Source organism: Homo sapiens, chromosome 13, assembly GCF_000001405.40.
Source record: "Homo sapiens chromosome 13, GRCh38.p14 Primary Assembly".
Taxonomy (NCBI): Eukaryota; Metazoa; Chordata; class Mammalia; order Primates; family Hominidae; genus Homo; species Homo sapiens.
This window is the reverse complement of record NC_000013.11, coordinates 82,177,500-82,321,678: the sequence shown is the minus strand read 5'-3', so window position 1 is coordinate 82,321,678 and position 144,179 is coordinate 82,177,500.

Here is a 144,179-nt window from a genome sequence, read left to right as displayed (position 1 = left end):
TTTCATTTATTTAGGAAACCGATTCCACTTAAACTCTTTCTCTAGTTCTTTTTCCAAAAGATGATCTGCTGAAGAGGAATTTCACAACATCTTCACCAGAAAAATATTATTGTGAAGACTTTACCTGTCATTGTCATTGATGCCTTAACCTGAATTACTTCTTGTATTTATGCTGACACATTTTTTAGCAGATTATATGTTAAACACTGTGCAAGGCACAATATTTCTATTTAGAGCAAAAGAGTTCCAGTATATTTAGTCTTTGAGTGTCCTAAGGAGTCATCTCCATCTCTCAGTGGTGACACTAGCAGCCCAGGTATTTAAAATAGTTATATTGTTTTATAGCTGTACTGCTTTGCTCAACATGTATCTTATCCTTATTTGCTGAGGCACTCAGGAATCCAAGTCTGCCAGATCACATGTCATTATGCACTATGGGGTTACTTATTTTAGTTCTTCTCTGTATAGACTCTAATCAGAATTCATCTCTCAACCATTCCTACTCTTTCACTTTTTTCTTTGCAACTGAAATTCTTTTTTTTTTTTTTTGAGATGGAGTCTTGTTCTGTCTCCCAGGCTGGAGTGCAATGGTGCAATCTCAGCTCACTGCACCTCCACCTTCCAGGTTTAAGCGATTCTCCTGCCTCAGCCTCACATGTAGCTGGGATTACAGGTGCTGTCACCATGCCCAGCCAATTTTTTATTTTTTTTTATTTTTTAGTAGAGACAGGGTTTTGCCATGTTGGTCAGGCTGGTCTCGACCTCCTGACCTCAGGTGATCCACTGGCCTCAGCCTCCCAAAGTGCTAGGATTACACTAGGTGTGAGCCACCTCACCTGACCGCAACTGAGATTCTTTAATCAGATCACTCAGTCTATCCTAAGCCACTACTCAATGTTTCCCTCTCAGAGGTTAGCTGACTTTCTCATCTCTGTTGCTCTCATAGAGGATTCATCTTTTATGATGGTAACATTTTGAGGAAAAATCAGAGAATGAATGCTGAGATGATAAAAATCTAAGTCATCAGAGAAGACGGGATGAGAGAGGTCAAAGATAAACTGAACATGAGTTTTTAAATTGGCAAGGACAGACTTTATTCAATAATCATTATTGCAATGGGGAAGATGGTCTATCTTGAACTGAAGTCAACTTTGTTTTGTGCAGAGGTGACTGAGTATTTTAAAGAAAGAATGAAGGAGTAGAAAGAGGAAACTAGCGGAGAGTTAAAACAGAGATTGAGTTTGTTCTTCATGCTTATCTGAAGGAGATAACTTATCTGTCTTCATGACAGAAAGTAATAGTGCAAGTTAGAGCAAGACACTCACCAGGCTGTGAGGGAGAGCTGGAGTTATTTCTCTGGATGTTTGCATCTGGAAGAAATGGCTCTCAGGTCCTTGAAAATATAGTTCTTGTTGATGGAATTCCAACATCTCAAAGTGGGAGAGAAAGGATTTACAACTGTTAGCATTCTAAAGTAACTCCTCTATAGGGGGGCAGGGGCAGGGGCAGGGGGGAGGTGTGCAGGTCAGGGGCCTGATTATTACTAGATTTTTTATTAGAACAAATTGTAATTCTCCTGATATCTCTCAGTTTCTTTATACTGCACATTAAAGGGACCTAAGGTCATCCTTGGAATATGCCCTTGAGCTGTTTGAAAATATGTTAGTGTTTGTGCAAATCTTAATAAGAGTTTGGAGAGGTAGTGAGAGTCTGCAGTAGAGTTGAGGCCTTCTTGAATAGAGCACTCAGAGGAACCTTTCTCCAGTTTGGTCAAGAATAGAATTTTTGTCATAGGCAATGACAATTGAATAGAATCAGCTCCTGAAGATTTCCCTCAAAATGCAAGTAACCAAAAAGAGAAAAACAAAGAAAGTTTCCCACTTAATGGACAACAAATCAATTTTTAGAAGTCCCACTTTGTTCTGAAACCTCATTTCCAATGGAAAGTCAAAGTTTTTATGATTTCATCAAGGAAGATTGAGCGATTTGGGAAAAGTCATTAACATCTCCCACATGGAATACTCTTACTGGAAATATAATTTTTGAAATATAATAAAGGAATCTCTCTAACACTTCAAAAATCTACATGCAATATAAGACATTACTTGTTAAATACATGTAACATACATTTATAAAAGTCAATAAAATAACTGAAGTTATAGCAATTATTGTTAGAATATATTTACCATTTATGATATTATTTTATCCTTTGGCATTTAGTTAAAATTTGAAAAATTATATTTTTTTCAATTTTTGGAGTAAAAATATATAGCCACAAAATATAGCTTATTTGAATATAAGTAATTAATAATATCATTGTGATTTGTATGTATATCTTTGTGTCATATCATGGTTTTATTTTTTCCCTCATATGCAGTACTTAGGATTCTGAGGTTTATTTCCAGTTGAAAAAGGATTTATCATTGTATTGACCCTTAATCATTGCTGCTCTTTCAAGTTCATGGTAGAAATGTCCCTTACCATTTCATTTGAATATACATGTATCCTCAGTTGCTTTAGTAGATGAAATATAGTCATTGATGACATGCGTCACTCCAGATTAGATGTTTTAAGGTTATTTTTCTGCTCTGGTGTTACTAGAAAAAATGTGTTGAGTTGGAGTTTCTGTTGGCTCAGTTCCTAAGTCAGTGTGCTGAGCAGAGCTACACTGTTGATCCACAGTGGACCTATAATGGGAAAAATAAATAAATATTACTCATACAAGTTTTTTTAATTGCACTGTTAACTCAGACTATAAAAAACATACAAACGTGTATTTAGAAATGAACTACTGTGTTAACCCCCGTGTATACATACACACATGCACACAGAAAAACACACACACCTAAACCAAATTATGTATATGATTGCTCTAGGGCTGAGTGGTGGGTTTGAGGAAACATATATGGAAGGGTAGAAGAATATTTACATAATTACATGCTAGGAAAGCATTGTATAAAGTGATTTCTGGGAGGTAATTTATGTGCCTCACAAAAATGTGAGTCCATGATGGCTTTTCAAGGCAAATAGTAACATTCTGAAACCATTACACATGGTTTTTACAAACCATGTAAAAAGTAGGTGTTTCCAAAGTTAATACTTTCAATTGAGCAGAATTGCTCAGGACAAGGAGACTGCAGAGACGGCTCTCTCACTAAACCTAAATCACCTCTATGTATCCACAATTAAATTGAGAGTCATGGGGAACAACAGAGAAAAAGTAGGGTAAAGCAAAAAAAAAAAACAATAAAATATTAATTTGTAGAAAGAGTGAAACTTAATGTATGCAATTAAAAAATTATTGAGAAAGTTGGGGAATTACAAATATAGAATGCAGACTGTGACAAAAGAATTTCACTCTCTTACCAAGGAAAATATATGTGTAATCTCAATGAAAAGGATGGAGAAAAAGAAAGATACTGATCTGAGTAACTCTGTAAATGGGTGGAGACTCAATGCTAAACACAGCATGAAATGAACATAAACACTGGATTATGTTGCAGGAAGTCAGGGACCCCAAATGGAGGGACCAATTGGAGCCGCAGCAGAGGAACATAAATTGTGAAGATTTAATTTTAATATGGACATTTATCAATTCCTAAATAATACTTTTATAATTTCTTACGCCTGTCTTAATTTAATCTCTTAATCCTGTTCTCTTTCGTAAGCTGAGGGCCACTATGAAAATTGTGTTAACTGTACAAATTGATTGTAAAACACATGTGTTTGAACCATATGAAATCAGTGCACCTTGAAAAAGAACAGAATAACAGCAATTTTTAGGGAACAAGGGAAGACAACCATAAATCTGACTGCCTGCGGGGTCAGGCAAAAAGAGCCATATTTTTCTTCTTGCAGAGAGCCTATAAATGGACGTGCAAGTAGGGAAGATACTGCTAAATTCTTTTCCTAGCAAAGAATATTAATATTAATACCCTGGGAAAGGAATGCATTCCTGGGGGGAGGTCTGTAAATGGCCGCTCTGGGAATGTCTGTCCTATGCGGTTGAGATAAGGACTGAGATACACCCTGGTGTCCTGCAGTACCCTCATGCTTACTAGGGTGGGGAAAAACCCCGCCCTGATAAATCTGTGGTCAGACCGATTCTCTGCTCTGGAACCCTGTTTTCTGTTAAGATGTTTATCAAGACAATACGTGCACCACTGAACATAGACTCTTATCAGTAGTTCTGCTTTTGCCCTTTGCCTTGTGATCTTTGTTGGACCCTTATCAGTAGTTCTCCTTTTTGCCCTTTGAAGCATGTGATCTACTCCCTGTTCTTACACTCCCTCCCCTTTTGAAACCCTTAATAAAAAACTTGCTGGTTTGAGGCTCAGGTGAGCATCATGGTACTACTGATATGTGATGTCACCCCCAGTGGCCCAGCTGTAAAATTCCTCTCTTTGTACTCTTTCTCTTTATTTCTCAGTTGGCTGACACTTATGGAAAAATAGAAAGAACCTATGTTGAAATATTGGGGGCGGGTTCTCCCAATAGGATTATTCATGGTAAGACTCTTTTATGGGTGTAGGTTAATTCTGAAACCACTATAACTGTATATTGAAATTGTGTGAATAAATGAATTACAAATGGTAGAACACAGGTTTCTTACTATTTCAACAAGGGGTTACAGATAAGCAAGTGGTAAAAGCTAAAATGAACTATGTGGCATTTCATAAGAGCTAGAAGCCTGAGCATGAATTCATATTTAGTTTAATATAGATAAAGGTGTGTATAGAGACGGATTAGTATACATGCATGTATTTTCTAACTCTGTCCACTGAAAGAGCTTAGGAACACCAACACCATACTAGCAACATGCAAACCCATTTCCCAGAGCTGGGTTTCTAATGCCATTCTTCAATAAAAGGAACCTAGGCTCCTTGGAGAAATGGCTGATTCTAGGGCTAAGGCAGCAAATATAAAGTATGATCCCAGAGCATCTCATCATACCAGAAAGAAATGGAGTCATAGCAAACAAACAAAAGCGAAGCAATACACAACAATGAGGGTATATCAAAGAGACATCCCTCCTTCAGGATACTACCCCACCCTTCAGGGTTAAATCAGCAAGGTAACTTTCTTCTAAAAGAGTAATAATTTTACAGTAGATAAACCTCACAAAGACTACTTCAACCAGGGAATAAAGGCTGACACTGACAGCAATAATTTGTGTAGATATAGCATAAACTCTTTACAAGAATTAATGAGAATAGTACTTTACATCTGCGGTCTTTACTCCAAAATCTATAACCACTCTCTAACCATGAGAACAACATCAGACCACCCAAACAAAAGGAATTCTGCAAAATACAGGACCAGCACTCTGAAAAATGATCAATGTTATAAAAAACAATGGAAGTCTGAGAAACTGTCACACTCTAGAGAAGCCTAAGGAAACATGACAACAAAATGTAATGTGGTATCCTGAACAGAATTCTTTTATTTTTATGAATGAAATTCTTGAAGAGCAAAGGAGACTTTACATAGAAATTGTGGGTATCCAAAAAAGTCTAAACTTTAGATAATAAGGTATTAATATTATTTCATTAGTTGTGATAAAGGCATCATAGAAATAAAAGGGGAAACTGAGCATGGGGTATACTAGAGCTCTTTATTGTATCCTTGCAACATTTTTGTAAATCTAAAACTATTTAAAAATTTTTTAAAGTTTAAAAAATGTTTTAAAAAATCACAAAAATAACTATGAGTTTGGATGAATAGAAATAATTTAGAGGTATTCCAGCTGTACCTTCTAAAACAAATGGGAAGTTAATACGATTTTTAAAATACTTTTTTTCACCTACCAAAACTAAAGCAACCATAATTGGAAAAATAGAGAAACAGATTGACTTGCACTTTTTCTTATACATCCCTTGATGTCTACAAGTTAATATTCAGCATGTGAGAACACCACAATAGTAGAAACAAGATTGAATAATTCATGACAAATTAATACACTTTAAATTATGTTACCCTAACTAAGTTTAGAAGAGAATATAATACTCTATTTTTTCTATTGTAGTTAATTTGTAATAGGCATAAAATTTGGAATACCATTTTTTATTTGAGTTTTTAAATTTTGAATAAACATTAACAGAAAACAAAACTAGGACATAGAGGCTGCCACACTGCCTTCAAAGAATCGGTAGTTTTCCTGTCTTCACTGTATTTTACCTTACTGTTCATCTGAAATGATTCCAGAGGAAAGATTCTTAGCTAAATTCGCAAGACACAGGCTATCATTATTCAAAGTATCCCAATGATACCATCTTTTTTTTTTTTTTTTTTTTTTTTTTTTTTTTTTTTTTTTTGAGACGGAGTCTCGCTCTGTCGCCCAGGCCGGACTGCGGACTGCAGTGGCGCAATCTCGGCTCACTGCAAGCTCCGCTTCCCGGGTTCACGCCATTCTCCTGCCTCAGCCTCCCGAGTAGCTGGGACTACAGGCGCCCGCCACCGCGCCCGGCTAATTTTTTGTATTTTTAGTAGAGACGGGGTTTCACCTTGTTAGCCAGGATGGTCTCGATCTCCTGACCTCATGATCCACCCGCCTCGGCCTCCCAAAGTGCTGGGATTACAGGCGTGAGCCACCGCGCCCGGCCCCAATGATACCATCTTTAAAATCACATGCACAAATTGGTAAGAGTAATACATAATATCACTGCACTGTTTGTGAGAGAGGAACTCAGAGACCTGGCCCTTGAGGAAAAGCAGAAAAGACGAGATGAGCCAGTAACTTTTTGTCATTTTTATTTTTGAAAAAAAAAAGAGTGACCTTTAAAATTAACTACAGTAGGTGTTATGTAAGGTATTCATACTTGTCTTGTCTTCTAACCTTAGAAAAACAGACTGGAGATCATCTAAAACTCTGAAGACAGATGAAGGTGAGTATCATATACTTTCTCTTTATTCCAATTTTTATCCCATTATTCATACACAATCTACCAAAAAAGAGAGAGAGAAAAAAGCATTTTTCTAGTGTGCAGTGTTCAAAATAATGAGATTTTTGGAGAGAGAAAGAACATCTTGTATGTTTTTGCTGAGCCTACTAATTCAAGCCAGACTCTACTAGCTGCTGGTTTAGCATTATTTCACCCTTTATGATAAGAAACATGTGACATAGCCTTCCCTGGTTTATACATCTTTTGCTTGGATGAAAGAAAAGAAATGGCAGTTATCCTTTGGGTTATATTCTTGCCTATACACGAAAACTGGTTCTTAGTCATACGGTACGGAATTTGTAATAATAATATCATTAATAGTAACACACACATATAGTGCATATTATGTCTCAGATTGATTTAATACTTACAATACCTCAATGAAGTATGCATTATTAGTTTTTCCATTAACAAAAGAAACTGTTGTACGGAGATATTATAGTAACTGACCCACAGTTATCCAACTATGAAGTGGCTGGGCAGGGATTCAAATCTATTGATTCTGATTTAAGAGTACATTCTCTTAACCCCCATAAAATAATTTATCACCAATTTAAATAAATATTAAATATTGTGTTATAAATATTTAGTTGTATTCATGACAACTTTACTGCCTCTCTGACTTCAGACAAATTAAACCAAGAGATAATACACAGCTACCAGGAACAAAAACATTAGTATTCTGACATCAATTTAGTGTGAAACTTTTATCACCTTCAAGACCAATGCAGCACCAATGAGACCGAACATGGTAACTATAGTCACCATGTTGGAAAATAGATTTCTTGAACTTATTCTCCCCTGCCTAAATGAAATTTGATTTTATTGGCCAACATCGCTTCAAACGCTAAAATTCCTGGGCCCTGGCAAAGAAAATTATATTCTCTACTTCTATGAATTCAACCTTAAAAAATAGGACACATAAATGAGATAATGTGGTATTTGTCTTTCTATGCCTGGCTTATTTTACTCAATATAATGTCCTCTAGGTTCATCCATGTCATGACAAACGATGAAATATCTTTCTTTTAAAAGCTTAATAATATTCCACTGGGCACATATACAATATTTTCATTATCTACTCACTGTTGATGAACACTTAGGTTGATCTCATATATTATTGGCTTTTGTGAATAATGCTGTCATGAATATGAATATATGATGCAGATATCTCTTCTACATACTGATTTCATTTCCTTTAGATATGTACCCTATAATGTGAACGCTGAATTATATAATAGTTCTATTCTTATTATCGTGAAGAGATTCCATACTGTTTTCCATACTGGCTATACTAATTTACTTCCTCACCAACAGATTGAAAGAGTTCTTTATCCCCTCATACATGCCAGCATTTGTTATCTTTAGTGCTTTTAGTAATAGCTATTTTAACAGGTGTAAGTTGATCTCTCATTGTAGTTGTACTTTGTATTTCCCTGATGATTAATGATGTAAAGCAGTTTTTCATGAACCTATCACCATTTGTATGTCTTCTTTTGAGAAATTTCTGTTTAGATCTTTTGCCCATTTCTAAATTATTTGTTTCATTGCTACTAGGTTGTATGAGTTTCCTTTGTATTTTGAATAGAAACCCTTTGTTAGATATATGGTTTGAATATATCTTATCCATTTCATAGGTTGTCTCATAATTCTCTTGATTGTTTCCTCTGTTGTATGGAAATGTTCTACTTTGATGTTATTCCATTTGTCTATTTTTGCTTTTGTTGACTGTTTTTCGGTTCATATCTAAAAAAATCATTCCCCATAAAAATATAATGGAGCTTTTTCCCTATGTTTTCTTCTAGTGGCTATTCAGTTTCAGTTATTGCATTTAAGTCTTTAATCCATTTTGAGTTGATTTTTGTATGTGATATGATATAAGGGTCTAAATTCTTTCTTAGTTTTTTTAATTTTAATTTTTATGAATACATAATAGCTGTACATATTTATGGGGCATATGTGATACATGAAACAAGTATACAATGTGTAATGATCAAATCTTGATAACTGGGATTTTTACCTCCTAAAATATTTATCATTATTTATCAGAAATACAGTTAGGTAGAAAGAATATGATCTAGTATTTGGTAGCACAATAGGGCAACTATAGTTAATAACAATTTCATTTATCTGAATGTGAAAATCTACTTGTCTCAATACCATTGTTTGAAGGGACTACCTTTTCCCCGTTTTGTGTTCTTCTCAACTTTGTTGAAAATCAGCAGGCTGTAAATGTGTGGATCTATTTCTGGGTTCCCTATTCTGTTCCGTGGCTCCATATGTCTGCTTTTCGGTAAGCATCATGATTTTTTTATTACTATAGATTTATAATGTATTTTTGAAATCTGGGGTGTAATGTCTCTAGCTTTATTCTTTTTGCTCAAGATTGCTTTCGTTATTCTGGATCTTTCGTGGTTCCATGCAAACCTTAGGATTGTTTTTCCTATTTCTCTCAATAATGTGATTGAAAATTTGTAGTGTGATGAATCTGTAGACTGTGTTTGGTATTATGGATATATTAATAATATTTACCCAATCTATGAACACGAGATATCATTCATTTTATTGTGTCTTCTTCAAGTTCTTTCATTCATTGGTTAAATTTTTCCCTAAGTAATTTTTTGTAGCTATTATAAAAAGGACTGTTTTTATTCTCTTTTTAGATATTTCATTGTTAGTATATTAAATGCTACTTTTTTTTCTATCTTTCAATTTTATTTAGTATATTTATGAGGTCTAACAATTTTTTATTTAGTGTAGTCTTTAGAATTTTCTACATAGAAGATCATGCCATCTTCAAATGGGGAAAATTTAACTTTTAATTTTTCCATTTGGGTGTCTTTTATTGTTTTCATTTATCTAATTACTCTGGCTGGGACTTCCAGTACCATATTGTATAGGAGTAGCAAGACTGGGCAAAATTGTCTTACTTCATATCTTAGGGAAAAACTTTAACATTACCCTGTTGAGACTGATGTTATCTCTGGGTTTGTAACATATAACCTTTATTGTATTGATGTAAATTCCTTCTACATCTAATATTTTATACTGTTAATCATGAAAACATGTTGAATTTCATCAAAAGCATTCTTTGTATCTATTAAAATGGTCATATAGATTTTGTTATTGTGGTATGTCACATTAATAGATATGTGTATGTTGAACCCCCTTTGCATCTCTGGCATGTGATCAATTTCTGTCTTTGTCAGTTTGTGCTGCTTTAACAGAATACTTAGAGTGGATAATTTGTGAGGAATATATATTTATTTCACACACTCAAGTATTTATAAAAAATAAATACTGGGTTCCAGAAAGTCCAGATGAAGGTGCCAACATCTTCTCAGTGTCTTCTTGCTGTGTTCCCACATGGTGGAATGTGGAACGGCCAGAAAGGATGAACATCCTGTCCTCACATGTAGAATAGAAAAAGAAAGCAAACTTCTCTCACAAGCCCTTTTTATAATGGCATTAGTCCATTCATAAGTGTAGCACCCTCTTGATCTAATCACCTTTCAAAAAACTACACTTCTCAATACATTAGGGATTAAGTTTTAACAGAAAATTTGCAGAGGACAATATTCTGTCTCTGGCCTTCTGAAATTGAAGGCCTCATACAAAAAAAAATACTCTTCATCTACATAACCCCCAAAATTAAATTATTTAATTTAATCAATTTATTTATGTTTTCAGCTTAGAGACAGTGCTTTGCTGTTACCCAGGCTAGATTCCAACTCTTGGGCTTAAGTGATTTTCCTGCCTCAGCCTCCAAGTGGCTGGGACTACAGGCTCGCACTCCTATGCCCAGCAGCCCCCAAATTCTGAACGCATTCCAAATCAACTTTAAAATCTAAGTCTAAAGCTTCATCTAAATCAGATTTGGGTGAGACTTAAGGCACAATTTATTCCAAAACAAATTTCTCTCTTGCTGAGAGCCTGTGAAATCAAACAAGTTATGTGCTTTCAAAATCCAATGGTGAGACAAGCATAGGACAGACATTTCTATTGCAAAAGGTAGTGGTAAGAAAGGAGAGGAGTAACAGGACTCAAGTAAGCCCAAAACTCAAAAAGAAAAACAAAATTAAATCTTAAGAGTTAATTGTCATCTTATTTGACTCCATGTCTAGGCTTCTGGACACACTAGAGTGGGAACTGGGTCCTTAAAGTCTTGGACAGCCATGTAACCATGGCTTTGCTGGGCAAAGTGTGCACAAAAGCTCTCATAGGTTGGAGTCATGTGCCTATAGCTCTCACAGGCTGGCATATCATGCTGATTGCTCTACTGTTATGGGGTCTCGGAGGCAGTCCTGCCCCCACAATTCCTCTAAGTTTTGCACTACTGGGGGCTCTCAGTGATAGCTCCACATATGTAGCAAATTGTTGGTTGGGCATCAAGGCTTTCTAAGGCATCCTTTTAAATAAAGATAGGTGAAGTCGTGCCTCCACAGCTCCTATACACCATACACCTGCAGAGTAAGCACCATGTACATGCTGCCATAGCTCACCTTTTGCACCTTCCAGAATTGTGGCCTGAGATGCACCTGAGCCTGCCTAAGGAAAATACAGGGAGCATATACTTGAGGCAGCCCTGGACAGTGAGTCCAAAAGTACCGCCTCTGCCCTGGACCCCTCCCTTTAAAAAATTCTGACTGCAAGGCTCTAGCACTCTTGGCTTGTGATAAGATGGGAATCCTTGAAGACCTCTGAAATTCCTTTAGGGTCATTCTCAAGGAACTAGAAGAACAAAAACAAACTGAATCCAAAGTTAGTTGAAGGAAGAAATTAATAACCATCAGTGCAGAAATAAATGATATAAAGAGTAGGAAAACAATAAAAAAGATCAACGAAACTAAGTTTTAAAACTGACAACCATTGACAACCATAAAATTGACAACTGTTAGTTAGATGAAGAAAAAAAGACAATACTCAAATAAAATCCAAAATTAAAGAATAGTACAACTGAATCAACAGAAATACAAAGGATCATAAATGACTATTATGAATAATTATACACCAATAATTTTCTTGATGCATACAACCTACAAAGACTGAATTATAGAGAAATAGAATAGCTTAACAGAATAGCTTAATGATGAGTAAGGATATTGAAACTGTAATGCAAAATTTTGCAATAAAGAAAAGCTCATGACCTGATGGCTTCACTGATGAATTCCATAAAACTTTTAGAGAAGAACGACTCCCACTTTTTCTCAAATTTCCCAAAAAATTGAAGGGAAAGGCCTATTGCAAAACTCATTTTACAAGGTCAGCATCATGCTGATACCAAAGGCAGACAATGACACTACAAAAAGAGAAAACTACAGGCCAATATCCCTGATGAACACAGATGCAAAAATGACAAAATACAAGCAAACCAAATTGACCAACAAATTTGGAAGATAATTTACCATAAACAGGTGCGTTTATCTCAGTAATGCAAATACAGTTCATCAGGCATAAATTAATAATTGTGATGCATTACATTAAAGGAATGAAGAACAAAAACCATATCATTATTTCTATAGTTGGAGCAAAAGCACTTGACAGTATTCAACATCATTTTATGACAAAATCTCACAAAATTAAGTATAGAAGGAATGTAACTGAATGTAATTAAGGCCATGTATGACACACTGAAAGATAACATCATTCTCAATGGGGCAAATTTGAAAACTTTTCATCTAAGCTATGAAATAAGACAAGTATGCTCACTATTGCCACTCTTATGCAATGTAGTACTGGAGGTCCCAGGCAGAGCAATTAGCAAGTGAAAACAGTAAAAGGCACCCACATGGAAAAATAAGAAGTTAAATTGTCCCTGTTTGCAGAAAATGTGAACTTAAATATAGAAAATCCTAAAGACTCCACTAAAAATAAAAAACCTCTTATATACAATAAATATACTAAATAAAGTTGCAGGATATAAAATCTACATGGAAAAATTAGTAGCATTTTATATACTAACAATGATGTATCTAAAAGAGAATCAAGAATGCAGTTCCTTTTATAATAGCTACAAAAAGCAAATACTTATGGATAAATTTAACGTGGTATGAAAGATTTATACACTAAAACCTATAAAACATTGATGAAAGAAATTGAAGAAGACACAAATGAAGGGAACGATATCTCAAGTTCATGGACTGGAAGAATGAATATTATTAACATGTCCATATTATCCAAAGCAATCTACAGATTCAACGCACTCTCTATCAAATTGCTAACCACATTATTGAGAGAAATAGAAAAAACAATTCTAAAATTTGTATGGAACCACAAAAGACCCAGAATAGCCAAAGCAATCTTGAGGAAGAAGAACAAAGTTGAAAGCATCACACTCTTCACTTCAAATCTATAGTAATTAAAGCAGCATGTTACTGACCTAAAAATAGACATATAGAGCAATGAAATAGAATAAGGAGCCACCAAATAAATCTACACATTCACAGCCAGCTGATTTTTAACAAAGTTGAAAAAAACACAAAATGGTTGAAAAAGAAAGTCCCTTCAATCAATGGTGTTGGGACACATGTATAGCCACATGTGAAAGAATGAAATTGTATCCTTATTTCACACCATGTAAAAATAAACTATAAGGCAACATAATACTAAAACTTAAGACTGAAAACTATGAACATTTTCGAAAAAGGCATAGAGAAAAATTCATGACATTGGTCTGGGGAATGACTTTTTCAATATAACTCCAAACCACAGGTAATGAAAGCAAAAGGAGACAAATGGATTTTCATCAAACTAAAAAGCTTGTGCAGAGCAAATTAAACAATCATTAGAGTAAAAATACTACCTACAGATTGGGGAAGATATATGCAATGTATACATCAGATAAGGAGTTAATATACATAATATATTAGCAACTCGAAGAACTCAATAGGAGGAAAACAAATAATCCAATGAAAATGAGCAAAGGAGTTGAATAGACATTTCTCAAAAGAATACACAAAAAAGCCAACAAGCATGTAAAAAAGTTCAACATCACTGATCATCAGGGAAATGCAAAGTAAATCCACAATGACATATCATCTCACATCTGCTAGAATGGCCATTATCAAAAATATGAAAGATAAGAAGTGTTGGAGAATTTGTGGAGAAGAGGATCCTTTGTATCATGTTGTTGGGAATGTAAATTAATATAGCCATTATGCAAATCATTATGATGGTTCCTCAAAAAAATTAAATTAGCAAACTACACTATGGTAAAATTCAACAATCTCACTACTGGGTGTGTTTGTGTGTGCATGTGTATACGTATATAATTTCTGATTTCTTATATGTATATATATATGTATATAAGAAATCAGAATGTGGAAGATGTCTCTGTCCTCCCATGTTCATTGCAGCATTATTCACAATAGGCATTATACAGAGTCATTGTAAGTATCCATCAGTGGCTGGATGGATAAAGAAAATATGACATATATACAAAATGGAATACTAGCCAGCCGTAAAAAAAAGAAAATTCTGTAATTTGGAACAACATGGATAAACCTAAAGGACATTATATTAAATGAAATAAGCCAGGTGCAGAAGGACACATACTACACAATCTCAATCATATGTAGAACCTGAAAATATTTGTATTATAAAAGTAGATAATTTATTGGTGGCTGCCATGAGCTGGGGCTGTTTTGTGAAAAGGCTGGGTGCATGTTGGTCAAAGGGTATATGATTTCAGTTAAATAGCGTTAGGGCTAAGATATCCAACAAGCAAATGGCCAATCTTTTAAAAATGGTGTTATAAAAATATTAAAAGAATCTCGGAAATATCTCAGAGAAAAGTAAACTCTTCCTCAATTAGGAATATATTGGATGATATTTAATTGTATCTAGTTATCTACTTTTTTTCTGTTTTTATTTTAAAAATTTAAATATGTTTGCCAGTGACATAGCTCTTGATAAGTAAAAATGAATAAATAGGAAAGAACTGGTTCCATTGATATAAAAGTACTAGTGGGGTTCCTGACATGGCTTTCTAGCTAAACAAAAGACCTTAAACCAAATTTGTTCATAAACACATTGAGTGCCATTCACAAACAAATATATATATGTATACATATATAAGGCACTAATATATATAGATATAGATTAGTCAAAACAATGCAATCTGATCAGTAAAATATGGTTGATTAAATAAATATCAAAGACTAATGGGTATAATATTTCATGATATCAACACTGAATTTATGTACATAAAGTTTAATAGCTGTGTATAATTATTCTAAATAAATAACAGGGCTATCAAATTGCATGACTGTACACCACCTCCCAAATATGAACAAACTTATAAAATCTGTTAGATATAAAACTTCGCCACTTGTTGGTACATTGAGTTCACTTTTAGAATTAATTCTAATTCATATGCCTATACAGCTGACCATTGAACAACACGTGTTCACTGCATGGGTACACTGACAGGTGGATTTTCTTCCACTTCTGCCATACCTGAGACCCAAGACTAGGGTCTTTCTTCTCCTTAGCCTACTCAACTTGAAGACAATGAGGATGAAGACCTTTATGATAACCCACAACCACTTAATGAATAGTAAACACATTTTCAATTTTCTTAATAATATTTTATTTTATCCTGCTTACTTTATTGTAAGAATATGGTACGTAATCCACATAAAATACAAAATATGTGTTAATTGACTGTTTGTGTTAGAGGTAAGGCTCATGGTCAACAGTAGACTGTTAGTAGTTAAGTTCTGGGGGAATCAAAACCTACACACAGACTTTTGACTGCACAGGGGTTGCTGCCCTTAACTCTATGTCACTCAAGAGTCAAGTGTTTTTAGAATAAATGTCATCTAGCAATAATATGCTAAAAGATATTAAAAGCTATGAGTTCAATTTGACATCAGAAGTGATACTTGAGAGACTCAAGGGCCAGATGCCAGGCTGCTGGAAGTGACCTAGGTCACAGTGTACATGCCACTGCCTGGCTGTTCAGATTGTTATCAGCACACCTGAGTCAAGGAGTACATGCTTATGATGGACTATTCAGATAGCTCTCAAGATATCTGGGTACTACTTATGAGTATATATTGTTAGTAACTCGTATGCAAAAAAAAGTACTTTCTTTCTGCTATAAACTAATAAGGAAATATTATATATTTTAAAAAATATAAAATAAGGGTATGATTTACCTAAACAACTTTCTGTTTAATCATAACAGAAAATAATAGATAAAATCAAAATTATATTATTTTTAAATGATTATAACTAATACTTTATAATTTCATAAAATAAAAATACAAAAAGCATTCACTTATTTTCTGAAATAAAAAATACAAAACCTGTTTTATTTGCATAATATATTAAACGTGTCATAAATACAATTTTACATACATTTTCTAGTAAAAATCTCAAGCACAGACCTATCTCAATTAGTTACGAAAATACTAATAAAATATAACTGAATATAAACAGAGATTCAGAGTTACAATCTTAAAATATTCCAGTTGTCACTAAAAATCAAATACATTATACTTCAAAAATTTCTTGTGTATCAGGTTTCCAAGACAAAGGTTGTGTCTGCTACTCTTTCAAAATATCTTGACTCCTCATTCTATTATTGTTATTAGGTTATTAGTTTTTTTTAAAACAACTCTAATGTTTTCTTTCTTTCTTTTTTTTTTTTTTTTTTTTTTTTTTGATACCTAGTCTCGCTCTGTCGCCCAGGCTGGAGTGCAGTGGCGCGCTCTCGGCTCTCTGCAAGCTCCACCTCCTGGGTTTACGCCATTCTTCTGCCTCAGCCTCCCGAGTAGCTGGGACTACAGGTGCCTGCCACCATGCCCGGCTAATTTTATTTTTTATTTTTTTATTTTTATTTTTTGGATTTTTAGTAGAGACGGGGTTTCACTGTGTTAGCCAGGATGGTCTTGATCTCCTGACCTCGTGATCCACCCACCTCAGCCTCCCAAAGTGCTGGGATTACAGGCGTTAGCAACCATGCCCAGCCATGTTTTCTTTTGGAATTTTATTATCAAAATTATCATCATAATTTAAATTTAGTCTATATCAAAATTGTTGAAATGTTATCACAAGTCCTGAATAATAATTACTTTGTCTTTCTAATAAAACAACACCAATTGTCATTTCTCCTTTGATCTATGGATTATCTAAGATTGTTCAATTTCCACACACTCAGAAATTAACCAGTTATCTTTCTGTTATGAATTCTCTATTTTAATTTTTATGGTAATTATAGATATTTTGTATGTTCTAAATTATTTTAAATTTATAGAAACGTGTTTTATTAATCAGCATATGTTCTGTCTTAGCATTTCTTGTGTATTTGAAAGATACATGTATCGTGCTTCTGTTGAATGGAATGTTCTAAAAATGTAAATTAAGTTAAATTAGCTGATAATATTTGCTAATGTTCTATATCTAACTTTTTGTTGTTGTTGTTGTTGTTTTGTTTTTTGAGATGGAGTCTTGCTCTATCACCCAGGCTGGAGTGCAGTGGCACGATCTCAGCTCACTGCAACCTCTCATCCCGGATACAAGCAATTCTCCTGGCTCAGACTCCTGAGTAGCTGGGACTACAGGCATGTGCCACCATGCCAGGCTAATTTTTGTATTTTTAGTGGAGATGGATTTTCACCATGTTGGCCAGGCTGGTCTCGAACTCCTGACCTCAAGCGATCTGCCTCCCTTGGCCTCCTAAAGTGCCAGGATTACAGGCATGAGCCACCACGCCAGGCCATCTCACTGTTTTTTTGTTTAATTGCTTTAATAAATTCTAAGAGAAGACTGATGAAATGTTCAACTATAATTGTCCATTTATCTATTTATTGCTCCTCTTAGTTATATCAGATTTTGTTTCACTTATTTCGAGACTGTGACTGGGTGCATATACATTCGAGATTATTATGTCTTTTTGGTGAATTGATCCTGTATTATTATGCAATATTCTTATTTATCTTTGTTATTATTTATTGTTTATATTTTTTGTCAAATATTATATTGCTATTAGGGTTTTATTAGTATCAGTGTTGCATAGAATACATTTTCCCATTTTTTTAAATGTTAGTCTCTATGTATATTTATATTTAAAATGTTCCTCTGCAGACATTATATAATTGAGGCTTGTTTTCTTCTTCACTCTGACAGTTTCGTCTTTTTATTTGGACTATTTGAATCAATCATGTTAACTTTAATTTTTTTGGCTTTCTAATTATTTTTATTTCAACTTTTATTTTAGATACTGGGGAGGGGTACATGTATCAAAAATACATGGTTTTTTACATGGGTATATTTTGTGATAGTGAGGTTTGGAGTACAGATCCCATCACCTAGGTAGTGACATAGTACCCAATAGGTAGTTTTATAACTTACCCCTCTCCCTCCCTCCACTCTCTAGTAGTACACAGTGTCTGTTGTTCCCACATTTATGTCCATGTGAGCTCAATGTTTAACTTCCACTTATAAGTGAGAACATGCAATATTCAATTTTCTATTCCTGCATGAATTTGCTTATGGTTATGGCCTCCAGCTCCATGTTGCTGCAAATTATATGATTTCATTCATTTTTACGGCTGTGTTATATTCCATAGAGTATATGTACCATGTTTTCTTTATCCAATCTACCATTCTCAAAAGAAGGCATATGAGTGGCCAACAAACATATGGAAAAAAATAGTCAGCATCACTAATCATCAGATAAATGCAAATAGAAACCACAATAAGATACCATATCATATAAGTCAGAATGACTATTACTAATAAGTCAAAAAAATCATAGATACTGACAAGGCAGCAGAGAAAAGGGAATACTTATACAATGTTGATGGGAATGTAAATTAGTCTAACGACTGTGTAAAGCAGTCTGGAGATTTCTCAAAGAACCTAAACCAGAGTTGCCATTCAATCTAGCAATCCCATTACTGTGTACATACTCAAAAGAAAATCATTCTACCGAAAATACACATCCATTTGTATGTTCATCGCTGTCCTGTTCATAATAGCAAAGACATAGAATCAACACAAAGGTCCATTAGCTTTAATTTTTGAAGCATTTGTGTTCAAACCCATAATCTTGCTATTCATTTTGATTTGTCTGATTTATTCTCTTAGAATGTTTTCTGACATTCTTGCCTCCTTTTGAATTAACTTGATTTTTAAAAATATTTTAGTATTTCATTATGTGTATGTGATTGATAACTTAGCTGTTTTTCATTGTTTTATCCTTTTTTTCTGTAATTATACTAGACTTTACACATGTATACTTATCACAATCTATCTTCAAGCAATATTATATCCCTTTACATCAAATGTAGATATCTTACAAGTGTACAAATCAAGTTTTTCTTATTTTGTGGATTTGTTTTATTGTCATGAATTTTGTTGATATATTAGTTATAAAATCAAAAATAAATTACCCAAAACACAGGCAACAAAAGCAAATTTAGAGAAATAAGGCTACATCAAACTGTAAAACTCCTGTACATCAAAAGAAGCAATCAACAGAATGAAAAGGCAACATACAGAATGAGATAAAATATTGTAAATCACATGGAAGTTAATATCCAGATATATAAGAAATTCCTGTGACTCAATAATGACAAACAAATAAAAGATGGTCAAATACTCGAATAGACATTTCTCCACAGAAGATTTACAGATGGGCATATGACATGCCTCGTCATATGGTTAGGCTTTTGTCCCCACCCAAATCTCATCTTGAATTGTAATCCCCATAATCCCCACATGTCAAGGGAGAAACCAAGTGGAGGTAACTGAATCATGGAGGCGGTTTCCGCCATGTTGTTCTTGTGATAGTGAGTGAGTTCTCATGAGATATGATGGTTTTATAAGGGGCTCTTCCCCACTTCATTTGGCGCTTCTTCCAGCTGCCTTGTGAAGAAGGTGCCTTGGTTTTTGTTGTTGTTGTTGTTGTTGTTGTTTTGGCCTTCTACCATGATTGTAAGTTTCCTGAGGCCTCCGTGGACATGCTGAACTGTGAGTCAATTAAACCTCTTTCCTTTGTAGATTACACAATCTCAAGCAGTTCTTTATACCAGTATGAAATGGACTAATACAACCTAAAGACATTTTTCCCATTGTCTTGGCTATTAACATTCAGCTCCTTGTCACTTATGCAAATTTCTGCAGCAGGCTTGAATTTATCTCCAGAAAACAGGTTTTTCTTTTCTATCCCATTGTCAGGCTGCACATTTTCCAAGCTTTTAAGCTCTCTTGAATGCTTTGATGCTTAGAAATCTCTTCTGCTAGATACCCTAAACCATCTCTCTCAAGTTCAGAGTTCCACAGATCTCTAGGGTAGGGGCAAAATGTCACCCCGCTCTGTGCTAAAGCATAGCAAGAGTCAACTTTATTCCAGTTCCTAAGAAGTTTTTCATCTCTATCTGAGACCACCTCAACCTGGACTTTGATGTCCATATCATTATCAGCATTTTGGTCAAAATTATTCAGCAACTCTCTAGGAAGTCCCAAACTTTCCCACATCTTCCTGTCTTCTTCTGAGCCCTCCAAACTATTCCAACATCTGCCTGTTACCCAGTTCCAAGGTTGCTGACACATTTCCAGTATCTTTATAGCAGTGCTTCACTACCTTGATATCAATTTACTGGATTAGTCCATTCTCACTCAGCTATAAAGACACTAACCAAGACTGAGTTAATTATCAAGGAAAAAGGTTTAATTGACACACAGTTCCACATGGCTAGGGAGGCCTCAGGAAACTTATGGTAATGGTGGAAGGTAAAGGGAAAGCCAGGACCTTCTTCGTATGGTGGCAGGAGAGAATTGCAAGCAGGGGAAATGCCAGACACTTATAAAACCATCGGAACTTGTGGGATTTCACTCACACTCATGAGAACAGCATGAGGGAACCCACTCCACCACAATCCAATCACCTCCCATTGGGTTCCTCCCTTGATGTGGGGATTATGGAGATTACAAATCAAGATGAGATTTGAGTGGGGACATAGCCAAATCATATCAGCATTCAATTCTTTGCAATTTATGTAGTTTTGTATTGTGGGTCAGCATATTATATATCTTTATGTGTAATTTTTTTTTCTTTTTTGAGATGGAGTCTCTCTCTGTCGCCCAAGCTGGAGTGCAGTGGCGCAATCTCGGCAAGCTCCGCCTTCCAGGTTCACACCATTCTCCTGCCTCAGCCTCCCGAGTAGCTGGGACCACAGGTGCCCACCACCACGCCCAGCTAATTTTTTGTATTTTTAGTAGAGACAGGGTTTTACCGTGGTCTCGATCTCCTGACCTCGTGATCCGCCTGCCTCGGCCTCCCAAAGTGCTGGGATTACAGGCGTGAGCCACCTCGCCCAGCCCTTTCTGTGTAATATTTTAAACTAATATTTTAATAATAAAGTTATGATTCAGGTATAGTCCTTAATCTCTGTTAGCATCTTAATAGCATAATATCATTTTTATGGTATTACCATTTTAAATAATTCTCTTGAAATGCAAAAGGAAGATGACACTGAAATATAAATTCAGATTTGCCTTCAAAATTATTTTAATGAATATAATTGGCTTAAATGATTTGCAAATTAAAATATATTTTTAATTATTATGGATTCATAATATTTGTACATATGTATGCAGTGCATGTGATATTTTGATACAAGCATACTATGTGTAATGATTAAATTAGAGTAATTGGGATATCTATTACCTTGAGCATTTATAATATCTTTACAAAACTTAATATTAACATGCGTACATTTCAAATTCTTCTATAAAATTAAATTTATGGAGCCAGAGTAATTTAGACAATTTTTTAATTCAGGTGTTTTTTTTTCAAGTACTTCTATTGTGTACCTGGTTTAAAGAATAACAATAAACTTTAATATTTTTATACATTTAGCCCAAAGACAATTTTTCAGATATAACGGCATTTGTATAACTGGTCTACACTTGTATTATTTTCTCTACTGTAAACCTAACCTTAACATATTACAAAACTATATTTGGAAAACAATACTACTTCATCATAGCTTTTTTTAAAAAATGAATAAAAGTGTGAGATAGTTGAGGGACACTTTTTTGTTTTCTTCTGTACCCCCACCTATAAGAATATTGGTTTTATGAGTGTTAAGCATGAGTTTTGTGTAATTAATGGTATTGTTTACACTTTTTTTATAGAAAAGAGAAAAAATATACAAGTTTGTCAAAAATAGCCATGCTGTCTTGCTATGTAGAAGATAAACAAATACAATGTCTTTCTTTATCTGCAGACATTAATTTACAATATGCAAACTACTCCAAACAATTAGCTAAAAAATTTCTAATTATTACAGGATAATTATTTGTACAATTTCAGTAATTCACAAAATGTATGATATAACAAAACACACATTTTGACTATTCTATATGTAAATTTTTACTGTATCTGCTTATTTAATATCTGGTTTATTTTTGACACAGACATAAAAGCAAGCGTTATTACTGAAGTTATACAAGAGAAGTCTTTGTCTATGTCAAAAATAAACCAGACAGTTTAGGCCAGCCATTTTCTCTTAAAATTTACAACAAATACCTTTAAGAAATTGCCTTTGAACTATTTCTTCACATTTGCATTTATCATCATTTTAAGACAATACTTTACTCCAAAAATTGGTATAATACTAGACATTTTTTATATGATATTCTGATTAAATTTTTGGTGCTGACTATGTGGCCTACTTTAATTCAAACCCTGTAGGTGATGATTATCTGCCTATGAATAGAGTGAGGCCTAGTTTTAGGTATGCCCTGTCTCTATTTGCAACATCAGTAGACACCATAGGAACATTCACAATCAACTTATTACTGTTAGAAAAAGAAGAGGTTGATAAAATATTTACCTTATGTATAAGATTGCCAGATTCTACTAGTACAGCCCTGTGTAAAATTTAGGCATGGCCATCACATAGAATAACCATTAATTTAATCAAAATACTGTTCTAGAAATCAAAACAGCAAAGCGACAATAAAAATGAAAGATCAAGCATGACATTTTGTATTCATTGCTTTATGATGGATTCAGTTCTTAGAGAAAAACCTTTTAATACATTCTATCAAGTGTAATTATCATCGTCTTTGAGAAAGGATATATTAAGTCTCACTTCTTTTTGCTTCCTCATTTTCATTCAAAATTAAGAATCTACCCTGAAAATAAAAATTGTAAATAATTACTCATCACAGGCTAAACACTGTTGTGATTTCAGAATCATAGACAATTCTAAGCAATGATTCTTTATTATAATAATGAACAAACATGAATGGGAAATAATTTGTATTGTCAGTGCAGATATTCTTTTTAGCTCGTCAAGTCCTGTGTATGCTTGTCACAATTATGGCGTTTTGGGTTATAATCCACAAACTAAATTTGCTGAAATTGGCCTTGACAGGCCCAGCTAATTGGCTCCCAAGGAGCCGTTATGTTCTACCTGGCGAACAGTCCGTGAAGTACACAGCTACTCATCCAAACCATGCACAGAGCTAATTATAAAGCAGCAGGAGATATCACACAGTAATAGGCTGTGTACTGTTATTAGTACATAATAATTCCATACCCAAATCATCAATTATAGTACTCTTGCCACCTTGAGGAAAATGCTATTGTGCAGGAATGATTACTTAGGGACCCTATCTGAGTAGAAATTGTGCCATTTTTATTGTTTTGAATGATTAATTCTTCTGACTTCCCTAGGAGATTAGAAACCCTGTCTAGTCACCAAAACCAAACAAAATAAAATGAACAAAAACAAAAAGAAAAATCACTTTGTGCCAAAAGAAAAAAAAATACAAAGATTCTAATGATATTTATTTGACAAACAGTGTTATTGATTAACTTTAACCTTTGCAGTTCATTATTTTCAAACGCTTGAATGGATATTCTGATTTATAATTAATTTCATAAAATACTTAAAATACCATTAATTATAAATTTTTGTAATAGATATTTATATAGTTACTTCCTACTAAAACACACACATATCAAGAATGACATTGCCATTGCTCTTTCAAGATGACCAATTCTATTCATACAGAAGTGTTCTGCTTTAACCTAGTGACTTATTTGAAAGTAAAATAAAACAAACTAGCTCAATTTATTTCATGATAAGTCTGAGAAGTTCCTTTGCTTGCTTAATTAACTTCTTTGGACAATTTATTTTATAATCAGTTTCTCTCTTGTCAGAAACTTGTTTGATCTTGGTTTGGGGTCATTAATTTGGATCTGCTTTTGTCTTTAGATGAAAATATGGAAATTATTATAATCAGGCACCTTTTAAAGTTTTTCTCCTTCCTTCTACTTGTTTTCCTTAAAATGTAATTTTTAATGTGTTTCATTTAATTACAATCCAAACCACAAACATTTCATAGATAAAATTTTAAAAATAAAAACATAGTTTAGATCTTTAATAACGAAGCATTTTTTTCTTTGATTTATACCCATTTTGTTGGTATTACAATCTTTTTTTGATTCAATGTCTGAAACTCAATGAATAGAAATAAAGATAAAGTGAGATTCAATATGCATTAGACAGCTCATCTCACAGATTTTGTTTATAATTAAATAAATGTTCTGTACCAAAATAATGGGATTGAATCAGAACTTTCAATTGTCTGTATCAGAAAGTTCCAAATGAATCTGAAATTGAGGCAGATCAATTATATATATTAGTTGATTTATGAATAATTTTACTTTAAAAATGTGATTTTTGCTAAAAATACCTTACAAAGCTCTTTATTGTTACATCTCTTAAACAATTTGAAGATAGCCTATGTAAAGTGAGCCTATAACATGAAACTTTATTTTCCACCTCGCCAAGTTGAAGGAAATAACACTTAAATTTAATTTTTTAAAAATTGCTTCTGTAGTTGTGTGTTGGATTACTACAACTACCATACCCTAAGCATGTTATTCTTGGTGACTTTTTCATTATTGTGAATTGTCATGATCCAGATAGGCTATATTCAACTTGATACCACATTTTCACAGACCTTAAGCCATAGTCGGTAATTATTCACTACATTAGCTTTGTTGTTGAAAAAATTTCCCTAGAGAATCGGAATATTTATCATTTATTGTTCAATTTTTATTTCTATCACTAATTTGAATGACAGTTCCAATTTACCTAGACCTTCTGTGTCTGCTCAATTGATGTAAGAAGGAATGTGTTTTGCACTTGGAAATAAGTGGATCTTACATATTGAAATCAATAACAAATCCTAGTCTGTCATACAAGCCTTGTTTTAATAGATGACTTTTGTGTGGTCCTGCTGACTGCACCTAATTGCCACATCTTAAAAGCTATGTAATTGCTACTCCACCATGAATGCATTAAAGTGTAAGGGTAAACGGTAAACATAGTTTAGGTAGTGGGCCAGTTACCAGTTAGTGGTTTTATGTATCTATCTTCTGTCTATCTGTCTATCTATCTATCGATCTATCATCTATTTATCTATCTTTCTGTCTATAATCGTCTATCTTATTTGAGTAGAGTTGGGTATGAACCCAAATTGAGTGATTAAAGCTATGTGGAGGAGGAAAGATACAAGGGGACCATGTGTTTTTATTAAAATAAATCTACTTTTTTTTCTTTTACCTCACTTTGACTTGTTTTATTAAATGCTTTAATGAGTATATTATTAAATGGGCTTGATATATTCTATTCTTTACATTGTATAAGAGTTATTACTGTAGCTTTCTCTATTTGGAAAATATAGGAAGAAAACGTATTTGATTTATATATTTATATTAATGTGGTTTACTACCTAATTAATTCTATTTATTGATCACAAAGTTCAGTTGATATTCACAAAAACTGCAAAATAATGAAGATATTTTATTCTTGAGAAAACATAATCATTTATCCATAGCCAGCCTTGTTTGAAGCTTTTTCACTTGTTAATAGTGAAATATGTTTGCGTTTGATTTACACTAAGAAGAGTTTTCACAATGTGTTTTTGTTTTATAGCATTGACTCTTGACTATGTATGAGTTAAGAATTCAGTAGATAGTCATACATTGCTTAATGGCAGGGATACATTAAGAGAAATGCCTTGTTAGGCTATATCATTGTTCAAACATTGTAGAGTTTACTTACACAAACCTAGATGTTATATACTACTACACAGCTATACCATGTGGTATAGCCTATTGCTTTTAGGTTACAAACCTGTAAAGCATGTTACTATACTAAATACTGTAGGCAACTGTAACATGATTGTAAGTATTTGTGTATCTAAATATATCTAAACCTAGAACAGGTACAGTAAAATTACAGCATTATAATCTTGTAGGCCTACAATTCTGTATGTGATCAACCAATACGTTCTTATGTGGTACATGATTGTAGTTATATATTATAAAGACATGTGTGTGTTCATATAGATAGATAGAGAGATGCATTGTATGATGTACAGTTGAAGTTACAGAAGATAATGTCACAGATGCAATATTTTTAAAAATAGTTGCTAATAATTTAGAAAACAGAAAACATAATAGAGTTTCCAGAAGCAATATAAACTACAAAGAATAAATGAAAAAAAAATACCTGGTCACATCATGTTAAAACTGTTAAAAGCCAAAAACAAAGTAGATAAAGAAAAAGAGTTTTAAATGAACAAAAATAAGACTGCTTAATTTTCGTGAAGAATAATGGAAGCTAGAAGACATATTATTATGCATTTGAAAGAAAATGACCATCAACCTAAAATTTGTTAACTTCCGCATATATTCTTCAATAAAGAAAACAAAACAAAGATATTTCCAGGAAAACACTGCAAACATAGTGTCAGAAGACATACCAGAAATGTACTATTGAAAAGCAGTTCTTCAGGTAGAATAACTAATGCCAGATGAAAACACAGAAACATAAGGTGAAGCAAATGGTATAGGAAAAAGTAAAATGTTCAAGTAAATTCAAAATAACACTTATTGTATTATTTGGGGCTCTAAATATATAAGAAAACACACAAATTGTAGTGGAGGAATTGAGACAGAATGGGGATTAGTCTTGGCTTTAACTCACCCCACTAGAGCATTCCTTCATGTGTCCCCACTGATCACAAAACCCACAACACTGCCTCACTGATGCCATACCCACTAATAGTCATTCTATAAAGAAAATAGCCATTCTATATTGCTCTTTTGTGCTCTCATAATGTGTAACCATACCTTTTACTTTAAAAATTCCAGAAATGGCCTTAAGCAATTCAAATACCAAACCAAGATTGTGGGATGTCCCAACCAGGGAAGGAATGCTGAACAATTGATTTACAGCCTTGTTGTCAAGGGCCAGACCACCAGGTGGCCCATTACTCAAGATACCATCACAACCAGATATGTGACCTGAATACCCTATCCCTCACGGACTTGCCCATCCCAGCCTGTATTGCATACCCTACCTCTGATATCAATTCTGATGCTTTGCTTAATAAAATATCCCTGTTTAGTCCGAGCCCGGTGGCTAATACCTGTAATCCAGCACTTTGCGAGGCTGAGGCCGGTGGATCGCTTGAACTCAGGAGTTCAAGACCAGCCTAGGCAACATGGCAAACCCTACCTCTACAAAAAACACAAAAATTAGCAGGGCATGGTGGTGCTTGCCTGTAGTCCTAGCTATTCAGGAGGCTGTAATGGGAGCATCCCTTGAGCCCAGGAGGACGAGGCTGCCGTGAGCCCTGTTCGCGCCACTGCACACACAAAAATACTTCCTACTGGCTTTTTTCGCAGAGCCAGCTGGAAAATTCCTGCACTTCCATTTCCTCCCTTACCATCAAGCACAAGTCCTGAAATACAGCCTTGTCTGGGAAATCAATTTGTCCCCATGTTAATTTCCATTACATGGAGATCCTAAGAGCCTGTGAGCCTGTAACAGATTCTCTGGCCACTGCAGCAAGAACACCAGAGACAATTTCCTTCCCTGAAGGAGAGGCTTATGAGTCAGCAGGGGTCTGGGTGTGATGCCTTTCAGGCTGACACTGAATCTTTGATTCACTATCGCTGGGACAAGTGAGTTTTCTTCCCGCCTTCTGAAGACTCTTTGCCATCTCCCAGACAAAGCTTTGCCTCCCTTCCTGTCCCTTATTTGTTGTGTCTTTCTTTATCCTTCTTCTTTATTCCCTCTTGCCTTCTTCCATTTTCATTAACTTCATTGTCTTTACCTGAATGGGCATCCCGTGGGATGGATTGAAACAGCTGATTGGTTCATCTTGAACAGAATTTGTGTAAAATGGGTGGAAACAGCTAACTCCCAGGACTGATCATCCCATGGTCTCATGGGAAACTCTGTTCATCTCCTTTGTCTTCTAAGTACTTCTCCACTGGCCTTCCCTTCCCCACAAGGGATGAGAAGGGGAAGGGAAGGCTGTGGACTTGTCTGTTGTTTGCCTGTTTCAGCATGTGTACCTATGGACTCTGGGTGCTGTCTGTGTGAGGAGAGAGTTGACAGCACACGGGTGGGACGTTTGCGTTGTTCAGGTCCCAATCAATTTTTTTCTTTTTGTAGGTTTAATTTAACATCTTATTCCCTCATGCAGCCTGTTGGGGGACATCTTTCAAAAATAAGGGGCTTTTGCTTATGGTTCTATGAAATAGAAAAGGATGATTTTCTTTTGTAATGTGGTTTGGCCCCCACAATGATGGCACAGTGAACAGGATCATCAAAACCCACTCTGAGCTGCGCGCAGTGGCTCACGCCCATAATCCCAGCACTTTGAGAAGCTGAGGTGGGCGGATCACCTGAGGTCAGGAGTTCGAGACCAGCCTGGCCAACATGGTGAAACCCCATCTCTACTGAAAATACAAAAATTAGCCAGGCATGGTGGCGGGAGCCTGTAATCCCAGCTACTCGGGAGGCTGAGGCAGGAGAATCACTTGAATCCCAGAGGCAGAGGTTGCAGTGAGCCGAGATCGTGCCATTGCACTCCAGCCAGGGTGACAAGACCAAAATTCCATCTCAAAAACAAACAAAAAAAACCCCCAAATCCCACTCTGCTCTTCTGAAAGCTGCAGAGAAAGAGAACCCCAAAACCTAGCATGTTAGCAAAGAGGTTAAGATTTCTTACCAGTCAGGCTTCTGGCCTCTCAGTCTCTGTGCAAACCAGATGAGTAAACGATAAAAATTACTGTTTGCCTCCTCTGCAAGGTTTCCATTAATGGGAAAAAGGATTTATGAGATTAGCCTTAGGCTGTATTGAATGAGTGTACTTTGTGCTATGAATTTGTCTTTCTGTGTCACTCTGTCATGGAGAGGGGTAAGAGAAAATAGAATATAAGCCTAGGATACCTATAAGCCAACTATTTGAGCCAGCCCAACCCATTAGTTGGGTAAAAACTTTGCTGCAGGTCCCTGAAAGAAAAACTGGATGAAGTTTCCTTCTCGTCTTGTTTTATGTGCTTGAGAACTTGACTTGGTGGCCATGTGGAAGTACTGTCTCTTGGTCTCCACAATCCAGAGCATGGGAATTTTGGGGTTCATGTCAGGCAGTCAGTCTGAAAGGACACATGATAATGTCATGGCTAGCCTTAAAAATTCTCTTAAGCAGTCAAAGTCTATTGGAAGCTCAAAACTGCCTGCTCTAAATTGCTTCTGGAAAATCTAGTGACAACTGCCCTATGCTGTGATTCAGTGGCTAGGGCTTTCCCCTTTCATTACCGAGGTTTGGGTTCAATCCGTGGCTTAAGTGGTGGGTGCTTTCTGGTTTGATATTTGCACGACCTTTGTCATTTATTGATTCTTTTCCTCTCCATGAACTAATTCTGACTTCCTGACTTTAATTTTCCTTCTCTGAGCTACCTTTAGGGAGATTCTAAATCTTGTAAAAACTGTTTGCCACCTCTAAAAATACCTCATGCACCAGTGGTGAAGTCATAACCTTATTTAAGGCTTATTAATTTGACATGGGAGGTTACCTTTGGTTAGAAAAAAAAAATTCAAAATCCAGAAATATCACCTGTTTGCCCTGGTTAAAATCTGGTAATAAAACATTTTAAAGCATTTTTCTTATGAGAGATCTGTGGTTAAAAGTCAACTTAATTAAGGCTGATATTTGGGCTACATGTATACAGATATTGCTTTAAAGCCCCTGTTCTCCTTCTATAAAATCTTCTCAGTCTGGGGAATTCTGCCTAATTTTGTATTTATCCCTATCTGTCACTTTTTCCTCTTATACCTAATCTTTTTGACTTTTAGGGGAGCCAAAAATTACTTTGCATTTTAAAAAAATTATCATAATGTGTAGTAGCTAAAGGAGAGATATACTTTTTTAAATGGCTAATAGCAGTTGCTTAAAGTGAGTGATTATTACTACAGGGTGATACTCCTTTTTTCACATTTAAAGAAGAAAAATACTGCTCTTAAGTTACCTAAAAGATATGAAATGGGCTGATTACAGAAGAAGCTAAGTGGCATGCATTGTCTAGCAGCCTTGGAGAAATGTCCTTACAATAAAATGAACCATGAAAATTCTGCACTGTCCAACAACAGTGTAACATTTGTTGTCTCACAGCATTTCCTTCTTTGAGGGGACCCAGGATTCAGTGTAAAAATGAGATCTTTTATTTTGGGGGTTCTGTCCTGCCTTCTAGCTGTGCCTTCCAATTAGGCCATAGTAACTGCATGCTTTCTTGGCCCTGTTTCTGAAAAGGCTCCACCCTAAAGCCAATAATCAAATTTAAAAATTGACGTCTTTAAAGAAATCTCCACATGTGAGGATGTGTGCTGTTCCTGGCCATCTCACCTGAACTTTTACTCACGTATTTTGGTTTAAGTAAAATATAAATTCTCAATCTTGTTTTACTTGAGTTGTGCCTTCAGAAATGGAAATTTGGAGTTGCCTAGCTAACAATTTTTTAATTCGGGAAAGGGTAATCAAGAGAGTACATAGTCTAAAATTGAAAAAAAAAATCTTAAAAACTGTCAAGGGAATAATCTTATAACTCTACCAAATCTACTTCTGTCTGTTTTCCGAGTATTTATAGGTGTTATGTATGTGATGTTTTACTACCGAAGTATATAAAAGATCTCTAATTAATTAGCTTAAAAAGAAGCAGTTAAATATTCTGTCTGAAAAATAGAAACTTTAACATCTTTTAGTTGACGTAACTTTAGTAATCTCTGGTAAATAAAGACAGTATTAAAGACTGTTGGTAAATTGAAATAAAAATATCATCAAAATTTAGACATTTGGTATAAATTAGGCAGTTCAGACACTGTCTTGCTAAATGCTTTAAGGCTATAAACTGCTTCTGTAACTTTTGATAACTGTTCATCTTACCTGCTCAAGAACCATTAGGTTCTAGTATGGCCTGGGGACATGTGGAATGAGCCATGCCCCCTACGTATGTTGGAAACAGTCAGATATTATCTACAGTTCTGTCCTGTGTCCTAGCCTCTGCACCTGGTACATCATTAAAATTGCTTCTCTCCTAGGTTTTTAACTAAAATAAAAATTATGTGTTTTTGCTAAAATGTTATAAAGAGTCATGAGGAATGAGTTTTTAAAGAGAAAATAATTTTGTCTCATTTGGAGGTTTTCAGGGTGTTTTAAGTTTCTTTTTTAAAAGGATAATAGTGAAGGTTTAAGGAAGCCATAAAAAATTTATAAAAGATTAATCTTGTAAAAGAAGGTCTGTGTTTGAGCAAGTTGGCAAAAATTTGAAGGGGATTATTCAGTTTTTCTATGGGATGAACATTAATATACAAAGCAGACTAATGCTGGCCCAGAATCTGGGCCCCTGTACCTGAAAACAGGGTTCTTGTGAAGCATTAATCTACTTTTTTATGAAAAGTGTAAAGGGTTATGTAGATTATGAAATATTACCTTATGGTTAAACTAATTAAAATTGGATACATTTGTTTATTTTTAACAAGATTTTTGGCTAATATTAAAAATAATGAAAAATTTTTGTTTGTCTTTTAAATAAACTATAAAAAAAAGAAAGGACAGAGAACAGATAGATTCAACTGGCCTCCTGCTGTCTCGATTGGGTCTTGTTGTTTGGAAGCTTGGGTCTCTCCTTTATCAATGAGTAAATGTTTTTCATTTTTAAAATTTTTAGTTACCATTTTGGCCAATTAAATAACTAATAGTAATCTGGAATTTTATTTTGTGATATCAAATGTTTTAAAACTTTTGATGTTTGACAAACTTTCCAGTATGAAATTAAGTATTAGCTCTTCTGAAGTCAAAAAAACGCATATTAGGCTTATTTGGTGAATTAAAACCATACAGAGGCTGGCACCATGGCTCACACCTGTAATCCCAGCACTTTGGGAGGCTGGGGCAGGCGGATCACCCAAGGTCAGGAGTTCAAGACCAGCCTGACCAACATGGAGAAAACCCACCTCTACTAAAAATACAAAATTAGCTGGGTCTGGTGGTGCATGTCTGTAATCCCAGCTACTTGGGAGGCTGAGGCAGGAGAATCACTTGAACCCGGGAGGCAGAGGTTGCGGTGAGCTGAGATAGCGCCATTGCACTCCAGACTGGGCAACAAGACCAAAACTCCATCTCAAAAAAAAGAAATACAGAAAACATTGTAAAATATAAAATGGTGTTTAACTGTCTTTAAATTATAATTATATAAATATGTTACTAATATATATTCCAAAATTATACTAGATTTTTATAATTCTGATAAGTCTCAGTATATATTAATAATAATTATAATTGTTTTGTTAAATTATTGTGTGTCACAGAGATGATCAGATTTTCTCATTGATTGTGTCTTTAACTGAGGCTGTTCTGACTTTTGTCATCCACAGGCAATTGTTGTTTCGTTTTGATCTTTTCAAACGGCAATGTATAATGAGTGTTAGCACTCAAAAACGTACTCTTGAATACAGGTCTCCGATAACTACAGAGATTGTTACATTAGAATAGAAGGAAAAGCTTCCAAGACTGTCTCAGAAAGTTCATGTATTCATAAATATCAAGCAGAGCAGGAGTAAATTGCATGAACTAAACTGAAAGAAGATTGATATGATATTTTTATGACCTTTTTTTCTTAAAACGTTATTGATTCTGTTTCTTTTCAGAATAAATAAAATTTTTGCCTTTTAAATTATTTACAGCTTTTAAAAATGGAGTAAAATACTCCCATAAGCAAAATGTGGAGCATGTTTCCTTCTCTCTACCTGATTTATCCAGAATGTTAAAACTATCTGTGAGTATTCTTAACTTATGGCAATATAGTTGTTTGCATAAATGCAAAAATAATATATTTTATTTTGTAACAGGAGGCAGTTGGAGCTTTTACTAAGGCTTTGACTGAAGTGGCATGCTTTCAGACTGCTTTGAAAAAATTGAGGTTGACTTATAAAGCTGATAAAAGCCTCTTGGAGAAACTGGCCTCATACCTTGTCTACACAGTCCTGTACAAAATTTCTGACCTGTGACAAGTAAAGAATGCCACTTTCTGATAGATCAAGGAGCCCCAGGTTACCTTGGGACCTCATGGGGAGAGAAATTCACCTAATTTATACAGATATTTAGAGACACAGATAAATCTGTGGCTGGGCTCAGGCTTTATAAAGTCTAATATTTATAAAGATTCCTTATGAAACAATGTTCCAGCAAAGGCAATTTAAAAAAAAACAGAGAAAGGCTATATGGAAAATAATTATTGCTGCTGCAATTTATGCAAATAATGAGGCTAAGTGTAATAAGACTATAACTTACTTTCCAAATAAATTGGTTCTACCATGATTTGTCTTTGATAAAAACGAGAGACTGGATAAAGACTGTACTACATCTGTTATTAGAGTCTAGTGTTTCCCGTTGTTTCTTAATGTTTTATATTATTTACTAACTGGATCGTGAAATTTTTCCAGGTTACAAGTATTCTATTTTTCTCACTTAATGAAATTGTTCCTATCATTTTCCTGAGGCTCTGAAAGCTGAACTTATTCTTGATAATAGAGGCGAGAAAAACATGGACATTGTCATCACCCTCCTCTTCTATAACTAAAGATGCTTTCAATCTAACTTCTAAATATATTATGTCCACTTTTAACATTTGTTTTTCATCTGTCCCCATAGAAATGCCTCTTATTAAAACTCTTAGCTTCATATTGCAGGCAACAGGAGTCTGGTTTTCCAGCCTATTCACTTAGCTTCCAAATAGCATCTGATCTGTTCCTTTTTTTTTAATTTTTGAGATGAAGTTTTCGCTCTTGTTGCCCAGGCTGGAGTGCAACGGTGCAATCTTGGCTCACAGCAACCTCCACCTCCCAGGTTCAAGTGATTCCACTGCCTCAGCCTCCCGAGTAGCTAGGATTATAGGCATGCACCACCATAGCCAGCTAATTTTGTTTGTTTAGTAGAAAATGGGTTTCTCCATATTGGTCAGGCTGGTCTTGAACTCCCGACCTCAGGTGATCCACCCACCTTGGCCTCCCAAAATGCTGGGATTATAGGCATGAGCCACCTCTCCCAGCCTGATCGGTTCTAATATGCATTGTTAAACTGAGCTTAAATATTTTATTAACTATTTCTGGGTGTTATTCAATTTTTAAAATAATTATTTTTTATATTCAACAGAGGTACAGATGATTAAAGTTTGTCTTTTAGGCTTCAATACTTTACATCAAGCTGATGGTGATGCAGGGATTCCAACCCCTTCCATCCCAGGAGGAATGAAGTCCCTATAAAACATTAAATCAGTCAACAAGAGATTTTTTTGTGTGACCTCCAAAATTAGGTGGGATGACAATCCTGGCCAGCAGGAAGCAGCTGTGAAAGACAAGACCACTGTCTTTTCTCCTTAAGAATGAGGAATGGCCGGACTCAGCGGCACACACCTGTAATCCCAACACTTTGGGAGACTGGGGCGGGCAGATCACTTGAGGTCAGGAGTTCAAGACCAGACTGGCCAACATGGCAAAACCCCGTCTCTACTAAAAATACAAAAATTAGCCAGACCTGGTGGTGCACGCCAGTAATCGCAGCTACTTGGGAGGATGAGGCACAAGAATCACTTGAACCCAGGAGGCAGAGGTTGCAGTGAGCCAAGATTGCACCACTGCACACCAGCCTGGGTGACAGAACAAGACTCCATTTAACAAAGAAAAAAATAATAAGGAGAATAAAATCTCCCAGGGGTGAATGAGAAGGAGAAAGATTAGGGACAGGGCTTAGCTTCAGTTCACCCCCAGTAGAACATTCTTTCATGCACTCCTATTGATCACAAAGCTCACTGATTCTTTCATGCACTCCTATTGATCACAAAGCTCACTATTGACCACTACCTCACTGATTCCATATCTGCTAATAGTCATGCAAAGAAAGTAGTCATTATGTGTGGTTCTTCTCTGCTCTCATAATGTGTAAATATGGCTTTTACTTAAAGAATTCCAGAAACTGGCTTTAGGCAATTCAAATATCAAATCAAGATTGTGGAATGTTCCAACAAGGGAAGGAATGCTGAGCAATTGATTTATAGCCTTTTTGCCACAGGCCGAACAACTAGGTGGCCCGTTACTAATAAAACTATAGTTACATCACTCAATATAACTATCACAACCAGATATGATGACCTGCATACCCCACGCCTCATGTCTTTTGCCTAACCCAGCCTGCATACCCTACCCCTGATGTTAAATTCCATACTTTCACTAGGGCTGTTTTTGGGGAGCCAGCTGGAAAATTCTTGCACCTCTGGGTTTTTCCTTGTACTCGAGCACGAGCCCCAAAATAGAATCTTGTCTGGGAAATCTACTTGGCCTTGTGTCAATTTCCATTATATAGGGAGCCAAACAGGCTGTGATCCATAACAGAATGTGAGTTAATGTACTTGAAGATTCTTGCATTTCTCTGAACAGCATAAAGTTATTCATTTTTATAAGATTTTAGTAAGTCTAGGATGCACATTTTAATCTCTAGCATAGTCAATGAATTGTAAAGAGAATGTATAACTAACAAAAATAAAATGAAATAATAACAATGTAATAGAAAATAGGAAACAAAAACAACAACTTAAAGTATAGCGAGACAGATCAAAATAAAAGAAAATATTCAAAGGAAGATGCTAGATGTGAATCGCAAATGTCAGTAATTACTTTGAAAAAGATTGGATCTTTTTTTAGTTTACTCAAACTGCTATACCAAAGCATCATAAACTAGGTAGCTTATAAAGCACCAGAATTTTATTATCACATTTCTGTAGGCTGAGAAATCCATGATCCAGGTGCAGGGAGACTCCGTGTCTGGTTGTGGGCCCATTGACTGGTTCATAGGAGTGGGCCTTCTCAATGTTTGTGTCAGGGCACTAATCCTACTCATGAGGGCTCCACCCACATGACCTGATCACCTTCCAAAAGACTTCACCTCTGAATACCATGACCTTACAGGATAGAATTTCAACCCCTAAAGGGTTGATTTTGGAGGGTACAAAAACATTCTGACCACAGCAGGTCACATATTACAGTTTTTAAAAATGTCAGATAAGATAAAAACAAAATTCAACTATATGACGCATAAAAGGAAAACTTTATATAGAAAGACAGAGCAAATAATATAAAAAAGTTATAGAAACACTAACAAAAGAAATCTTACTTAGCTGTTATTAAACATAGTAGATTTTCTGAAAAATGCAATTAGATAAAAGTGGATTATTTCAAAATAATAAAATGGTCATTTTAGAAATATATGTACATGATAGTATGACTACAACATATATAAAGGAAACACTGAGAGAATTAGAAGACATAACACAAACCTACAATCAGATCAATAGTTTTTATAATTTCAATATAATTATCAATACATCCAATAAATACAAATTTGGCAAAGAAATTAGACAATAAAAATGTCAATAATCAGAGTTGTAATATTTTAAGGGAAACTGAAAAAAAATTTGCAAATAAGCAAAACCAAGCACAAGTTACCAATATTAAGATTGTAAAAGAGAGCATCATATTCAGCATCTTAGGCACTAAAAAATAAAATTGAATCTGTACATCTCACTTAAAAAAACTCAAATTCTTAACTTTTTAATCAAACAAAAGTTTTATGCATATAACAATACTAAATATTTTTAAAAGATCATCATTCCCTTTTTGCTAAAACCAGTCAGGGACATACAGAGGAATATCACTGGCTATTACTTCTGATAAGCATAGGTGCAAAAACAGTAAAGAAATCTCAGTATTCTGAATCTAGACAATGGATAAAAATGGTAATGTAATACTCACTTTATGGTTGATTGTAAGAATAAAAGTTGATTTAGGATCTAAAAATTCAACAATTTCATATAATTTGCACTGTTAACAGGGTAAAAGAGACATAGTATATAATATTGAAAATAATTTGATAAAATATGCTATTATTTCATGGGAAAATTTTTTTCACAAAAAAGGAATAGAAGAAAACACTCAATGTACTAAAGAGTATGAAACGATTATTTTACAGCAAATACCACCCTTTCCAGTGAAATAAAAACACTTTCCCTTTTAGCGCAGAAATGGGGAGTAATGCCTACTCCTATTTAACACTTTATTATAAACAGAAATGTCGGCTGGGCACGGTGGCTCACGCCTGTAATCCCAGCACTTGGGGAGGCCGAGGCGGGCAGATCACGAGGTCAGGAGATAGAGACCATCCTGGCTAATACAGTGAAACCCCATCTCTACAAAAAAAATACAAAAAATTAGACAGGTGTGGTGGCATGTGCCTGTAGTTCCAGCTACTCAGGAGGCTGAGGCAGGAGAATCACTTGAACCCGGGAGGTGGAGGTTGCAGCAAGCCGAGATCACACCACTGCACTCCAGCCTGGGCAACACAGTGAGACTCCGTCTCAAAACAAACAAACAAACAAATAAACAAAATAGAAATGTCTCCTCAGTAATGCACTACTGAGAAATTGATATGTCACTTAGGACTCTTTACTTGTTTGCAAACCTAATTAACCAGGAATCAGAATAACTGTCTCACTATCCCTGTTGGAGCAGAAAAGATCTAATTTTAGTTTTCTTGTGCCTTTTCAGGAGTATGATGCTGGAATTGATGAAGCTGAACTAGAAGGAGTAAATATCTTCACTTTAACAAAATAAAATAGCTTCTACTTTCTTTATGATTATTATATCAAAATATAAGCATTATTTTAACTTAATTCAGTAATCGTTATATTTCAAAAATAAATCTATTTAATAATATAATTATTCATCATTATAACAAATGTTTAAATTATATGTATAGATTTGAGGCTGTTAAGGTCATGATGACAATTTTATCCTATACATTTTATAGCAAATAAATATCCATATATGCAGCAAAACAATATTAAATCTATCAAAGCATGTGGTTCCTTTATAGAATCATAAACATCAAGTTTTATTCTAATTTAGTTGAGGCTAGTTTATGAGGCAAATAAATACTTGAATTTTTTAAATTTAAATTTTGCTAATTTATTATAATTTATCAGTTATAGTATTTTGCTGAAAAATTATAATTGTACATACTTATGAAGTACAATGTGCTGTTTTAAGCATGCATTAATGTTGCTTTTAAATTTCACCTATTAAACAGTTTTTGAAATAGAGTAAAATTGGAATAAGCAAAACATGTTTTCTGATTTTGTTCATATCTCTAAAGACCCTTTTTACACAAAATTATAACTGAAAATATGTTCTTATTTCATGTTATCGTCATCAATTGCCTAGATTAGGAGAAAAAAATTTACATCAAAAGAATTTAACTCCCAAATAACAGAGAATGAGCAAAACTCTGTTTTGTACCAGGGTGTTTAATAAAAAATTTCTACTTCAATGAACCCATATTCAAAGTTTATAAATATCTATACCATTAAATTTGAACCTTTTTCTGATTAGAACAATAAACATATAAATGAACTTATAGAACTAATAAAGAAGATATTTGATATGGCTTGGATCTGCATGCCCACCAAATCCCATGTCAAATTGTATCCCCCGTTTTGGAGGTGGGGTCTGGTCGGAGGTGATTGGATTGCTGGGGAGGAGTTACCCCTTGGCACTGTTCTGAGTTCTTGTGAGATCTGGTTGTTCAAAAGTGTGTGGCACCTTCCCCTACTCTTTCTTCCTCCTGCTCTGGCCATGTGAGGTATTCTGTCCCTCTTTGCCTTTCATCATGGTTGTAGGTTTCTTGAAGCCTCCCCAGAAGCTGAGTTGATGCTGGCTTGCTTAATATGCAGCCTGCCAAACTGTGAGCCAATTAAACCAGTTTTCTTTATAAATTATGCAGTCTCAGGTATTTATAGCAATATGAGACTGTACTAAGAAAATTGGTACTGAGCAGAGCGGCATTGCTTTAAAGATACCTGAAAATGCGGAAGCAGCTTTGGAACTGGGTGATAGGCAGAGGTTGGAAGAGTGTGGAGGGCTCAGAAGAAGACAGGAAGATGAGGGAAAATTTGGAACTTCCTAGAGATTTGTTAAATTGTTGTGACCAAAATGCTGACAGTGATATAGACAATGAAGTCCAGCCTGAGGTGGTCTCAGATGGAGATGAGGAACTTAATGGGAACTGGATAAAAGGTCATTTTTGATATCCATTAGCAAAGAAGTTGGAGGCATTGTGCCCCTTCCCTAGGGATCTGTGGAACTGTGAACATGACAGTGACAATTTAGGGTATCTGGTGTAAGAAATTTATAAGCAGCAAAGCATTCAAGATGTAGCCTGGCTGTTTTTAACAACCTCTGCTTATATGCACGAGCAAAGAAATGACCTGAAACTGGAGCTTATGTAAAACAGGGAAGCAGAGCATAAAAGTTTGGAAAATTTGTAGCCAGGCCATCTCTAGAAAAGAAAACCAATTTTCAGGGGAGGAATTCAAGCAGGTTGCATAGATTTGCATAACTAAAAGGAAGGCAAATACTATTAGCCAAGAGAGTAGGAAAAAGGCCTTGAAAGCATTTCAGAGACCTTCTCATCACAGTTCCTCCCATCACAGGCCTAGGAGAGAAGAATGGTTTTGTGGAACAGTCCCAGGGCTCTGCTAATCAGTGTAGCCTTAGGACACTGCTTCCTACATCCCAGCCACTCCAGCTCCAGCCATGATTCAAAGGGGCCCAGCTACAGCTCAGTCCACTGCTTCAGAGAGTGCAAGCCATAAGCCTTGGTGGCTTTTACATGGCGTCAAACCTGTAGGTGCACAGAGTGGAAGAATTGAAGCTTGGCAGTTTTTGCCTAGATTTCAGAGAACGGATGGAAAAGCCTGGATACTCAACCAGAAGTCTGCTGCAGGGGCAGAGCCCTCATGGAGAACCTCTACCAAGGCAGTGTGGAGGGAAATGTGGGGTTGGAGCACCCACACAGAGACCCCACCTAAGCACTGAAAAGTAGCATATGACACCAGGCTAAATTCCTGGAGATTCCCTTGGGAATCTTGACTCCTCATGCCCTGGTTTTCCTCTTAGCCTTATATTCCATCTTTTTACTTCCAAGCCCTGAAAAATGGAACCAAACTTACTCATTATCTCTCTTAACAATTGACTTTTTAAATGGCTTCTCAGCTTCTCTAACCGCATCAAACATTAATGAGAAAATGCCTCAGGAAGACATGAATGACATAAAAGTTTTGGCTTGCTTGTTGACTTTCTTTTCCCTCTAGGATATTGGCTCTCCAAGGTCCATCTGGCTTAGCAGATCTGCAGTGCCTACAGATACTTTATTTTGTAATTTGTTCAGCTCTTCTAGATGTTTCAGCAGGAACATTGGTGTGCTAGTATACTATAGCTGGAAGTAAAATTCAAAGTAACTTTAAAAATTTCTATAATATCAGAGATATTCATCAGCCTGAGTAATATAGTTGCCCAATAATGTATATATTCTTCTTTTCTGAGACTTAAGAGAAAAACACATGAAATATTAAATGTATTATGATGATTACATTATAAAAGTCTCAAAGTAGTTTGTAGTAGTTTATTTGATTGCTGTAACAAAGTTTTGCTAATTAAGTAGCATAAATCAATTTAAATTTATTATCTTATGTTCTATAGGTCAAAAGTCTGATATGGGTCTCAAAGGGTTAAAATCTTTGTGACAGCAGTTACCTTTATTTCCAGAAACTCAAGGGTAAATTTATTCCCTTACTAGTTTCTAGAAGATACCTGCATTCCTTGGATCCTGGCCAGCTTTCTCCATCTCCAAAGCTAGCAACACTAGGTCGAGTTCTTATACGGCCATCTCTCTGGATCTTTCCAGCAGCAAGAGGCTTTCTACTTTTTAGAACTCATGAAATTAAATTGAGTCTATTCAGATAATTCAGTATAATCTTTTCATCTCAAAATTCTTAACCTTTATTCCTTCTGCAAAAACTCCTTTTCCATGGAGGCACAGGTGCTGGAGATTAGGACTTGGCATCTTTAAGGACTAATCTGCCTACCCTGTAGTTAAATAAGTAGAGAATTTTTCCTGCACTAATAATAGAAGCAAAGACAAGAACCTTCCAATGGGACTGAATTCAAGTGATGACATGTGACTGGCATTTTTCTTTTCTATTGTGGTTTTGAAAACACTCTGAGACCTAACTAAATCATTTATTTATTACCATAGAACTTTTAATAGCCACCTACTGCACACTGTCACTCTTCAAAAGTTAAAACTAATAACTCAAGGAGAAAAATAAACAAATATTAGAGTGTCCTGTCCTTGCATCAATAAGTTGCCACCATGCAATATGATATATCACAGCAGTGGAAGCATTTTCTATAACTCCAGATATTCAGGGATTATGAAAGGTTTGCTTACCACTGTACAATCTGCACAGATTGCAGTTGCTGAGAACTTACTTTTCAAAAAAAATTTCTAAAAGAATAAATAATTAATTAAATTTTTCTGTTAATATTACTTTCATATTGAAGTGGGAGCATCATGTTTTCCCATTGTTTCTATATAGAAAATTGGACTAATGGTTTAACTTAAAGTAAAATAGCACATTTTTAGTTAATATTTATGCCACCATGCAATTTGATATAGCATACCAGTGGAAGCATTTTCTACAACTCCAGATATTCAGGGATTATGAATGTAATCCCAGCACTTCTGGAGGCCAAGACGGGAGGATCACTTGAGGTCAGGAGTTTCAGATCAGCCTGGCCAACATGGTGAAAGCATTTAACATTTTATTTCAATTGTAATTGTTATTTTGTATTAACCTGCTATATAATCATAGTTAAGTCAATCAAAGAGAGCTAAACAATTTCTTTTAAGAAAGTGAAATCACATGCTCTTCCATCATCATTTTCACACTTTTTAGCTGTTTCTGTTCCCAGCCAAACTCTTAAAAAAATATGAGTGGTGAAAAATATTTAAACAAGTAAAGTCTCAAAAAACATATTCCCAGTGCATCTTATTTGAGGAAGAAAATTGAAGATGTAACAAAATTAAAAAGCAGAAAAGAGGCAGACCTGGGATCTATGGATCAAGTATACAACATGAAATGTAAAAAGAAAAAAGATATCCTGGGTAAAACACTATTAGTAAACTGATTTCTGTTGACTCTTAAATTTTGGAAATTATCAATTAACTTTATATTATGGTAAATACAAATTTTTAATAAACTATCATTTTAAATTGTCTGAATTTTGACTCATCATTATTGTTTTCTACATTTCATTGGCTATTGAGAACTTTAATGCTATTTTATTCCTGCTAATTTTATGTTAGTTGTATTTTCCAGTGGATACTCTTTATTAAGAAGGTGCTTTGGCATTAAATGAAGATATTTATCTCACTGTGGTTGTGTTTTTAATTAATTGTGCTACACATCCAGAGGGCAATTTTTTATGGAACAAAGTGCCAGAAACTGCCGTTTACACTTTTGTTTATTGAATAATTTGTCTTCTGTAATTTTTCTTCATTTATCATTCTGAAACTTTTATTAGGTTAAAGGTTGATCGTATGAATTAACCATTTAATTTTATACAAGTTTGTCCTTATTTTCCATATTTGTTCATTTTTGTTCTACAGTCTTGGAATATTTTAAAAATTTACCTACCGAACCAGCAATATTATTTATTTGTTTATAGAAGGTATTCCTTATATTCTGATTTTTGTTTTTTGAAGGAAGTCTCTCGATCTTGTTTCATGAGTACAATTTATTCTATTATCTTTCTGAATATAGTTACTTTGAATTGCTCTTTAGCTTCTTCACTTCTGTTCCCAATAAATTACCTTTTAAAATTTGTGTGTGTTTGTTAGTTTCCAGTGTCATTCTTTCATATTGGGAGATTCCCTCAAAATTTGGGTGATGTTTTGTTATCCTTTTGTATTTAATAGTCCCTAAAACTTTTACTGGAAATTGTCTAAGCATGTATGATACTTTCAAAGAATAAAATATACTGAAGGGAGAGACATTAGGTTTCTCAGAGAATCTGCCTATACCATTATTTTTAGGCAGTTTCTCCATATGATACAGTTTCTCTTAAGTAAAATCTCAGCGAAATTCTTACCTGGAAAATTTTGTCTGTCAGTTCTATGGTGCTGGAAAGGTGAAGAGAGTTTGGGAGTCTTTACATTCAGTAATGCCTGATACCAGTATTCATTCAAACGTGCATGATGTTGCTAAATCTAGAGTCTGGAGTTTAATGTCTACAGATAATAGACTTTCTGAAAATCTGTGCTCCTGGAAGGAGCAGATTGGCTGCTGGGATGAGGAACGCCACATAAAATTACCCTTTTAAACAGAGTTTTAACCTAGTCCCCCTATTTTAATTTTCTTGTTTCATCAAACCTACTAGATTACACAATGGTAACAAGTGCCAATCTGTTCTATGATACTACTATTGGATTTTCTCAGTTATCATTCTTTTCTGCTTATTTAGGATCCTCAATTTTTTGGCTCAGTTTTTGTTAGAAAACAAGTGATTAAAAATACACTTAAACCTTATACATTGTCATTTTTTGGTGACAAGTTTTATCTGAAGATAAGAGGTTTTGTTTGTGATTTTCCTTACAATTCTGGTTGATTTTAAGAATAATAAAGGGGCAGGGAATTCTTTATTTCATCATGTTGAAACCACATTTTCCAAAATTACTTCCAAGAGCAAATATACGATGATCTTGACAGGTAGATTATTTAGAAACAATGTTACATTTAACCAATTTTGAAGTTAAATATTTATTTCTTATTTCTGTTTCCTATTTAGTTTTGTATTTATTATCTAGTGGAAAATTTCTCATGGTGAGTTAAAAATTTATTTCAGTGTGTGTTGGAAGAGGTTACAGCAACAAATTTTCAGTCTTATTTACTTGCCTAGAATTTAATTTGGTTTAAAACTGTGAAATGTATTTAAATTTTAATAAATTTATTTCAATAAATTTCCATCATATTCTCCATTTTCAGTAGTATAAAAATTTACAATCTTATCCTCTTCTGCTGTTGGTTCTTCATTTGCATTAGCAGAGCTTTTCAATAGTTTAAGAGCCCAAATAAACAATTATTAGTGATAAAAAGCAGTTTTCTAACCTCCTGTACTGTTCCATGTAAGAGGCCACTCACGTTATTGTATACTACAAAAAGTTAACCCAAAATATTTTAGTTATTACATAAAGGAGATATGTATACTAGAAATACAGGAAAACATCCAGTTAGATATCCGATTGTTACTATTATTGCTTTCATTAATTTGCGCATATGTGTATCCTTTTATTTTTAGTTGACTCATGATAGTTGTACATATTTATAGAATGCAGAATGATATTCCAACACATGCATACAATGCATAATAATAAAATCATTGATAAATTGATATTTATTCATAAATTTAAAAAATTGATAAAATCATTGTTTGGTAGACAATTCTGTAGAAAAAGTTCAATTGGTCAAGTGTCAATTTTACGTCCAGAATTTCTTTATTAGATTTCTGCCTTGATGATCTAACACTGTCAGTAGGGTGTTGAAATACTCCACTACTGTGGTGTGGCTAAGTCTTTTAGGCCTAGAAGTACTTGTTTTATGAATCTGGGTGTCCAATGTTGAGTGCACATGCCTCTTATGAATTTCACTGCATATACAGCAGTGTTCTGGGGAGGGGAGGCAGAGGGTGAAAGTAGTTTCTCCCAGGTCTATTCTTGATGGTATCTCCTTCAACTACTGACACCACACCCATGTTTTCTTTGTCCCAAGGGGAGGATTCAAACACTGCACTTCCCGTTTCCTTAAGGGCAGTCCAAGCCAAGGGTTAGGTCACTTGGAGACCCCTAACTCCCTGTGTATCCACAAGTTTTCTGTGCTTGAGGGAGTCAGAGTGGGTTGTGGAGTGTGTCTGCTAGTGGGTGGTGCAGTGGGTCAAGTGCCGTGGATCCCCAGGCAACTGGGATGGTGCCTTTGGCCTGGAGTTTTTGGCTTCTCAGATTGCTGCGAGGCATACCCAGCTCGTGCTCCTCCCACCCAGTGGGCCTTTCTCCAACATCTATCACAAGAGGAAGCTCGACTTTCTGGGTTTGTCCCAAAATGTCTGAAGCAGATTGTTGAGCCATTCTCGATATTCCAAGCCATGGGTTTCCCTGGGAAAGAAGTTGTGGCTGGCTACCAGGCTACCCTTTTCCCAGATCAGTCTTGCATAGTGAGGGATGACCAGCTCCCGCACCAGTACACGAACCTACAGCACACTCTTCTCTGTTTTCTAAGAGTGGAGACTCCTCCCCTGCCCGAGCTCAGGGCACAGAACTAAGTTCAATACTCTTGGGAGGTGTGCTTGAATCCTGGGGAGTTGGGAATGGGACTGAAGATTTGTCCTCTGGCCTGTTAGGTCAAGCACTGGCTGTGCCGTTGGCGCCATACTGCTCTCAGGCCACCAGCAAAACACTCAGGAAGGAAGTGTAGGCCATGCTGCAGGCACTCTCCCATGGAAGAAATCAGGCAAGTAGTCTTGGGAGGGGCTGGTAGGTGAGGAGACACATGGGTTGAATGTGCTGTTGCCCGTGGGAATAACAGCCCTGCTCTCTCTCAGTCCGCCACACAGCAGGAGGTGCAGCCACTGAGTATAGATAAGATGGAGAGCCTTGGTGTATGGATGCTTATGTCACAGTTTGCTGCAACTGTACTGTGCGGTGAAACCTTCTGGGTTCTGTGCGAGTTTGAGCCATGCCTCTGCCTGATCTCCAGTTGGCTCTCTCTGACAATTCAAATGTCTATGGGGGTTGTGGAAACTCCTGCAGCTAGGATTCCAGAGGTCTGCAGCAGGACTATGGTGTCCTGGAGTTCCTTTACTCACCCCTTCCTGAAGTCTGTTTAAGGCTGGGGCCTGTCCTGACACCCAGCATTTCTAAGCATGCTTCCCAGCTTTCTTCTTCTTCAACCATGGTGTTTACATCATCTCTATATCAACTTTCAGTGTTTTCTCTCAAAAGATCTGTTCCAAGTGATGGTTTACTGCATATTTTGGTTTATCTCCTGTTTTCATGAATTTTGACATTAGTATTCTTTAAAAGTTAACATGTATTAAAGTTGATATTCATTCAATCTTTCACTGGGGAAATTTAAATTCTAGCTATTAAATTCTAAATTCTTAATTAAAAGGGTGATTTTTTTTTCTGGGAATATAAATATGTAAAATTGTATATTAAATAAGTATTTTTATACTCTGGACACTAACCTTTTTAAAAAAATAGTGATTTATTAATTATACTCTAATAATTGAAATAAACTTTCCTGTTATATTTTGACATATATATGTAGTTTAAAAAATTAAACAATTAACCAATCTATAATTGACCAATTCAATTAACTGAGCTCTATTTCAAAGCTGGCCATATTTTAACAGTATAAATTTAGATATTTAGTGCTGTTGTTTGGATGTGGTTTGTCCCTGCCAAAATTCATGTTGAAATTGAATCGCCAATATAAAGATGTTGGGAGGTGATGCTTGTAAGAGGGTATTAGTTTATTAAACTAGAACAATATATTTACGGAGTTACTGGGTTAGTTCTCCAGGGAATGAACTAGATCTTACAGGACTGAATTAGTTATTGTGAAAGCAGATTTTATAAATTGAGGTTGCTTCTTGTTTTTGGTCCCTTTTGATACACTTGCTTTCTTCTCCTCTTCTCTACCATGTTATGACATGGGCCTCACCAGAAGCCATCAAGATGCTGATGCCACCCTTCTTGAACTTCCCAGCCCCCAGAATGATGAGCCAAATAAATCTATCATCTTTATAAAGTACCCAGTCTCAGGTATTCTGTTATGGCAATGCAGAACAGACTAAGACACCTAGGAAACATCAGCACCTAAATATCTTTTATTAACCACTCTGGGATAATCAGAGAAAACTGCAGAGACCACATATAGAAATTCTACAGTTAACTAAGTAGTTCTCATTTGATATAATAAACAATGAATATCATTTATGTATTTAATATGTATACTTTAATAGATAATATATGCACAATAAATACGTATATTTAGTATGTGTTTTACATTTCCTTTGATAGACATGATATTCATATGCATATAAATAATAATAAGATAATATACCAATAACATTCACATTTTCCTTATGATGGGAAAAGTGATGTTCTAAGCATTTCTATTAATATAGAATAATATAGTTAGTACATCCTCTAATTCTCATATCAATCCCCTGAGGTAGCATTTCATTATCATACATCTATATATGAAGGAACTCAGTAGAAGAGAATTTTGAGAACTGCCCCCAAATGACAAAGCCAGAACTCATCCCTTCGCAGTGCAGTTCCAGAGTGGTACTTTTGGTTATTATACAGTATTGTGCCTCATATACTTAGGATTGTGTCTGTTTAGAAAAAAATGAGAAAAAGCCAAAGTAGTTATTTTTTATAACTCCATCTGTGTATAATTTTGTGTTGCTATAATTGCCCACCTCTGAATTGATCTTAGAATTGCTTAAAGATATCTCAACACAGAGGTTAGTCACTCATGCATTAATTTTTTTTCTTCTTTTTTTCTTTGTTAAACTCTTCATCCGTTTCAGGTTAATTTTTCCAAAATTGAATTATCAAAAACATTTTATGTTTGCATTCTATTTTTGATATTGCTTCTTCCTGAATAGTTTGGGTACCAAAAAACACTTATTGTTAAAAGCTTGGTAAGTCTCAATTTTCTGGAATAGCTTTTTCGAACTTGGGCATAGATACCCTTGTAAGTACATCAAGAGTTTACCAAGTGTGTTGGATAATAAGAGGGAATATATTTTCAGAACCTCATAGTTTTCCTAAAACTGAAGTGCCTAAAATGCGTTTCTAATGGAGGCAACATGCTGGGACTGTTTTTACAAGTCCTCTTTCACAGTCATTTTACTGTCACTTTATAATTGAAGTGTTTATCTTTGGCCGATCACAAATTTCAGTCTTTTGCATTCCTCTTTGAATATATACATCTCTAGCATTAAAACAGATTGTTATGTAGTATCTAAAATACGCTAACAGTTACATTCTTTGTAAATATTTATGCTATGCAAATTTTTTGATACCATGGTTTTAAAAAATATTTTTAGGAATAGTTGAGCAAAATATTGGAAGGCCATAGTTCTAAGTTATTACATAAGATCAAAGTTATTATAGCTGCCTAAGTGCCATACCAGATTATTTAACAGAGTTTCAGGGAAACTTTTTCTAAGTTCTGTAATAATAGAGCGTGTATTTATTTTAATCCACAAATAGTGCTTATTAACAAACATTTGGTAATACAAATAGCAGCTAAGTAACATTTGCATTATCTTTAGGCTAATGAATACTTCTCTTTAGATAACAATGTATTATATTTTCCACTGTAATAAATATTGCCATTATAGTGGATCATGTTGTTAAAGTCAAAAACCCAAGGTAGAAATCTTGGTTTCATCACTTTTGTGAAGATTTGCAGGTAAATTAGTATCTCAATGTGATAATTTTTATCTGTAAGAGAAGGCGGTTATTATATTTCTCTCCTGTGTTTATTGTGAAGCATCTAAGATATATCAAAGTATGTTCATGTAATAAACTGACAATCATAGAGTAATACCATAGACTGAACTGGATACACATAGACCAAATTTGAATCTTATATCTGGAAATTATCAAATGACTTTTTAAGGCAAGGTTTTATTTTTCATGTATATCAAGAGAATAATTATCTCAATTTTTCCCCTAGCAGAACTATTGAAGAAGATTAAATGAGGTAATTTATTTAGTGGTTTCAGCATATGTGTACACATGCATGCACACACACACACAAACAATAAAAACCAAGCAAAACAACAACAACAACAAAATATTCATCAAACAAATATCTATGGGACACTTAATTCAGTCACTATCTAACCCCTTGATATATGTCATTGGGCAAAACAAAGATCCCTGGCCTCATCATATTTAAAGTCTAATAAGTTTACATATAATACACAATATCCATCACATTTGAACAAAGTGCAGATGAAGGTGCTGATACTGGCTTGAACCAAAGTGAGGAGGACGTAAGCAGTTAAGGCAGTAATAAGCATTCAGGGTCTTGGTATATTTATTTAAAAGGTAAACCTACAAGATTTGCCTGTGTGGCCTAAGAAACCGGCCCTTGACTGATAGCAGAAAGCTTGCAAGAGGACCATGTCGGATGGGTCAGGAATGAGGATTCAAGTTCAGTTTTGACATGATAAGTTTGGATGCCAATTAAAAAGTTCAAGTGAAGATGTGGGAGCAGTTGGAAACACAAGGCTGAAATTCAGTCTAGTGGATAAACATAGAAATTCACATTTGGGAGTCATCAGCATCTCGATTATATTTATAGTTTCAAGAGATAAAAGATGTGAGTTCTGAGAAATACATTCTAAACCTTTCCAACGTGAAGCCTTCGGGGAGTGAGGAGTAGATGTGAAAGGAAGTGTCAAGGTGATAAGAAGAAATCCATTATATTGCCAAGCCTAGGAAGATAAGTACAGAAAGTGAGTGAACAAAAGTATCAAGTCCTCCAGAGACAGCAGAGAATATGAAAAACAAGAATTGGCCATATCTTATTTAGCTTCATGTGGCACAAATGATCTCGATGTAAGGACATCATGGAGTAATGGAGCAAAAGCCTGATGTAATATATTTTAGAAAGAAAAGGGTAAGAAGATTTTGAGAGAGTAAATATATAAAGACTTTTTGAAGGAGTTCTGCAACTAAAGAGAAACAGAAGCTTCAGTGAAGTAGGAAGCAAAATCAGTAGTGTAAACAAGGTGGTGGTAGGAGACTTTGAAGATCTGAGAAGAGTTGAACTTGCAGTCTCAGAGAATGGAAATCTAAATAATTTAGGAAATAAAAGATGATTATTCTTTTATGTGCAGGGTGTAAAATGTCTATCTGGGGTGGATGGAGTAAGTGAATCAGTGAAGACAAATTTAGGGTTTTTACTAATAAAGGGAATGGAAATAGCATTAGAAAGCTTCAAGTTAAAAGCAAATGGCTCATGATGGTATGTGACATTAAACGTAATGATAATAACGTGACTAGATTAGATTATTCTTATGGAAGTAGTTTCTAGACTTTACTGTGTAAAATTAAGATAGTAGTTTTACTAATTAGATCTATTGCTATTAATGATCACGATTTCAAATAAAAACTACAAAACATTATACTATAAAAATTAAACTAAAAAATTATAAGATTTCCTAAATAATTTTATAATAATAGACCAAAGAACACACAAAACAACCCTTTTCCTGAAAATAAAATAAAATCTGTGATAATGCATGAGATGGATGACTAAATATCAAATTATATTGAATACTTTTGAGCAATTGTTGGTGAGTAAGCAATGATATAATAAGACAGAATTTTTTTTTCAAAAAGTAGGCAATTTGAAAAGCCTTATGTTGTCCAATTCAAAAAAAAAAATAGAAATGAAGTACTACTCTTAACTGGATGATAATATTAAAAGTGATTTTCTGTTCAAACAAAAATGTGGACATAGCTATTGGGTAGGAAAGTGCTAAGAATACAAACAAGCTAAATTCCTAATCTTTTATAGCAGGAAGCTGAATAATAATGTCTAATATGCACATTGTAAATAAAGATATAACAGTGTTGGAAAACAGTAAAACAGTGAAAAGTACTGCCTCTAGAAAGCGGGATGGTGTTTGGAGAAAAAACATCAAGGAGCTTCTGCTATTTTTTTCAATTAATTTACAGCACTATATAACTTTAAAACTGCATATATTTATTACTCATATAAAAAGGAAAAACAACTTAAATAATAAAAGGAGAAAAAAACCCTTCAAAATATCAAATACAGTCTAAGGGTAGAACAGATAAAGTGAAGTCAAAGTGTAGAACAGATAAAGTGTTTATAAGGTTTTATAACACAAATGTTATAAAATAACACCCATGCCTATACAAGAAAGAATTTTTATGGGACATCAAATGTTTCACAGTTCACACAAAAAAGAAGAGTGAGTTGGGTAAAATAAATGATCACAAAATTTGTCTTCTTGGTTTTTAAAGACTGATGGATACAATGCCTTCTTATCAGAGATGTAAAAATATGTGTTTTAATTTGTCATCTTTTGAAAATTATTTTTATAAGCATGATTTGATACATTTTAGAAATAATATTGCATCCAATTTAAATTGTGATGAAAAGGAATAGATGTGTTTTACTTCCTCTCCCCTAAGCAATTGAGGGAGATTATGACTACTTTTTTGGAAGTGATTAAGAAAAGCATAATGAGTCACAAATTCTGGAAGTTGAACAGAGCTGAAATGGTAAATTATTTCAGAGCAGATGTTAAAGGATGAAACTGACAGTTGAGAGAAAAGAGTGTGTATTAGAGAACTAGAATAATCTTTTTAGAGCCCTTTCTTATAGCCCACTTTTGACAGACACAACTTCCCAAATCAATGATTGTACGAAAACACTTGCTTTGAAGAGAGATATTTTAACATTCCTAAGTACTGTAATTCTAACTATTAAAAACATTTCTACAGGCAAGTATTCTGTAATAATAATGACAGGATATATCATCAACAATTACTAGTAATACTTATAGATACCTACCCTCTGTAAAATACTTACCATAAATAGGATTGAAATAATTTTTTAAAATTCCTATTTTATGCTTTCAGAATGTGGCCAAATCATATAGAGAGATTGTATAAGTTAGCCATGGTTTTACAAATTACTTACATTTCTGGAGACAGAAATCAATTTTCAGGTTTTTTTTTCCAAAGATCTAAACTTGTCCACAGCCCTGGGCTATTGTAAATAGTTGAGATAACTCTGTTTGTTTATTTCTTTGTGCTGGTTATTGTTTTCATAAGGAATTATATTGTCAATCAACAGTGTTTAACTTACAAATTATATTTCCATTAATTTTGAATGTATGCTTATGAGTAGCACAATGTCACCTAACTCACCAATGCAACCATATATTTTAGAGATTAAATACATAGATACTTAAAGGAAAATTTCTCATTTGTTCCCTTGTTGAAAAAAAAATATGATTACCTATTGCAGCAGACAAAATAGTAAGCCTCCAATGTATTCATGTCCTGCTTCTCAATACCATGTGAATTAGTTAAATTACATGGCAATTGGGAAATAAAGTTGCAGATAAAATGAAAGTGCTAATTGGTGAGAAGATTATCATGAGTTATCCAGCTAGGTCTAATGTAATTAGAAGGATCCTTATGAATGGAAGAAGAAGGCAAAAGAGAAAGAACTAGAGAGACAGCATAGTGACGAACACTCTCCCGAACCTTGTGGCTTTGTAGATGGAGGGATGGGACCATGAATTATAAATGTGGGCAGTCTCTTGAAGCTGGAAAAGTCAAAGGAATAGATTCTCCCTAGAATTTCCAGAAGAAATGAAGCCCAGCTTCCCAACACCATGATGTTAACCCAGTAAGACCCACTTTGAACTGTAATCTCTACAACTTTAAGGTAATATATTTCTGTTGTTTTAACAGCCATTTAACAGCCATTAAGTGTGTGATATCATTTTATAGAAGAAATAAGAAATGAATACACTTATTACACATTAGGATATTTGCTATATGTTAGCAATAAACTATTAAACAAGACAGAAAAGATTATTTCTCTTATAAGAACTTAAATTTTAGAGATAAAGAAAAAAATAAAAAAAGCAAAGAAATAGAATTAGGTTGATAATATCTATAAAGAAAAAAAACAAGATGTTGGAAGAGAACGAAAAGGAAGACCTATTTAAGTAGGTCTGCACTCTGTAGAGAGCTAGAATCTATTGGATGAAAACACTGGCCCTGATAACTATAAAATTAGGAATCAGCTAAGCTTAGAATATTTTAAGAGTATTCCTAAGGCACAGAACAGTGAATTCACAGATTGTGGAGTGTGGAAGACTTTGACGTTTAAGGAATAGAATCACAACACTTTGACAAGAAACGGCTTACCAAGTAGAAGAGTGTAAGTATTGATTTGGGAAAAAACAGTTGAAAGTAGATTACACAGACCTGTTTGGCTATGATAGGTAGTTGAGACTTTATAGAAAGTACAGTAAAAACCATCAAATAACTTAGAAAAGAAAGTGACATTACCAAATGTAAATATGTACATATATAGTATATAGTTATATACAATTATAAATGATTTATTTCAATTTTTATTTTTTAAATTGACAATAATTGTATGTATTTATATTTTGAAATATATGTTATTATTAGCTACAGTCATGGCTGTGCAATAGATCATCAGAATTTACTCCTCCTGTCTAGCTGAACCTTTGTACTCTTTGACCAACATTTCCTCTTTTCCCATCCACCCCCTTCCCCACCAGTTTCTGATAACTACGAGTTTTCTCTTTGCTTCCACAATTTTGACTTTTTTGGATTTCGAATAAAAGTGAGATTATACACTATTGGTCTTTCGGTGCCTTGTTATTCCACTTAGCACAAGGTCACAAGGTCTTCCAGGCTCATTCATGTTGTCACAATTTTTTTTTTTTTTTTTTTTTTTTTTTTTGAGACAGAGTCTTGCTCTGTCACCCGGGCTGGAGTGCAGTGGCACCATCTCGGCTCACTGCAAGCTCCGCCTCCTGGGTTCATGCCATTCTCCTGCCTCAGCGTCCCGAGTAGCTAGGACTACAGGCACCTGCCACCACGCCCAGCTAATTTTTTGTATTTTTAGTAGAGATGGGGTTTCACTGTGTTAGCCAAGATGGTCTTGATCTCCTGACCTCGTGATTCACCTGCCTCGGGCTCTCAAAGTGCTGGGATTACAGGCATGAGCCATGATCCACCGCACCCATCTCTTTGTTGTTGTTGTTGTTGTTTGTTTTGTTTTGTTTTTGGCTGAATAGTTTTTCATCATGTATATATACTGCATTATAAATATTCATTCATCTATTGATGGCTACCTAGGTTGTTTTTATATCTTGGCTATTGTAAATAATGCTACAATGAACATGGGAATGCAGGCATCTCTTCAACATATTGATTTCAATACCGTTGCAGATATGCCTAGAAATAAGATTGCTGAATCACATAATTATAATATTAGGTTTTTTTGAAGAAACATCTATACTGTTTTCCAAAATTGCTATACTAATTTATAGTAACTCCAATAGTGTACAAGTGTTTCCATACAACATCAGTGAAGGAAATTGAAGAAAAAAAAACCCATAACTGAAAAGATATTCTCTGTTCATAGCTTGGAAGAATTCAAGAATTCATATTGTTAAAATGTCCATACTACTTAAAGTGACCTACAGATTTAATCTATCCCTATCAAAATTCCAATGTCATTCTTCAAAAAAATAGAAAAGAGAATGTTAAAGTTCAAATAGAACTATGAAAGACATCTATTAGCCAAAGATGAGCAATCATGACCAAAAAGAACAAAGCTGGAAGCATCACACTACCAGATTTCAAAATATATTACAAAAACATAGATATCAAAACAGCATAATGCTGGCATAAAAAGAGACTCATTGCTCAATGGAATTGAATAAGGAGCCCAGAAATGAACCTGAACTTCTATGGTCAATTGATTTTTAACAAAGATGTCAAGAACACACAATGGGAATGGGCAGTTTCTTTAATAAATGGTGTTTGGAAAACAATATATATATGAAGAAAAATGAAAATGGGCCATTTCTCACCCCTTATACAAGGATTGATGCAAAATAGACTAATGACCTAAATGTAAGACCTCAAAGTGTAAAACTACCAAGAAAACATAGGGAAAAAGCTCTATGACGTTGGTCAAGGCAGTGATTTATTGGATATGACCCCAACAATCGTGGAAAATGAAAGCAAAAATGCACACATGAGATTATATCAAACTAAAAAGTGTCTCCATAGGAAAGAAAACAATTGATAGAGTGAAAAACAATCCACAGATGGGAAGAAAATATTTACAAATTATATATTGGAGTAGGGGCTCATATCTACAATACAAAAGGAACTCAAACTAAATAACAAAAAAAAAAATCCTATTAAAAAGGGGCAAAGAATCTGAACAGCCATTTCTCAAAGGAAGACATACGAAGGAGCAACAGATAAGTGAACAAATGCTCAACATTTCTAATCACCAGGAAAATTTAAATTAAAATCATAAGGAGACATTACCTCACACTGGTTAGATTATCAAAAAGAGGAAAGATAAGTGTTGGTGAGGATGTGGAGAAACTAAATATTTTTTAGATGATTCTCTGTGGGATGGGTAATGCAGGATAAGGCATGAATAATAATAGCTTTGGAGAAGCATATTCTGGTTTTGAGCAGATTAATTTCAGGGAAATGGAGAGGGTAAAATAAAAAAAGAAATGGCAAGAGGAAATGCTAATGGAATGAATAGAGGAGATGAAAAATCAAAAAATTGTAAGTTACTCAGGTTCCAACTTTAATTAACTGGGTAGAAGACAATGCAATTTATTAGAATGACAGACATTTGCTAAGGAATCGTTTCAGGAGCAAAATGTGGAGTTCCATTTTAATAAGTGAACTTTGAGAGAACTAGGGGGATTCTAGATAAAAATATTGTCATTTAATATATCTATATACATATGTGTGCATACATGCAAACATACATACATAGATGGATATCTGTGTGTGGTAAAATAATGAATTAGCATCACTTTATTTTATCTGTACTTTTTAAAAGGTAAATATGTTTTTTATCTATGTTACTAATATTAATTTTTAATATGATTATTTGAGTATATTAGCAATATATTGCTGAGGTTATAGTTAACATCATAGTGTTGATGACCAAAATGAACCATCTATGGGGGAAATAGATACAACTCTTAGTGAACTCCTAAGTTAACATTTATTATTACAAGCTTGTAAATCAACAGTTCTTAGAAAGAGCTAAAAACTCAAACTAAAACAAACATGAAATTACTTTGATACTTTGGGAAAGTTTTTGCTGTTTGGTAAATAGATTAAAAATATATCTTAAGATGTCAAAATAGCCCCCAAAATTGATTTAAATTAATATATAGTAATGCTATATATTTACTAAAATGCTTACTTTTCTATCCAAACAAACATTAATCGTTAAGTGATTTAAATTCTCAAAAGCACATGTGTCCTGTCAAGTTCCCTGTTATTTGCATGTGGCATACGGTGTTATTCAAATTTCATTGAGGCTAATTGAAAGAGATTTATGGCTTCTGATTGTAATTTTTCAAGTGTGAAGTGTAAGCCAGAAATCAAGGGAAAGATCACCATAAGATTTATATTGAAAATGACAGGAATGGACAGGATAATTCAGAAAGTGTGGAAAGGAAAGAAAGAAAAACTTAGGATGGGATCCTGAGGAACGTTGTGGTAAGATACTAAATAAAGCATAAACGGCAAATGAGGTAAGAAGAAAATTCCCCAAATCTGGGGTGATTTCATTCAAAATAAGACAATGAAAGAATCATCCTCCATATTAAATGAGAGGTTAAGTCTGATGTGTATAGAAGTCTGCACTAAAGGCTGGGCATGGTGGCTGACGCCTGTAATACCAGCACTTTGGGAGGCCGAGTCAGGCGGATCACGAGGTCAGATCGAGACCATACTGGCTAACATGGTGAAACCCCGTCTCTACTAAAAATACAAAAAAAAAAAAAAAAAAAACTGGGTGTGGTGGCAGGAGCCTGTAGTCCCAGCTACTTGGGAGGCTGAGGCAGGAGAATGGCATGAACCCGGGAGGCAGAGCTTGCAGTGAGCCAAGATGGAGCCACTGCACTCCAGCCTAGGCAACAGAGCAAGACTCCATCTCAAAAAAAAAAAAAGTCTGTACTAAAATAGGAACAGTGGGATCCAAGACTTTATTACCTAAGGTGGAAGGCTTACAGAACATTCTCTGAGTGACAGTGGGGAAAAGCCGATTGCTGAGTGAATGCTGGGCTTAGAGTCCACCAGCTTAGAGCAACAGGTACTGACACTTTGTGCCTCACTGCCAGTGCAGACAGAAGTTAGCTGTTTACCTGTGCTGGAGGGAGGAAGCAGAAATACCTGTGCATATGGAAACAAGGCCTCCTGATAATGAAGTTTTTATATATTTATTATTAGTTTATCAATCTCATTTCTGAATTATATATTACCATATCTACTAGGAGGGAATAATTTGTGGTTTGAGACAACGTTCTTAACGTAGGAAAACTGAATAAAAATTTCCAATAGTTCATCCTTATATGTAGGCTAAAATTTATACCCCTAATTTAGAATTCAGTATTCTTCACAATCTCATCCCAGCCTTCACTAAAAATATATACTTCTATTATTCTTTATGTGGATTTTATAGCTGCCAACTAATTACAAAACCATGTGTATTCTTAATCTTGGCACCTCCATTCTCTTTACTAATAATGTGAACAATAGTTATTTTAATAAACCATTTAAATTGATGTGTAATCTTCATATAGAAAGCCTCCTCATGCCCTTCTCAATTGCTATATCCTGACTTCTCCCTGACAATCTTAAAGCTAATGCAGTTTGGCCTATTTTAAATTTTATGTAAGTAGAATGACAGAGTATATCTTATTTAGTGTCTGCCTGCTTCCTTTTACTCAGTATTACGTTTGTGAGTTTCATCTATGTTACGGTGAGTAATAGTGTTTTCATTTATTTTTATTGCCATATAAATATCTTATTATTATCTTATTATTATCACATTGTATCTATTTAAATTTGGATAATCACAAATAATGCTGCTATTAATATGTGTGTACATCATGAGTGTATATGTACACATTTAAACGAAGACACAAATTATCTGCACAGCCAGATATTCAAAGAATCAGGGCAAGAAATACATGACTTGAAATGATAAAATTAACAAGATCTGAATAGAAGAAAAAATTGGGCATCATCACAAACAATATATATATATACACAGACATGCAAACATGAGGTCATAAAAGCACACATTGGCCTGGTGCAGTACCTCACACCTGTAATCCCAGCACTTTGGGAGGCCAAGGAGGGTGGATCACCTGGGGTCAGGAGTTTGAGACCAGCCTGGCCAACATGGTGAAACCCCGTCTCTACTAAAAATACAAAAATTAGCCAGGTGTGGTGGTGCACACCTGTAATCTCAGCTACTCGGGAGGCTGAGGCAGGAGAATCGCTGGAACCCAGGAGGTGGAGGTTGCAGTGAGCTGAGATTGCATCACTGCACCGCAGCCTGGGCGACAAAAGCAAAACTCTGCCTAAAAAAAAAAAAAAAGCACATATTACCCATATCTTATAGTCTTGTTTCCTAAGATAATCGAGTTTGAGTTTCAATAAAAGATGCTGAAAAATTTTAAGAAGGGGCATGTGATGGTTAATTTTAGGTGTCAACTTGAGTGGATCAAGGGATCCCCATTACACCTAAAGCAGTATTTTTGGGTATGTCTGTGAGGGTGTTTCTGAAACAGACTGGCATTTGAACCACTGGACTGAGTAAAGAAGATCCTTGTCACATAATGTGGTGGGCTGCCACCATCCAATTTGGCTGAGGGCCCAGACAGAACAAAAAGGCAGAAGGAAGGTGAGTTCTCTCTCTGTCTTCTGGAGCTGGGACACCCTCTCCTGCCCTTGAACTAGAACTTCAGGCTCTTCAGCCTTTGGACTAGGGACTTGCACCTGCATTCCCTCAATTTCTCAGGCATTCAGGCTTGAACTGAGAGTTAACATCATCAGCTTCCCTGGTTCTAAGGCTTTTCGGAATTATATTGAGCCACACTACTGACTTCTCAGGCTTGCAAAGGGCCAATTGTGGGACTTCCTAGCCTCTATACTCTTGTGAGATCATCCCCACAATAAGTCATCTGTCATATATCCACGTTTCTCTATATGTTCATCCTATTTGTTCTCTCTCTGGAGAACCTAATAATGCAGGGAGTTATATGATATGTTATAGTTCAGGCAAAGGATGCTGCTGGTCTGTTCTGAGTAGTTACAGTCAGGATGAAGGGAACGAAGATGGATGTTGGGGGTGCTGTTGGTAAGTTATACAAGTTGGAAAGGGAAAGAATATGAAGAAGAAAGAGGCCTCAGAGATGGCTCCAATATTTTAAGTTGGACAACTAGGCAAATGTACTTCCTATTTCCCAAAGGCTTGGGGAGGTTTAGATTTGATGGTGGGCAAACTAGGAAAGTTGAAAATTTTATTTTGGTCTCTGTAATATAAAAAATAATGCCAAATGCAGAGGAAGTGCTCATAAATATTAATTTCTCATTTCTGTCTTTTGGAACTTTAGAAATAATGCTTTTTCATTCAGAACCACTGTTATTTGTCTAAGAGATGACGACTTACTACTTAAATCAATAGGAGATAATGCATAAGAAAGAAAGCTATATATACTGCCCACCTATTAAATATTAGTTATTGTTACAGATTAGACATTTTATAAATATATTCTTTAATTCTTGAAACAATTCTGTGATGTAGCTAACACTGAGGGATAATAATATACTGAGATTAAAAGAACCTAAGTAATTCTTTGTGACATGTTTTTCTAAGATGTATTGAGTCTGGATCAAATAAATTTTTTTGAAATATAAATTAGATGAATTTTATGTCTCTCCAAGCTTCTTCTCCCTAGGAAATCATGTTACCCCTTCATATTAATGTTTCATACTAATGTGTGATTACTGTAACACGAGACATGACAATAATTGCACATTTACAGCCATGAAGAAAGTAGTTTAGTGCCAAGACAATTACGGATATTGTAAGTAGGGTGGAGCATGATCTTTGCAGGAATTACTATACCTATTATATTCTGTTTTATATGAAATAAAGAATCACTATCTTAACTTTTAACTTTTTTCTTCCTTAAAAACAAATCCACTGTCAGAATGAATGTTAAAGGAGCAGATGTCTAATTTAGGACGTTTTCCAATTTCTATTAAAATAATAAAGGATTTTACAAAAACTATATAGAAGTTTTAAGTGGTTGGCAACAATATAAAATTTCGCTTGACCTAAATATAAATCCAAAGTCTAATAAAATGAAAACTTTTTGGCACATCCTATATTAGAATATGAAGCTACAGTATTGTAAAGGAGATACTTTGAATTGCAATTAAAATGAGGTTGCACTGAATATAATTACTGTGTTTTTGTTTTTATGACTTCACATAAGTGTACTTCTTCTTATTGACTTAATATGTTTATATATTTGCCTGGTTTCACATTTTCCAGATTTAATCACATCTTTTCATCATTTAGTTGACAGCTTATACACTGAATAAAATGACATTGTTGCTAAATATTGGTGTCAATAACTATGAATACAATGAGTTTTAAACCTCATCTTTCTTCTCTGAAATTGCTTTTTAATGTTATGTTTTTTCTCTTTGATTTTGAATTTGTGCTTAGAGTGTAATTTAATTACGGAGATAAGAAGGACATTAATAAACTTTAGCCATAATATTGTTTGAAAAATCAAGTTTTATCTACAAAAAGTCCTAAAATCTAATTTATTTTAAAGTGGAAGACTACTGAGAATCATTTATAATGTAAATAGTGTTGATTAGACCTTTTATTTTTTATAAAACAGTAAAAATCTCGTTAGCACAACTGTATTTGTATGTGGCATATCTCTGTGTGTGTGTGTGTACCTTTTTCATTTGTATATATTAGCAGGGTAAGATTTTGATCTCCTAATGAGTTTTTCATTCTCATTAATTCCTTTTACTCAGTACTACTCCACTATTCCACACCCTAATGCTGAACTCTCTTTCTCATTCTCTTTCTCTCTTTTTTTTTTTTTTTTTTGAGACAAGGTCTTGCTATGTCTCCCAGGCTACAATGCAGTGGGGTGATCACAGTTCACTGTAGCCTCAACTTCCCAGGTTCAAGGAATCCTCCCACCTCAGGCTCCTGCATACCAGGGACTACAGTCACATGCCATCATGCCCGGGTAATTTTTAAATTTGTTGTAGAGATGGCGTCTCCCTATGTTGCCCAGGCTGGTGTTGACCTCCTGGGCTCAAGAAATCCTCCCACCTTGGCCTCCCAAAGTGCTGGGATTATCGGCTTGTTCCATCACCCCACCCAGCCTAATGCTAAACTTTCTATATCTTGTTTTTTTTGTGTGTTAGGAAAATAATTTTAAAAGATAGTAAATCATTTGCCTTTAATATTTCAAAGTTAGGTATCTGGAATGAATATATATGTTCATGTATTCTTGATGCATTTCTTTTTTTTTGAGACGGAGTCTCACTCTGTCACCCAGGCTGTAGTGCAGTGGCGCAGTCTCGGCTCACTGCAAGCTCCACCTTCCGGGTTCACGCCATTCTCCCGCCTCAGCCTTCCGAGTAGCTGGGACACAGGCGCCCGCCTCCATGTCCAGCTAACTTTTTTTTGTGTGTGTGTGTTTTCAGTAGAGACGTGGTTTCATCATTCACAGGATGGTCTCGATCTCCTGACCTTGTTATCTGCCCGCCTCGGCCTCTCAAAGTGCTGGGATTACAGGCCTGAGCCATTGTGCCCGGCCTTTTGATGTATTTTTAATTATTATTTATTTATTCACATTCCCTGTGTCTGATATAGGATTTTTTCCACTTTCCTCTCATTAAGAAATTGAACAAAAAAATTAATGCCTGTTAGCTTGGGTACTAGAACAGGTTGACAACAGGAGTTGGTCTCAGCAGGAGCCCTGCTTTCTGCTCCTCTACCTCCAGACTAAGCTCCTTCATGGCAAGATGGAGATAGAGCAAATCAAAGGCCAGATGTTTGGAATATCTGCTGAATGATCTTATGATAACCTAACTTCCCAGTGTGTCCGGAATTGGTGGGTCCTTGGTCTCACTGACTTCAAGAATGAAGCTGGGGACCCTCGCGGTGACTGTTACAGTTCTTAAAGGCGGCGTGTCTGGAGTTTGTTCCTTCTGAAGTTCGGACGTATTCGGAGTTTCTGCTTTCTGGTGGGTTCGTGGTCTCCCTGGCTCAGGAGTGAAGCTACAGACCTTCACAGTGACTGTTACAACTCTTAAGGCGGCACATCGGGAGTTGTTCGTTCCTCCCAACAGGTTCGTGGTCTTGCTGGCTTCAGGAGTAAAGCTGCAGACCTTCCCAGTGTTACAGCTCATAAAGGCAGTGTGTACCCAAAGAGTGAGCACTAACAAGAGTTATTGCAAAGAGTGAAAGAACAAAGCTTCCACGGTGTGGAAGGCGACCGGAGTAGATTGCCATTGGTGGCTGGGGCAGTCTGCTTTTATTCCCTTATCTGGCCCCACCCACATCCTGCTGATTGGTCCATTTTACAGGGAGCCGATTGGTCTGTTTTACAGAGAGCTGATTGGTCCTTTTTGACAGGGTGCTGATTGGTGCGTTTATAATCCCTGAGCCGGGCACAAAAGTTCTCCACCTCCCCACTAGATTAGCTAGATACAGAGTGTGGATTGGTGTATTTACAAACCCTGAGGTAGACACAGAGTGCTGATTGGTGCATTTACAAACCTTGAGCTAGATACAGAGTGCTGATTGGTGCATTCACAATCCCTTAGCTAGACATATTCTCCAAGTCCCCACCAGATTAACTAGATACAGAGTGCTGATTGGTGCATTCACAAACCCTGAGCTAGACACAGGGTGCTGATTGGTGTGTTTACAAACCTTGAGCTAGATACAGTGCTGATTGGTGTATTTACAATCCCTTAGCTAGACATAAAGGTTCTCCAAGTCCCCACCAGATCAGCTAGACACAGAGCACAGATTGGTGCATTTACAAACCTTGAGCTAGACACAGAGTGCTGATTGGTGCATTCACAATCCTTTAGTTAGACATAAAGATTCTCCAAGTCCCCACCAGATTAGCTAGATACAGAGTGGAGATTTGTGCATCCACAAACCCCGAGCTAGACACAGGGTGCTGACTGGTGTGTTTACAATCCCTCAGCTAGAGGTAAAGGTTGTCCAAGTCCCCACTAGACTCAGGAGCCCAGCTGGCCTCACCCAGCGGATCTCGCACCGGGGCCACAGGTGGAGCTGCCTGCTAGTCCCGTGCGGTGCACCACACTCCTCAGCCCTTGGGCGGTTGATGAGACCGAGCGCCCTGGAGCAGGGGGCGGCGCTCCTTGGGAGGCTCAGGCCGCGCAGGAGCCCACGGTGGGTCGGGGGAGACTCAGGCATGGCGGGCTACAGGTCCCGAGCCCTGCCCCGTGGGGAGGCAGCTAAGGCCCGGCGAGAAAGCGAGCGCAGAGTTCGTGGGCCAGCACTGCTGGGGGACCCGGCGCACCCTCCGCAGCTGCTGGCCTAGGTGCTAAGCCCCTAACTGCCTGCGGCCCGGCCGCGCCGGCCGGCCCCTCCCAGTACGGGGGCGCCAAGCCTACGCCCACCCGGAACGGTAGCTGGCCCGCAAGCGCCGCGCGCAGCCCGGGTTCCCGCCCGTGCCTCTCCCTCCACACCTCCTCGCAAGCCGAGGGAGCCTAGAGAAGGGCTCCCATGGTGCAGCGGCGGGCTGAAGGGCTCCTCAAGCGCAGCCAGAATGGGCGCCGAGGCCGAGGAGGCACCGAGAGCGAGCAAGGACTGCGAGGGCTGCCATCATGCTGTCACCTCTCACCAGGTAGGATACAAGAAAACAGGTGGGCCTCATAGATAAGAAACAATGTTCAGGCTAGTGTAAAAACAGTATGGTTATGTACAATGTTTACGAAGATGGGATGGAAGAAGACACAGTTTCCCTACACCCAGGCAAGGAAAAAGAAGCAAGTTGATCCTTTCCCTTTGGCTAAAAGAGTATTGCACTGAGAGCCAGGAAAAAGAGGTCTTATTTTCAGGACACGCAAGATGTGGCAGTGTATGCTGGAATAAATGAAACGTTGAGACTTGTGCAAATGAAAACGTCTAAACTGATGAGAACATAAAGGACCAGAAGAGATGATAGGAAACTCACTAGATGCTACCTTAGATGCCCAGAGACCAAGAACTAAAGACCAAATGACCTTTTCTCCCCACTTTGCTGTGGCACTTCAAGAGTATTCTTGTAGGCACACTTTCTAAGACAAAGTTAAGGGAGACAAAAACAAACAAACCTACAAAACTTGAATAGAATAACTTTATCCTGAATTGTGTACATTTAATTTTTCCTACAACAACCATATGAAAGTATAGTGTGTAATTGAACTTAAGATACTCCCTCCAACAATATCTAAATTAGTTATTGAAAGAATGTGACCCCTCAGCTTTCATTATGCAGTTAACTGAGGAATTGAGAAATAAGGGTCTTGCAATAGTTACAAATTCAGACATTAACAAAAATGATATTTAAACATGAGCTTATTCTGACTATTAGTCTAGAGCAATGTTCTCTGATTCAGTGGCTTCTTTCAATGATGGAGATAAGCAATGACCAAGAATAATTAATAAAATGTGGTGGCAAATTATGCTTCTAAAATTTTAAGATTTCAGCTGCTCAAGGAAGGCTCAATGCTGGAGTTTGAATTTGTATATGCTGACAGCATCACATATGTAGTCATTTTTATTCCTTCTCATTCATCTGAAGTCAGATACTATGAACTATTAACTATTTTATGTACTATAAAAATAAATTGCTTATTTCTATTTTAAGCAAAGAAAATGAAACACTGCATTAAGGAAAGGTTACCAGATATATGAAATCTATATCTGTATTCTGATTTATATACAATGATTAAGGCAATTTAAAAAGCAAGGTAGACCTAACTTTTCATGATTTTTTTCCTATGTAATTGAGCATTGATTCTATCAATCTCTATAAATTTAAGGAAGAATAAGCATCATTAAGATCTCACACTTTTCTGGCTTGACTATATCAATGTAAATGTTTTATTTAGACTGTGTATTAAAATAGGAAGAAGAAAGGGTTTCAGCATAATTGGGTAGATTTAGTTATTTGTATTCTAGGATCTGGGATATAAAAGTTATTTGTATACTAAGATCTGGAATATAAAAACAATTAAAAAAACTTTAAATATTCATAGGTTCATTGAATTTTAAAACATCAAATACTGTAATTTTATTCAAGAGCAGTGGGTTTTACAAAGGCTATTTCCAAACCATAGAGAGAATAGAGCATGGGCTTGTGGCTCCTTTATATAAGGCTTATTGCCTTTTGTCTACCAAAATGGTGCAGCCACCCCCCAGGGATTCCTGGATAGAATGAGGAGATTTCATGAATTTAAATAGAAAAAATTACAACTTTATTTTCTTATGCTCTCATTGACATTTAATATTCAATTATGAACCTCAGTTGCAAACCGCATCAGTAAGAGCAATATCTGTAACATTTTTTAAAATTAAATGTCACAGATATTTACATTCCCCATTATATTTGTTGCGTATTTTCATAAAAGTCACTTGTGCTCCTAACTACTTTAAAATTTTGGTGTTTTGTTAACATGAGGCTGTATGGTATCACTTTTATCAATGAATTGACATAGAATCACATAAATTTTCATATTATAATTTTAATAGCTGTGTTAACAGAACTGGTTCCCTTTATAATCCCGTATATTTTTAAAACTTTTTTTTTTACTTTAAAAAACATTTTGAAAAGGGGTTCACCATACTGCTTCACCATACTGCTACAAAGTCTATGCCAAATCAAAGAGAACGAACTCTTGTTGAAAGAGAAAAGTAGGAGGAAGGAGAGGTGGAGGGAGGGAGGGAGAGGAAGATAAGACTACTGATTCCTGAGCTCACTTTCCCTTACCTCACTTAGTGCCCACAGGAAGAGTATCCCATGGGACACGTGTGACATTTCTGGACTTGTAAATAGGTGATAGGAAACTACCTTCCCTCTGAACCTAACATGAAATCTTGCCACGGAAGACATTCCTGCATTGTCTGCATGTGCTTCTGACATGGGACGTGGTACTTCCCAATCTGAAATATTTAATATCTTACATGCTATGCCCATGGAAAGAATCCTAATCTACCCCTCTCAGTTTGTATGGAGAATTCATTCATCTAGCCAGTGTACTATGTACTCTGCTCCGAGAGTTTTGCTCCTTCTTGCCTTCCTTCCATCAGTCTTCCCTCCAATGATGATGAATTTTGTTATTTTACATCTTAAAATCAGTACGGTAATTTACTGTGTGGCTTTTCATAGATTATTATTATGTTTCAATTTAACTGGGCTGTGGGTACTCAGACCTTTGGTCAAACATTATTCTAGATGTTTCCGTAAGGATGGTTTTGGAAGAGATTTACATTTAAATTTGTAGACTGAGTAAATATAGGTAGGTCTTCAATTTGCAGACTCACCCTGCAGATGTTAGGATCTCAGCTCCCATAATTTCATGTGCCAATTTCATACATAAAACATCTCTCTATCTCTTTCTCTGTCTCTGTCTGTCTCTCTCTCTCTCACTTTCTTTCTCTCTCTCTCTCTCTATGGGATGTATCAGTATACCTCATTTCCCCAGTCTTTTCTTTCTCCTTTTCCTCCTTTTCCCAGCTTATGAGCTATCTCTTCCTCCCTCTCTCTCAGTTTCTCTCTCTTTTCTTCCTTCCTCCCTCCACACCTCCCGTGTTTCTTTCCTTCCTTCTTTCCTCCCTCCCTTCCTTCCTCCCTTCTCTCCTTCCTTCTCTTTTATGTTTCGTTTTCAATGAATTATTGCCCAAATTTATTCTCAACATTTTCTGAGCTAGTACATTTATCTCAAGAAATTTTTTTCTAATCAGTATAAAAACATGCTATACCCATGAAACTTTATGCTTCATAAGTTTCACAGTACTTTTTTTAGGAGGATCATTATAAATATGTATGGGTATTAACAGCAAAGCCTATAAATGTGAAGTGTTTTTTCTAAAACCCATCCTTAGAGCAAATATGTTATATACATACTACAAATACTCTCACACAGTTAGAGACTTTATTGATTATATGGATAATTTATATATATAATCTGTTTCTGATGCTTGCAATGAAATCTAAGATTTTATGTTCTAATTGTGCGTTTAAAAGAAATATTACAAAAATATGTTTATCCCCCTAGGTATCTGTCTACAATTAGAAGCATTATCAGCATAATTAGTTTCATTGCACATATAATTCTCTGATATGCCAGTATTAAATTCTTAAATCATTGGGTCAACAAGGGATTTCCCTTTCTTACTACAAGAATACAATAACTATAATACAAATATTACCATTAAATTGTTGAAGTACTTATTGTATTCATGATCTCCTTTTAAAAAAATAACAATATCTTAATTTTTAAATATAGGCTTTTATAGCTATTGTTTAATACATGAAGTACTTCCACTACTATGTTGCAATTTTGAGATTTCTTGCTAACATTTTGTCAGTTTTTCTCATAGATCATTGTGAGGTTTGAAACATGTCCACATAGTTTTCCATGTGTTAATGAAAAACATTGATTTCTGCCTGATTTTATATTTGATTTCTGATCAATTGGAAATGATTTTTGCTCTCTTAATCAAAGTATTTAATAGTCATTTTATTTTGTGATAATTTATTTTTCAAAAATATAGCTATATTTTGAACACATTAACTCTGGAATTATATCCATTAATAATGACTGGATGTGAACCAACAATAGATATGAGATACACACACACACACACACACATGCATACACACACACACACACACACACACGTGTGCTTTCTCTTGCTGGAAACTAGTATGTCTTTCTATTCCTTCCTTCTTTTTCTTTAGTATTCATCATTTTCATATTTTTATGTGGTTTTTTTTTGAGGGATGAGTGAGTTCTTAATAACTCTCCCTCCTATATCAGAAAATGGCTTTAAGTATTAGATTGATCACTCTGTGAGGCCAGAGTTTCTAAGAACCCGGGCAGTAGATATTATTTGGATACCTATGTGGTCTCAGGTGCTGTGTTTGACACAGTTTTTTTTTTAAAGTAACATTAAATTATTCTTTAACAGCTTATACATATATTGTTGTGGAGGGGGGCAAAAAAGCAAATACCAAAACACGGAAATGGCCAGATGTGGTGGCTCACGCCTGTAATCCCAACACTTTGGGAGGCCGAGACAGGTGGATCACGAGGTCAGGAGATTGAGACCATCCTGGCCAACATGGTGAAACCCCATCTCTACTAAAAATACAAAAATTAGCTGGGCATGGTGACACACGCCTGCAGACCCAGCTACTCGGGAGGCTGAGGGAGGAGAATCACTTGAACCTGGGAGGTGGAGTTGCAGCAGTGAGCCGAGATTGCACTGCTGCACTCCAGCCTGAGTGACAGAGTAAGACTCCGTCTCAAAAAACAAACCCCCCCCCCCCCCCGGAAAAAATAAACAAGGAAATATTACTCTATTTAAAGAGTATATTTACTGGGGAATATACATGAAATCAATCTTGGTCTTATAACAAACCTCATTGACACCTAAAAAATGACTCATTAAAGTAAATTAACTAAAATGAGAAATAGAAGTTTATTACAAATAGTGAAAATATATACTAACACTTATTATAAACAATAAAACTAAAAATTATTATAAAATAATACTGAATTGTGTCCTGAATTTAACGAAATATAGGTTATATTTGTATAAATGTTTATTACTGCCCCAGAGTCTGAATCCAGTAGTGATTACCTTTTTTATTTTTTTCAAACAGTATGTAAAACTGTATAATCAAGTCTTCTATTTCACGTTTGACTTTTGCATCAAAATCATGAAGGGAATTTTTTTTCATAAGTAATCAAGAGATACTTCAGTTGTCTATGGGACTTTGTATCCTTTCTTTTCCAGCATCTACCTGTCTTTAACTTTGTTTTTTTTCTTTAATTTACTCTGACTTTTATTATGTGTCCAAGATCATTTTTACGAACTTGATGAAATTGTATTTCATGCTAAATTTATAACTTTATTTTGCAGTTGTTTTGCACTGCATATTTATTATATATCTCATAATTAGCAGGAAACTAATTCACAAACAGATTGGTGTTATAGGTAAGAAATAGAATCTAGACTTGAGAAAAGATTTTTTATAATGGACAAATTTAATAAGTGATCAACTTAACATTATTTGCTTGTCATGGTTATTTTCATGTCAACATAAATAGCAGGAGCTGAAGTAAGGAATACTTGTAAAATAAGGATCTGCTACATAACAAAGAAGAAAAATAAGCAATATCTGTTCATTGATTATATGCCAGAAGTTAATAAAAGGAAGAGTTAAGGGCAAATAACATTTTTTTTTTTACTTGGGAGATTGAAAGATGATGGCAGAAATGAGAAATGAAAACAGGAAGCTATGAAACAGGTGTGGGAAGGCATATATAAAACACAAAATTCCTGCGGCAAATATAGAGAAGGCTAGTCTGCAGAAAATGGACATAAGTCTGGAGCACATATATAAAAACTGTGCTGGGAGGTGGCCTGTTTGCTTGTCCTTTCATATATGTATTGTCGGATATGAAGTGAAGGAAGGAGAATCCTTGAAGGTTAGGAAGTGAGTTAAAAGAAGTGGGCAAAAGTGGATATATGTACAAAGCAATTAAAATAAACTAAAAATACTCTTTTGAAGGACATAATGAAATTCAGTTTTTATATAGAACATCCAGATTGAGATAATCTGAGAAGATGGTGATAATCCAAAAAGTTTTGCTACAAACTATGTCATTCAGAGCCCAATCTAGAGATTAGCTAGCATTTGACATACAAGTAGTAACTGAAGCAATAAGAAAATAAACGTTTTAGAGAAAATATATAGACGGGAGAATGAGTAGAATTTTAGAAAAAAAATGGAAAGAATGAGCATTAATGCATGGGAATAAATAAGGCTCTCATAAAAGATCTAGAATTGAAAGAAGATATAAGAAGTGGAAACAGCATCAGTAAAACATGTTCAGAAATAATTCAGTGGCATAAAAAATTTTATAAAGAGGCTTTGATGGACAGCATACAATACACCGTAGAGTTTTCTGTAGGAGAAAGATGAGAAAGTATCTAATAGAATAACAAATCATGAGATCAATATGTCTTCATTGTAAAAATGTTATGGGGGAAATAAGGAAATAATTCTGATTGACATTCTGTTAATAGGTGAAAGTAGGTCATAAAATGATGCCTTCCATTTCACGAAATACTGTAGCAAGGTAAGATCTTGGAGTGTTTCTTGTTTTTCTTGGGAAAGGCCTGAGCATCTTTTGATATTGGGTTATATAGCCAAGATGGAGTAATCAATCCATGAATTCAATATATTTGAAGAGATTTTAAATGGGATAGATAAGGATTGGATTAGTAAAACCACTGGAGAAACTGGATTTAAAGAAGGGGTCTCCCTGAGAAGAGTGTGTGTGTGTGTGTGTGCATGCACATGCACACACGTGTGTTTATAAAATTTGTTTTGAGTGCAAAAATATGGAAACGGATATAGTTCCTGACTAATGGTTTCAATTTTCTTGAAGGGAATAGATTGTTAGACAGAAAAAGTACTGATATCAGCTGAAGAATGAAAATGTGCAAATATTATTGAATGATATTAAAGGACAAAATTATTGGATTATAGCACCAATTACTATACTCAGATTAGAAGTCAGGCATCTGAAATTATCCAGAAATATTGGCATCTATAATAGTTATTAACTTATTGGATATAGAGTTGAATAAGGCAGAAAATAAGGTTGATAATTCTGTAGAATTTTTCAGGAATTTTTTCTGATTTTTATAAATCAAACATATAATATGTGCGTAATTTTAGCATTTACCAGTTGTAAATAAATGAATCCACTAAAAGGTATCTCACAGAAGGCTCCCCTGAATGGTAAATCAATTCTTAATTTTTTATTTCTTAGGCCTACTCTGCCTCAAGAGTAAGTGCAGGCCTTGAAATCAGCATTGACTTACTTCTGAAAGCAGAAGTAAATCCAAGATAATAGGTCAAAGTGCATGTACTGTGCTTTCAGTTTTGTACCTGTATATGAGTAAGGTTGCTTCAAATTTGCTATCTAAAAGCAATGGAATTATAGATTACAGGAATCATCCTGTGGATAAACATTTCTGCTGTTATCTCAGGAAGCATAGCAAAAACACAGAATATTCCAGAAGCCCTTTCTGAAAACATTGCTGCCTTCTGAGGGCTTGGCCTTTAGAGTTAATGCCATTTTCTGTACAGAGGAGCAAAAACAGCCAGAAAATCCTCCATAGCTAACCCCAGGAAGAAAAAGAGAAGGTATGATAAGACAGAATTAATGTTTATAAACACCAAAGCTAAGGGAAGGACTGTTCAGTTTATGTCCCCCACCCCAAGACACACACACACACACACACACACACACACACACACACACACACACACACACACACACGGTGTAGCTGGAAAGAGTACTCAGTATGTGATATGGGATAACCTCCCACCTATTTTGATCATGGAGAGCAGCTATGCCTCCCCATAAATCAATAGGCATTTTGAATTTTTCTTTCTGATTTTTGCTGTAGCTTCCCTGAAGATGCTTGACTTATTTAGAATTACAGCCAAATGTGTCTCAAGGGTGAATAAACCATCTGACTGATTCATTTGCACATGGTTGACAAAAATAACAACAATCATTGCAACCACCAACACCATCCAAGGACAGTGAATACAAAGTCCATCACCTCAAACCTGTGTTCTCTTCACTACAAGATCCCTGCCTGAAACCTCTTTTTATTTATTACGCTGCCTTACATTCAGGTTTTCTATCTATCCTCACTAGAAGATAACACTAACACTGATGTTTGGCGGTGAAAAACAAGTATAGTTCTATTGGTTATTTTTGGTTAGCATCTGTTCTGCTTGTTTGGTACCTGCACCATACTGGTAGTTATGTATTTAGTTTAAATTACATTATGTGCACATTTACACTTACTTAATAACTCCTTTCCCTCCAACTGACCAACTTTTTAAAATGTACTTTGAAATGTCCATTAATGGTCAGCAAATGTTCCTCTGAATGTTACTTTGTCTTTCTTCTTTTTATTAAAATACTAATATCACCTGTGGACTTTATTTCCCGTGTCACTTAACAGTGTCATTTTTCTTTCATGCCACATATAACTCAGGGTATGGAGATGAATTTGGTATCACCCTCACTTGCAAACAAATTTTTAAGGTATTTCTGTTCTATAGTGTGTTAAAAATTCTGGTTCTTCTCAGTACTATGTGTCTCTTGCTTTTTCATGTCCTTCACATAAAGATTATCTATTTACTTATGTTAACTCTCTAACATTTATCAACAGCTTAAGCTCCTGCATCACATTCTTGTACTGTTTTAAACTCCTCTCATTAACATGTATTATTTAAACATCCCTGTGAATGGCCCATCCATCATATGCCTTCTCCTCCACTCCACTTCAATTACAGTCTTAGGTTGGAATTTGTTATCATTCAAAACTGAATCATCTCTTACATCACAAACTCAGACATGCTATTTTCCAACTGCAGTCTCTTAACATGCAATATGCTTATTCAAGTACCTTCTCTTCAATTGTTCTTTTACATTATCACGTTATTTCACCCTCTGACATATCCACTTACCCCTGTCCATCATCAACCTCAATTATATGGCTATTTTCTTAAGAGCTCACTTTATTGATATCCCCTGAATATGCTTGGTTTTCTGATGAAATATTACACTTTTATCATCTAACTCTAATTTGATTCTATTTAAAGGCAACCATCTGTTTTATCCATATGCATGAAGTAAGGTGCTTCTAAAGAAAACAAAATCACATAAATTGGAATAAAACTATGACTTAGATTGATCATTATCAGTCTCAAGCCCTAACATTTTCAAGAAATATTACTATGGTGATAGGTCTGGGAAGCCTAGAGTAATATTTTGGATAGCATCTGGCAAAAAAGGGTTTTATCAAAGCAAGGTCAGAAGCTCTGGAAAATGACTTGACCTTCACACGTTGGGAAAGGGAAGAACAGTTTGTATCCCTGCAGTGGGATTAAATCCACAGGTCTAGAAATGCTGAGGGTTTTTGGATTGAATTGGGAAACTTCATGTAACTCTTTTTTGGTCACATAGCCACTTGCTATATCACTTTAAATGAGTATGTATGTGATAGGCAAAATAAGGTCCCCCGATAATGACGACATACTAATCTCTGGAACCTGTGCATATGTTAACTCACATGACACAAGGGAATCTGTAGATAAGATTGTTATGTACATTGAGGTAGGCAGCCTCTCTTAGATTATGCAGGTAGGTTCTAGCTAATCACATGGGTCATTAAAATCAGAGAACAGTTTCTGGATATGTTCAGTCACAGGGACTTGTGACATAGAAGAATGATGAGAGAAACGCAATGGTGCCGCTTTGAAGGTGTAGGAAGAGGGCCACGAGCAAATAAAGCTGAGTGACTTCTAGAAGCTGGAAAGACAAGTTAACGTATTTTCCCTTGGAGGCCTCAAAAAAAAGAAACAATGGCCTGTGAAAACCTTCATTTTAGCCCGAGACCCATGTCAGGCTTGTAACCTACAGAACTGTACGATAATAGATTGTATTGTTTTAACTACTAATTTTATGATAGCAGGAATAGAAAAGTAAACTGCTAACTGTAAACATGAATTGAACAAAAAACATCAATATTAGGTATGATTAGAAATATTATATTGACTCAGCCACTACCAGCAATTTGACTTTAGAATTTTTACAAAGATGTAATTTAGTCAACACTCTTGTGATGCAGATGAGACATATTATCTACATCATTTTGAATTGACTCATAGTTTATGCAATTGAACCTTTCCTGAAACAATAGCATGCTGCTTTCATTGGAATGATTTTATTAAATATCTTAATATCTGGAGGAATATTTACCTAGTTATACTTTGTAAGTTAGCAGTTGAAATAGCTATTGGTGAATTTTTATTCTTCCACATGTATCTTAGTACAAGCTTATCATGTTTCAAAATAAATATTGAAATAGAATTTTGATTAAATACAATCATATTTAAAAATTATTTGGAGAAAAACTTTATAATATGTCATTCCATTAATATCACAAGATGTCTTTTCATTCATTTACATATTTTTCTAATTCTTTATTATAAAGAATTAGAGTTTTCCAAATGGAAGTCTTAGCATTTTTAGATTAATTTCTAGATTCTTGTTGTTTTTGTTTCTATAATATATGGTACAATTGTCCGCTACGATTCTGTCAGGGAATAAGAACCCATACGAGTGATGTACAAGAAAAAGCTTATTATAGTTATAAGCGCTTATGCAATCACAGGGTTAATTGAAATGTCTCTGCATGGCTGGCTGTTGCTTCTGCACATGCTGTTGCGTTTGAGGCGACTTAGGTCAGTCAAGACTGCAACTGTATTGGGATGTAAAATGGGGAAAAGCAGGACAGACAAAATCCCATGAGGACAAATTTAAAGCAATAATGATGAGGTGAAACTCAGAAGAATCAGGTAGAACGCACTTACTGCAACAATAGACCTGCATGAACCTATATGTGTCTCTCAACATTTCCAATTTTGAAGGTTCATGAGAAGTTAGCATCCTAACCACAGAGCTACAGATGCCCATGTATCTGGTCCAGGATTTGTAGAATCTACAAGGGAAGATCCGGTAGTACCTGGAAGAGCTGTGCACTTGGCTTCTTTCTACTCACACCAAGATAATCTTGCAGATCATTGGCAGTGTGCTTGACCTAATACTGTGCTTGGAGCCTGACAGCAAATTTCCGGGATAAAAAAAGAATTATTTCTGCTTCACCCTTCTGAATCCCATGCAAATTTTAAACATAATTGATAATATTGGGGATCTGGGGAAAATAAGAAATTTTGCTAGATTGACAACACAGTCTCTACTTTTTAAATGCATATCATGTTGGTTATTTAATTATACATTAAAATAATATTGATTTTTAAGTTGATCTAGTAGGTATTACCCTGTTGAATTCTTATTCAATTTATATTATTTTATTTTGCTTTTTTTAACTTTGCAGAAACCTTTATTTTATATATATGTATATATGTATATGTATGTATGTGTATATATATACACATATGTATGTGTATATATATACATATGTGTGTGTATATATATACATATGTGTGTGTATATATATACATATGTATGTGTATATATATGTGGTATTTGCACTGAAAAAGGTTAGAAACACCTGTGGGATTTTTTATTCCTTTTTCTTATTTTTTAATTGACAAATAAAAATTGTATCTATTTATGCTATATATAAATACTCTGATTTATTTACTTACTGATTTATTTTTATTTTATTTTTATTATTATTTTTATTTATTGATTTTTTAGAAACAAAGTCTTCATTTTGTTATTGCCCAGGCTGGAGTACAATGATACAATCATGGCTTATGGTGACCTTGAACTCCTGGGCTCAAGTGGTTCTCCCGCCTCAGCCTCCTGAGTAGTTAGGATTACAGGCATGTACCACTACACCTGAATGATTTATTATTATTATTATTATTATTATTATTATTATTGTGATTCTTTGTAGAGACAGAGTCTTTCTATGTTGACCAGGTTGGTCTTGAACTCCTGGCCTCCAGCAATCCTCCTGTCTTGGTCTCTGAAAATGCTGGGATTACACAGGTGTGAGCCACTGCACCTGGCCTCTCATTTATTCTGAAGACATTAATTTGTACCTGGTTTTACTAGGCAGATAAAAAATACTCTTAAAATAATAACCAAATTATATCTTTTTTCCTTATTCTGACATCCTTATTATTATTTTTTTCTTTTATTACAGCATTGGCCAGGATCTTTACATCTGTGTTAGCTAATCATAGTAGGAAGCCATGTCTTTTCCTTAAATGTAAAAAGAATACATATTAAATATCTTTAGATAGAGTATCCTGAATTATCTTGTAGTCCTAAACTTAATCACAAGTGTCTTTACAAAAGAGAGGCAGAGAGGGATTTGAGTACAGAAGAGGAAAAGTTGATACAATAATGGAAGCAGAAATTGAAGTCATCAACTTTGAATATAAAAGGAGGGGCCACAAGCAATGGAATATGGTGACAGTCAAAAAGCTGAATGGATTATTCTCTCAGAGCCTCCAGATAGAACCAGCCCGACTGACACCTTGACTTTAGCCTAGTGAACTGATTTTGGAATTCTGGACTCCAGAAATGTAAAACTATAGATGTGCGTTGTTTTAAGCCACTGTGTTTGTGGTAATTTGTTAAAACAGCCATAAGAAACAAATACAGGTACAACTGTAACAACAACAACAACAAAATGAAAACCAGACCAGACGTAGAATTGTAGAAAATGTCAGGTGTATGGTGTCAAAGAGTACAAACTGAAGCCAACTCCCCAAATCCAATCAGATCCAAGAAAAAAAGAAAACCCAGATCTGAAGCCAGTAGTTCAGACTAGTGGAAGATTAAAAAGCATGAGTCAACAGCAACAACTTAGCTGAAAGATAAGAAGTCAAAAGGACATTCTATTTTGAAGATCATTTCTTCTTACGTCTTGGTTCCTTCCTTAGATACATCTGAGAAGCAGCTATTACCCTTTGTAAACTGCTGTGTGGATATAAACATCTCCTAATTCCTCGTTGATTTCAGACAAGTTAATTTAACATACATCTCAAATATATAAAAATTAATTAAGGCATTAGAAAATGGATGATTAAAATATCAAAAGAATAGTTTAGGAATAATATGAATAATTATAGAAACATTTTAAAATATCAATAATTAGAAAATTAAATATAAGCAATAGTAATGAAACAAGCAATTAAAAATATTAAAGGAACATGTGTTTTGAGATGAAAAAATTAAAGGGATGAAATTAGACCTTTGATCTGTAGCCTTTATCTCTTTCTTTCTTTAGTTGTTATAAATAACTTGATCCTTAAAGAAAATAAAAAGTCTTGTAAGTGATCTCTTGAGGGAATGTCCAGCCAGCTGTTTGGAGCCTGAAATGCATGGACTTCTGCTAGGTCATATGAATCTAAGGACACAAGTCAGAAACCTTGGCCTAAGAGAGACTATAGTTTTACATATACTGTTATTTATTTTGGGAAAGAGAAAGAAAGAGAAGATGGTGTTCAAAGAGAGAGAAAGAAGGGATCACATGGTGCTCTAAAGGATAAACTACAACTTACTGTAATAGAACCATGTTATTTGAGATTTTTACAGTTTTTTTTTTAAATTAACATTGAACACTAATGATTATGTCTAGGTGCTTTTGCTTTTTTTTTTTTTAACCTGAAGACTAATTGCTTTATTTAACTTCTCAAAGATGACTAACTAAAGCCATTCCAATGTCTAACAGTAACTTGTCTTTTTTTTAATAAAAAAGTATTTTAGCTTGTGAGATTTTAGGTGTGATTTTAAGAATCAGGTTAAATGTTTAGAGTCATGGTAATAAATCTTCTATAACACTTTAAATTGGTATTTTCTCAGGAGTAGAAAACATTATGTACATGCCTAAAATCAAATATTCACATTTGGACAGACAATTTCTTTAAAAGTTAGACAATTTCCCGCTGGAGGTGTGGGCACTTAAATGTTCTAAAGTGTGGGCAAAGTGATCATTTTAGCTATCTTGCAAAAATAAATGTGAATCAGGCACAGTCTAACTGAAAAAGGAGCAGTCCAGGTTAATCTTTAAAATGTTCAGTAGACATTTGCAAGAAATAATTTCAAACTTCAAAAAGATGAGGTAATTAATGGCATTTTGTGGTCTCAGTCAAATGCCAAAGTGCTCTGTGAGCTCTCTCCTCTTTGTGTGGATTCCAAGGGATTCCAAGGACCCCTATCCATGCACATCCTCTTGAATGATTATTCAGTGCTAGTCTCTATAAGAAGCAATCTCTCCTCAGCCTCATGTAATTTCAATCATGGGTAAGAATATGATTTTAGGTCAGGCATGGTGGCTCACACCTGTAATCCCAGCACTTTGGGAGGTTGAGGCAGGCAGATCACCTGAGATCAGGAGTTCGAGACCAGCCTGGCCAACATGGTAAAATCCTGGTCTCTTCTAAGAATACAAAAAAAAAAAATTTAGCCAGGCATGGTGGCAGGCGCCTGTAATCCAAGCTACTCAGGAGGTTGAGGCAGGAGAATCGCAGTGAGCCTAGATTGCGCCACTGCACTCCAGTCTGGGCGACAAAGGAAGACTCCGTCTCAAAAAAAAAAAAAAAAAAAATATATATATATATATATATATATGATTATATATATATGATTTTATGTATATATATATGATTTTATGTGTATATATATGATTTTATATATATATATATATATATATATATATATGATTTTAACTTTTCTTTTTGGTAAATTGTCATGTAACAGATCCGATTCTTTGGATTAGAGTTTCACATATTTGTACGTTTGTTTTTTGATGCTTGGTGCAGGCACATTTAAAAATCATCTGACTTCGGCCGGGTGTCTTAGCTCACACCTGTAATCCTAGCACTTTGGGAGGTCAAGGCCGGTGGATCACCTGAGGTCAGGAGTTTGAGACCAGCCTGGCCAACATGTTAAAACACCACGTCTACTAAAAATACAAAATTAACCAGGCATGGTGGTGGGCGCCTCTAATCCCAGCTCCTCGAGAGCCTGAGGCAGTAGAATCACTTGAACCTGGGAGGCAGAGGTTGCAGTGAGCTGATATTGTGCCACTGTGCTCCAGCCTGGGTGACAGAGCGAGACTCTGTGTCCAAAAAAAAAAATAAAAATCATCTGACTTAGAAGTTTCATTTTATAAGTGATATGATTGGTACCCAGAAAGTTTCAGTGACTTCTTTAAGGACACCAGTCAGAAACCATGGCCTAAGAGAGAGTATAGTTTTATATATACTGTTATTTATTTTGGGAAGGAGAAAGAAAGAGAAGATGGTGTTCAAAGAGAGAGAAAGAAGGGATCACATGGTGCTCTAAAGGATAAACTACTACAACTTACTATAATAGAACCAGGTTATTTGAGATTTTTACAGTTTATTTCTTTAAATTAACATTGTATTCTCTTAAAATTTCAAACATTTGGCACTATAATAATGATTATTTAAACTAAAAGAGTAAATTTAATAAACTTATAAGATTGTATCTTGTCTTAAAGATTCTAATGTTGTAGGAAGTAAAACGCCCAAAGAACTTTCAATTAAAAGTCTAAAGCCTAAAATCTGTAGATAATATACTTAGCCTAAATAATATCATTAGTATGTGTATGATTTACCTCATCATCTCTGTATTTTATTCTAAAACTTTCCAGGTTTCAAAGACTATCCTCTTTAAATATATAATTAGATCATTTCAAGTAAATTGGAGTTAACTCAAGTGAATTGAGGTTAGCAGTTCAGGTTGCTAAGGTTGCTTTCTGGCAAAATAATTTTTGTTGGGATGAGAACAAGATAATGTCTGAAATGAGAATATGTTCTGGATGGTAATTTTCACATGTACGTGCATGTGTGCTCACACACACAGTGAGGCATTTTCTATAGTTCCAGTTAAACTAGGACTACAATTGTGATCTTAAAGTTCATATCCTTGTGTACAAGTTATATTAATAACTAAGTCTTGTGTTTGAGCTTGGGAGATAAGCATCTTTTAACCTTACCCCACACATATGCACATACTAAAATAACAACTATCATTCTTTATCATCTAGAGAAATTGTATATTTTCCAGTCTTTTTCAGAGTTTAAAGTTTCCTATTTTACCCTAATATACCTTGGTACTATTGCATCAGATTTCATCTCCTTACACAATTGCACAGAAATCTGTTTCTATTTTATCTGATTCAGCTCAGTTCCACTCTCTCTCTCCCCACCTCTCTCCCATTTTTTTCTCTTGTCCTTCTTATCAGTATAAAGTATGAAGTACAATCTGTACTGCTCTTCAAATTATCCATTATTGGATTTATTTCTAAATATCAGGGCTTTGTCTGGATCTAAGATTACATATCTGTATCACTATCATAGAATATTTCATGAAGATATATCACATCCTTAGTACAATTTCAGTTTCTTATTTTAACATTTACTTCTTATCAACACATTTTTCATTTCATCTATACTAGTTTCAAGGAGAAAAATGAATACAATTAGCTGAATATGTTTACATCAATAGGTGTTTACATACATCTAAAGAATGTCAATGTTAAATGTTAGATAAATATAACTATATAATTAAAGCCTATACGAAAAATTCTAAAAAAGGGAACAATTTTGGAAAGGGAAGGTATCTTTTATGAACACATTAAAAATATTGTATTTTAGAGTTCAACTACTAATGACTCTTTCTTCCTTGCCCTAGTCCCAGACACAGTAGACAGAGAGTGGGTCTAGTAAATAGACATGTATATGTCCACTTTGTATTGATAGGCTAATTAGAGAAAATGGGTCTAGATTTGAGATTTTGAATATCTACTCTCATCCTCAAGCTTGAAACAACCTTTCCTAGAAAATATTTTCATAGAAAACATGGTATATTGATTCAGGTTTGTTTTCTTACATTATTGTGGTAGAAAAAAAAGAAGAGAAAAAGTATCTCCACCTGTTGTGGCTGTTTAACAGATTAGTGCATTCCATCTAGAGAAATGTGGAAGAATGCATGCTGCACACCAATTGGGTCACAGAGTGAGGACAAATGAATTTATAATGTGAGATATTAAGCAAGAGACTTAATTCTACCAAAACCTCTTCACATAGAAATATAAGGCAAGTTAATAGAAATTTCCCCAGAATTGTAATGTATTGTAGGACATGAAAGTTTAATTGAACGAATAATAAAAATATTATTCCTATAAATTTTAATAAAATAATGAGTCTATGTAATGCTAATGACATAGGATTTTTTTGGTGTTGCTTCATTAGCCAGAAATCTCCACAGCTGATGGCACCTCTGCTCAGGCTTCACTGGGGCTGGCTGGGCTAATTCCACCCACTTGGCCTGGCAGGCTTTGATCAGCTTATGCTACCAGCCCAGATCCTGTGCCTGCTGTGGCTCTAGGCTCAGCCTGTGGTTGATCCAGGCACACTGTAACTGGCTTCCACCTTGGGCCCTGGCATCTGGATGAAGGGTACATGGCAGGGCCCAAAAACTCAAAGATGCCAGCAACCGTAGAGCCCTGAGGGTGTTACAGCTTTAGCTCAGGGAGTCCCGAAGTCTGAACCCCCAGTAGGTGTTACAGCTTTTGTTTGTTCCCACCACACACAGCTTGGCAAATGGGGGTGTGTGGCATCCAGCAGTTTTTTTCACTCTCATAGCTTGGTAACAAGGAACATGTTACAGCTCTTTTTGCACTGACTCTTTGGCTGGTTCCAGGTTCTTGTCCTGTGACCAAGAGGAATGAGGTACACAGACACTGGAGATTGAGCTAGGCAAAGAAGAATTTTATTGAGAGACAGAAAAGCTCTTGACAAAAGGGGACTTGAAGTGAGTAGCCCCCTTTGTGAGAGGGGGCCCAAAAGTGGGTAGCCATCAGTGAGGCTGAGTCTGGGGTTTTTATGGGCTCAGAATGGAGGAGTGTGTGCTGACTGACCCATGGGCAGGCCTGGAATAAAGTACCATTTCTTTGGCTAAAAGGTAGTGAGGAAGTTCTCACTCCAGTTGTGGACCTAACCCAGAATTGACAGGTTGGTATTCAGGCTTCAGGCTGTCTTTGGCTTGAAGGTTGGGTTTCAGTGGGGACCCATCCCTGTCTGCCTAGGAATTTGTATTCTGTTGCTCTCACTAATGTTTATAAGACTATCAATAAACAAAACTGAAAGTGATATTTCTGTGTCAATTATTTCAAATGTTATGTTTCCTTTCAATGTGTCAAAATTCTCAAGTTTCATGGAGGAAATCAGTTATGTCAAATGAATTCTATCTACATTTTGTCTAAATTTATTAAGTAATCAAAAATTGATGTTGCCACATTTTAGTTTGGGATTTATTTATTTAAGATTTAGCAAGATCTTTTTTTTTTTTGCTTTTTGAATTTTGACATTTATAACCACATAATATGTATGCCTCTTTCCCAAATCACCAGTAAATTTCCTTAAGCAGTATTGCTTTTGGCCAACTTTTACACGTTATACCATAGCACTTAATATCTTTCACTATCAAATTATTGCATACCTCTTAAAGTACAATTACCAGATTTCCTTTGTGGAACAAATGCCTCTCCTGGGGAATAATAAATAATATTTGTATTTTCTAGGAAACACCTTTATCTTTCAAGTTTGTGTTTGTTCCAAAATAGTAAGTTACTTCCCTTTATTGTGTTTGCAAAGATATCATCTTCACTTTGCAACAGGGAGTCATCTCAGTTTGTTTTCTGTTTATTATCACCTACTTAAACATTTGAGATAATTGGTTGCATATTTTGTCTTACCCGCTTTTGCACTCAGTATCTACACTGTTAAAGTCATAATTCCTGGTCTATTAATAATTAGTTGGAGGATTAAAAGGACAGAGAAAGAATGAAAAAAAAAGAGGAAGGGTAATAGCAGGATATATATTCCTATATATTTGCTAAACCCAATAGAACATCAACACAAAGTATAAAGCATAATGTAAACTTTAGCTAATAACAATGAATCAACATAGGCTTATCAAGTGTACCACATTTATATAAGATATACCTCACTACAGAAAGATGTTAAAAATAAGAGAAACTAGGATTGATGGGCATATAGATTTTGTTTCTTTTTCTGTAAACCTAAAACTGTTTAAAAAAGTAAAGCCAATTAAAATTAATTAAATAGAAATCAGAAGGAGAAAGACAAGAAGGAACAGAGAAAGAACAGAAGGGAGGAAAGGAAGAAGGGTAGAAAAGAGGAAGATGAGAAAGAGGTAGGTATCTTAACTAATTTAATGATGCTCATAATCCAGGAGATACAGGAAAAATACGTAACATAAATTAAAAGAGCTGAACATGTTTGATTCTGAAGAGAGGGAAATTGCATTAATTTAGACACTTAACTAAGAGATATTAAAAACAGTAAGCATCAATTTAAAAGAGACATTTCAGTTTAACAAAATAGAGTTTTTAAGTATGATTCCATTTAGGAGTTTTTAATTTCACTTTAATACAATTATTCAAACAGACACTATCACTCCCTATCATATATGTTGTAGTCTTGGCAAGGTAGTTGCTGAGATAAATGTCATGATGAAATTACTATTTAGATGATTTCATGGAACTTTATTTAAATCATTCCTTTTTGGATCATAATAAGTAGATAAAGAGATAATTTGAAATTATATGTATATATCACTAAATTATAAGTTCATTAAAATTAAGTATTCTTATTTTATTCTTCTTTGAGATATCCATCAATGCTTTGCCATATTTGATGTACAAAAAAAGGCAGTATTATCAACAATTTAAAAATAACTATGAAGTGGTTTGTTAGGAAAAAAAAAACCTTAATCATTTCAATATTGAAAATACTTTGTTATGCTTTCACTTTCCATGTTTCACCTGACACAAACTTAAGGCAGCAGATATACTGGCATGGTAGTATTATCACTTGTGCCAATTTTGTTGTATTTTTCTCTTCATAGATATGTGTTTTAAACCTATAGCTATATATTGGTGCTATTATTATTTGAAGCTTTCTCGTATATATCTGTAGGAGGTGTTTTTGCCCCTTTTTTCAACCTTTTCCTGTTCAACAGTTCTCTAAACTGTTCTACCTTTCACAGGCTTCTAATTACAGCCATTTCTGATTCTGAGTTTTTGTTTCCTTCATTTATGTATGAATGTGACCATCTCCGGTATAAGCAATCTGTGTGCTTTCAGGGAATGAGTCACTTCAATAGGGATTCAGTCTTTCTCTCTTCTATTTATTTTCCATCATTTGTGAGAGAAGCTTTTTCCAGGGAATCAGTGAGTGACATTGTGTTATACCAAAGTTAGATACTAACTCACTGAAATTTTAAATCACTGGTAAATAATTTGTTTGATTTCAGATGAACTTAAGAATGACTTTCTTATTCCTCCTCTCATTCTCTTTATCATGAACCCCAATGTTGCTCAGATCAGCGGCCTCACTATCCCATTCTCCTTGATTTCCTTCTTTACTTTCAGAGAAGCACATTTCATTCTGTAATTTTAATTGACTTGCAAAGCCTACCTTCTTTCAATAGGAATTACTCCTAATGTTTTGTTGTGTCGTTGAATGGCAAACTGAAAAAAAACTAAAAATCATAAACACAAACTATTTTTATCATAATTATTTCAAAAATCAATCATTAATATAGGACCAGGTCCAAAGAGACCATTATTAAATAGTTAAATCCTAAAATAAAGTTTTACTAGAATTTATAATATTAAGAAATCTCTTATTGATTAATGAGAGCAAATATGCCTCTGGGAGAAGTTCTTCATGCAGCCACATCCAGCATGTGCAGGGCCCTGATGCAGAGGCACAGGAAGTGATGGCTAGACAAGGCGGGACTGGAGGCAACTCTCCTGGGCTTACATTGCCCAGACCTGAGTAAAGAAGTAACACAAATTGTAGAGTACACTGAACACAACCTTTATGAAAGGATTAATACACTTCTGCTTACCACCTTAGGTTAAAATTTGTAAATGGTCTTTAATAATAGCCTCTGAATATGTAATATTACCAAGAATCTGGCAAACGTTATAAGGAAAGCTGAGAAGTTATATTTTTGTGTGTGCCCTGCTGGTTTATTTATTTTTTTTTTTGAGATGGAGTCTCTGTCACCCAGGCTGGAGTGCAGTGGCGCAACCTCGGGTCACTGTAACCTCCGCCTCCTGTGTTCAAGCAATGCTCCTGCCTCAACCTCCCAAGTAGCTGGGACTACAGGCACCCACCACCATGCCTGGCTAATTTTTTGTATTTTTAGTAGAGACAAGGTTTCACCATGTTGGCCAGGCTACTCTCGAACTCCTGACCTCATAATCCGCCTGCCTCGGCCTCCCGAAGTGCTGGGATTACAGGCATGAGTCACCGTGCCTGATCACCCTGCTGGTTCTTTAGTGGCACTAAGTTGGCCATGATAAAATGATGCATGAAAAATATACACTAAAATAAAGTTAATCCAAGCTAGACATTTTCATAAAGTGTAGGACAGATGTGCAAATGTTTATGGACCCCCTCCCTCCACTGCTCCTGTGTATTTGCCTTCTCCTTAAGGCCCTTTATATACCAGTAATAGCCTCTAAGATTTATTTGATGTGTGTGTGTGTAGCGTCTTCCATTCTGTGTGTGTGTGTGTGTGTTTGTGTGGTTTTCATTGCTGTGTCGCATTTTCACTGACTCTCACACAAACACACACAGAATGGAAGATGCTACACACACACACACACAGAATGGAAGATGCTACACTGTTGTCTTTGAAGATGGAGCATGTGGCCATGAGCCAAAGAATGCAGGTATCCAACTAGAAGTAGAAAGAGCATGGAAACTAATTCTCTTTACAGCCTCCAGAAGGAAGAGTTCTGGCTTCCAGAATCATAAGAGACTACATTTGTGTGTTTTAAGCCACTAAATTTACTGTCATTTATTACAGCTGCAATAGAAAAAAAATACATATATATAAACACTTTCTTATTATAAATTTATGTAATGCTTTGTAGGTACACAAGATACTACATTTCATCACTTAAATTAAATAGCGCATTACTGATAGCATGATGCAGGTTTCTGTAAATATATGTAATAAATTTGAAAGTTAAGCTAAATTTTCAAATGAATAATATGATTACTGTTAGTTTAGCTTATTCTTTTGATATATTTATAATTAAAGGAAGCAAACACATCTTTCATATTTAAACCACTATTTTCAGGCTTCAATGTAAACCAGCTTTCTTCTTTCTATGTAATATTTTATTCAATATTTATAATTAGCTTCAAAATTTAATAGTAACTTTTCCTTTTTAATATTTCTTATATTGTTTGATTTTTTTCTCTCACCACGGGAGAATGCAGATGTCCTAAATTCCCTTTTCCTTGCTGTTTTATTAAAACCACACAGGCCTTTTGGATTATGCTGGTCCTTTCCCTAGCTTCCTCCTTGCTTTTTTTCTTTCTTTCTAATTTTTAGAATATAGTGGCTTAAAACACACAAATATGCTATAAAATTAGCAAGAACCATAAAATATACATTTTACTACTGTTAATTTTTTTGTTGTTTCTCAATAAATATTTTTGCATAATTTTTATGTACCGGGGAATTTTCTAGGTACTAGGTCAGTTTATTCTCAAGGCTCATATACTAATGAAAAATACACATATTCAGAGTTTTTTTTTAATTTTTTATTTTATTTTATTATTATTATACTTTAAGTTTTAGGGTACATGTGCAAAATGTGCAGGTTAGTTACATATGTATACATGTACCATGCTGGTGTGCTGCACCCATTAACTCATCATTTAGCATTAGGTATATCTCCTAAAGCTATCCCTCCCCTCTCCCCCCACCCCACAACAGTCCCCAGAGTGTGAAGTTCCCCTTCCTGTGTCCATGTATTCTCATTGTTCAATTCCCACCTATGAGTGAGAATATGCGGTGTTTGGTTTTTTGTTCTTGCGATAGTTTGCAGAGAATGATTTCCAATTTCATCCATGTCCCTACAAAGGACATGAACTCATCCTTTTTTATGGCTGCATAATATTCCATGGTGTATATGTGCCACATTTTCTTAATCCAGTCTATCACTGTTGGACATTTGGGTTGGTTCCAACTCTTCGCTATTGTGAATAGTGCGGCAATAAAGATACGTGTGCATGTGTCTTTATAGCAGCATGATTTATAGTCCTTTGGGTATATACCCAGTAATGGGATGGCTGGGTCAAATGGTATTTCTAGTTCTAGATCCCTGAGGAATCGCCACACTGACTTCCACAAGGGTTGAACTAGTTTACAGTCCCACCAACAGTGTAAAAATGTTCCTATTTCTCCACATCCTCTCCAGCACCTGTTGTTTCCTGACTTTTTAATGATCGCCATTCTAACTGGTGTGAGATGGTATCTCATTGTGGTTTTGGTTTGCATTTCTCTGATGGCCAGTGATGGTGAGCATTTTTTCATGTGTTTTTTGGCTGCATAAATGTCTTCTTTTGAGAAGTGTCTGTTCATGTCCTTCGCCCACTTTTTGATGGGGTTGTTTGTTTTTTTCTTGTAAATTTGTTTGAGTTCATTGTAGATTCTGGATATTAGCCCTTTGTCAGATGAGTAGGTTGCGAAAATTTTCTCCCATTTTGTAGGTTGCCTGTTCACTCTGATGGTAGTTTCTTTTGCTGTGCAGAAGCTCTTTAGTTTAATTAGATCCCATTTGTCAATTTTGGCTTTTGTTGCCATTGCTTTTGGTGTTTTAGACATGAAGTCCTTGCCCGTGCCTATGTCCTGAATGGCAATGCTTAGGTTTTCTTCTAGGGTTTTTATGGTTTTAGGTCTAACATTTAAGTCTTTAATACATCTTTAATTAATTTTTGTATAAGGTGTAAGGAAGGGATCCAGTTTCAGCTTTCTACATATGGCTAGCCAGTTTTCCCAGCACCATTTATTAAATAGGGAATCCTTTCCCCATTGCTTGTTTTTCTCAGGTTTGTCAAAGAACAGATAGTTGTAGATATGCGGCATTATTTCTGAGGGCTTTGTTCTGTTCCATTGATCTATATCTCTGTTTTGGTACCAGTACCATGCTGTTTTGGTTACTGTAGCCTTGTAGTATAGTTTGAAGTCAGGTAGCGTGATGCCTCCAGCTTTGTTCTTTTGGCTTGGGATTGACTTGGCGATGCAGCCTCTTTTTTGGTTCCACATGAACTTTAAAGTAGTTTTTTCTAATTCTGTGAAGAAAGTCATTGGTAGCTTGATGGGGATGGCATTGAATCTATAAATTACCTTGGGCAGTATGGCCATTTTCATGATATTGATTCTTCCTACCCATGAGCATGGAATGTTCTTCCATTTGTTTGTATCCTCTTTTATTTCATTGAGCAGTGGTTTGTAGTTCTCCTTGAAGAGGTCCTTCACGTCCCTTGTAAGTTGGATTCCTAGGTATTTTATTCTTTGTGAAGCAATTGTGAATAGGAGTTCACTCATGATTTGGCTCTCTGTTTGTCTGTTATTGGTGTATAAGAATGCTTGTGATTTTTGTACACTGATTTTGTATCCTGAGACTTTGCTGAAGTTGCTTATCAGCTTGAGATTTTGGGCTGAGACAGTGGGGTTTTCTAGATATACAATCATGTTGTCTGCAAACAGGGACAATTTGACTTCCTCTTTTCCTAATTGAATACCCTTTATTTCCTTCTCCTGCCTAATTGCCCTGGCCAGAACTTCCAACACTATGTTGAATAGGAGTGGTGAGAGAGGGCATCCCTGTCTTGTGCCAGTTTTCAAAGGGAATGCTTCCAGTTTTTGCCCATTCAATAGGATATTGGCTGTGGGTTTGTCATAGATAGCTCTTATTATTTTGAGATATGTCCCATCAATACCTAATTTATTGAGAGTTTTTAGCATGAAGGGTTGTTGAATTTTGTCAAAGGACTTTTCTGCATCTATTGAGATAATCATGTGGTTTTTGTCTTTGGTTCTGTTTATATACTGGATTATATTTATTGATTTGCGTATATTGAACCAGCCTTGCATCCCAGGGATGAAGCCCACTTGATCATGGTGGATAAGCTTTTTGATGTGCTGCTGGATTTGGTTTGCCAGTATTTTATTGAGGATTTTTGCATCAATGTTCATCGAGGATATTGGTCTAAAATTCTCTTTTTTGGTTGTGTCTCTGCCCGGCTTTGATATCAGGATGATGCTGGCCTCATAAAATGAGTTAGGGAGGATTCCCTCTTTTTCTATTGATTGGAATAGTTTCAGAAGGAATGGTACCAGTTCCTCCTTGTACCTCTGGTAGAATTCGGCTGTGAATCCATCTGGTCCTGGACTCTTTTTGGTTGGTAAGCTATTGATTATTGCCACAATTTTAGAGCCTGTTATTGGTCTATTCAGAGATTCAACTTCTTCCTGGTTTAGTCTTGGGAGGGTGTATGTGTCCAGGAATTTATCCATTTCTTCTAGATTTTCTAGTTTATTTGCGTAGAGGTGTTTGTATTATTCTCTGATGGTAATTTGTATTTCTTTGGGATGGGTGGTGATATCCCCTTTATCATTTTTGATTGCGTCTATTTGATTCTTCTTTATTTTCTTCTTTATTAGTCTTGCTAGCAGTCTATCAATTTTGTTGATCTTTTCAAAAACCAGCTCCTGGATTCATTAATTTTTGAAGGGTTTTTTGTGTCTCTATTTCCTTCAGTTCTGCTCTGATTTTAGTTATTTTTTGCCTTCTGCTAGCTTTTGAATGTGTTTGCTCTTGGTTTGTAGTTCCTTTAATTGTGATGTTAGGGTGTCAATTTTGTATCTTTCCTGCTTTCTCTTGTGGGCATTTAGTGCTATGAATTTCCCTCTACACACTGCCTTGAATGTGTCCCAGAGATTCTGGTATGTTGTGTCTTTGTTCTCGTTGGTTTCAAAGAACATCTTTATTTCTGCCTTCATTTTGTTATGTACCCAGTAGTCATTCAGGAGCAGGTTGCTCAGTTTCTATGTAGCTGAGTGGTTTTGAGTGAGTTTCTTAATCCTGAGTTCTACTTTGATTGCACTGTGGTCTGAGAGACAGTTTGTTATAATTTCTGATCTTTTACACTTGCTGAGGAGAGCTTTACTTCCAATTATGTGGTCAATTTTGGAATAGGTGTGGTGTGGTGCTGAAAAAAATGTATATTCTGTTGATTTGGGGTGGAGAGTTCAGTAGATGTCTATTAGGTCCACTTGGTGCAGAGCTGAGTTCAATTCCTACGTATCCTTGTTAACTTTCTGTCTCGTTGATCTGTCTAATGTTGACAGTGGGGTGTTAAAGTCTCCCATTATTATTGTGTGGGAGTCTAAGTCTCTTTGTAGGTCACTCAGGACTTGCTTTATGAATCTGGGTGCTCCTGTATTGGGTGCATATATATTCAGGATAGTTAGCTCTTCTTATTGAATTGATCCCTTTACCATTATGTAATGGCCTTCTTTGTCTCTTTTGATCTCTGTTGGTTTAAAGTCTGTTTTATCCGAGACTAGGATTGCAACCCCTGCCTTTTTTTGTTTTCCATTTGCTTGGTAGATCTTCCTCCATCCTTTTATTTTGAGCCTATGTGTGTCTCTGCACGTGAGATGGGTTTCCTGAATACAGCACACTGATGGGTCTTGACTCTTTATCCAATTTGCCAGTCTGTGTCTTTTAATTGGAGCATTTAGTCCATTTTACATTGAAAGTTAATATTGTTATGTGTGTATTCGATACTGTCATTATGACGTTAGCTGGTTATTTTGCTCACTAGTTGATGCAGTTTGTTCCTAGCCTCGATGGTCTTTACAATTTGGCATGATTTTGTAGTGGCTGGTACCGGCTGTTCCTTTCCATGTTTAGTGCTTCCTTCAGGAGCTCTTTTAGGGCAGGCCTGGTGGTGACAAAATCTCTCAGCATTTGCTTGTCTGTAAAGTATTTTATTTCTCCTTCACTTATGAAGCTTAGTTTGGCCGGATATGAAATTCTGGGTTGAAAATTCTTTTCTTTAAGAATGTTGAATATTGGCCACCACTCTCTTCTGGCTTGTAGAGCTTCTGCCGAGAGATCCGCTGTTAGTCTGATGGGCTTCCCTTTGTGGGTAACCCGACCTTTCTCTCTGGCTGCCCTTAACATTTTTTCCTTCATTTCAACTTTGGTGAATCTGACAATTATGTGTCTTGGAGTTGCTCTTCTCAAGGAGTATCTTCGTGGCGTTCTCTGTATTTCCTGAATCTGAATGTTGGCCTGTCTTGCTAGATTGGGGAAGTTCTCCTGGATAATATCCTGCAGAGTGTTTTCCAACTTGGTTCCATTCTTCCTGTCACTTTCAGGTACACCAATCAGATGTAGATTTGATCTTTTCACATAGTCCCATATTTCTTGGAGCCTTTGTTCGTTTATTTTTATTCTTTTTTCTCTAAACTTCCCTTCTCGCTTCATTTCATTCATTTCATCTTCCATCAATGATACCCTTTCTTCCAGTGATTGCATCGGCTCCTGAGACTTCTGCATTCTTCACGTAGTTCTCGAGCCTTGGCTTTCAGCTCCATCAGCTCCTTTAAGCACTTCTCTGTATTGGTTATTCTAGTTATACATTCATCTAAATTTTTTTCAAAGTTTTCAACTTCTTTGCCTTTGGTTTGAATTTCCTCCTGTAGCTCGGAGTAGTTTGATCGTCTGAAGCCTTCTTCTCTCAACTCGTCATTCTCCGTCCAGCTTTGTTCCATTGCTGGTGAGGAGCTGCGTTCCTTTGGAGGAGGGAGGTGCTCTGCTTTTTAGAGTTTCTAGTTTTTCTTCTGTGTTTTTTCCCCATCTTTGTGGTTTTATCTACTTTTGATCTTTGATGATGGTGATGTACTGATGGGTTTTTGGTGTGGATGTCCTTTCTGTTTCTTAGTTTTCCTTCTAACAGACAGGACCCTCAGCTGCAGGTCTGTTGGAGTTTGCTAGAGGTCCACTCCAGACCCTGTTTGCCTGGGTACCAGCAGCGGTGGCTGCAGAACAGCGGATATTCATGAACCGCGAATGCTGCTGTCTGATCGTTCCTCTGGAAGTTTTGTCTCAGAGGAGTACCCGGCCGTGTGAGGTGTCAGTCTGCCCCTACTGGGGGGTGCCTCCCAATTAGGCTGCTCGGGGGTCAGGGGTCAGGGACCCACTTGAGGAGGCAGTCTGCCTGTTCTCAGATCTCTAGCTGCGTGCTGGGAGAACCACTGCTCTCTTCAAAGCTGTCAGACAGGGACATTTAAGTCTGCAGAGGTTACTGCTGTCTTTTTGTTTGTCTGTGCCCTGCCCCCAGAGGTGGAGCCTACAGAGGCAGGCAGGCCTCCTTGAGCTGTGGTGGGCTCCACCCAGTTCGAGCTTCCTGGCTGCTTAGTTTACCTAAGCAAGCCTGGGCAATGGCGGGCGCCCCTCCCCCAGCCTCGCTGCCGCCTTGCAGTTTGATCTCAGACTGCTGTGCTAGCAATCAGCAAGACTCTGTGGGCATAGGACCCTCCGAGCCAGGTGTGGGATATAATCTCCTGGTGCGCTGTTTTTTAAGCCTGTCGGAAAGGCACAGTATTGGGGTGGGAGTGACCCGATTTTCCAGGTGCCGTCTGTCACCCCTTTCTTTGACCAGGAAAGGGAACTCCCTGACCCCTTGTGCTTCCTGAGTGAGGCAATGCCTCGCCCTGCTTCGGCTTGCACACGGTGCACGCACCCACTGACCTGCACCCACTCTCTGGCACTCCCTAGTGAGATGAACCCGGTACCTAAGATGGAAATGCAGAAATCACCCGTCTTCTGCGTCGCTCATACTGGGAGCTGTAGACCGGAGCTGTTCCTATTCGGCCGTCTTGGCTTTCCTGGGGCATATTCAGAGTTTTTTAAAACTAGGATTGCTGATGAAGTTATTACAAGAAAATTAGAAGAAAAATGTTGCATATATTAAATGAGTAATACTATCTAAGGGAGGATATTTAATGAATATATGATGATAATTAAAACAGAATCAAGGCATGGTAAGAGGACAGGGGTTTTAATGTAATACATTTGGTCTTTGCATACACACACCAACATGTGGTTATATAATTTCACATTTTGCTTTTTGCAAAATTAATTTTAGAGCATGAAGAGAAATTTTGAGCTAAGATTCTACAGAGAAATGAAAGAAAAATGAAATGAGTAAATGTAGAAATTTTTGATGGCATTATGGGGTTTTTATTACCACTTACCACAAAAGCGAGCATGGAGTACTTACTGATGACTGTATAATGAACCTCTTTAAAACTTAGTAACTGAAAACAGCAATTATTTTAATTACTCATGTTTTTCTGGGTCAACACGTGGGCCTATGCTCGGATATGGAGTTAACTCTTCTAGCCTGACTTGACATATCTATGTGGCTGTGGTCATTTAATGGTCAATAAAGCTGGGTGTGCTGGTGTGTGACTATAGTCCTAACTACTTTGGAGGAGACTGAGGTGGGAAGATTGCTTAAGCCCAGAAGTTTGAGGGTGCAGACAACTGGGATCATGCCACTGCACTCCAGCCTTGGCAAGAAGTGAGACCCCATCTCTTAAAAAAAGAGGGTGGATGGCCTAAGACAGGGTCACCCACAAGTCCTATGGTTGGTGCTGGCTGGCAGCTGGGCCTTGTGCCTCTAGCAGGCTGGTCTTGGCTTCATAACACAGTGGCAGAAAAGTTTCTAGCCTCAAAATAGGGTAAGCCCTATCGCACAAATGCTTTTTAAAATGTTTTTCTCTGCAGCATATCTTCCCATCAGCCAAAGCAAGCCAAATTGTGGAATCCAAAATTAAGAAAAGAGGGACCTCCACAAACACTTGAAATCAGAAAGGCATGATTTTTGGGACATATTATGTAATAATCTACCACAGAGCTTGAAGGAGTTATGGAGACATTATTAAGACCTACATTCCTATTAATGCTCTTTAATGTAGTTTGCAGTGAAATAAATTATGAGACTAAAAAGTAGAAAAATTGAATCATGATACTATCCATTGCTATCCCAATGAGTTCTATAATTACAAATTTGAGATACTTCAAAATATATAGTGCAAAGAAACATTTTCTTTTTGATGGTACCTATTGAACATCCTTTAAAGAAATGTTGAAAACCAGCATCAGGGACATTGGTGCAACTCTAGATAAATTAGAAATATTATGGGGGAAAAAGTTGAAGTGGGAAGATGACAAACTGTACATTGTTCCATACTGTCAAATTTACCATTTTGAATAATAATGATTTTTCTTTTGGTTTTTTAATTTAAAACATTCTTATTTCCTAATTTAAAACCTACATATGACAGTAATGGAATTAGGACTTTATTAAGATTGAAATAAAGTTTTATTACTATGCTGATTTAATTTAGTAAAACACAGATACACTCCATCTCAAATTTAACTTTGGGATTTGTTCAATTCTAATTGAATGACATACAACATTTTAATATGAAAAAATATGGAGCCCAAATTGTAAAAAGGAAGCATGTATTCTTTCTTGTTTTCCTTTCCTTTGTCTTTTATTAACACTGTAAAATTAATCTGCTGAGACAAAACATACTTGGAGATAGAACCAGAAATTCTAAGAAATGAGTGTTGTAGGCATTACATTTTTATAATTGTATACACCTTAAATTACCAATTTGAAATGACTGCTACTAATAATGATATATTAGTTTATGTGGATCTAACCCAGAGTTAATAGAGTCATCTATCTTTTATTTAGGGTAAACATAGTATTTTAAAAATTGAAATAAATAAGGCAGTCATTGTTAAGGTCATAACTGGGGTCACATGACATGAAAGTCTCAGAAAAAAGATTATATTAAGATATATTTTAAACAGTGTGGCTTTTCTTCAATTTTTATTTATTATTTGTCTACAAATCTATTTTATAAGCCTTTAGTATTTTAAAATACTTTTTTTTACAGATATTTTACTAGTTAAATAGACCTTCTTGAAAGAGAAACATATTTCTTAGTGATGCTATTTCATTGAATTGTATATTTTTACATAAGACCTCAGTAAAATAGTACTGTGCCTGTGGTAAGAAATTCTGACACATAGAACAACAAACTCCAAAATTGATGGGAAATAATCTTATTGGCCAATTACTAAAACTGTGAAGTCACTAAAACAAAGGGTTCCCGGCACCTTTGTTTATGCTTTCTTCCATTCGAGGGTCTTCATCAGTCATCCCTCTGATCTTACTCTCAGAATCGATTCCTCCTACAACATGTACTTTTCATTACTGATCTCTGAAAGCAAATAAATGAAGATTTAATGTACCAGCAACAGTGAGTAAACAGATGACCAGAAGAAAACACACAGAAACTTTTTTTTTCCAGCAGCAAAAGGCTGTGTGGTCCATGCATAGTATCAAAGAGGACAGTACCATGCCCAGGTTCTAGACCTTGCCAGCAAGAGTTGTCCATCTATCTCACACAGCAGGTGGAAACCTTTGCTGTTGGGAGAGTTGAGAATATGGCAGAAGTCTGCATAAATAGACAGACATTTTTATATATGATAGACTTTAATAAACCTGAGTAATGGGTAAGTTTTGCAGTCCTAAGGAAGTGGGTTGACAACAAATAGTCAAATTTGCAGATGCCAGCTAACATGTTGGTCTCATGATTGTGTGTGTGTGTGTGTTTTATGTGGGGGGGATGGGGATGACGTGGGGAATACTTGGAGCTCAAAATTTTAAAAATAGGCAAGTCATGATAGGAATTATTACAAATTTATGCTTACACAGCCACCTCTGTTTATTATGGGGTACTGTTATTATCAGTGATTGGTACTGAAAGATTCAGAAAGGAAGAGAGCATCAGATAAATAATTAATTCACTTTTATTTTTAATTTTTATCATTACATAATATTTTTACATATTTATGGGGTATGTGTGATGTCTTTGATATGAGCATACAATGTGCAGTGATCAAATCCGGGTAATCAAATTTCCATCACTTCAAACATTTATCATTTATTTGTATTGGAAACACTTCAAATCCTCTCTTCCAGCTCTTTTGAAATATACAATAAATTGTTTTTAATTATAGTTGTCCTCTTGTGCTACCAAACACTACATCTTATTCTTACTAACTGTATATTTGTTCCCATTAACAAACCCTTTCAAACCCTCCTCCCTACTATTCTCAGCCTCTATAACCATTCTATTTATTAGCTCCATGAGATCATAAATAAATGAGAATATGTGATATTTGTCTTTCTCTGCCTTTATTTCACTTAACATAACGTCCTCCAGTTCTATCCATGTTGCTGAAAATGGCAGCATTTTACTTTCTTTTATGGATAAATAATACTCCATGTGTATATGTTTCATATTTTCTTTATCCATTCATCTGTTGATAAGCACTTAGTTTCATTGCATGTTTTCTATTTTGAATAGTGCTGCAGTAAACATGGAGATATAGATATCTCTTCGGTACACTGGTTTCCCTTCTTTTGGATGTACACTCAGCAATAGGGTTGCTGTATCACGTGGTAGTTCCATTTTTGGTTTTGTGAGGAATCACCATACTATTTTTTATAGTGGCTGTTGGTCCTCTAACCTGCTGGAGAAGCATAAAGCCACTAGTGTATTTACTGCCCATTCAGTAGTGGGCTAGGAATTTAATTTAGCCTGTTCTTACAGGCCGAGGTCATCACTGGATTCAAATTTCAGGTGGAAAGACTGAGGGAAAAAGTGTGGAATTCATGTGCACACACACATGCACATACACATAATTGATTTTCTAGTCTTCGATGGCTTAAAATACCATCATTTGTGTAAGTGAATGAAGGACACTTTCTTGGTTTCCTCTGACTCAGAAAACAAGTTTACATTCCTAAGAAAGCAGGATGGTGAGAAATAGTCAAATTTGCTGATCCCAACTAAAATGTTGGGCTCCTGACTGTGTGTGTGTGTGTTTTAGGCGGGGGTTGGGGCAACTCTGTCTATCTGATGAAGACTACCAGATTGATGCATTTTAAAGAGTGTGGCTTTCCTTAAATTTTTATTTTTTATTTGTCTAAAAATCTATTCCTCTGCCTTTAATATTTTTAAGAGTCTTTTTAACTTATATTTTATGAGTCAAATAGACATTCTTGAAATAGAAACATATTACATAGTGATGTTATTTCATTAACTTGTATATTTTCAGATGGACCTAAATAAAATAATCCTGAGCCTATGGTGAGAAATTCTAACACATTGAACAACAAAGTCTAGAACTGATGGAAAATAATCTCACTGGGCAGTCATTAAAAGTTTTTCAAACTTCAAAAATCATTTTGGTGTCTCAAGTTTATTTGAGGAAAACAAAGCTACAACAGAAAACTGTGGTGCACAGAATTAAAGACACCATCTCATCTGGGCATCTGACTTCTGCATTTATCACAGGACTGATATCATTAAATAAGAGTCATAAATCTTGAGAGGAACTCTATTTAGTGAATTTTGGGTGATGTCGAGAAGAGCCCTGGATCGCTCTTCTTCTTCTTATCCTCCTTGGGAGTAGTCTTGGTTGCTGAAATGCAGAGAAGAGATGCCTTAAAAAGAATTATGTGCGTGTTCACCCTTAGGCACCAGTGTTGAAAGCAGACATTTAGGATTGTCTTCGTAGGCAGTTATTTAAAAAATAGCAATTTGGATAGAGTGTTTCCACTGTTTATTGCTAAGAAACCCGGGGATAGTAGTAGGTCACAGGAAAATATACAAAATTAAAGGCAAGAAAGATCCAAAAACATCATTGGCAATAAAAGAGCCAGGAACATGATTTTGCATATGAAATGTTATCGCAGAAAAATACTGTAAGAGATTTTAGCCTTCACTAGTCAAAATAGGACATTGGTTTTCATTATAATTTTTAAGGAGAATATATTTAATCATGCCAATTAAAATCTCTCATCCCTGCCCTCTGCCTCTTAATGTCTTACCTTCTGTCTATGGATGCCTGAGATGTAAATATGATTCCACATTTGAGAAGAAATGCTTAGTATGACTCTAAGAACCAAAACACTTCAACATAGTAACAAATAAACAATTTTTAATTCCTGCCAGTGGCTGATATCTGATTACAGATTTGTTTTGTTTGAAACATGGTCCTCAGTAATCAAGGAAGCATCCAGCACTTAAATAGAAGACAGAATTTTCCTTTAAAGAGAAAGTTGGAGCACAGAAGAGTCCTGGACAAATTGAAATCTTTGTCTAAATCCATACTTGTTTTCCAATACCGATGCTCAACCAAATAAAACTTGTCAGAACACTTGGTTTTTATCGTCTACTAGGTCTCACACAGATATCACAGGAGTGTTGATAAGGATGATCTCTTTTTATTTTATGACATTAAATAATTACATTTCTATTTGGCTTATTTAAATTCTACAGTATAAAATTAGAAATGATACATTATCCAAAGTTAAAATAATTACACTTGATTTACATTAGATTATGATGTTATAATTTTGTCAGTTACAAATGAAACTATATTTAAACAATATAGGCTGATTTTTTTTTTTTTTTTTTGTGAGTAAGAGTCTCACTCTGTTGCCCAGGCTGGAGTGCAGTGGCATGATCTCGGCTCACAGCAAGCTCTGCCTCCTGGGTTCGTGCCATTCTCCTGCCTCAGCCTCCAGAGTAGCTGGGACTACAGGCGCCCGCCACCACACCCGGCTAATTTTTTGTGTTTTTAGTAGACACGGCGTTTCACGGTGTTAGCCAGGATGGTCTCGATTTCCTGACCTTGTGATCCGCCCGCCTCGGCCTCCCAAAGTGCTGGGATTACAGGCGTGAGCCACCATGCCCGGCCAATGTAGGCTGATTTTTAAAGTGTGAAATTGACTTTATTGAATGTAAAAAATATTCAATACAAGACATTGTAATAAGAATCATGTGTGTTACTGATTAGAATTCAAGATGGCATGTTTGCTCATCTGGTAATAACGGGAAATAAAAAGCTCTATTATATAACAACTATTTTTCGTGATTGTTATGATCAGTAAGTATGTGGAAATACTGCTCAACAAGTTTAGGAAGGGACTTGAATAAAAGTAAGCAAGAGAACATCCATGCAACGTAAGTGGGGTGGTACAGTTCATGTTTTTGTACTTTGAAGGCTTATACTGGAAAGTGGAATATCTGGGCCTGATAAATGGCTTGAATATGTCATGGAAACAAATTCTGGTGAGAAAGAATTAATCTTCTACAGATTGACATAACCTTAGATGCTGGTGTTAATTCCCTTATTTATATGCAAATTAAAGGTTTCACTTGTTTTTTTCATTTATTTGTTCTTAATTAGAAAAAATATATTAGATATTTCTTAGATATCAAATTGATATTTCTTCTGTTATATGTCGATATCTGAATAAGAGAAGAGAAACATATTCTATGTATTTATTGATTTTAATACTGATCTATATGTATCTCTAATGTAGAAATTTTCTCAGAACAAAAGTTTTACTGTTTAATAAATTATCTCAAATTCTTCCTGGACACCTCAAAATCCTGGCACTGTATTAGTCAAACTCAGTCTTCCATTACATATTCTTTGTATCATCAAATGGATTTTCTTCCTCTACTGTATTTCTCACTTTAATGCCCTTGACATATGGTGAAATTGTGAGATGTTTTTAGATTTTTTTTCATAGATGTCTGTTCGTCTGCCTTTTTAGGCATTTTCTGAATAAAAAGCATGTCCTTGGCACACATGCTCATGCTGAATTTAGAAAACCACTAAAGCTCTAATAGGAAATACAATGGAAACAGTATAAATATTCTTGATAGAAAATAAATGGATTACAGATACCATGAATCTAATATAAAGCAGAATTCAAAACCTTGCTAATGAGAAGGTATAGGTTTCTGTGAGCATAATTTATTTAAAAAGTCGTAAATCCTGGTAAGGTTTGGATTCAATATAAACTAATTATTGGAATGCAAAAGAAAAATCAGAGAACATCTCCATGGGAACCCTGAATCCATATTGTTGCATTTGAAAGACTTAGCTTTGATCCATAACTGTATACATATTTGGAACAAGATTATCTCACCCGCATCCTCTCCAGTATGTTCAGAAAAGTCAATTCTGAAATAATTCCCATGAATTCTATCCGTGAGTGTTGACTTTTTTTTTTTTTAAATTCATTGAAGATGCTGCTAATGTAAAGGAATGTTCTTATTCCAGGTGCATCTTCATATTCATGGCACATATTTTCCTCTGGCTCACTTCGTATATAAAAATACATCGATGTGTCCATGTACTTGAAGATTATGCATACAAATGTATTCTGTTACTTTTTCTGTGAACTTTATCCAAATTAATATTTCCCAGATATGATATGCTCACCAATTCTACTCCAGACTGACACACTTCCATACTGCTTTTATATCCTGTTAAGTTTTCCCAGGTGTTTTGTTTTTGTTTTTGTTTTTGTTTTTCATGAAACCATTAGAAAGCCAGGGAAATCTACCTAGCTTTTTAAAAATATTTTTTTCAGCACTCAGTACCCAAACAACTTAAAATTATTTAATCAAAAATAAAACACAGGAAAATAAAACCACACAATTCAAATATATTATAAGGCAACTATCACTAGGTCAAGGAAAATAGCTTTGTGAGCCACTTATGAGGTCCTTTCCTAAGAGCCATGTGAATCACAGATTTCTCCATTTTCCAGCAAGTAACAATTATCTGGACTTTTTAGCGCTCATTTCCTAGTATTCTTCTTGTCACATAAATTTGCTGCTTTAGACATTAGAGTTTAGTCATGCTCATTAAAAATGTTAATATAACTTTACATCACTTTCAATCTATAGGCTTTTCTTTTATCCTTCCCATATTCTTAAAATGTATTTTTGGAAAAGCATGGCAATTTTGTTCAACCTGTAAAGTTTGCCAAATTCTGGGTTTTGCTGATTGTATATTATTTGTATAATTCTACATATATTTCTACACTCTGGATTTCTTGCAACTTGGCAGCTGTATACAAAGATTAGATCAGACTCTGATTTGATCCTTTTGGCAAGACTATGGATGGTGTTGGCAAGCGTATGTAGGAAACATAATAGTTGGTTTCCTCTCGTTTTGATTTTAGCAGTCATTGATGCTTAATGCCTATAAGCTGTCCATTTCTGGTGATACTCTAATTCCATCATTATTTTTCATTTATTGTTTGGATTGCCTTTATAAAAGGACATATCCTCATCTACTATTTGCTAATTCAGTGGTGTAGTACAAGTAGAAAAACAAGCATAAATGCTTGATTATTTTGCTTATTTACCATATAATGAATGATTTCTTGTTATCCTCTAAAAAATGACAATTTATTTTCTGTTTTATCATAACAAAATAATAAATACAACCATTATTGATTGGTTTCATTGAAATAAATAATTTGTTTTTTGAAGCTGAAATCGTTCTATCTTAAGCCAGTAGGAGCCTCTAGGTTGAATCCTGAGCCCATGACTCTTGTAGTCTGGCAGTTTTATGCTGTCTGGTATTACAAGATATTCCAAGTCAATCTCACATATTTCTTATCTCCAATATACAGTCATTTTTTTCTGAGAAGTTGTAGTTTCTGAAAGTGATAAATGGCATTATTTTAAGAATATAACTTTAGGGTTAGAGATCATTATTGCTACTGAATTGATCATTGCTTTTAAATCTTTTCAGAGGAAAAAGCTATGAAATATTTTATATATATAATGTATATATTGTATAGAAATATATATCTAATATGTAGTACAGATATATTTATATTATGCTAATAGAAAATATATAAAATATCATATTAATGCCTCCACCAATATAATTATTATAAATATTAAAATTTTGGCATATGATCCCCTAATTTCTTCTACCATTTTTGAATAGCGACATTATACTTGTATTGGCAACACATATAGCTATTATATTATATACTGTCTACCTGTTAGTACACTGTGTTGTTTTTACAGAAAGCTAAATTTTGTTGTCATCCATAGTCCTTATGTAGATATCTTTCCCATCATTTTGGTTGTCTGGAGCTCATTCCTTGCAATTTCTGTAGAAATGGAAAATGAGGACGTATTTGCTGAGCTTGTTTATGCTGATATCATTTTGTTTATACCTATTATATATTGATATTCAGTTTTGCTGTCTACAAATTACTCGACTCGCACTTTTTTCCTTGAGCATCTTAAATGTGTTACTCCACTTTTGTGATAAAGTAAGGCTGTAAAAAGATCTGATGAACTAATTTATCCTCCTTATAAACAATACATTTTTTCTTTAGCTGTTCAAGTAATTATATTTTCTTTCTCTGACACATAGTATGGACTTTCAAAATGCAATTATAACTTTAGCAAACTGTTCTTAAATTATAGATGTTAGGGTTTTTACACCCTTTAGTCAGTTTACTTTCTTCGGTTTTCTTATTCAGGGACTCCTATTATTCACATGTATTATTTTTGTCTCTGATTAATGTTTGCCACTTTGTACTCAATTCTCATTTTATCTATTTCTTCATTTATTTTAGTGTTTATTTTTAATTATTCTTTTTATCTCTTATATTTAATGTATTAACTTTAAGGCATTATTATATTTTCTCATACTACTTATAATCTAGTTTATATTTTAAAATATTATATTTTGTTGCTTCTATTTATATTTTCATTTATAACCTCATTTCAATGCTTCTCTAATTCTTATTAATATTATTTTATTTTTGCCTTTCTGAATAATTTTATTATAATAATATTATTTTAACTTTTTTCTTCTTTTTGTTATAAAGCATTTATATGGAAATAGACTTTGCTATTTTCCTTTTTTTATTTGATAATAACCATGAATGGTATTTGACTTGTTCTTTTCTTTTTCTTTCTCACTGTCAAGTCTAAAATAACAGACTTACATGGGCATTTGTGAATGGTAATATGAAACATTTTGAAAACTGTAGAATATATATCTATAAAATATGCCCACCATGTAAGTATAGATAGACCTTGTTTCTTTTTTCACTGCTTTATATCTAGTGTTTAACATATAATTTATTTATAAATGGACTGACATTCACAGAAAAGGTTGTAAAGCAAGGGGAATACTTTTTTCTTATTCTTTGTTATTGATCATACTAAAATGCCTATTAGTATATAAATGATAATTCACAAAATATATGAATAATTGAATAATAGCAATATAGTATTATTTCTAATAATGATGTGTAATTTTCAGATAAACCACATAAGCTTTATACCTCTCTATTTTTCAGAAATAAATTAGATTATATTACCTGGATATTTCAAATAGATGTTGTGGCTTAACTGTGTTGGTAAAGCATTTGTAAGAACAACATTATAACATTAGAAGAGTTATGTAAAATGAAAGTCTGGTCACATTTGACTACATTTTGGGGGAAAATGTTTACTAAAAAGTTTAAACTGTCTTAAACACATGGATCATGCAATGCTTAATAAGTTTTGCTTTCAGAATCCGTTTCCTTTGTAGTTAACATTACATCATAATAATATCCACCTCATTAATAGTCTATCCTTTATCTTTTCTATGCATTTAGAAATATGTCAAGTTTTCCACAGTTACATATAATTAGAGATAGAAACTTTAAATATAACAACTTAAACATGGGCCAAGTGACAGCTTGTTACAGAAACAAAATGTATCTGAAAATGCAAAGGAAAAAGCCAAAGGACGGGAAAAAAAAGCTAACATAGAACTCATTAGGAAATATTCCAGAAATGTGGATGTTGAACAAAATGAAATCTAAGATGCAATTAATGAAAAGTAAATGTTTTTTCTCTATATATATCTCTCTGTCTCTCTCTCTCTAATTAAACAGCTTTATTGCAGTTTAATTGGCACACAATTGGCACATAGTTACAGTATAAAATTGGAAAAATATGAATGAATAAGATCTAGTGTTGGCTAGCACAACAGGGTGACAATAGTCAAAATAATTTAATTGTACATTTAAAAATAACTATGTAATTGCATTGTTTGTAACACAAAGGATAAATGCTTGAGGTGATGGATAAAAAAATTTGAAAAGTCTTAACCTTGACATGTCTGAATCATTAATACAATCCAGATAATAAACCTATGCCTCTCTCTCAGAAGTTTACTACTCCTTTGTAATCTCCCTTCCCTCTCCTCCCTTTAGCTTGGGCTTTCACCTAGTGACTTGCTTCTAGTGAATAGAATACAGCAAAAGTAATGATCATCTAACTTTTAACATCTATGCTCAATAGTTGTAGTCTCCAAATGTGAGTTGAGCTGTATTTACCTATTTAGGGTATTTATTATATACTATAGGTAATGTTTCTCTGATCTCCCCTTTCATTTTTTCATTGACTAAAATTCTTCTTTGGTTATAAAATACTTTTTTGAGGTTAGAAATTTTCTGGAATTACAAAATATAATAAAATTGATTATTTTATTGATATTTGATTTAAAAACTATGCTTGCAGAAAAATATTTGAGGCCAATGCATAAGCTCATATTCTACACATGATTCTAGAAAAGATAATATGTGAATATAGATAATGAAGAATTTATAATAATGAGCTTGAAATGAAAATTATTTCAGCCTCATTTTCAATATTGGTATCTTTTTTAACGACATTGGGTTAAGTAAAATAACCTATGTATACATATATAGAGAAATTTTATTACCTCAGTTAATCTTCAGCAAAGAATAAATATTTTACTTATAAATTTCTTTATAGATTAAATATTGTTTTAAGAATTTAGCCATTATAATAAGAAAATAATGTGAATGTAAATGACCGATTTGTGTTACATTTCCCTTATGGCTTTAAAAATTTCTCTGTCTCTATAGAAGGCAGGAAGTAGTTTATTTTATGAGACACATAAATACTAATGTAAAAAATTTGGTTTGGTGATGTCAGCAAGATGGCACAAAAGGATATTTCAGGCTCCACTCCTCTTCAAAGAAAGTTCAGGCCAGGTGCAGTGGCTCATGCCTATAATTCCAGCACTTTGGGAAGCCAAGGTGAGTGGATCATATGAAGTCGGGTGTTCAAGACCAGCCTGGCCAACATGGTGAAACCCATCTCTACTAAAAATACAAACGTTAGCTGGCTGTGGTGGCACACATGTGTAATTCCAGCTACTCAGGAAGCTGAGGCAGAAGAATTGCTTGAAACCTGGAGACGGAGGTTGCAGTGAGCTGAGATCACATCAATGCCCCCCAGCCTGGTGACAGGGTGAGACTAAGAAAGAAAGAGAGAGGGAGAGAGAGAGAGGAAGGAAGGAAGGAAGGAAAGAAAGAAACAAAGAAAGAAAGAAAGAAAAGAAAGTTCAACTAGCAACTATCTACAGACCAGAACATCTTTTTGAAAATTTCAATACTTGGAAACAAACCTGAGACACCCATATGACCCACAGAATTGAATGAAAATTGAAATTAGAAGGACAAAAAGACTGGTCTTACTCCCATTGCACTGCCCATTCCCTTCCCCCAAGTTGGCATAATGCCAGATAGAATTTTCCAGAATTCACAGTTTCTACAGGGGAAAAAAAGCAAACTGGAAACAGTAATTCAACTTCCCTACTATTCTGAGATGCTTTCCATGGTTCCCAATCTGTTCTCATCTCACTAGGGGCACTGGTGTTAATGGCATGGCTAGACCGTTTGGGATTAGGTAGAAACAAAGAAGTGAGGCAGAGGTAATAGTGACCATGCGCAGATCTTAATGGTGCCTATGCATTTCTGCCAATTGTGGCAGTTTTTCGGAGATATTAGGCAACATCATAGCTCACCCTCAAAGTACAGCTAGTTACCTCCAGAAGCATGGTGGGAGGTGCAACATTGCTTGAGTCACTAGATGGATGGTCCCCATGCCCAACCTCAAAGCACATCCCAAATGACTTTGCCCAAGCAGAGATGCCTGCCTCCAACCATTTTGAAGAAGTGTAGGGGCTAGAAATACTTGATTCAGGAAGTTAAGCAGTAACTCCAGTCAGCCAAAAAGCCTGTTCTACAACCCCACCTAAGCAGGGAGACTCCCACCTATGTGCATTTTAGAAAAACATAGGGTATAGATCTACTTGACCCAGGAGGTCAAAAAGCTACTTGATTCAACCAAGAGCCCACCCCATGGCTTCACATTGACAGGAAGGCAATTCTCTATTTTGCATTTTTAAAGAGCACAGACTCTAGTCCTGCCTATTCTGAGCAGCAACTCCACCTAAACTTGAAGTTCAGTCTACAGTTCTGTACAACCGTAGATCCCAGATAGTGGAATTTCCTGGCTGGGTAATACATTCTGTAACTGGTCTAACAAGCAACTTTTCACTACCCAGCCATTAGCTTCATCTGATAGTAAAACCTAACCAGTGGACTCAGTGGAATGGAGACCAGCCAGCAGCTCTACCTGACATCAGAACAAATCGGTGACTTAGCCAACTAGAGAACCCACAAGGTTTGATGTTTCAAGATTGTCACTATCTGACCCCTCCAGAATCACAGGTTGGTCCAAATCATGGTGTATCCCTGCCAAACAAAAAACAAACAAACAAACAAACAACACCTGTAATGGCTAGAAGATAAGGCTGTCTCCTCAAACGTACAGACAAATATGCAAGGATTATGAAGAATCAAGGAATCATAACACCTTCAAAAGGAACAAATAAATCTCCAATAATGGACCTTATGAAATGGAGATCTATGAAATGACTGAAAAATCACAATAATTTCCTTAAAGAAGTTCATCAAAATACAAACATATATAAATAGAAAATTAAATGAATTTTTAAAAACAATAAATGACAAACCTAGAAATTTGACAAAGCAATAGAAACAATAAAAGTAACCAATGGAAATCCTAAAGATGAGGAATACAGTGACTGAAATGAAAAAAATCAATAGAACACTTCAACAGCAGACTTGATCAAGCAGTCAAAAAAATAAGGAATCTGGAAGACAGAACATTTGAAATTAGCCAGTCAAAAGAGCAAAAGGACAAAAAAGCAGAAAAGAAAAGAGTGAAGAAAGCCTTTGGAAATTATAGGCTATCAAGAGACTAACTCATTACATAATAGAAGTTTTAGAAGGTGAATAAAGAGAAAAAAAGCCAGAAAACATTAAAGAAATGATGACTAAAAACCATCCTAATCTAGAGATAGATAACAGTATGCCAGTATAGAGAGTGCAGAGGTCTCTAGTGAGATTGAACCAAAAGAGAAATTTACCAAGACACACAGGAATCAAACTATTAAAAACAAACAAACAAAATCTAAGAGTGCCAAGAGATAGGAAACACATCACATACAAAGGAGTACTGTAATGACTATCAGCAGATTTCTCAGTAGAAACCCTGCAAGCTAAGAAAGAATAGGATGATATATTCAATGTGCTGAAGGAAAACTACTGTCAACAAAAAAATACTTTACCCAGCAATGAATGCTGTCTTTCAGAAATGAAGGAGAAATAAAAACTTTCCCAGATAAATGAAAGCTAACACAGTCACTAGACCTGCCTTAGAGGAACTGCAAAAGGGAGTTCTTTAAGCTGAATAAAAGACTACTGATTAATAACATGAAACGTATGAAAGCAGAAAAAGGGGAAAAGCTATGTGACAATGGCCTGAGCAATGATTTTTTCTGGATTTGACCCTGAAAGCACAGGCAACAAAAGCAAAAATAGGTAAATGGGATTATACCAGACTAAAAAATCTTCTGAACAGCAAATGAAATAGTTAACAGTGTGAACTAACAACCTACAGACTGGGAGAAAATATTTGCAAGCCATATATCTGATAGGGAATTAATATCCAAAATATATAAGTAGTTTACACAACTCAATAACAAACCAAACCAAAGAAACAAACAAGTAAAAGCAATTGAAAAATGGAAAAAAGACCAGAATAGACAGCTGTCAAAAGATGACATACAAATGACCAACATATATGTGAAAAAATGCTCAACATTATTAATCCTTATGGAAGTGCATATTAAAACCACAATAAGATATCATCTTACACCTGTCAGAATTATTGTTATCCAAAAGACAAAATATAAAAATTGTTAGCTAGAATGTGGATAAAAGGAAACCCTGAACACTATTGTTGGGAATGTAAACTAATACAGTCGTTATAGAAAAATGTACAGAGATTTCTGAAACACTAAAAATAGAATTATCATATGATCCAGCAATCCTACTTGTAAATATTTACCTAAAACAATTAAAGTCAATTTGTGAAAGAGATGTGTGCACTTCCATGTTCATTGCACCACTATTCACAAGTCACGTTATGGAGTCAACTTATGTATCCATCAATTGATGAACACTTAAAGAAAAGGTGGTAAAGGTACATAATGGAATACTAGGCAGCCTTAAAAAAGAAGAAATTCTGTCATTTGCAACCCCGTATATGAAATTTTAGAGTATTATGCTAAGTGAAACAAGCCAGGCAAAGAAAGACAAATACCTCATGTTTTCATTATAGGTGGAATCCAAAACAGTCAAACTCATAGAAGCAAAGAATAGAATGTGGGTTACAGAGATTGGGAGCTGGTGGTAATGGGGATGTAAGGACCACAGTGTACAATATCTCAGGAGGAATACATTTTAAAATGAGATGATTTTCAGAATATGGTGAATAAAGTTGGTAATAGTATATTGTACATTGCAAAATTGCTAAGGAAGTAATTTTAAGTATTCTTAGAAAACATTTGAGGTGATGGATACCTTAATTAACTTGATTTAATTATTCTATATTGTATTCATAAACCATAACAACACTTTGTACTATAAAAATTGATGTAATTACAGATTGTCAGTTTTTTTTTTGATACAGGGTCTCAACCTGTTGCCCAGCCCACAGTGCAGTGGCATGCTCACGGCTCACTGCAACCTCGACCTCCCAAGCTCAGGTGATCGTCCCACCTCAGCCTCCCAAGTAGCAGAGAGGGTATACAGGGGCATGCCACCATGCCCAGCTAATTTTTTATTTTATGTAGAGTCAAGGTCTTGCAATATTTCCCAGACTGATCGCAGACTCCTGGGCTCAAGTGATCTGCTGGCCTCAGCCTCCCAAAGTGCTGGGATTGCAGCCACAAGGCACTGCACCCAGCCTCGACTTATAATAAACATAAAAATCATTAATATTCAAGGCTATGGTTACAAAATGTAATTCTTTATGAAAGTTTGTAAGTGTGCCTTCATATCAATCCTACATGCATTTCAATAAGCATGAAAAATGTAACAAAGGTAAACAAATGCTTGTGATGTACTTGAGGCTGATATTATTAAAAATAGAACAAATGCATTCTCATTTGCCTAAAAGGGATTTTTTTCTTGTGGTTATGCCAGCAACAGATTGATTTATTTGATGCTTGGTCCTCTGATGACTAAGAATTCTGAGATCAAATCTTAAAGTAGACTTCAGTTCTTGATACAACTTTGACAGATGAGGCAATCACAGAAATTATGCTTTTTGGTTTTATGAATTATTTCATTTTTTACTAACTGGTTCACTTCTGTTAGGGACACTGAATTCATTAGTGGCTACATCAGTCCCAGAAGATACCACTTGTAGAGACTGTATTTGTGTTTTCAATATCTATTTTTCCTGCTGTCTATAATCAGAGAACCCAAGATTTTTAGCTAGCAGCAAGATGATCTGGAGAAGTTTATGTTTCTTTGTTTACTTTAATAATAGATGATTTTGATTAAATTGTAGTCTCAATAAGATGTGAGTAGCATAGCCAAGGCAAACACAGATATTTCAGATAACAATCAAACTTATATGAATATATATGTATATATATGTGTGTATGTGTGTGTATATATATGTATGTATATATATGTATGTGTTTATATATATATATTCACATACACATACATTTAGTGTATTTCCCAATACTTTAAATATAATTATGTTCCACTATTGCATAATATATATTTATGCTAAAATATTTGTTTATATGAATTTCAAATTTAACTGAGCATCCAGTATTTTTATTTGCTAAATCTGGCAGCCTTATATTTGAGGAACAATGATATATACATCTTTTATGCCATTTCCATCAAGGAAACAGAGCACCTTTTCTCCCTTTTTAAAATTCAGGTGCCTGGAAAATGATCAGTATAGCTGCATTTTGCAAAATGCATCTGTGGACATCACACTAAAACGATGCAGCAACAAGACAGAAGGAGTCAAAGTATTATATTACATTTTGGAACAGAGCTTGCTGACAAACCTTAAAAAGGCTATTACAGGTTAAATTTAGGCTACTACATTGGAGTAAATAAATTTCAGGTAAGTAAAATAAATTACTTTTTAAGTCACTGTCAAAGTTTGGTCTCTATTATGTATTGCAGTTATATCCTATTACAAGAATGTACTGTAGGAACAGTCATCCAGATCATAAGTAATTAGTTCTACATCATTTTTTCCCTTTCTCACTCTTTCTCCTTCATCTGATAATTTGAGGTAAATTATACTGTTTGTCTCAAGTGCTAATTGCCTAATTATGATTAATTTCTTGCCTTCTATGTTCATTTATTGGCCTTAATAAACTGAAAGTAATTTAAACTATGTCTTGCCCTGAAGACCCGCTATCACAATTATTTAGGTACACAAATGGCTGAATATTTTGTAAGGATATTTCAGAATAGTAAAATAGATTTTATACTAGGAGAGGTTTTATTAACACAGGTGTACTCCTGATATTCTCAAACTGTATCTTTCAATTTCAATTGTTTGGATGTATCTTTCCATGGTACAATAAAAATGTTTTATTTAAAAAAGTACCCTTCCATTTAGAATAGCTAGAGCCTAGTAACAAATTATTTTTAAAATCTGAGGGTGTCATATTAATAGCCAGCGGTCTTAGAAAGCACTCATCTTGTGTTTGAAGGGATGAGATATAGGCTGCAAAGAGGAAGTAATTTACTCCATGTGAGGATCATTATAACATGATTTATCTAACCTGTATCCCTGTCTAGTTAATTTCTACCTGTAGTTTATACCTCATGGTATTCACAGAGACTCATGTTAGGACAGGTTTCTAGTATTCTGGTCATGCACTAAGGAGGACTGATTTACTTCTCCACATTTCCCAGCTGTACCTCCACTTATTTTAACTTGAGATCATTGCTTTTCTTCTTTCCTTTTTTAAAGATTTAACTAAGATGGAATAAAATATTCTAGTCCCAGGATCCATGTCTCAATATCATTGGCCCTTTGGGTTTTGGGATAATAAAGGTTAAATAAAATTATTTGATTTGTCAAATTTTAGATTTAATTGTCACATGTACTAACCTAAGTAAATGGGCATAAAAGAAAAATAATGTCTAGTTAAGCTTAGGGAACAGTATTGAATATCACACAGATTTAAAAGCAATATAACAATACAAATTTTCTCATATTTCCTTCCAATTATTTCTCCTCCCAAGAGAACATGTTAACTTCTAGTACGTAAACCCCCTAAATGCATGTGATAGGAGAAAAAGAATATTTATGGCCTACTAAAGGAAAGGCAGGATAATTTAGCTTAGTGCAGTCTCTTTCTTCAGTTGTTCTGGGAAGCCCTTCACAATGTTCTGTTTTGAAATTCCGGGATCTTATTTATACAGCATTTACCTATACATATTGGATTATCTGTGCTTAAGGATGCAAATTTTTTTCTCGTGATATCCCAGCAGGTCAAATGTCTTAAATAGAGCAGGTAAAGAAAGAAAACAAAATCTTATGTCGTTTGAAGGTTGTCATCTCCAGGTGATGTTATCTGGATAATTGTGATCAATAGATAGAGAAATACCTACCAGTCAGTTCTTAGACTGCTGAGTACATAAGAAGTTTAATCTCGGATGAAGATAAATTACATGGACTTGCGTGTGTGCACACACACATATACAAACACACACATATATATATATAAAACTTATATGTACATATTTCTTACTTCCTGCAGAACAAATGACTGGCTTATGTCATATTTTTTCTATCCCAACTTTGAAGTCATCTATTTCACAAGAGTTCTCCTATTTCTTTTCATGAGAAATATTACTTAGAAATTAAGACCTGGGTACTATAGCTGTTCATCCCTAATGGAATATCATTGTTTCTAGGTTATTTCAGCAGACAGAACAGGAACAATGGCAATTTCACATGCTTCGACTTTTAAAATCTTTTAAATCATAAATTTATATAAATTGTTCTAATCCTACTGCAAGGCAGTAGAGTTCTTCCTTGCTTTTCCTCATGGAACATTTTTTCAACACAAAAAAATTCTAGAATCCCACACTATAAATACATATTCTTTTCTATTAGCCTAATCTTATAATACACACAAATAGCTTCAGAATTTCTAAAACCCTCTAAATAGTAATGAATGTATGTGTGTGTGTGTGTATATATACACGCTATGTATTTATTTATATATATAAATTCTGAAAAGTGAACTGAAGGATGAGGAAAGAACAGCCATATATATATGTGTGTGTATATATATATGTGTGTGTGTATATATATGTATATATATGTGTGTGTATATATGTATATATGCATATATATGTATATATGTGTATATATATACATGCTATATATTTATATATATTTATATTTTTATATATTTAAATACATAAATATATAATATATAATATATAAATGAATATATTAGATATATAAATAGAATATAAGATATATAAATATAATATATAAATATATAAAAATATTTATATTTTTATATATAGCATGTATATACACACACACATATATATATATACATATATACAGATATATATATATATCAATCACACTGCCAGCTTGAGGTAAGTGAAACAAAAAATGTGAGTGGCAAGAAATTTTGTGTTATCAAATGACTGCATGATATTTCTGGCTGTTCTTTCCTCATCCTTCAGTTCACTTTTCAGAATTCTTTTAGAGGTCTAAATATTTATTTTATTTTCCTGCTTCTAATTATCAAATAATTTAACAGACAAAAAATAAATATTAAAAGTACATAAACTAGCATGTGATTTCTGTATTAGTCCATTCTCACACTGCTATAAAGAACTGACTGAGACTGGGTAATTTATGAAGAAAAGAGGTTTAATTGACTCACAGTTCCACAGGCTGTACAGGAAGCATGGCTAGGAGGACTCAGGAAACTAACAATCATGGCACAAGGTTAAGGTGAAGCAAGTATATCCCACCATGGTGGAGGAGGAGGGAGATAGCGGGGAGGTGCCACACATTTTTAAGTGATCAGATTTCGTGAGAACTTACTATCACAAGAACAGAAAGGAAGAAATCCACCCCATGATTCAATCACCTTCCACCAGGCCCATCCTCCAATTAGACATGAGATTTGGGTGGGGACACAAATCCAAACCAAATCAATTTTAATCTTACATTTCATATCTACTTTTATATACTCTCCCATTTCATCTTACCATTTGGCTGTGTCACATTTGTCAGTATTATCTACAAAGGCCCTATTTCTCACTAGAGAAATTTTATTTAGAATACATATTTTTAAAAAATTATAGTTGACTTCAGAATTAAAAGCTACTCAATATTTAAAGCTAATATTTATTGGGGTCCTATAATGGCCCATTATGAATTGCTCCTTTGAGGCAGCAGATAACACAGGTTTTTGCATTAACATTGTTTTTGCACATGGAACATATTTTAATTTCAGAGGAGTGAGACTGGCTTGATCAATATTGAATAATAAGATTGATGTGCTGTAAGAGCTTTCACTCAAAATTTCTTGGCAAGTGGCAGTTAAAAATACCAGAACAACTTATTTGAATTGTTACATAATTGACATTGTTACACATTATTTTATATAAAATGTGATTTGGTCATAATGACATCTTGATTCAAACTTGTTTGTAAGTCCATACCATGCATAATTTCCAAAACTAACAGATTTTAAAAGATCATGTTTTAGCTCATTGGGAATATGAAATAATAGTCATTTTATAAAGCGTCCATACTGAGGTAGATGGATGAGCAGTCAATCCAATGAGATCAACATTGTATTGCCACTTGAAAAAACATACTGGCCTTGTTGATAAATACCATTATATTAGTGATTGAAGGTAAATAATGAATTAAATATAATTCATTATTTGAAAAAAACTATTATTACGATTGCTTATTTTATTTAATTTCAATAAACCTCCCAAAACAACCAAGTAGTTACAGTTTGCTTACTTAGCTTTCCAATCTTCTTTTTGATTATTATTATTTTTTAACTTGTGACTTGTTTATTTCTGAAATTTTCCATTTGATCTTTTTGGACTACAGATGACAGCAAGTAACAAACAACAAAAAGCAAAACCAAGCAAAAGGGAGTACCCCTGTATACGAATGGGTACACAGTTTAAGACCAGTTACTAAATAGATTGCATTAGAAGCAGGTGAAAAAACTTACGTTATCTATTGGGAGAAAAAAAAAAACTTCATACCTCTATATTAACCACTAAGCTATTTTGTCAATGTTTTTCATCTAACACACTATAAATTTCTTTGTAAGTAACACAGACCCCACCTCACTGAAACTTTTTGCTATTTTCAGCTCCCAATCATTGTTCCCCCATTTCTTCAGCCTATTTTTGCTTTCACCATGCCTTCTTCATTGAACTTAATAATTTCTAGCTTTTTATTTAAAGTGAGAGAAGCATGATTACTCCTTTCACTTAAAAACAATGGTAGCATTATAAACTGGCCGATTTTCAATAGTTTTGTGTCTCAGGATATAGGGAGGCCCAAGAAGAGAGAGAAAAATGAGGAAAAGTGGGTTGATGGAACAGTCAGAATACACACATTTATCAATTAAGTTAGTCATCTTACTGGATGTGGTTTGTGGCACCCTTAGACAATTACAATGGTAACATCAAAGATTACCAATCACAGATATTATATAACAAAAATATAGTAATAATGAAAAAGTTTGTAACATTGCAAGAATAACCAAAATGTTGCAATGATTCATGAAATAAGCACATGCTATTGCAAAAATCCTGCCCATAGATCTGGTTGACAGGGTTTTCACAAACCTGCAATGTGTAAAAAACACAATGTGTGTGAAGCATACTAAAGCAAAGCAAAATAAAGTAAGGTAAACTTCTATTTGATTTTTTTGTCCAAAACATATATGGGAAAAATCAAGATAACAATGATTGCAGGATTTTTCTTTGCATGAGAAAGAACTTATCAGCTTTGCTTCCAAAATAATTCTATTATTGTCACAGGATCCTTGGAATGTTGCTGTGCCAGCCAGAAACCTCTGTGGCCAGTGGTGCCTTTGCCTGAGTTTCACTCAGGTTTGCTGGGCTCATTCTACTCACTCGTCCTGACAGGCTGCCCTTGGCTTGCACTACCGGCCTGGATCCCATGCCTGCCAAGGGTGAGCCAAGCATGGAGGGCCGAGGAGTGTGTGAGCGAGCATAGGGTTTGGCCACTGTGTACAGCCAGGCACACCAGTTGTGGTAGGGTGGGCAGCTCCTGGCACCGGCTTGGGTGTTAGCTCCCTGCAAGGTTGCAGCTGGACCATGCATACCACAAGCATCTTCCACGGCTGGCACTAGGGAAGGCAGTGATGCCTGGAAGCTTGGAGATACCAGGAACCACAGAGCCCCAAAGAGGGTGTCACAGCACTGGCTTGGGAAACTCCTAGGTCTGGGTTCCCTGAAGAGCCACAGCTCTTCTCTCCTTTTTTATCTCCTTCTAGTTGCCTGCAATGTGATGAGCAAGGGGTGTGTTTCAGCCCTCTTTGTGTTACAGCTCTTTTAGCCCCAGCATTTAGTGGGTCCTGAGTGCTTGTCTTGCATCCAAGAAGAATGAGGTACATGGACAAGTGGAGGGTAAGCAAGGCAAAGAGGAGCTTTATTGAGTGATAGAACAATTCAGAGGAGACCCACATTGGGTAGCTCCTCTGTGCAGGCAGGGTGTCCTGACAAGTGTTCAGCTTTCAGCAGAGAGGAGGCTCTGGATTGGGTAGCTTCTCTCCATAGGCAGGTCATCCCATCGAGTGTTCAGCTCTCAGCAGAGAGGAGATCCTGGAGTGGGTAGCTCCTCTCCACAGCTGGATATCCCATCGTTTCAAGTCTGGCTGAGTCCAGGGCTTTTATGAGCCTCAGAGTGTAGGAGGTGAGCACTGATTGGTCTATAAGCAGCCATGGGTGGGCCTGAAAAAAGAACCGTAAGTTCCCATTCTGGTCGGTGGGACTGGCAGCCCAGGCCAAAGGCATCAGACCCTCCCCAGCTTGAAGGTTGAACTTCACCAGGGACCCACCCCCGTCCATCCAGGAGTCTGTCTGCCTCCTGCTGCCATTCATGGTGCCCAGGCTGTTCATGCCAAGGGGCACCTGTAGGTCAGTGCCAAGCTGCCTTCATGTTCCCCTCATCCTCCCTCCTGTGCTCATTGAAACCCAAAGTTTGGAGGGAGCTGAGATGGCAGGGGCCTGTACAGTGTGTCAGTACTGCTTGAGCATGTGCAGCCTGGGCTCAGCCCCAACCTTGTTCCAAGAGCACAGAGGGCTCTGAAAGCTGGAAGAGGCCAGGCAGTGAGAGCAGACACCTCCAAGCCTGCGCAGAAAGGTGGGGCCTACCCGGACTCCTGAGAGTGCAGAGATTCCTGCACCAGAAGTTGGGCCTACCCAGACCCCCGAGAGTGCAGCCTGGATGGCGCAGCTGTGCTTGGGAAGGCAGGGGTCTCCTGCCTGCTCCTGGTCCCCAAGAGCACAGGGAGTCCTGGGTCCACAACCATGACATGGGTGGCTACAGCTGTGCCCAGGAAGGCAGGGCTCCTATGTGTTCCTGGCTCCTGCTGGCTCCACGAAGTGTGGAGCCCAGCCTGAGCCTGCCCCATTGCAACTGGCATCCTGGCAGTGGCTGATCCAGGTGGGCCACTGTTGCCATCGTTATTTCACTTACATTAAATACCATAGCCATAAACAATAATAAACACTTCAATTTTCTCTACTTTCAGTTTCTTAGATCACACTGTTATTATCTTTTACTAAATAACAGTGTTAAGTCCTCAGAGATAGCTTATGTACACCCCTCCACTTCAAATCGTCTTCTAATTCTTTTAATTTCTTGGTTGATTACTTATCGTCATTTTCCACCATTCCTATATTTTTAAACTAGGGGCCCAATTGTGCTATGATTGTTCACACACATGTATTGTGGATTCTATTAATATCTATGAGATATCAGAGTTTATTACCTTTAGGATCAAAGTTACACACTACATACAAAGTTGTCTTTCTAAGGATACATGCAAAAAATAAAGAGTAATTAATATATAATTTACATGATTGAATCAAGCCATGTCTATATAATGCTATGTATATTGTAAAAGTTTAGCAGATATTTGGATAAAGAGAAATATTAGCAGAACTGTGGATTTTAGCTTTTTAGGGGCTTGACATAATTTTTTAAATAAACATCTGTGATATTTGTGCTGGGATGCAATTGAGAGTTTGACTTTTTCAGTTTTATTATGATTTTATAATTTTTTAGGTGAGTGTAGATTAGAGCTCAGTACAGGGGGGCCAACATTGGAGGCAAGACATTCCTGAATATTCTATCCAATATTGTCTTATTCTGATCAGGCTTCTATAAAAAAATAACATAAACAGGTTACTTTATAAACAACAGCAATTTATTTCTCACCGTTCTGGAGGCAGGGATTTCCAAGGTCAAGATGTCTTCAGACTCAGGGTCTATTGAGGGCGCAATTTCAGTTTATATACACTACCTTCTTGCTGGGTCTTTGCACAGTAAAAAGGGCAAAGCAGTTCTCTAGGATCCCTTTTATCAGAATCACTAATCTCATTGATGAGGGTTCCACCCTCATGACCTACACTCTTCCCAAAGTCATCATTTCCTTACACCATCACCTTGGGGGTTAGAATTTAACATTTGATATTTCAGGAGACACAATCATTCAAACCAGCAAATATTATACAAATCATTAAGTTTTCCTAGTTTGACTGATAGAAATAGGCATTTTCTCCAGTTTATATGAACACTGGACATTGTTTGTTAATATTTTTAGATTTATTTGTTTGTGTATTGTTTTAGTTTCTACCAAGTAATTCTTCAAACATTTGTGTTGATCGGTATTCAAACCTCTTTTAGATATGCGGGGTTATCTCTTTGTGAAGCCTCTCCAGTATTCTGTGTTGCAATTTTTAACTTTTTCTCACTGAACTTTCAGCTCTGTCTCCTCAATTTATTTTTACTCAAAGAAGCAATGTATATCAAGAAAACATTTCTTCTGCTAGAATAAATAAATGGTAATTCAAATATTGGCATCAGATTTTCAGCTATGCATTTAAGTCAATTCATGTTTGCTTTGAGATTGAAAAACTTTTATCATGAATAGTAAACAGTATTAAAACTTTTTCAGGGGAAAAAAAGATGTAAGCGCTTATGCATAACCATTCAGTGATAAAACTTTTATTGAATGTCTTCAATCAAAACCATAGTAAAAAAGAATAGGTCAGCTTTTTAAAAGTTAAATAATTACAGCTGGAAGACATTTAAAACTATTTCCAAACCTCATATTTTTAACTTGCTGTGTAGGCATTGTTTGTTCAATTGTTGTTTTGTTTTTATAAATTCAATAGTTAATGCAGGCAGCAAATGTAACAAGGAATTCCATTTTATGAACAAAGAAAGTAGGTTTATTTTATCTTCTCTGGCCAACCTAAATGTTTGTGAGTTCTGTAGATATTTAGCTAACAATAGATTCATATCCAGAAAAGCACTTTTCAAACTTTTAGAAAAACATAAAATTGCCTCTTGCTGTGTTTTATTCCATTTTATATTTTAACCATACACTCTCACCATCTAATGGAATAATAACTAGAAGTATATATATATATGTGTGTGTGTGTGTATGTGTGTGATTTTGGTTATATACATAAACATGCATATGAGTAATTTATATGTTTTATAATGTTATAAAGATGTTAGTAAGTAGGCAAGAATTGTGGGAATTTCCTATTTCTTCAACTTCCATATCTTTATAACGAAGATAGTCTGCCCATTGATGTGTATTTTGTGAAGACTAATGAGTAATTATATGCTGAGCATTATAAAGGATGATAAAGACTTTAAGGCTGTAACTGATGCATCCCAATAGATCATTTTCAAACTGGCATACACAGTTCCACAATAACTTTCACTATATGGTATTGTATGTGTTTGCTGATGTGTCTATCTCCTATATTTTCATCCTCAAGGCAAGAGTCTACTTCTCTATTTAGGTTTGTATCCATAGCAACCAATTCAGAATCTGTCTTAGGGCATATGCTGAATAAATGCTTATTTGATGTGGAATTATGATTAAATGATAATTAGATTTTTCACTCAAAAAATTAGAGTTTAGTTGGGAAGATAAGACTTACCTGTTTGAATCGACTTAAGGCAGTGTAGATAAAGTGCTTAATAAACAACACATAATATAAAGAGTTCAGTAAACTGAATGGTTTTATTAAATTTATAGACATAATTTGTGAATTGCATAAAATGTAATTATGTAAAACTGATGTTGTAGCAGTCCTCTTCCTAAAAGAATCAAATATTAAATCCATTAAAAGTTTAAAATAACTTCCTAGAATGATGAAAATAAGTCAATTACAAATAGAAAGCAGGCATGTGTGGTTTCTACAGTTTAGCACACAGCACTATTAATTTCAAAGCTACATTTACCTTTCTTAATTTGAGATTGGCTCCAATTGACTAAAAATGTAACATCCTTTTTTATTTCAATATTGGAGGTTTAAAGGAAATTATCCATTTTTAAACATGGTTTAAGTCATACCTGATTTAAAATTCTGTCATTTGTAATACACTCAAGACGTGAACATGCTTCTGTAACAGCATGGCTACAAGAGGCATTTTAAAAAATCCTATTCTGATATCATAATGTGGACTTACTTTTTAAAGTAGAGTTTATTTAATTTAGTTATGCATATATATATATAGTTCTTAAGAATTATGATCACAATGTTTAGAAATATAAATTGGATCAATATTTATATGCATTAATTTACATAATGCAATGCAGTAAGATTTTTCAACTTGTAGTTTCTGCTTAACATGTAAATGTTTTGAATACTAAGTTATATAAAAAATAATAGTCTTTCCTCTTACCATTTGAATTCATCTTCCCCTTGGGTTGAATATTAATAGTATCAATCATTCTAAGGTGCACATACATTATTTTTTTAAGATTAATGACCCTGTTAACTTTATTGTCTGTGTATACTCAAAAGCCTGAAATTCTTTTTGGTGAACAGGCTTGTCTGGTTGCTTTTAGTCAAGATTTTTCTTTCTTCTGATGCACTCTGTGGCTGCTGACTCCTTGCTTTATGTATTATTCTAGAAAGTAGCACACTCCTGTTTGAAAATGTGGACTCATTGTACAGCAGCTATATCTGCCACAATTGATGACACTTGAGGAGGTAAAGTTGTCTGTGTTGTCAATACATAGATAATATAACATCCCTACTAAAGAAAGGCCTGAAAGTAGTTTGAATAGAGAACACAATAGATTTTTACATTCATGTAGTCTGAACATAATGAATGATATCTTTAATAATGTTATTAAGTACTTTTGCTAATCATGGAAAAACATCATAAATGTGCTTGTGGAAATGCAAATGCTTTTAAAATTATTTTATTGAAAATGTTTCTGTGAGTTGGCATTTAAAATTTTTATCATTAATTATGAAAACAAAGTCCCTTTTCCTCAACAAAATATAAAGAGATTATCATTTACTCTCTTGATTTTCCACTTGCCTTATATTTCCAAATTCAAACAAATATGTATCTGAGGAAGTGAAAGCAGCCAACACAAGCATTCCTTTGCTGACTGGTGCCTGGATAGTCTATTATGCACTATGTCATTATATGGAGGTCCTTTGACGTAGGGATTTTTATTACCCAACCACAGATTCTGAATATTTGAAATGAGTACTGGAAATATCTAATGTGCTTTAATATGCTTCACAGTTGCTAGTAAGTCCAATGTATAGCTAAGTTTTGATACCATTGATATATAATGCATTTTTATAGAAAATAGAAGTCAAATGTAAAATATTTCATGTTTGTCTTATTTCCTTATAATTCTTCTTTCTTCTAATTGTTGACTTTTCTATTTGTGCTGCTTGCATTTGAATTATACTTCTATGAATTTCCTTCTATAATAGTATAAGACTAGCAGTATTTGTCAGTGTCTCCAACTTCCCACAAAAATATTAATAAAGATTCATCTAAAAGCAAAATTAACTGTGACTAAAAGCCAACTTATATTATGGAGAGAAAAATCAATTGCTAGATTTGTAGAATGATATCTGAAATAACAATAATTAGATAACCTACTCATTTCCTGATAGAGAGAGCAGAGACCAATCAGCCTCTGGGTTACAAAGGGGCTGAATTGACTCTGTTGTAATCATTGTCCCTGATTCAGAAGACCAGAGCCAGGTTGGGAAACTATATCCCTCCTCCACCAGGAAGTCTGTAATAAACTGTAAAGTATACCTCTCTCTGAATAGGATAGACATTCTTGAACTCAAGTTCATTTTGTCATTTATAAACACTGGTTCTTTTACATATTTTTATTTTATTTTATTTTTTTATTTTTTTGAGTTGGAGTCTCATACTGTCTCTCAGGCTGTAGTGCAGTGGTACGATCTTAGCTCACTTCAACCTCTGCCTTCCTGATTCAAGCTATTCTCCTGCCTCAGCCTCCTGAGTAGCTGGGATTACAGGTGCCTGCCACCACGCCCGGCTGATTTTTTGTACTTTTAGTGGAGACACGTTTCACCATGTTGGCCAGGCTGGTCTTGAACTCCTGACCTGGTGATCCTCCTGCCTCGGCCTCCCAAAGTGCTGGGATTACAGGTGTGAGTCACCACGCCCGGCCACATATTTTTATTTAAAAAAAATCCCAAATTGAGATTGCTAAATAAAAATAGTAACAACTATTAATATTTCAAGCCCCACTTCACTCAACTCTGGTTTTTCCATTTGTGATTTTGTTCAGAACAATTGTGTACACAAATTTCTGCTTTGAGCAGAATGAGATAATGTGGGGGGGGGGTTGTATTGGGATATGGAGATAGTGAAGCAGTAGGTTAAGAGAAATATTTTAAGATTTTTGCTGAAAATTGGAACAGAGAAGTAATGTAGTAGTTATATAAAGCTACATCATCAAGATAAATGTTTGTTTTTTTTTAATGTGATATATTAGGGCACATGTTTAAGCTTAAAAAACTGATTCAGTAAAGGGTTCAAGGTATAATCCAGTAAATTGAAAAATAAATCATGACATAGGACACAGAGAGAATAAATGCAGCACAAAACTCCCTGAGTGTAGTGCATGAGAGTAAAAAGTTTTACTGATGAAAGAATTGGATGTAGATGGGTGGAACAGTTTTAAAAATTAACACCATAGAAGACACCTGATGTGGAAGTAGACGGATTACATAGATTGTATAGATTGGATAACATGACTTTGATCTCACATGATTACATCTGTTTTCTTGGTGAAATGAATAGCAAGTAAATGGCTGAAATTGAGAAGACAGTGAATATTATAGAAAAAAAGTAGAATCTGAAAACTGTGAGTGAATTTACTGACAAATATATTTTTAATGGAGAAATTAGAGATTAGAACATCCAGTTTGAGAAAAAGTTGCTTGTATTTTTCTATGGGCTTCACTGTTAACTGACACAAGTTATTTAACACCATACCTCATGTTTCTCTCTGTAAATTTGTGGCAATAGTAATACAGCATAACATTTTTGTAATGAGTAAATTTGTTTATATATTTAAAGTGCTTATAAAAGTTTCTGTTCTATAGTTTTATAAATTTGTGGTGATATTTAAAATTTTTTAAAACTCTGAATGTTCCTTGTTGTTGTTGTTCAATAATAAATGCAGCTCCTCTTTTGCAGAAATAATATAGGTAAGGTTTTCCAGGAGAGTTCAGTGGAGAGGCTGAGTGGTACAATAATTGAATGATACTTTTGGTTTGCTTCATGGAATGCAAGTTGGGTAAGAGGTCAGAGTGAATGATTTGGACATTTAAATGGGATAAACGATTGCTGAGATGTCTACTAGAATATATAAACTTTAAGAGAGGAGATTGAGGTATGAGTAAAGAACACTTAAAATCAAGATTTTGGAGGATTATTAGAAATAAAAAAGATCTTCCATATTTACCCATAAAGGGAGTGGCTAAACTAGGATGAAATGATTATGAGGAATTAGAAGGTAAAGAAAGTAAGAGACTAGAGTCTAGCCTCAAAGGCGTCAAGCAATTTTATTCATTAAGGCTGCTCATGGATCAACTGTTTATTATAATTTTGTTTTACGTAGTAAGATTTCATTGCTGGCTTCTGTGAAAATTTGAGTAGACATCAAAGCTGCTTTGCTCAATAAAGAAGCAAAAAATAACATTTTATTTCAAAGTGGAAGTTTTATAATCAATACACAGTTTACCATCCTCCATCTTCTATTACAACAACATAATATCCCAAGCAAATATATTCTCCTTTGGCCTGGGCCCCTGAATGATTAACATGAGAAAAACCCTCTAACAAGCCATTTTGGATGTGTGTCACAAATAAGAAACATATCTTTATTACTTAAGCCATTGAGATTTAAGGCACATTGTTGGTTTAACAAGAACCCTCCTGAGAGACACAAATGGATTACTAATGTAGATAATGAAAGAATGCCTGTACTAGCAATGAAGAGAACGATGTATCCTTAATAAATGGGTCAAAAAAATCTGGACATTATTACAGGAACTGAATACAAGGGTTCACCTAGAAGATCCCTCCTTTTCGGGCCTGAAACATTTTTTTTTCCCCAGCTTCTGGACTCTCAGATATGTTCCTTTCTGGGAATTACATTTAGCATAAGAAAGCTGCCTCTTCCATAGTCAATGTCTCTACTGGGGACAGAGTGTATCTAATAACTGATGTCCTGTGGGCATAAATGCCAGTTTCTTTGCCTTTAGGAAGGACGATTCAGAAGTATTATTCCAGCTCCAAAGCTTCTTGTGGGATTGGTCGCGGTTTTTATTGTAACTGCATTGCAGTTCAACGCACTCCGCCCTGTTCTGCTTTTTTTCTACTCGTATACATGTATTGATCCTGAGGGCACTCTTCAGTAAAATTTCTGCTCACAAATCTCTGTGCCAGCATCTGTTTCCTATGGCATTGGCCTATTATAATTGTTTCCAGGTGTGGCTGAAAACAGCCGACTCTCAGATGGAAATTTGGAGTTGGATCGCCCACCAGCATGCTGGCAATGTAGACTCTATTAATTGTAGCCAGTAAATCAGTAAAAGCTTCTAATGCAGAAGAGCAATATGATTGTTAAAAATTTTGCAGATGGTAAACTGGTATAGTGTACTAATGGAAGATGGACAAAAATACACGATGGTAGGTGCACTATACATGAGGCCAGTGATATTAAATGGCTGCTGCTGAGTGCCATGAATGCACTGAAGAAAAAATAGTGAAATATTGAGAATGAGTATTAGCCAGTTGAAATTAAGTATTAAATTTAGAAAGTTACTGTGGCATCTTATAAAGATAGTTATCTCCTGTGGCTGTAGCATAGAAAAACCTGAGTATTAGGCACAATACTTATTTATAAGATTAGTGCAACTCCAGAGAATGATTCATTCTTACCACTCAAGCCAGTTATATCAGGTCTTGGCACAGTAGGCCTTGACCCTAGTTAGGAAGGAGTGGGTCTGTAGGACTTAGAGTTGAGAAATATTGGTTGAATACATTGAAAAATCTTAAGATCTTTCTAAACCATACATTCTCGGATAAGTAACCCACTCTTCCCTGTTAAAGCCTATTTCTCCTGTCTTACAAATGCCTATGCCTTGCAAGGTAATAGGAACTTCTTCTAGATCTATTTCCACATCCCTTTCTGACAAATAACTGTGGTAAGGTCGCACTTAAAGACTGCAGAAGTATTGTGGCTAGTAAAAGAGAAAAAGGACTATAAACTGATGAAGCTGCAAGACATAATATATTGTCAGGATCTGGGGGATCATGTGCAGAACTTGATTCTGAAAGCCAGTCGAGGTGGAACATAAGGTTAGATGATTAAGTATTTATGTGGGAGAATTCTTCCCTCAAACAGTTATCAACATTCTGTAAAGGATAAGGAATCAATCCATAGTAATAACAGTACCTAAAAGCTTTTTTAAAGAGATAACTGGTACCAAATGAAGTAGAAATACCAGTACTGTCATGGCAAATGGTGCAAGAAGTAAACACATTGTTCAAAGAAGTGGAAAAGCTGTATTATTAGAAAGAGCATATTTTGTCTCAGCAGAATCCTAGCATTCAGTCCTTGATTTGTAGGTTAAGAGCTATTTTAATGACAAATGCTAAGTGGAATACTTTGAAATTACTTTTGACCCCAGCCAAGGGTTTAATTTGAAATAATAATGTATCTCAAAGGGAATGGCAGAAAGTTGTGTCATCCTAAAAGATGGATAGTGCCATATATCATATCGTTAGTTAATTCACTGGTTTTACCCCTACGAAAACTAGATGGATCCTCTAATATCCAGTTATAGCTCACTTGCATCTGTTGCAGATTAACATGATATTAGAAACATGGTATGTGGCCACTGATCAGGGCATTGTGTTATCAAATACTAGATATTATTCTTTCTATACAACTATATTTTTGTACTTATTTACCATTCCCACTTCCCTGCCTCCCAATACCCTTCCCAGACTCTGGTAACCATCATTCTACTTTCTATTTCAATGAGTTCAATTGTTTCAATGTTTAGCTCCCACAAATAAGTGAGAACATGTGAAGATGATCTTTCTGTGCCTGGCTTATTTCACTTAACATAATGACCTTCAGTTCCATGTATGTTGTTGCAAATGACAGGATCTCATTCTGTTTTATGGCTGAATAGTTCTCAGGAGAAGGAAACAGGAAACCCAGTGAGGCTCTGGAGAATGTTAGGCCTTGCTCCACACTGGGGCATTTGTGGGCCACTGATCCACCTGCAGGAACAGTAGCAGCAGCAAGAACAGGGGTAAGGACTTTTAGCTCCCTATGCTCCACATGTTGGCATTAGGAGGCCACACTCTGCAACCTCACCTGCTACCCTTGGCCACAACATGCATATCTATGGCAGTAGGTGGCCAGTGACACCACATTTATTTAATCCATTTATTGTATTATCTATATGTCTGTTTTTGTGCCAGTACCATTTGTTAATGGACACTTAAAGATTGCTTCCAAATCTTGGCTATTGTTAATAGTCTGAATAAACATGGGAGTTCAGATATCTCTTCCATATACTAATTTCCTTTCTTTTGTGTATATACTTAGTAGCAATGAGATTGCTGGATCATATGGTAGTTCTATTTTTAGTATTTTGCAGAACCTCCAAATGTAGGTTAGGCTGAACTAATTTGCATTCCCACTAACTGTACAAGTGTTCCCTTTTCTTCACATTCTCTCTAGCATTTGTTATTGCCCGTCTTTTGGATAAAGGACATTTTAACTGGGATGAGATGATATCTCATTGTAGTTTTGATTTGCCTTTCTCTGATGATCAATGATGTTGAGCACTGTTTCATATGCCTGTTTGCCATTTGTATGTCTTGTTTCGAGAAATGTCCATTCAGGTAGTTTGCCATTTTTTAATAACATTATTCAATTTTTTCTTATAGACTTGGTTGAGTTCCTTATATATTCTGGTTATTAATCCCTTGTCAGATGGATAGTTTGCAAATATTTTATCCCATTGTATGGGTTGGCTCTTGAAAGTGTTGATTGTTTCTTTGCCATGCAAAAACTCCTTAACTTGATGTGTTCTTATTCATCTTTGCTTTGAATGCCCGTGCTTGTGCAGTACTACTCAAGAAATCTTTGCACAGTCCAATGTTCTGGAGAGTTTGCCCCAAGTTTTACTTTAGTAGTTTTAGAGTTTGAGGTCTTAGATTTAAGTACTTAGTCCATTTTTGAATTAATTATTGCATATGGCAAGAGATAGGGGCCTAGTTTTATTCTTCTGCATATATTTACTTTCCTCAGCACTATTTATTGAAGAAAGAGTCTTTTCCCAAATGTACGTTGTTGGCACTTTTGTCAAAAATGACTTTACAGTAGATACATAGATTTGTTTCTGGGTTATTTATTCTGTTCCATTTGTCTATGTGTCTATTTTTATGCCAGTGCAATGCTGTTTTGGTTATTATAGCTTTATAGCATAATTTGAAGTCATGTAATATGACTGCAAGTTTTGTTTTGCTTACTTAGGATAGCCTTGGCTATTTTGGTATTTTGTAGGTCCATATAAATTTTAGGATTTTTTTTTCATTTATGTAAAGAATGTCATTGGTATTTTGATAGGGATTGCATTGAATCTGTAGATTACTTTAGGTAGTATGAACATTTCTTCCAACCCATAAACATGGAATATCTTTTTTTTTGTCCTGTTCAATTTCTTTCATCAGTGTTTTATAGTTTTCATTGTAAAGATTGTTCACATCTTTGGTTAATTCCTAGGTATTTATTTTATTTGTATCTATTGTAAATGAGATTACAATGTGATTATATCCCTAGACTTGACAACAATATCATGATTCATAAAATAAATAAGCTAGATCTTATAAAAATAAAAACATTTCTTCCACAAAAGAGCCTCTGCAAAAGATGAAAATGCAAGTCACAGAATAGAAGTGTAATTTGAAAACCACATACAGGACAAAGGACTAGTATTTAAACTGTTTAAAGAGCTCTCACATCTTAACATTAAATTAATAACAAATCAGAAAATGGGCTGAAGACAAACACAGCATTTTGCAGAAGAGTGTATGTGTTTGGCTAACATGCACATAAAAAGTATTCAACAATATTAGCCATTTTTTCAAACTCAATTTTAAAACTTTGAAGTTATCCTTTATTTTTTTTCACCTCACAACTCACATCTCATTAGCTAGTGATCGGCTCTATTAAAAATATTTCTTTAACTGCTGCATCACCCCCTCCAGTACCAAACCCATTCCCAAGACGTCAACATCCCTGACCCTAACCAATCTCTTTACCTTTTATCTACATTTCTGTTAACACTCATTTACTGTTGTGACTTTACCTTCGTTATAAAGTCTATTCTCCAAAACAACTTGTGTGATGTTATGTTGTGCATATCATGTCACTGTCTTGATCTAGATCCTTCAGTGGCTCCTTGTAATGTTAGATTAATGCTTTGTGAAACCACACACAAACGCACACAAACACAAATATTCCTTTAAAAAAACCTGCCAGGCTGGGCACAGTGGCTCACACCTGTAATCCCAGCACTTTGGGAGGCTGAGGTGGGAGGATCACGAGGTCAGGAGATTGAGACCACCTTGGCTAACACAGTAAAACCCCGTCTCTACCAGAAATACAAAAAAGTAGCCAGCCGTGGTGGCACGCACCTGTAGTCCCAGCTACCTGGGAGGCTGTGGCAGGAGAATCCCTTGAACCCGGGAGGTGGAGGTTGCAGTGAGCTGAGATTGTGCCATTGCACTCCAGTCTGGGCAACAGAGCGAGACTCCATCTCAAAAAAACAAACAAAAAAACAAAAAACCAACCAACAACAACAAAAACAAAACAAAACAAACAAGCAAACACCTGCCAAAGTTATTGCTAGAGTCTTCTTCGTCATAAGGATCTCTTCTCTATGCTAGTCACCATAGATGTGCTACTTCTATTTCTTCCTTGAAAATGCCTATATAAACCAAGGTCAGTAGGTACTTTAAAGACTTTAGCAAGGTCTTTATAACATTATATGTTATAAATGTGAACACACTATTTTTTTTCTCCTCTTGGTACAGTAAAGGTTGTTGATTCTCTCTACTAGTTACCTTCAATGTTTTCAGTTCTCAATTGGTGCCCTAGGCCAGTCCACTATGATTGGTGACTGGTTTACTTCAATAAACACACACACACACACACACACACACATGCACACACACAAAGAAAATGCCAAACTTACTTTCACCTCAAAGTTTTTGTGCTTGCTGCCAATTATCATGAAGTGCTTTCCCCATAGATATGCACAGATTAATTTTTAAACATCACTTTCTCAAAGAACATACTATGTTTTTTGTTAGAAACACATGGCCTTCTCCAGACATCCCTTACTTGCCATTTATTTTGATTTGTTTTTCTCCATAGCACTGTTACTTGAAATTGTACTGTTTACTTTTCCCTCTCTCTCTCTTTTTTTTTTTTTTTTTGAGATAGGGCCCTGCTGTGTCACCAAGGCTGGAATACAGTGGTTCAACTACAGCTCACTGCAACCTTGAACTCCTCGACTAAAACAATCCTCCCAATTCAGTCTCTCAAGTAGTTGGGCCCAAGTAGCTGGGACTACAAGCGTGGGCCACCATGCCCACCTAACAGTTTTAATTTTTTGTAGAGATATGGTGTCAGTATGTTGCCCAGGCTGCTCTCAAATTCCTGGCCTCAAGTGATCTTTGTATCTCAGCCTCCCAAAGTACTAGGAATACAGGCGTGAGCCACCATAACCAGCCCCTATTTTTCCCCTTTTATTTTATTCTCTTAAGAATTTAAGCTACATGTGTCAAACCCATGTAACTCTAAAATAAAAAATGTGACTGATATAGCAGGTAATCAGCAAATATATTTGAATTAATACATAAATGAATAATCTAGTTTAATAATGTTAATAAAATATTCAAATATATAGTACATATGATCAAAAAATAAACCACACACAAAAGACTAAAATGTAAAAACTATAAATTTTCAAAATATGAAACATCATGTGATAATACTGTATACCAATATAAGCTGAATTTTTAAAAAGACAGTTTTATATTGGAAAATCTGTGTTGCAGCAAGTGACTATTCTCATTTGAAATGAAGTAATTAAATTATTAGTCTCTACATCATGACACAGACAATATCAAATTTAGGATGGGTTAATCTTCTGCAAAATATCGTTATAATTTTTTCAGAAAGGAATGGAAATAAAATTGGAAAATCTTTTATAGTCACATGTGTACTACATTCTGAAGATACTGCTTTACTCTAAAAGAGCAATAACCTCTAAAAGAGCAGTCAACATTAGAGTCTCTACTTGATTAAGTTATTATAATCTGGATTCATTTTCTAAAACCCATCAGTTTTTCACACTTGCCAAACTGGTAATTGAAAGGAGATGGAGTAGAAATCAACCCACACAATTCTCACTTATTTTTTATGATGACACTGATTAATGAGATTTCTCTGGAGAATCAGTATTGCTTTTGAATACTCCAAACTAATGTGAGAATTAGATCCATTGTTAAACATGTGCATGACAAATATAAAACCAAATTCTTTCTAAATAACTTTGGATCATTTCAGGGATTTATTTGATATAAGCTAAAGTTAAATTTGATCCAAATTCATGTTTTCATATGATTCTGTATCTTCTCTAGTCTGAATGAGAGACTGTAATTTTAACTGTCCAGAAATCATTAGCTTGATTGAACTGCACAGTACTCCATGATGTTTTTCCATTTCCATTTGTCTGGACACAGCGTAGCAACAAAATATTTCTTTATGCACCTGAGTTGAATACTAGGGGAAGGTTCAGAGGGTTCTCTTGTATTTCAATGATACACAATTTTTGTTCCTGGAGAGATTATCCACAGGTGTTTTAATTTTAAGGATAATTTTATTTTAATTTTTATTTTATTATTATTTTTTGAGATGGAGTCTCTCTCTGTTGTTCAGGCTGCAGTGCAGTGGTGCAATCTGGGCTCACTGCAATCTCCACCTCCTGAGTTCAAGTGATTCTCCTGCCTCAGCCTCCTGAGTAGGTGCGATTACAGGTGTGCGCCATCATGCCCAGCTAATATTTGTATTTTTAGTAGAGACAGGGTTTTGCCATATTGGCTAGGCTGTTCTCGCACTCCTGATCTCAGGTGATCCTCCCACCTCAGCCTCCCAAAGTGCTGGGATTACAGGCATGAGCCACTGCAACCAGCCAAAAGATAATTTTATTCAATTCAAAAATCTGTTAAAGAAAATGTTTAAATATTTCAGTGTTGACCAAAATTTGATATAATTTTCTTAACTTACATTAAAATTAAATAATATTAATTCATACATTTGAATGATATTTCTAAAGTTTTATGTTGCAATGTAAATGCAACATAAATATTAACACTGTTTAAAATTATTACTAAGGCTACACCTCAAATAGTTATAAAACTACCAAAATTATTTATTTAGTACATCTGCATTTATTTTTAATATTTACCTGGAGATATTTCTTTACTCCTAGCTGGCTTAATGAAAGTAAGTTAAAAAGAAAAATAAATTACCATCTCCTGCCTAGGCAAAGTTGCATAGCATAATTTAATTGAGGTCTCATTATGGTAGAGGGCTTGGTGACTGCTCTCAGGTTATTTAAGTCTTGATCACTGTATGTAAGTCGGAACATCAACTTATAAGGTAAAAAGAACTTGTTATACAAGTAAAAATTTTCAGTCTACCACTGATAATTATTCTGATTTATTTTTGCTTATGCAATTCAAGTAAGACATTGTCAGGCTGTCTACAAATTTTGTTTCTTGGAACTACATGATTAGTTATCTATAGTGGAAAAGATCTGTGTTTTAAGGCTACTCACTAAAATCAAATTACATGCCATGATTGCTGTCTATTTTAATGACTTTATTTCTTGCCATAAGTACTAGCACTATTTAGCTAAACTTGACCCCTTTCAATCCCATTGAGAATATGGATATTATTTCCATTTTACTTCTTTATGTCATAATTCCCCATGTACTAAAAATAAGTGTTTGTTTGTTTGAAGATTCCTGTGCCATTATAATCAATTAATTTCATGGTCATGAACTTTGGACCTTGTTCAGTAAAGTAAGATAGAGGTAAGGTAGCATTTTTTTTTTCATTTTTATTTCAAGTTTCAGGGTACATATGCAGGATGTGCAGGTTTGTTACGTAGGTAAATTTCCATGGTGGTTTGCTGCAGCTATTAGCCGATCAACTAGGTATTAAGCCCAGAATGCACTAGCTATTTTTCTTAATGTTCTCTCTCTCCTGTTCCCACCCCCATAAAAGGCCCCAGTGTGTGTCGTTTCCCTCCCTGTGTCCATGTGTACTCATTGCTCAGCTCCCACTTATAAGTGAGAACATGTGTTTGATTTTCTGTTCCTGCATCAGTTTGCTAAGGGCTTCCAGCTTCATCAGTGTCCCTGCAAAAGACATGATCTCATTCATTTTTATGGCTGCATAGTATTCCATGGTGTATATGTATAAGATAGCATTTCTATCTCGTGGTGTCTTTGAATTAATTCCTTTACATTATGTCAAGATTTTCCTATTATTTTTATATTTTCCATCAGAAACCAGCACTTGATGCATGGTCTTACTAGACAAATCATTAAAGGATTAAAGCCAAAATTAGATGTCAAAATAGCACAATGCACTTCAAATGCAGTTCAAGATTATATTCTGATATTCTGTACTCTTAGTTTGGGAATCCCCTCAAAAACCATGCATATATATTTGCAAAAATATTAATTATTGCAGTTTTTCTCTTCATTACTTTTTTCCCTGGAATGTATTTGCCACATACTTAGTTACTAAGATGAAAAAAAGTAATCTGGAGCATGATGGAGAGTTTACAGCATTCCGTTCAAAGGTACCTCAGGTTTCTCAAGAACGAAAATCACAACAGAAAACATCCTGTTGTGATTTATATGTTTTCAAATATTTCAAATCTTTCCAAATATCATTATTCCAGTGTTGAAATTTTACCTTTATTGTTGAATATCTTTTTGGTTTTTTTGTTTGTGTGTTTGTTTTTCGAGACAGGGTCTTGCTCTATCGCTCAGGATGGATTGCAGTGACATGATCATAGCTCTCTGCAGCCTCAAACTTCCGGGCTCAATACATCCTCCCACCTCAGCCTCCCAAGTAGTGGGTCTACAGGCTTGTGCCACACATGCAGCTAATTTCATTTTTAATTTTCTGTAGAGATGAGGTCTGACTATGTTGCCCATGCTGGTCTCAAATTCCTGGGCTCAAGCAATCCTCCCGCCTAGGCCTCCCAAAGTGACGGAATCACAGGTATGAGCCACCAGTCCCAGCCTACTGTTGAATGTTTTAACTTTCACATATAAATCTAGAAACAATGATAATCCAAATAGTGTGGCAATTATGAAACAGAATTATTTTCCCATTTTGCTTTCCGACCTTATATCTGAATGTTTTCTCCACCCCCCGCTTTTTTTTGTTTTCAAAAAAGTGACACATATAGGCCCAGTTTTAAGTATATGCTTCAGTAAAAAATTCTGCAATGTAAATGTGTTTATAAATATTTGTGAGGTACACAAAGCTAGAAATATCAATATGCCAAAATAATCAAATAAATATTTGGACCTTAATCTCTACAGCTATGTTTAAGGTCATTTTCATACTGTGAAAGGAATTGTCTTGCAGAAAAATTTTATTTTACTTCATTTGATAATGTGGAAAGATTCTTTAATATTTTATCTCAATTTCTGTTCTTCTCTCGTTAAGTTCTTCTTTTATGGCATGGAATGCAACTGTCTCAAAAAACTGAAGGGAAATGTAACACATTCATAGGTAGCTACAGCAGTTGCTTGAATTGAAGCAATTGATAAATGGCTATAATAGTTCAAAAAAATAAGATTGGTCTATAAAATATTGTAATCAGACTGTGAACATTAAAAGTTTGACAAACCTGTAGGCTGAATCATAGTTAATGTACTCATCTCTATGTAAATGTATTATCTATAATACATCATGAATTAACCTAAACATAGGTTACTGAGGCATCTGGATTGGCATATGATTCAGACAGTCAAAGGCAAATAAGGACCAGTGTCCTGAAAGAGGACTAGAGACAGATTCATGAAGCGGAGCATTTGAACTTGAACTTTACACCAGTGATTTAAAACAGTGTTTTGCTTAGAATTTGGATTACCTATGCTTTGACATATTCATCCATCTTAAACAACTGCTTAGTAAGTTGAATATCTATTCTCAGTGCAGGTTTAAATCTTATTATCTAAATCCATTTGTTAAAATAGCCTTTCTAGTGCCATTAAAGAAAGGCACCTGAATAAATTGAACCTGAATGTCAGTAATTGTCCACATATTGATGAAATATATTATCCATATTAGGTAAACATTTTCTTTACACAATTTTATCTGGTAAAATAATATCACAGTCAGAAACCATTAATTTTTTTTCTTTAGCTTACTTGAATCATGAAAAATGGTTATTTGCATTACAATTTCAACCTTTCAAAATATACAGGTTATAAATGTCAACTTCATATAGATAATTATTTCTCCTGGGGATGTGAGTGAATGATTGTTTCCATTTTTGATGTCTTGATATTTCAGTTTTGAGGCATGTGTGACTGATAATCACCTTCAATATAGGGGACAGTGATTTAATGTATGCAATAATGATATGATCTAAAACCCAAGTGAAACGCTTGAGACATGGTAGCAGTTAGGAAAAACATTTATGGAGTACAGAGGGCAACATATAAATTCTGTTAGGAAAGGCTCTCTTTAGGAAGAGTAGAGGTTCTTCTTACCAGAATAGCAGGCCGATTTATGGTTGAAGTGTATCAAAATGTGAGACCTGGGACAGGAGAAAGTGTATCAAAATGTGATACCTGGGACAGGAGACACAAGTATTACAGTGGTGATGAATTAGAAAACATGTACTATTTGGAATTTAGATGCTAAGTGTTTTCTTTATAATATTCTTGCTTGTTGTTAAAATCAGCTCACAAATAGGTAATCGTTATTAAGTTTCGTTACGTATTCTATCAGGTTTAACAAGCACTACTATATGTGTTTTGTCAAGAGCCACATCAACAATTTTTAATCAATGCATAACAACTTGACATTTTCTAAAGCTCTCAGAGTTCCTATCCAATTCTGTAATATGTTTTTATTCAAAATCTCTGGTATCTCTTTAGATTGTTAAATACAAGAGTTTTACTTTATATATGCACAGTTTAAACATAACTAAGTTAAAATGCACATGTTGCATCAACACAAAAGTACAAATTGTAAATTCAGTATTGATTACGATATATGTTTAATAGTTAATTACATCTGAAATTAGAGCCTTCACTATCTCTGTCCTCACTGAAGGACAGATTGATAATGTTTCCATTAGATATATAAATGCATATGTGTATATGATACTAACAGCAATATTATAACAGGTAACATAGATGCTCACCCAAGAATTTTACTTAAAATAATCTATTTAGTCCTGTGATGTTGGTAATTATTTCCACTTTAAGGATAAGACACCTAAGGTACTGACAGCTTGTATAATGTACTTGTATTTGGTTGAATTGTGTCCACCAAAAAGATATGTTGAAGCCCTCACACCCAGTACCTCAGAATGTAGACTTATTTGGAAATAGAGTCATTGCAGATGCAATTCACTCAGTTATAATGAGGTCACCTTGAAGTAGGTGGGCCTTAATTCAATATGACTGATATCCTTATATGAAGAGGGGGATTTGAACAGAGCTACATGGGGAGAATGCAATTTGATGCAGAGATAGAAATTGGATTGATGCTGCTGCAAGCCAAGAAATGGCAAAGATTCATGGCCATACCAGAAGCTAGGAAGAGCTGGGGAAAGATTCTACTCAGAATCTCAGAGCAAATATTTCCTTATGGACACCTGGGTTTCAGAATTCTAACCTCCAGAACAATGAGAAAATAAATTTCTATTTTTTAAAGCAATTCCGTTTATGGTACTTTGTTAATAGTAGCCCTAGGAAGCAAATAGTGTCCCATTTCACAGAGCTAGTGTGTGTCAAGAACTGTGAAGGGTCTGATACTTTAGCCTGCTTGCAAGCTAATAAGTTAGTCTAACAGTTTTATAATGTCAGTAAAAGACATTACACTTCTGGGTCAGAGACAAAGAAGTTTACTTATGGCAGAGCATGCCATGTAAAACTCAGTGGGTGTTTTAAAATTCCTCTTGCCTGTGAGTCCAGTGGGCGAAACATGTATGGGCCAACATGGATGCTGCACATGCATGGTTTGTATAACAGGAGATGAACCCTATGCTTAGGCAACCCAAATATTATACGGAGTAAGTATCTTTGCCCTTTGCTCCTGCAGGAGACAATATCTCTAATGTTTCAAGGCAGTTTGCATATCTGCCCTTTATTTTGAAAGAAGACAAGAACTGGGGTTTTAACCTAGAGTATCTGGTTCTTGAATATATGCTTTAGTTATTATGCTTACTATATATTCACATGTTTTACTTATATGAGAAAATACAAGCAGTAAGAAATCTCTCTCCATCTCTATCTCCCAATCACATGCACAGACACATGTATATCTATATATACACATATGATATATACATATACATTATATATGAATGTTTTTACATACACATACATGTATAATATATACATTATATAACTGTATGTCTGTATGTGTATGCTCATGTGTGTATTTACAGATATTTATCAGCTTTGAACATACATAAAATAAGAGATGACAGTGTAAATTTCTCTGCAACATCTTTAAATGGCTCTTTTGGGGTCTCTCTCTCTCTCTTTCTCTCTTCCATACTCCATGGGTGTATGTGTTTCTGTTTGTGTTTGTGTGTGTGTATGTGTATGCACAAATCAACAGTCACGGTATTTTTAAGACATAAATTTAAAATAGCACAATGTTGTGTATGTATTGCTTTTTTTGGTCTCAAAACAGCACACTTCAAAAGTTAACCTGTTAAAAAGCAAAAAAAAAAAAAAAAAAAAAAAGTCTCATGAAAATACTAGCCATTGTTTTCCAAAGTGTCTGCACTACTTAACACCCTCACCAGCAATGTATAAGAAATCTAGTGGCTCTGTGTCCTCTGCAACAGTTAGCATTGTTAATCTTTGAACGTCAGTGGCTTCACTTGTGAAGTTAAATTTTAAAAGATTGACAATGCTAGTAATATGTATATGTATGTAACCTGTGTAACTTCCAGTGAAGAATTTTTTTTATTGTGAATAATCACAGACTTTGAAAACTATTTAAACATGTTATTTTCCTGAATAAAACCACTTTTCAGTATTCATCTTTATGATTGGAACTTTCCATCATAGTCCAGATGTTTTGCATTTTCATACTGGTTCTCAACAGGGTTGTTGGGGAGGGTTTGTTACTTTAGAAGACATTTAACTATATCTGGAGATAGTATGGGCTGTAACAAAGTGGGGGTTATGCTTCTGGCATCTGCTACTTAGAAGCTAAGAACGATTTTTCTCTAACATGTAGTCAAAAATGTTACTTGAATGATTATTTGTATTTAATGTTAAATTATTGAATTTAATGTTAAGTTGTCACACAAAACAGAAAAGCTGTTAAAGAAAAATATTGTCTCCATTTTTCCTTTTCTGTCCCCTCTACTTACCCTTATGCTGAGACCTAAGAGTGGTGGCATAGCAGACAATGACTATATATCAAATTAATTAATCCATTATAAATATACTTTGCAGTACAACTGCTAATACAGAACAAGAAATTATCAGGATTTTTATTTAAGGTAGAGTTAATTTGTGCTGACTAGATGTAAAGCCTTAAGGAATTCATTGTGAAGGTGAAGGAAAAGACATATGATTTGCTTATTTTAAAAATCAGGTTGTTTGTTTTATTATTCTTGAGTTATTTGAGTTGATTGATTATTAACCCTTTATCAGATGTATAGCTTCCAGATTTTGCTCATTTTACAGATTGTCTCTTCACTCTGTTAGTTGTTTCTTCTTCTGTGCAGAAGCTTTTTGGTTTGATGTAATCCCATTTGTCTATTTTTTGCTTACGCTTTTGAGGTCTTATCCAGAAAATCCTTGCTCAAACAAATGTCATGGAGCCTTTCTCCTATCTTTTTTTCTTGTAGTTTTATAGTTTCTGGTCTTATATTTAAGTCTTTGATTCATTTTGAGTTGAGTTTTAGATATGATAAGTATGGTAAGTATAAGGGACTTATTTCATTATTCTGAATGTGAATGTCTATTTTTCTCTAAAACCACTTTGAAGAAGGTGTTCTTTCCTCAGTGTGTGTTCTTAACATACTTGTTGAAATTCAGATGGCTGTGAAAAGACCTTAATAGATATTTTTTTCAAAAGAAGACATACAAATACATGCAAATGGTCAACAGGTATATGAAAACATGCTCAGTGTCACTAACATCAGGAAAATGCAAATCAAAACGACAGTGGGATATCACCTCATTCCAGTTAGAATGGCTATTATCAGAAAGACAAAAGATAGCAAGTGCAGATGAGAAGGATGTAGGGATAAGGTAACACACAGTGCTCGTAGGAATGTACATTTGTGCAGGTACTATTGAAAACAATATGGAAGTTCCTCAAAAAATTAGAAATAGAACTAACATGTGATACATATCATATCCCACCTCTGGGTATATATCCAAAGGAAATAAAACCAGTATTTCAAAGAGATATCTGCACTCCCATGTTTATTGCAGAACTTTTTGCAGTATCCAAGATATGGAATCAACCTAAATATTTATCAGCTAAAATGTAGGATACATAGAAAATGAAATACTATATAGCCATTTAGAAAGAAGAATAATCTGTCTTTTGCAACAACATGGATGAACCTTGAGGACATTATGTTAAATGAAATAAACCAGGCCAATAAAAAACAAAAAGACAAATGTCATATGATCTCATTCACATGTGGAATCTATAAAAGTCGATCGCCTAAAAATAGAAAGCAGAATAGTGGTTGCCAGGAGCAGATGAAGAGAGATTGGCCAATGAAAAACATAATTTCAGTTAGGAGAAATAAATTCAAGAGAGCTATTGCTCAGTAGGGTGACTATAGTTAATGGATATATATTGTATTCTTTAAAAATGCAGAGTGGATGCTGAGTGCTCTCACTACAAAAATGTTAACTGTGGGTAATGCATTCATTATTTAGTTAGAGGTAACCATTCCACAATGTGCATGTACCTGGAAACATAATGTTTTACCTAATAAGCATATGAAATGTTATTTGTCAAATTTTTAAAAAAGAAAAAGGTGAAGAAAAACCGTGCTCAGTATGCTATTAATATAAATTTTATGCTAGTGCCTTCACTTACATTATCACTTATATTTTGAAAATTATTTCTTGTTCTCTGTGAAAGCCATTATAACCAAAAATGTTCAGATGACAAAACTGGAGTTTAGAGATATTAAATAACTTGTAATAACTAATAACTTATATAACTTAGTTAAATATAAATGAAACTAATAACGTCTATAACTTATTAGTTATAGACGTTATTAGTTATTAACTTGTAGTGAACAACTAACTTGTAATAACTAAAGTTACAGCACTTGAGGCAGTGCAGCAACAATTTAACAAAAGACAATGTAAACTAAAATATAGTATTAATATTTAAGAATATAATGTTTGATGTAGGAGACAGAAAGTATAAATTTGAAAGGGAATATTTTTTCCATACTTAATAAATAATGAAAAATTATGTATTCATCAACTTCTGTCAATTAAATAATTTTGAATTTACATAATAAAAAACATAACATTTAGTAAGAGAAAGACAAATAATATTAAATATTTAGCAGACTTATGTAGCTGGGATAGTTTATACTCAGTAGTAGTAAAGATAAAATAAAAACGACTAGTTTCTATAATTTGAATAACTTTATTAAAAATGTGTATAAGTCTCCAAATCTCATTAACAAATAAAGAAGAAAAATAGATTGAGAAACATATTTGAGCCATAGTTTATACATAGACATAATTTTGCCGTAAGTGGCAAACATTAATCTTTTCACTTAATAATTTAATGAATTTGTGACATGACAGTATTAAAACTTTAATACAGTAATATAAGTAGGTAAAATAAAAAATAACAAAAGATGTTGTCTACTAGGTAGATAAAAAGCTCTTAAAAATGTATGTTTGTCATGTTATGAATAATAAATATAGATTTTTAAACTAGAATATTAATTGCCAAATTTGAGGCAATATCAAGTTTGTCCTTGTTTTACAAAATAATTATCAAAAATATTTGGACACATTTTTCAAGATATTAATATAAATACATTTTCTAAAAAAGATAAAAAATAAAAGGCTCTTCGAAGTTAGATTCATCCCATACTGTGACAATTCCCTATTTGACAATGGCATTCTAAGTAAGTGTAATCTTTGATTTGATAAGGACTGACTGATTTTGAGCAAAGGCAGAATAAGCTATAATTTCTATCACTCTATTTGTCTGTCTGTCTCTCTCAGGCCCACTCTCTTGTTTTTAGCTACTATCTTTTTTATTTTTTTGAGACAGAGTCTTGCTTTATTGTTCAGGCTGGAGTGTAGTGGTGTGACCTCGGCTCACTGCAATCTCTGTCTCCCAGGTTCAAGAAATTCTCCTGACTCAGCCTCCTGAGTAGCTGGGATTACAGGTGCCGCCACCACACCCAGCTAATTTTTGTACTTTTAGTAGAGGTGGGGTTTTACCATGTTGACCGGTGTCTCGAACTCCTGACCTCAAGTGATCCACCCAACTCAGCCTCCTGAAGTGCTGGGATTACAGGCATTAGCCACCACACCTGGCCTATTTTTAGCAATTAGCTTTTTAATGCCATGCGGAAGATACCTTTAAATCATTTAAAAATTATATTAGTGTCTTAGACTCTGAGCTTATTTATCTAAAGTTTTCACAACTTTTACTGAACAGAACAAAGCTGGAATGCCAGACCTGTCTGACTTCCAAGCTTGCATTCTTAGGAAGTGTAATAATGTCTGCCTAACAGATAAATTGTATATGTCAATGATGAAACAGAGAGATAATTTAAATATTAGACGTAGGAAGATAAACCACAGCAAAATCTCATAAATTTTGCGGAACATCTAGGGAGATGTGGATCATTTTTTGTGCAATTTCATAAATGTAACTATAGACTGCATACTTGATATCTACTCTCATTTTTCTGTCTGTCTTTCATAATTAACTCTTTAACACGTTTGACCATGATCAAGCGATCACAGTAGCCAACCACTTACCCACTTACTGGGCTTGAACAAATACAGTCAGGCTTCTAACCTTAGAGGCAATCGGCTTTGGATTTCAACAAGCTTAGAAAAGCACTAAGGTCTTGCTGTTTTGTCTTATGATGTTGCACATATGAATGCTTCTATTACATTGACTTGTATTGTTTTTAACAAAGCATTAGTGGGCTCAAAATCTTATATTTTCTAATTATAAAAATCCAGATTAATCCAGAAAACATAAACCACACGTAACTGAGCTAGGTTTCTAACCTTAAGAATACATTGTTTCTACCATAATTTTTAAAACTTAAAAATTATTAAGGCAGGCCGGGCGCGGTGGCTCATGCCTGTAATCCTAGCATTTTGGGGGGCCAAGGCAGGTGGATCACCTGAGGTCAGAAGTTTGAGACAAGCCTGGCCAACATAGTAAAACCCCATCCCTACTAAAAATACAAAAATTAGCCGGGCGTGGTGGTGGGCACCTGTAATCTCAGCTACTCAGGAGGCTGAGGCAAGAGAATCGCTTGAATCCAGGGGGCAGATGTTGCAGTGAGCTGAGATGGCACCACTGCACTCCAGCCTGGGGAACAGAGTGAGACTCTGTCTCAAAAAATAAAAATTATAAAGGCAAAAGAAATATCATATAGCTTCATGTACCTTCCTAATACTTAATTTTCTACATTTTAAACTACTTGATCAACTGTGACACTGCTCATCTACTATGCTTAGTAAATCCCCTAGGTTATTTAGAAATGCATACGTCAAAGCCTTTCCCTTCCCCTGTAATGGTAACATTTGTAGTTCTATTAAACTAAAAGCATAATACAAATAATCATTTTAAATGTACTAAGGTGTAAAACATTCCCAGTTAACAGCTTATTCTGAGAATAAGCCATTATGGAGAAATACATTTCCTGTTGAAAAGATCTGATTTTGCCACCTGCCCAGGCCACCTGCTTTTCCTGCATTCCACAGTATACCTGCTAGTCTGACTCTCTTCTCCCTGTTTAACACGAATCTTTTTCTTTTTGATTTAAAGATGCCTGCAGATCGTGAGGTCAGAGCATTCTCCCTATTGCAATGATCTTTTGTTAAAACATACTTTTATATTTATTTTATTTTTACTTGATGAATAATAATTGCATATATTTATACTGTGATGCTTGATTTATGCCTGCATTGTGGGATGATTAAATCGAGCCAATTAACATACGCATCTATATATTGCAATGGTCTTTTTGAAAAAGTCTCTGCATATTAAGTCCAGATTTGTTTATGTTTGACAAGAATTTGGACTTTTCACAAATGTCAAGCATTTTTCCAAGCATTATCCTCTTTCACTTTACTGAGAACTATAAAACACGGGTCTTTATAAATAGTAGAAAAAATATTTTTATAGATGATTGTATTTATAGATGTATATGTGTGTATGTTTGTGTTTCGATAGCAATAGAGATAGAGATATAGAGATAAGGATAGAGTTTTTGAAAATATCTAACTAAAAGTTGAAGTCAATATCCCTTATTTTATTCATCTATTTATTTTACCTTGCAAAGCATCAGTGAGTTTCCTAAGCTCCATAGCAGTGTAGGAAATAGAAAAACACTAGTTTAGTAAGAAATACATTACTTGAAAACAACTTGACATTTTCCAAAGCTCTCAATACTCTTAGATTCATTTTAATTCAAGATTCCTGTACTTTCTCAGAGTGGATAACGTGATAGTCATATAATAGTAATTTAAAGATGTAGAAACACATTTTTTATGTCAGTCATGTATATAACTATTAGAATATTACAGTAAATGACAATTTCTGGGAAGAAACAAAACTTGCTCAAATAAAAATATACAGTAAAATAATCCTTATCCATCAAAGTTTTCTAAATATAAACATATTCAAATGCATAGTTAGATAACAAGTGCAAATTTAAGACTGAAAAGTATTTAAGTTTAAAGCATTACTTTTCTATGAAAATAGCTTGATATATTTGTGTTTATTATAATACATTATATCATTCACAAAATTGTCTTATTAAGAGCATACTCATTGAGATGTAATTCACATGCCATAAAAGTCATTATTTTCAGTTTACTCTTCAGTTGTTTTTAGTATCTTCATAGAGTTGTACAGTCATTACCACTTCCTAATTTTAGAATGTCTTCCTAGCCCCATATAGAAATTCTATACCTTCAGTAATCACTTCCTTGCCCCCATCCCTTACAACCACTTTCAGTTATTATGGATTTGCCTATTAGTTGCATTTATGTAAATTTCATTTAGTATTTGGTTTTTGCTATAACTGACTACTTTCAATTATTATAGTTTTCAAAATTTGTGTTGTAATTGATTTTTGTACATTCATCTTGTACACTGCAAAATTTTTAACTCATTTATTACTTGTAATAATATATTTTAATAGATTTTATAATATTTTCTCTATCCAAAACATGTCATCTACAAATAGGGACTGATTTACTTCTTTATTTTTCATCTGCATGCCTTTATCTCTTTTTCTTCCCTAACTGTCCTTACTGCCAGTACAATGTTTATTAGAAATGGTGGAAGCCAACCTTCTTGCCTTGTTTCTAGTTTTATGGGGAAAGCTTTATGTCTTTCACCATGGGGAAAGCTTTATGTCTTTCATCATTAAGTACATTAGTTAATAGATTTTTCAAACATGCTCTTTCTTGGGTTGAAAAATTTCTCTTCCATTTTTAGCTTGTTATTGTTCTTATGATTAAAAAAATAAGATGTGCTTTGTCAAGTGTTGGTCTATTGTGACAATCGTGTGTTATTTAATTATATATATGCATTATGTGACATCAATTAATTTTCATTGGTTGAACCAACCTTGCATTCAAAAGATAAATCCCAATTAATCATAATATATATTTTTATATTTTTACTACTTAAGTTCGTTGATATTGTGTTGAGGATTTTTTGTCTCCATATTCATTAAGGATTTCAATCTGTAGTTTTTCTTCCTGTGATATCTTAGTTTAGGTTTGTACCAGGGTAACGTGTCCTCATAAGGTGAGAAGTGTTCCCTCCATTTCCATCTTTTGAAAATTTTTGTAAAGAATGATGCTAATATTTCTTTAAATATTTGGTAGAATTCACAAGTGAATCCATCTGGACCTGAACTTTTCTTTCTGAGAATTTATTATCATTACTACTATTTCAACATCTTTACTTGTAATAAATTTATTGTGGTTTTCTATTTC